The 121,896-nt window shown below is 37.7% G+C and overlaps 3 protein-coding genes and 1 pseudogene across 4 annotated transcripts in view; 1 reads left to right on the top strand and 3 right to left on the bottom strand.

Annotated features, from left to right (window-relative positions):
* Window positions 1-370: 370 nt before the first annotated feature.
* Window positions 371-61,561, bottom strand: LOC149794819 (verrucotoxin subunit beta-like). The gene is made up of 3 exons (XM_089964476.1): window positions 61,457-61,561; window positions 59,644-59,734; window positions 371-7,648 (listed from the first exon to the last, which is right to left on the bottom strand). The coding sequence occupies exon 3, from the start codon at window positions 7,643-7,645 to the stop codon at window positions 6,044-6,046; it is 1,602 nt and encodes a 533-aa protein (XP_089820602.1). The 5' UTR covers window positions 7,646-7,648; window positions 59,644-59,734; window positions 61,457-61,561; the 3' UTR covers window positions 371-6,043.
* Window positions 61,562-69,145: 7,584 nt separating this feature from the next.
* LOC149794818 (uncharacterized) lies at window positions 69,146-69,715 on the bottom strand. The gene has a single exon (XM_089963714.1). It carries the CDS (start codon window positions 69,713-69,715, stop codon window positions 69,146-69,148), a length of 570 nt encoding a protein of 189 aa, XP_089819840.1.
* Window positions 69,716-89,485: 19,770 nt separating this feature from the next.
* On the top strand, window positions 89,486-95,802 carry LOC149794817 (kunitz-type serine protease inhibitor 2-like). The gene is made up of 4 exons (XM_089964475.1): window positions 89,486-89,624; window positions 94,001-94,112; window positions 94,614-94,667; window positions 95,415-95,802. Exons 2-4 carry the CDS (start codon window positions 94,010-94,012, stop codon window positions 95,588-95,590), a joined length of 333 nt encoding a protein of 110 aa, XP_089820601.1. The 5' UTR covers window positions 89,486-89,624; window positions 94,001-94,009; the 3' UTR covers window positions 95,591-95,802.
* Window positions 95,803-116,630: 20,828 nt separating this feature from the next.
* Window positions 116,631-121,896, bottom strand: part of LOC149794816 (tetraspanin-33-like) — a 16,231-nt pseudogene continuing 10,965 nt past the window's right edge. Inside the window, exon 7 of the transcript XR_016422201.1 lies at window positions 116,631-120,466. The product of XR_016422201.1 is annotated as a tetraspanin-33-like (transcript). The remainder of the gene's footprint in view (window positions 120,467-121,896) is intronic.

Below are 121,896 nucleotides of genomic sequence, written 5' to 3'. Positions count from 1 at the left end.
CCCTCTTGAAAAAGAAACTTGACATTCTTGTTTTTAATTACTCTCAAAGCAAATTGTGTCCCATATTTATTTTAATCTTTCTATTTTGAAAAGTTTATAATACATATGCCGCAACCGCAACGGAATATAATAGCTTTAGCATTTCGCAGAACGAAACACGTTTCCAAGTGAACTTGAAGGTGGCAAAAGTTTGATACACCTAAAAGAAAATATATGAATTATGTACTTCAAACATTTATGTGATGAATTCCCCTATCATTTAAATGAAAATATTTTCCTGAAATAAATAAAAAATGTAAGAAAAGTATCTCAACAATATCAGTGCATATAATTAGTGCGTTGCTAAATAACACAAAAGTTTACGTACAGGTAAGATTAAATGAATTTATTTGACTGATATTTGCATCATTTTTGTTCCTATATAAACATAAGAGAGCTTTTGTCTAGTCTCTCATCCCATTACTCGGGGCTCCAAAAAGTAATTTATTTCCCTAGAATGAAAAGTGAAGAAAAAAATGAGAACTTTCTTTTACGGTATTGCGAATTAAATCCAAAAATAATACAAGAATAAAAGACATAAGTCCTAGTAATAAAAAGTCCTGAATAAAACTTTGTTCGAGTCCCAAAGAGATCCGAAATTGAAGACGATGACGTGTTTGTTGTGGTCAGCGAGGTACTGATGTGGCAACAGTCTCTTGTTGAACCACATAAATATTATTCCAGGTTTGAATTCAGTATAAATTCCAATGAACATCTTTGTCCAGAAATTTTATCAGAACACTTTTGTATTTCTAGGGAAAATAATCACTTGACTTCAATAATTTGAAGAAAATAAAATTTAGCCCAAACTGGACACAACATAATACAAATTAACACGTCAAGTGATTTAAGCCCAACTGCTAAACCTTTACAAAGCATCAGTTATACAACTAATTAAGACGCAAAACAGATTATCGGATGAAGGTCAAAGGTTCATTCTTCTGGGGAAAAAATAGAATCTTGTTATCAATTGGTACATGATAAATATCAGTCCAGCTATGACCTTGATCCATCTTATTGATTCTAACTCTGAGACAGATAAAAAAATTAAAAAGTTGTTTACTTGACAATAATTTGGTTAATAAGTTCATACACAATGTAAATAATGAAACTATTTTAGTTGTTTACATACATGAAATAAAAAGAATTAAAAAAGTCAATCAGGTCAGGCAGAAATAACCTCAGTTCTAGACAAGGTCAAGTCCAGTAAACAATGTTACGTTACAATAGAGTGTAATTAAACAAACAAAATTTAAAACAAACAAACAATTAAATTAAATATACATAACACTTCCCCATAAAACGAAAAGAAAGATTTATAAATTAACGCTTTCTTTTCACCATAGGCAAATTATACATGTGGGTCTTTTTTTAAAATATCATACGAAATCTAATGAATGATAAAAAGTATACATGAAATAATATATTTCTATACACGAGAAAGTGTATCTGCTATTAAATTATCATTTCCTTTGATGTGACTGATGTCAATATTATATTCCTGCAATAAAAAAAAACTCTACCTAAATAATTTCTGATTTTTGTTTTTCATCTTACCGATGAAAGTTATGGGGATGTGATCACTAAACACAATAATCTGAGAAGGAGCTAAACTAATGTAAACTTCAAAGTGTTGTGATGCCAATATCAAAACATAAACATTCCTTCTCGATGTGGAATAATGTCTCTGATTGTTATTTAATTTCTTAGAAAAATAGCACACTGGATGATCAACACCATTTTGGTCTTCTTGAATCAATACTGCTCCAAACCCAACATCACTTGCATCAACAGACAGACTAAATGACTGACTGCAATTTGGAGAAGTAAGAACTGGTGCACTTTAAATTATTGCTTTTAACTTATCAAAAGCCTCCTGACATTTTTTCAGACCAGTGAAACTTGGTTTTTTTGCTCAATCAATTTGTCAAGGGTTCAGCAATCATGGAAAAATTCGAACAAAATTTTCGATAGTATTTGATCCATACCCGAAAATTGCATCAGTTGCTTTTTAATGATAGGTACAGGTAATTCAGAAATAGCGTTGACCTTAGCATCTTTAGGTTTAAAAAGTCCTTATCCCACGATGTCCTAGAAATGTTACACAAGCACGGCAAAACTCGCTTTTGGATAAATTATTTGTCAAACTTTCATCATTGAGTCTGTCGCTAAATGTTTTTTCCAAGTGTCGTAGATGATGACATCATCTCTGTAAGCATAATAATTATCTAGACCAGATGAACTCATGTTCATTAAACGTTGAAAAGTACTTAATGAATATTTTATTCCAAACGGCAACACTTTATATTGATAAAGTCCATATGGAGTCACGAATACCGAAATTTCCTTTCCTCTTTCCGTTAGTGGAATTTGCCAAAATCCTTTCAGAAGGTCAAATTTGGTGACATACTTTGCATTTCCAATTTCTCAATGCAATGATTGATTCTTGCTAACTGAAATGAATCTGTTTTTGTCACACTGTTCACTTTTCTATAATCAGCGCACGTGCGGTAATATCTGGTTCGGAACAAGTATACATGGTGTATTCCAGTTACTTTTCCTCGGCTCTATGAAATCATTTTCCAGCAAATAATGATTTTCGTTTTTCAACTATTTCTGTTTGAGAGGGTTCATCCTGTATGGATGTTGCTTCACAGGCGTGGAATTTATAATTTCAGCGTCATGATAGATTTTGTTTGTTTTTGTAGGAACATCTAGAAATAAGTGCTCATATTCAAGCAATAGCTGCTTAAGTTCATTCCTTTCTTGTTGTTGCAAATGTGAAAGTTTCTGGTCCAGATTATTCACAATTTCTTAATTCCGAAGATTTGTTACTCCAAAAACTATAGAGTCCGATTGCATTCCTTCGTTTAAATACTCATTGAGTGGAACAGGTAAAGCTAAATTAATTGCATTATTAACCTGGCTATCTCTCTCAATATTTTCCCTTCAGATATTTATGTGGCAAAGTTGTTTTTATTCTCGCCGACCAAGAGTATTTATGATATAATTTATATCATTTATTTCCTTTCAACTATGTAAGAACCATAATACTTGGCCTGAACAGGATTTTGTGGTATGGGTAAGAGAGCCAGATCTCTATCACCACGCTGAAAACTCCTTTCCTTTGTATTTTTAATATAGGTTACTTTCATTTTTGAATTTGTTGAGTGCAAATTAGTTCTTGCAACCTCACAAACCTTTGACAACTTATACTTAAAATTGAAAACATGATCGAGAAGATTTCAGTATCTTCATTGGAAAGAAGTTTCTCTTTTGACAACTTCAGTGGTCCCCGCACAGTATGTTTAAAACCTATTTCAAAGGTACAAAATCGTAAAGATTCTTAAACTGATTCCCTAACAACAAACAAAAGTAAATGAATGCCTACATCCCAATCATTACCTGTATCGAAACAATATGATCGAATAATATTTTTCAAAGATTGTTGAAATCTTTCTAAAGCCCCTTGGCTCTCAGGGAGATAGGCAGAAGATTTGAATTGTTGGATGCCTATTTCGTACTTAACTTGCTGAAATATTCTAGACACAAAAATTCACCCTGAATCAGATTAGACAGATTTGGGAAGGCCAAATTGAGTAAACACTTTATCAAAGCTTTTATTGTTGTTTTAGATTTAATATTCCTCAAAGGATTGCCTCTGGGAATCTTGTTGACGCACACAGTATGGTCAACAAATATTGGTTACCTGACTTGGTTCTAGGTAAGGTACCGACACAATCTACCAATATTTTTCCAAATGGTTTGTCAAATGCAGGAATAGGTTACATATGTGCTTATGTATCTTTTGATTCGGTTTTCCAACCATTTGTTGATTCGGTTTTAAAACCATTTGACAAGTATGACAATATCTGCAGTATTTACAAACATCACTTTTAATTTTTGGCCAATAGAAATGATTTAAGATCATGTGATAAATCTTATTAATCCCTAAATGGCCAACCAAAGGAGTTGCATGGGCCACATTAAACATTTTCTGTCTGTATAAAATTGGATAATTTGATAGTTCACTGACCACTCGTCACCAGCAGGTACCTCGGGATGTCTTCAGTTTCTCATAAGAATTCCATTTTCAATGGAATAACAAACAGGTACTTCTGTGGCTTCAGTTTCACTAATGGCACTTGGGAACAAACATGAGACCTCAAAACTGTTTTCCTGTTCGACAAGTGATTGTCGTTTGACACCCTAATTAGAATAAAGAGACTGAGTAATTAAAAGAGGATCACTGCGATCAATTCCTTTCGATTGATCGAAACAAGGAGTGAAAGTAGCCTCATCAAAAGCCTAATCTATACATGTGTCAGCTAAAGGAATACTGTCCTGATCATCATCATTCTCAAGAGCTTTTGTGACATAGCTCTAGTAGCTGGGTTTTAATCAGGGAATTCTTTTTCAATCGGATCGACTTTCTGATCCAAACAAGGCTTGTCAGTTACACATGGATTAACCACAACCATATCTCCAGCTGGTTGTTCCCTAGTAATAAATCAACGCCCTAAAAGGGTAAAGAATACACTGATCCGACTGTCACGGGCCCTGAGACTAAGTCTGATGACAAATTTACACAATAGAGAAGAACATTAACAAAGCAGCACTCTACTCTCTGAATTAGAACACTCTCATTGGAAGAAGACTTCTCAGAAAAGGCAAAGTTCCTGAAATAAAAAAAAATCAGAGAAGCTCCTGTGTCCCTTAAATGTTTAATAGGGATACGACTGGCCTAATCACCCATGTGCGATGTAGAACCCTTTGACATGAATGGTTCATAATTCTCCATAATAAAATCAGTTCTGGGGTTTATTAGACACAACATGTATTGCTTTTAATAAGAGCATTTCGAATAGGTCTGTCTTTATTCTGCTGCTTATTTTTCAGTTTATAGCCATCAGAAAGTATGCGTCCTTTCTTCTGGCAATAGGTACACGTAGGAAGAGATAAGGGTGTTTGATCAGTCTTATCAGAAACTGTATTTCTAAAAGTTGTGCCAGATTAAAATTTGGAAGGGCTATTATTAGGCTGAAATGCGTTTTTACCAGACGACGACTGAGTTAAGACTTACTTAAAAAACGCTCTCCGTTACGGATCACTGCCATTTCACCTCTGTCTGCGTGGGTTCGAGTCTCGGATTCAGCCAATGTGGGTATGTGAGAAAGCTTCCAGTAGCTTCTCGTTGGTCGGTGGCTGTTTCCGGGGTTTTCCCGGGTTCTTCCTCCACCATTAATACTGGCCGCCATGTATAGCCTATCGTGTGCTGAAAAATGGCGTTAAACCCTACAACAACTGCAATAGGTCTCACCTGACCCAACTTAATGATTCTTACTCTGAGACAGATATAAAAAAAATGAAAAGATGTTTACTTGAATAATAATTTGGTTACTAAGCTCATACACATATAATATAATGAAGCTATTTTTAGTTGCTTATATAAATGAAATTTAAAAAACTTCAACAAGTCAAGCAAAAATGAACTCCGTTTTGGACAAGATCAAGTTCAGTAAACAATGTTAAATTAAATTAGCATGTAATGAAATTTAAAAAACTAAAACAAAGAAAGAAAGAATTAAATTAAATACACATATCAATTATAAGGGTAGAGAAAGAAAGATATTCCTTAGTTCTTTGTAGGTGTGCTATTATTTTGTGTGAATTCTGGCCATATTATTGGAAAAACACATAGCATGAAAACTTCTAAAGAAACATGTTCTAATATCATTTGTTTTAAAAATCAACCTCTATAAAAAATGTCTGCATAAAGTTAAACAATGTTATCATGAAATCAATTTATTAACCTCACATAAACATTAAGTGTACGACATTAAGACAACAATGTTGCATGCTCTTCCTTTGATCTTTTAGCCTTACTAACGTGGAAGAATTAACATAGGTATTAATTAATTACGGCGGCTGTGTAGTGTTATAGTCACCCATCGTATAAAATTCATTTATTGAGGCGCTCTACATACTAAGCTTTGGTTATCCTTCAAATTTGTGGCCCAGACGCATACACCTCAACGTCACTAATAATCTTCATATCACCTGTTGAGGCGCTGTACGAAATGAATGTTGGTTCTTGTTTCATTTTGTAACCCATAAGCACACACCTAAATTTTGCCGGACTTTTGTCATTGTGATGTAAGTGTGTACGTTTTACAAACTCCTTAGCATATTTTAGAATCTTCATTTGCATTTCCTTGTCTTCGAATGGCAACGTCAATGAATCTGCGTTGCGAGGTGCCAATCCTTTGTAATTGTCAGGATCGTATATTAGCATCTCTTTTAGTAGATCATCTTCTTCTACAATGATTGGTATCTCTAGCACATATACTGTACATATCTCAAAAGGGATATAGATATCAGTTTCGTCTGATAGGATATCAATAGTAATTTCATTTGTTCCACTTTCTCTGGTTTGGCGGTAACCGCTTCTTTCGTCTTCATTGCTGGATGTAAGCATTGCCACCAAATTCTCAATGAAACGTAATTCTTTCTCCATTTTTGCAATATACATATCGAGAACATAGGTAGAGAAAGGCGAATGTTCATGTTTCTTCAGGACTTTTTGTATTTGTTCGGATTCTGAAGAATCTTTCTCCATCTTTGGGTCACTCATTATATCATACAACTTCATCTGCAGCCAGATTTTGTGCCTCTTCAGCAGATTTGACAGTTTTTTAGCCTTTCGACGTATCCTCGGTTCCTTAATAGCGATCTTAGAGGTTTGTATGTCACTGAGTGCTACTTCTGAGTTGCTGATATCTTCAAAAATTGCTGTAACGGAATTTAGTACGGCTTCAGTAATCGGACTAGATGCCTTAGGCAGAGAGGAACATATAGACGCCAGCGGAAGAAGATGAACTCTTATTGGGCATTCATTGTCTTCAGCCAGTTCTGGAATTCTTTTATATATTTCAATGGCTTCCTGAAGGGAAACTGGGTTTGATGGGATATGTACAGTCCCGTGAATTCTAACCTTCAACTCATTTAGTTTGATTTCTTCCTTTGTTTTGTACAACCCTTGGACTTCTCCTTGTACAGGAGACAAAAGTTTCAGTTCAATTTTTCCTTGAACTTTCAGCTTCTCTTTTTCACTCTCACATGCTGTCTCCAGCATCAAGAAGAACTGATACCCGTACGTTATTCCAACAACAACATGTGTAGCTCCACTCTTTTTAATAAATTCGTGATGTCGTTCAATCTTTTCCTTTGAAAAGTTACTCGTTGATAAGAATTCATCCTTTGTTGTGCCTCTTGATTCAAGTGCTACCCTCGCTTGCATCTTTGAAGTTTTCTTATCTCTGAGAACTGCACCTGAGCCTTTGACTTCCAACTTGTTCGATAAGGCACTGATTATGACATTGCCTTTAATGTCTAGTGCATCCATCTTTGATTCCAAAGAATCTAATGTAGTCATATCTGTGTTGTGTGTGATGTTGCGACGCACGCGTACATTTTCATTTATGTGTCCATATTCGCATAGTGAAATTGCTGGAACTATTTGGTTCTTGTTCGCATTATACAACGTACCAAGCTCGAAAGGAAGTCCTAGAGCTGGCAACTGTAGAAGATTTTGCTCCTCTGCCATTATCTGAAATGAAATTTTAAAATCTTTTAAAAGGATTCGACAGCCGTTCTTCTTTGTATTTTTATATTTCATATCAAATCTAGATTGTTAATAATGGTATCTGTATCCACTGGAAGAGTAGTAGTGAAACATTATAGATGTAAATAATAAAACTAATAAAATTATTTGCTAAGAAAAAAGTAGGCAATACAACATTGCGATGGGTAATTTCACACTGATGGTTATGCCATTAACATGGAAAGAGATTTTAATACTTTGTTTACATCAAACAGCGGTCTTTAAAATAAGTTCGACTAAAAATGCAGTTGAGTATATATTGAATAAATTATAAAAACCAAACTCGAAATAGTTTTTTTTTAAAAACGAAATATGCCAAAATAAGTACTTACTCTACTTAATATACGCGCCGCTCTTTTATGGTATATCTACCTGCAGAGAATATATCAGCCATCATAAATCAAGCTTACATCCAATAGTTTACGACAACCTTGTATTCTTTCGGAACGAAACCGTTGCAAATACGACCTATGGGATGGCAAGTGCAGGTAATACCTGGTTAGTTCTACTGTATTATCACATTGATTGGGTGACGACTGGGCTTGTTCTATTATTGTCACACTACCAGAGGAATAGAACAGCTTGCTGATAGTATCGGTACTTCATATGTATTTATATTTCCAGGAAGAAGATTTTAGCGAAATCGACTTGTAGGTCGGGGTATTTTCTGAAAAATGTTTTGGCTCTGTAACGTAATGCAATGTTCTAATCCACATTCGTAAGTGTACGATGTCATGCTTTCACTTCCTTTCTCTCCAAAACATATCTACATTTTTATTTCGATATATGAGAAGTTGGATTCAGCATATATGCACACGCGTCATTATACAACATTCAAAATAGAAAATACACTGTATGTTATACTGTCTTCTAATTTTGACAAATCTGTGGGACAGAATCGGAAAACAAGAACTGCTTATAGGCACCGTCTCCAATTATCGAGTATAATGAACGAAAAGAAAGTAAGCGTTCCTTCTTAATAAATTTTGAGTTGACTATAACATTTATGTATTTTTATAGGATAAATAAATCTCTTTCAGACATTCTGGTAGCTATATAGTTTGAATACTTGAAACAATGCTAATTTGGAGCCATTACTTATTTCTGAATAAGTTTTTTGGTGGGGGTGAGGGTGGGTGGGCCTAAAACTGAGAAAACATATTAACAAATAAAGCTCTTCAAAAAAAAAAAAAAAAATATATATATATATATATATATATATATATATATATATATATATATATATATATATATATATATATATATATATAAAACCCTAGCAAAAATTTCTCTAACAATAAAAGCCAATTAAATACAGATAAATGTAACGTTTCACTGACACAAATAAATGTACTTACTACAATAAATTTTGCGCTTCAGTTGATCATGTTTGCTAAGCGTGCAAAAGCTATAAAATCAACATCAGTAAAAGTTTTAAATGTTTTCAAATAGGTCAAATGAAAGAAAATAGAATATCTTATTAAATAACCAATTAAATAGTAAATGATCCATTTCGTCTGCCTCAGTATTGGGGACAATGCTATAATATTTACGACCACGATACTCCAATCCTTTCGGCGTGTTGTTGCATACAATCTCGTTCAATCGATATCGATTAGGTTGAATACCTTTCTTTAGTGTGTTATTGCTAAGATTACCTTCTCAAAACATACCCGTCTATAGATTATTTTGTTTAGTATTTGGTAAATTGATCTTGCATAGTTGCATTCTACTTGAAGGACATTACTTGTATTCTTAAAATATTGTCCCTCTCAGATTAATATAATCAAACTGAAGTATGGAGTAAGTGGTAAGTGTATTTGTATATACACTGGCATAGATTGTGGTCTATGGTCATCCAGAGGCATATCAGGAACATGATTCAGTGGTCTGATAAAGAAACGGCCTTTGCAAACGCTAGGCAAGATTTGGATAATTTTGGCGGGGCCCGCTGGATTTACGCGCGTGGCCCCCTTTGAGCGCGTCATTAGGAAATACATTTTTAAAGAAGTTGTATGTGATCTTAAACTTAAAATGTTCTTCATTCACTTTAAAATTACTTTCTCTCTCTAAGGGTATATTTCTTTGCAAATTATTAACTCCCGGTGTCCCTGTGAACGCGGGGCCCGATTGGGCCAAATCGGTCTAATCGACCTAAGTTCAGCCCAGGTCAGTAGTGAAGGGGGGCACTTTACGTACAATGGGAATTAGCATTACAGACCCCCCCCCCCCGGGTTAGATTACGTACAATGGAAATTTAACATGGCGAAAAATCGTGGGTCAGATTACGTACAAGGGGAATTAACATGGCGATAAATCGTGGGTCACTCTACGTACAAGGGGAATTTAACATGTGGAATAGAGTTTGGGCTTGTTTAGGGACAAGGGGAATTGAACATGGGATTTTTTTCTTTTTTTTAAAAAAATTTTTTAAAAAAGGGGTAGGCAATTCAAAGGCTATCTCTTTTCGAGAAATATGGGGGCCCTGAAAAGGGTCTTTGGGTTTTCTTCTTCTTCTAATTTCTTCTTTTTCTCCACCAAGTTCTTATTTTATCTCCTACACTCTTCTTCCCTTTCTTTTTTTTCTTCTCCTCCTCTTCTTTCTTCTTCTCTTCCTCCTCTAATTTCTTCCTCTTTTCATTTTCTTCTTCTTTTTCAATTTTTTCGTTCCATTTGCTTATTATTATTCTTTCCTCTTCATCCTCCTTCTCCTCCTTTATCTCTTTCATAACGCAACTAATCTTGTCCTTTGCTTTTCTTAAGTTGTTAATTTCCATCTTTACACGATGGGGACTATAGGAATAATGGTCTTCAACCAGTCTTATTAGCATCTGTTCCATTATTCCTAAGTTGTCTAAAACGTCTTGCAAGGTTTGTATTTTGTCCATTTGGTTTGACGCCATCTTCTTTTTATTCTTTGCAGAATGGTTTGAACGACGAACACTGTGGGTTCTTATAGTGAAAGCGCGTACGTGAAGGAAAACATCCCCCTAAAAAACATAAAATGGATCTTACCTAGATCATGACCCAACAACGCGCGGACGTGAAGGAAAACATCCCCCTACTTTCTCATTTCATATAATATAACCCTAACTATACTCTCTACATACACTAAGAATCAATAAATAAACCCTTAATCTACTATTCACACAAACTTACTTCAGCATTTACAAACACAAACACACTAACACACACACACTTCCACTATTCATAAAGAGTTAGTGTTTATATTCACACTACTCTACCTACACACATTGGCAAATTAATAGTTATTTCTTTTCTAGAGTATTGGGTAGCCCTGAAAAGGGCTGTTGGTTTTTTTTCAACTCCAGATGCACCTATCTAATGGTTGCACCTTCCTGGCCTTGCGCCACACACGCATCTTCTTCCCCAGTCTTCTTTCACCTTTCTTCTGGGGAGCGCAGAGGGAGGATGATTCGCTTCAACACCCCAATCCTCTGTCTCGGGAATATTGAACGACATCCTCTCTTCTCTTTTCTTTTACTCTTCTTCCCTCTCTCTTCTCTCCTCCTCTTCTTTCTTCATTCTTGCTTCTTCTACGATAGCCTCCGCTGATAGTTCGTTTACTATGCGCCTGGCATATTCCAGGTACATCTGGAGTTCTAGCAGCTTCACAATCCTTGTATTCATTGTCTTGCTGTTAACAGGTCGACGATGGGTCCAACTGACGATTAGTTTTTAATTTATACTGAAAGCGCGGACGTGAAGGAAAACATCCCCCTAAAAACATAAAATTCATCTTACCTAGATCATGACCAAAAAACAACAACAACGCGCGGACCTAAAAGAAACACTCACTCACTTTTTTATGCTACCCATCACTATTTTAAAATTTTTTATAAATCACTTCATTAGACTATCCACATACGCAAAGCAATCCAGTCTAACCCCAAATATACACCTCAAACACCAAAAAGACATAATTTTAATCTACTATCCACATCAACCTACTTTATCACTTACAAACACACAAACACACAATCTTATACACAAACACATACCCTCACATTTTTTTGAAAAGAGTTAGTGTTTATTTTCACACTACTCTACCTACACACATTGGCAAATCGATTGTTATTTCTTTTCTAGAGTATTGGGTAGCCCTGAAAAGGGCTGTTTTTTGTTTGCTATGGGATTCATTTTTTAGTTTCTAAGAATGCGATGTCCTCTGAGGATAGACTTTCTGGCGATAGGTCTGCTTCTTCGGAAAGAGAAGAAGAACTCTTTGGTGTCGATACGGCAATCGACAAAGCCTCTGTCAGCTTCAGGTTGCTGCTGTTGTTGCTGCTGTTGCTGCTGTTGCTGCTGTCTCTGAAGTCTGTACTTCTCTGTCCATTCTTCTTTCTCCCTGTTCATTTCTTCTCTGAAGAGCTCTTCTATCAGGTCTTCAGTGATTTTTAACATTCGCACATTCTCTATTTCTTCTGGCTTCGGTATCAGACTGTGTCTGACCCTATGCAAATTCACGTAGGCTTCGTTGAGCTTAGCTAGTTTGGAGCACATCTTAGTAGGAGGATGAGTCGACAATGGATGGTTAGACTGGGAACAAACCGGTTCTTAAAGTCAAAGCGCGGACGTGAAGGAAAACATCCCCCACACGGTTTTTCGAGCCGCAACGTTCATGAGAGGGATAGTAAGAAATGAAAGAGCATCAATCCAACATTCTTATAGCTACACAAACCACAAAGGCATTTTTTTCAAAACACAATATTTTTTATTCAAAAAAATTACTTAACACTAAACAACAACTCTAACATTTTTAACAATAATAATAATAATAATATCAAACAATTTTCTTCAAATACAAACTAGTTTAAACAGGGCTGACAACGTTGTGAATGAAATTGTGATTTCCACTGTTGGAAATCATCAGGCCATTGATGGACACTACGTTTCCTAGCTTGAGACAAAAGATAAGCATAATGGTCACAAAACCATCGATCTACTTTCACATCGTTTCTAGAAGAAGAACGAGGATCGAAATGAGTCACTAAATGTTCTAAGGAATAGCCCAGGCTGCGATGATGCAGAAAATACACACAGTACTGTCCACACACCAAGGAATCTGTGCCTTGTAATTTCACGTTATTGAATCGGGTGGTTTGAGCATTTCTTCTCATAAAGTCGATGATATCGTCTTCCAAAGGGGGCAATCCGTACGAATCGAAATATTCCACACATCCTTCTTGAGGAAAGTAGACGGTTACCCAGTGGGTTCCTGGGAGATGACTGTCGTCCGTGTTGATCACGTAAGCTAGATGGTCTTTAGGTTTGCGATGAGGGAGTTCATCTTTAGCACAGACGACAGGATTCCAAGAAGACGTATACGAACTGTGGTTCAAAAGGTAATAAAGTTCCCAGGTATCCATTGATTTGTGTGTGTTTTTTTTCTTCTTCACAGGTAATAATAAGTCGTCAATTCGATCCTGACTTTTTGCTTGAAAATGTCTGACGAATAAACGGTTATTCGTTCTGTTTCCTCACTCTGATTCAGGAGAGCTTCGATACGATGGATCTCTTGAGTGGTTAATGGTGGACAAGAATGTTCACGCAAGTCTTTATACCACTGATGAAACACGTCTTTGTCCGAGATGAGACTCCAAGCCTCGTCCAGATACTCGTCCAATTTTTCTTCTTGACTCAGCATCAGGCATTTATCGTGTTGAATTTGACTGGGATGATCGTTTTGGCATCCATAGCACTTTTTCTTGATCAATTCCGTTATTTTTTCCACCAAGTGTTTGGCAAAACAGGAGACTAAATGGGCTTCTTGTTCTGGCCATCTCGATTTCATCATGATCACTTCTTCTTTTTCCACGGTCTCCTCACATTCCATGTCCAAAGTTTCTCCACTAGGTAAAGAGGGATAACAGTCTTCCATGATTTCTAATAGTCTAGAATGACTTCTCTCAAACTGTTGATTTCTATGGTATTGTCGAATTCTGCATGCAGGATGACGTTCACTGTGTTCTCTGCTTCCAGTGCACTCGCAAACTGAATTTCCACACGAATCTGGCCCGATTTTATAGGGTGGAAATGTCCCTCGTCGATGCCTTGGTCTGGAGTGAAATCGAAAGCCCACAAAGCATAGCCTCCTTCATAATCCTCGTACGTAATACCGTGACCGGTGTTGGTCCCTAACTGACCCGTGGCTTCGTACAGGGACAAGTACGATCTCAAGTAATTCTTCTGGGCAAAGTTAGGCTCGAAAGGTCGGGTACACAAGGTCTTGCCATCACGACTGACTTCGATCTTGGACACATTGTAATGCTTAAACTCAAAAGGATTTTCGTTGTGGACTCCGTTGAAGGCTGTATTCTTGACGATACCAACAATCAAACGCTTGGGTAACTGTCCTTGGAACAGATGATCTTCGATCATGGATCGCTGTCCAGCAGGAATGGTGAAGGTTTTCACTTCTACGCGTCGTATGGGATACTTGGCGGTTGTTCTGCTTAACGTTTGACTGATATCGTTTCCCACTTTAGGTAACACTTCTACGCGACGAACGTAGAGCCTGGCTTCTTGAATGATGGTTTTGTAAGTGGCATCAGCAGCCATCAAATGGAAAGCAGCACTACTGCGATTCAGTCTCAGGCGGATATCCACCCCGTTCAGCAAATACTTTTCTTGTAACCACATGTCCAAATGCAAACGATCCATCAGTTCTAAACTTCGCCCTAAAAGAATTTTAGTTCTACGTGTGTTAAACCCCACATTGTGAGGATTGTCATCTACTGTCAGGGCTGTGTCGCTAAACGTGTTTGCACCGGCCGTGTCAGGTTTCCATACCACGCAAGCATCCAGATGAGTATTCTTGGCTTCTTTTCCATACGTCAAGAGATTTTCCAAGTAGGCACGATACGGGTAAGTATCCATGCTGCTGCTGACTAGTTTGTTATTCAAGTACAAGTCCACTTCGCTGAACAAGGAATGCATGAAATTGTTAACAGGAGCTACCCTATCATTGGCTCCAGGATTGCTGTTGTCCGTTTTGCTCACTTTGACTTTCAAATACAGGTAACTGCTATTTAGATCGATGTAATCTTCGGGCTGTCCTTTGATTTCAAACTCGATGGGAGCTGATTCCGTCAAAGAGGAGAAGGGGTGAAATTCCACCCATTGGGATTCTTGCATCGTCATCATGGTGGGGGGCATGGCAAACATATCCAGTTCCGTCTTGGAACAGGCGCAAGATTCTCGGTGCATCATTTTTTTGTCTCTTTCTCAATAATCGAAAACGTCTAAGTCTCGAACGGTTCTTCTTTTCTTGGCCTTTCTAGCTTGAAGTCTGGTGAAAGGGTGTTTTCTGCGTCGTCTCTTTCTGCCTTGTCCTTGCTGAATGCCTGACTTGGTAGCGTGCAGGGCATTTATAGGTGTGTCTCGTCGGCCCAAAATGTCTTTACCCGCTTGCAGCAAGACATTTTTGCCTGCCCTCATGAAGGCTTCTTTAGGGTTTTGTTTGTCGATGATGACATTTTGGAGAAATTCTTTACCTTGCGTCAGTGCCGCATCTTTCAAGGCGTGCAATCCGCGTGTCACCATCGGTTTAAACACCGGGGCCACCGAACGAAAGGCCGATTTTAACATGTCTCCTAAACCGTGTCCTCGCTGTCGTGCAACTCCTCGGTACACTGGATACATGACTTACTTACTTACGAGTCGTGTGAGAACCGTTTTCGAAAATGGAGTTTCACCGTGACTTTTCCTTTGGTGAATGGAATATTTTGTCCCAGATCTCCTTTTATAGCAATGTTGACCGTGTCCAAATAAGACTTGCTGACAGGCAAATAGTGAGGATGGACAAATTCGCGGTGAATGTGGTAAGTGTTTCCACCTTCCTCGTCAGTGACCGTGGCAGAATTTACTTTGAAAGGAATGACACGTAGTAACGGTACGGAGGTGTGTCCCACCACGTTGTACTCCACCACATCGGAGTACACGAAGATCAAATTCAGTCCTTGGTTCAGTTCTACCGGGTAACGAAAATACCTTGCAAAATGCCCGTCGTTGTCAATCTCTGCCCTTTTAATCTTTTTGGTGTCCTTATCCGTGACCATTTTGAGGTCTCCACCCAAAATGTCATACAATTCAGGGCAAAATTTAATACGTATACTTTTTTCCTCACTTTCAAATTTGATGAGTAGACGGTGAGACAGTTTGTGGTACTCGATGGTGACACGTTTTTTTGCTGTGGTCAGAACTTTGTCAAAGGTTGCATAGAATTTGTCAGCGATGGCTTCCACCAGATGTTGACCACTAAAATAATGGCCTGGGTTAATTTTAAAGTGATAAACGAAAAGAGGAGGAGGAGGAGGAGGAGAAGAAGAGTCACTGCTGCGGGGTAATAGCTCCTTTGCAGAATGTGAGTTATGTTGAGGACTGCCCGTCATCTTTTGCTGCAGTGCTGGGTCCAAAATTTCGACGTCAAAAGTGTTTTGACCTTCAATGATGTTTTGGATTTGTGTTGGGTGAATCATTTCTACCAAAGCCACTTGCCAATGGGCTTCGTGATCTAAGGGGATGGCCTGAGGTAATTTGGCCGTGTAACAGTACAACGTGTTCTTGGGAAACACCTCCATGGAACTGTCACTGGGTAAAGTTAAGTAAAATTGGTTTTGGTGACTCATAATTCCAGAGTTCTGTGGCTGTCCGAGGGGATATTACTGGACGTCAGAGGCGTGTCTCCGCCCAAAATGGGGTTCTGGTTGTGGTTGGAGTGGTGACTGGAACTGGCACTAGACACAAGGTTCCCGTGGTTCCCGTTCGAGGAGAATTTCAGGGAGGGATTTGGAAGCAGGTAACCAATGCAACTGCTCAATAAAATGGTCCACAATTGTTTGTCTCCTTGTTGCAAACTCAAATTGGCAATGGCTGCCCCGATGACACAATACACCACGAAGATTTGGCAGAAAAAGACGATTTGCGTTTTAGGCACACGTTCTCCACATCACACCCACAAGGGTTGTTTTTGTAAATCTTGCACAGAAGAACTAGGGGAAGAAGGAGTGGTCGACGTAGCTGCGTCTGTTGTGTGAAAGGGCATGATGGTCACTTCTTTTTATAGTCGATGACTTGTGAAGCGTCGATCCAAGAATCGAAACTGGGTGGATATCCTTTCCAACGTACTTTGACTTCTTTGACACGTCGTTTACCCACTTTACGGGTTCTGCGTTCGAGAATGCTTTCGATGTCGTACACGTCGTCTTCTTTTTTGGTGACACGTTGTAACTCGGGCAAATAAAACGTTCCTTTGAGTACTTCTCCGTTCATGTCTTCCAATTTATAGACGGCAGGATGACGGCCATGCACTCGTCCAGTGACGCGAAACAATTCGGTCGTCCAGTTAGGTAAGTAACCTTTGTCGAAAGTGCGTTTGGTTTTGCCAATGCGCACCCAATCTCCTACGGTCAACTCTCCACTTTTCTTGGGGACAGCCCTCGTCGGGGACGTACCAAACAGGCGCTCAAACACCAACACTTCGTTCTCGGGAGTCACGTCTTGCGGGGCACGTCCGATGCTTCGATGGTAAGATTGGTTGTACGCTTGCACCAGGTGCGGTAAGATGTCGATGTACTTCAGAGTGTGGTGATGCGTAAAATATTTCCACATGCGTTCTTTCAAAGTGCGTTGAAAACGTTCCACGATGCTGGCTTTGGTTTCTGGATTCTCGGTGGTAAAAAAATGAATGTCACGTTTCTTTAATTCTTTTTGGAAAGCTTGGTTCAGAAATTCGGTGCCTTTGTCCGTTTGCCATCGAAGAGGGTGACGACCGCTTTGTTTCAACACCCGTTGCAGGGCTCGCACTAACTCGCTGCTCGATTTGGAAGTCAAGGGCATGACCCAGGCAAATTTGGAAAAGACGTCGATGACACAAAACAAATATTTGTAGCCACGATTATAGCTGGCCAAATGAGAGACATCGGCTAAATCGGCTTGCCATTGATGATCGATGCCTTCCACTCGGGTGCGACTTCTGGCAAACTTGCGTCGAATGGGTTTGTGTAAAGTGTAGGTAGCTTGTTCTTGTAACCATCGTTGCACTTGAGGTAAACGGAGACTTTTCAGTCGAGTTTTGGCAGCACGATACAATTTTTCAACTCCTGCGTAACCTGCAGGATGGGAGGGATCGTAGTAAATGCTGGCTAACACTTTTTCCATTTTTTGTGTTGGTTGGTGTGTTAATAAGACACCCACTCTTGGAGGATGCTACTCTTTTTCTCTTGGGGTACTTTCTTGGATTGCAATGCTTTGCGTGTGCGGCCAGCAATAGGTGTCGAAGAGGAGAAGGATGTCTGAGCGGGGGATATCGGTTCTTGTTTCACTTCTGTCTTCACTTCTGTCTTCACTTTCTTTTTCTCTTGTGATGAAGAAGGGGTGGCCATCATCTTTTTAATCCATCCAATTCTGGAGGTAGGTGGTGTTGTTAACTTGCGTACTTTTTCTGGTGGAGTTTGAAACCCTTCCTCTTCTTCTTCTCCTTTTTCTGTCTTGTTCACTGGTACTGGTGGTACTGGTACTGGTACTGGTACTGGTGATGGTGTTGGACTTTTCATCAAGGTCTTAAAATCTTTTAGAGTGGGTAAAGCTGTTTCGTCTAAAGCTTTCTGGTGAAAGAGTTGCAGTCGTTGCAAGAGTTGACCGTACTTTTGCGATTTTTCTGTTTCGGACAAATCTTGGCGATCCATCAAGGACTGCAATTCGTGTTGTAACTGGGACATCTCGCTCAAATTGGGATTGGGAGGTAAATGCGGGGTGCGTTGTTCTTGCCACCGATGGTATTCCATCCATCGTTTGTAAGGCACTAAAGCTAGTTTTCGTCCTTCCATGGGGTTGTCAGGGGTGGATTCTGAGATCCTGGGACTGCCGAAGGCCTTTTTATCTTGCTCCCACTAGTCCTCCCAACATGGTTCCCAAGACTCCTTTCAGTATGGGGCCTAACAAGAGAGGCAAAATGCCTCCACGTTGGACCAACATCTTCTTTTTTTGACGAATGGGAAATTTCTTTTGAACCATTTTCCGAAGAACGTGACGATGTTTGCCTAAGCATTGTTTCTGGTGTTTGGACAAAGGGATCGTGCCTTTCAAAACGTTCAAACAGCATTCGCACACGGTATCGATGACCTCTTTGGAGGCCGTTTGCATGAGTTTTTTTCGTAGGGGTGGAGAAGCTTTGGACAGGACAGATAACATGTCCCCATGTTTGGCTAAACGTGGTGGCAGTCCTTTCCTTTTCTTTCCTTGGGGTTTTCTGGAGGGTGACATCTTTGAGTCTTTAGGAGCACCTAAAAACACTGATACCCTACTCGGTCACAGGCCTTTTTTATACTGGAACGCGTCGCCACTGATTGTCTTTACGGCGTATTAGTTTGAGGACACGCATGACACGTCGTGCAGGGGTACGTAACGCACTAAATCGAGCCAGTTCTTGCTTGGACAAATGCAGTAAACTTTGTAACATGCCCGATCTTTCATGGACTTTGATTTTGGGAGAAGGTACTTTGTGAGCAGCAGCCACTGCCGTTAAATTGGAGGGTCCTGCCACTGGGGAAGTTCTTTTGGGGGTCATCAACGGAGAAGTTCTTGGTGTGATCAACGTCTCCAAGTACTCTTCAGTTCCTGGTGACATCAACGGAGAAGTGGACAAACGTGAGGCTGCCGGAGACGCAGTCACCGCTGTGGCAGGTCGTGGTTTGCGAGTGTAAGGTTGCGTCCTGGCCGAAGTGCCTCTCTTGCGACTAGTTTTCTTCTGTGGACTTTTCTTTTTCTGGGGACTTTTTCTCTGTTTCTTTTTCTGGGGGCTTCTTTTCTTTTTCCGGGGTGGTGGTGTCTGGTCAGAGGAGGGTCCTGCCACTGGAGAAGTTATTCTTCTTGGGGACCTGGTCTTTTTCTTTTTCTTCTTGGGGCTTCGTTGGACTTTTGTCTTGGGGAGAAGTTTGGGGGCATTAGGATCCCATCTTAAGAGTGAGCGAATGATGACCCCTCCTAGAGTACCGCTCCCTCCAGGTTTCAAAATGATTTGTTTTTTGGTTTGAGTGTCGATGCGGGGATCGGCCAGTTGGACTAAAGCGACTTTGTTTCGATCAAAAAAGCGTTTGGTTTGATGAGGAATCTGAATGATTCCTTGGAGTAATTGACGTGCCGTCACCGTGAACCATCGTAAGACTTCTTTGAGACTAGCTTCTAAGACACGAGCTCGTGTTTGTGGATCTTTTTCTCGACTGATGCCATACAAGGCACGAATCAATTTGACGGGAAGATGCGACTGAAGGGACGTCATGTTCGCACTGAGAGTGAGACAGACGAAAAAGGGTCTGAGGTTTTTATAGATTTTTTTATGGGGAGTGAAATGAAGTCGAGGACGGAGACGTGTACAGGACAGGCCCTCCGTCTTGGCACCAGTGGTGAAACAAGTGGGTACGAAATCGCAAATCCTCGGGAGTCGTAGGTTTCAAATCGACGAGTAAATAGGCGTGTGGCGTTTGAGTGGCATCGTCGTACGCCTGAGTCAGCCAAGGCGTTCCTAACTGTTTGGCTAAGACTTGCACTTGCGATTTATCTCGAGGGCTTTTAAACAAGACCACGTAATGCGCATTGAGACTGATGGTGCGATGGGCTTTACTTTGTTGAAACAAATTTTGGGTGATGTAAACGACACTGGCATTACGGTGATGCCCTTTGCGCGTGAACCACAATTTAATTTCTTCTTCGTCTTCTCCTAACATGTCGTCGAAAATGACCAAATGGGTTTGACGGGAGTCAGAGACGATGCCGTCGTCTTCTTTAGGAATGCCTTCCACAAACACGATGGAATCGCCTTGACTTTCTCGCAAGAGGCTGTACGCCGATTGCCACTCTTTGTAACACCACACGATCCGTTGAGGGGGTCGATCGATCAAATGATGTTTATGTTCGATCAAACGTTTGACGAATTCGGTTTTGCCTGAACCGCTAGGTCCAGCAATGAGCATGTTAAAGGGATGGCGAAGATACAAAGCCTCCCAACTGGCACGATCTAAGTGTTCGTCGATGACTTTGACAGTAGAGGAAGAGGGAGCAGAGACAGCAGAGGTAGCCATGGTGTGAGAAATGTCACTTGTGACACGAAAAACAAACAAGACAAGAGTTTATATACTTTTTTCAGAACACGTTTATTGAATGTTTTTTTTCAAACATGAATACGAAAGACAAAAATACATAAAAGCCAAAGGCTTAAGTACAAGGATAAAAGGCACATGATAACGATGAACGTGGAATAAACACAAGTGTCTGTACAACAACCACATGTTTTGGGTAATGTTCTAACCAGTTCTATAGTAGGGGGTAAGGTCACACAAGTGTCCTCCCGAAAGGGTCTTTCAGGTCTGTCCACGACAGTCCTGTCCTGGGTGACGGGTTCTTCTGGCACCGTCACTAACACGGGTTGAAAAGTAACTTTTTTCCTTGAACAACTCTCGTGCATACTGGGCCACTTCTTGGGTCCAAGCCTCAAAACCCCATTCTTTCCAGGCACGGACATCTGTCCAATGGGGATGTAAGTCACAAGCTACACACACATCGTCATACACGTCTTGGGTAGCTAAAAGTTGACGAATCTTTTTTTCCTGTTGAGGTCGAGAAGTATCCAGATGAAAACGCAAGGCTTTGAGCAAAAGGAGTTTTTCGTGACCATTTAAGGCCATGGAGGTGGTAAGTACTGATCGTAAAGAGTCCACAAAGAATCGGCTGGTAAACGAAATCCCAAAAACAAGTCACTAAGACACACACCACTTGTCGTCCCAAATTGAATGGATACAGTTCTTGTAATAATCGATGGTAATGATCCACGGTTTGAATATGGTCATTGAGTTCCTTCCACGGAATCTGTTGGATGACATGTGACATAAACCGTGGCATGGCAGCCTGTTTTTATATTCTCTTTTTTTTTGGATGCAATACACGTACTTTCTAGCCAGAGATCTTCGTTCTCCAGTAGGGAATCTAAATCTTGCATACTGTAACCGAAACGTCAGAGTTCGTTTAGAAGTTTCCTCTTCCGCTAAGTAGATTCCACGTAACAAATGTTGGTAATCCTTTACCTTGTCTTCCTCAATGTATTGCTGTAGGTGAATCTCGAAGTAACCATAATTATGAACATGTCGATCATTAGCGACCTCAAAGTGTTGAACAATGTCTGACCATTGAAAGAATTTCTGACGAATCAGTTCTCTTATATCATTCAGGTACCAGTGGTTAAAGATCTGGTGACGTAACGGATGCAATTGTTCTTTACGTTTCACTTGTATTTTCACCAGCTCTCGGTAAATCCTTTCTCTCAACTCCACAGGCAAAGCACGAATGTTCTCTAGCAAAGTATCCATGAATAGGTCATACTAAATCCTCTTTGGTCTGACACAAGAAATGTACTGTTTGCACAAACATGGTTTTACTTCAGTGTCGAATTTAAATAGTTGAGTCACTAATCTACACATTACAATTCGTTCAGAAGTTTCCTCTTTCACCAAATTGACATTGTGTTCAAGATGATGGTAATTCGTTAACTCTTCCTCTGGAATTCGATGCAGTACGTTTACAATGATGTAGGTAGAATCGTCCATACCAAACCAATCCTTTTTAAAACTAGACGATCGTTCATCAATGTCTGTCCGATGAAACACTTTCAATTGAATCAATCCTTGTATAGCCTTCAGGTACCAGTGGTTCAAACACCGGTGACGTAACGGATGCAATTGTTCTTTACGTTTCACTTGTATTTTGACCAGCTCTCGATAAATGCGTTCTCTCAACTCCACAGGCAAAGCACGAATGTTCTCTTGTAAAGTATCCATGAACAGATTATTATGGTAAAAAGTTACTTCAATGTCTCAGTCCCACTAAAGGTAAGTAATGACAATTCGGTGACCATCGAGCATGTTCAACGTAGGCCGAATCTTGCGGTTCCCAGTGGTGAAGTGACACACCGCAACTGAAGCACTTGACTTTATCTCCTTCGCCCAAGTAGAAAAATCCGGCTCTGGCTAATTCTTCAGGGGTCGGTCCTCCCAGATACTTTGGCCATTTTCCTTTGAACGATTGAAGACGATTTTCAAAGTTGCAGTATTCCGACAAACGCACAGGAAACGAATATTCGTCTTTCACAGGTTCGTTTCGATGAGGGTTGAGTGACATGGGTAGGAGTTTGCTCAGGGCTGGATGACATCCGTAGGGGGGTAGACGTGAAGGTGAACATTCCCCTTTAAAACGAAACCCAGTAAAATGTCCAAGAGGACGAGCAGCATCGCTTTCGCATCCCTCAGGTTTGACACGCACAGCATCACTTTCCATGATAGGGGTAGGGGCACTAAAGTTCCCATGATGCTTTACGGCATCGCTCAGGTCACAACGTACAGCATCGGTCCCATCGCAAGGCTCACAATCGCACTCGTCTGCAAACTCCGTTACGCAATTACAATGGTAACCACATGGACAATCGCAGTTTCCTTCCGGACATTTTCCGTCGCAATGCCTGGGTCTTATCCATCCAGTATTAGTCACACTAGAGAAAGATACAACTTTTTTACAATCCCCAAACTGGAACGATGTCTCTTTCAAAGTATTCATCTTGTTCGCTCGGCCTTGGTAGTCACAATGAACTATCGATCTTGACCATAGCCCTTTTTTATACTAGTCGCAATGCAGTCTCCAGCTTGTACATCTTTCCTTTTTTACGTTTTTTATGTCTTGTTTCGGAAGGTACCGTCTCTAAGGTACCGTCAACATTGTACCGTAGTGTCATGGGTGGAAAGGCCATAGAAAGGTAAGGGCAGTGCGGAGACCATCGAGTATGTTCCAGAATAGCTGAATCTTTATAGATACATAGATCCATTCGTAACTTCAGTCCGCAAGCGAAACACTGTACCTCGTATCCCAATCCTGACTCAGGTCCCAAGTAGACAAATCCTGTTCTAGCTAAAACATGCGAAGAAGGTAATCCTTCCCTATCCGTAGGCCATTTCTGAAACGTGTCCAATCGACGGGCACAATCACAATAGTCAGGTAAGAAGACTGGAAAATGGTAGGGTTTGAACTTGGAGTTCTCATCGGGTTTCTCACTCGAATCTTGCTGTGACGAAGTCATCTTTCTGGTGAGTGGCTATCCTCTTACAACCAATGTTTTATACCAACGTGTCCATACGGTAAGGTGAAATGATTGCGAAGTCGAACTCGCTTCTGGTACACGATTTGATAAACTTTTTCCAAAGGTCGACTGACGATGTGGTGAGTGGGTAAACGTACAATCTTGTTCGGTTGGTAAGTGGTCACTTTAAAGTTTCCATCCTCTCCCGATTGCAAGGCTTCTTTCAATACCCCAAAGTTGACCACTCGACTGGTACGATAATTCAGAGTCAGTCCTTTCACTTTGCACGTCGTGTGCACTTCTCCTTGTTTGTCCCGGTATTCGTAGCCGTAATTTTTGGGACCGCCACTGACGAAACTTAGAATCTTGTCGTCGGGATGCTCGTCTGTCCAGGCTCCTAAACGGTCTCCTTCGATGCTAGGGTGATGTTGAATCGGGTGATGGATGTAAATACAACTGTCCGTGTCAAAGTACAGGACGCGTTCTTCTAACAGTTCTAAAGCTTCGTACAATTTTAAGCGAGCATGGGCTGTCACGTAAGCCGCAATGATGACATTTCCAAAAGGGTCGTCTTGTACAAAGTCCAGATCTTCTTCGTAATTGACCAAGATCAAATTCTCTCGAACGACGTCCACGTGTTTCATGTATTTGGTTTTGTCGTGAATCATCTGGAAGTAGCGGGAAGGTTCTGTCAAATATTCCGTCTTGGGTAAACACGGTCGTTGTGCCATTTTACCCCACAAGCAATTTAACATCACTTTGGCAAACGATCGCCTGCCTTCGTTTTTCTCGATGTGGTCTAAAGTGATGCCTTCTTGTTCGTAATATTTCTCTTTGAATTTTATTTGGTCTTCGGGAGTGTGACACCAGGAAGGATAGCCGCTGGCTTCTTGCTTCAGTTTCAAAAAGGCATCCACGTAGTCGGCGAAAATGCCTTTCTGAGTAGGGTCACCCTTGCGGTATTGTTGTGTCTTGGGAAAGTGGCAAATTTCGTACACTTCTAACAGTTGGTATCCCATGTCCAGAGCTTTGAACAATTCTACGCTGACCCAGGTTCCCGTCAAGGCCCGTTCTTCCTGGCTGTGCTGACAAGCTTGGTCTTGGTTGCACGTTTCGGCACAAGTACGGCACAAGGGAAACATCAGTTTGCCTTGACAATGGTGAGGTAAGACGGGATGGTAGAGGTTCGTGGGAGGCAAAACTTTACACTTGATCAAGCCTTCGTATTGTCGAATGTTTTTCAGGTCGATGTGTTCCGTCAGCAATTGTGGGTGCCCTACAGGAAAGCGACAATATTTGCACACGTAGGGATACAGCGAACACACGTCCAAGTATTTGATTTCTTCTCCTTTCTCTTCGTCGGCTTGGTACAGCAAACAGGTGGCATTGGTCCTTCCTCCGTACAAACTATCCCTCGGGTTCAGCGGGTCCATGAACTGGTAACTTTCCACGAGGCGTTTAAACTCGGGATCGGTTTTCATACGGTAATCGTACTCGTGTTCCCACATTTCCACCACTTGGTATCCTTCCTGTTCTAACTTTAGGCGCCGCTGACAAGTGTCCTGGTACACGTCTTCCATGGTTCGTTGTAAAAACTGATTTTTAGTGCCACGGTCAGGGTAACAGACGGGACATCCGTGAAATAAGCAACCGTTAAACTCGTACACGATCTTGGGGTTTTCTAAGTCCCAACCATCGACCGAATACGTTCCGATGGTCTTTTCACCCCCTCCGTTGCGGGCATGCTGAATCCACTTGTCTTCCTTGTCGCACAAGTAATGTAACCAACGTAGGGCTTTGACCGAGTATTGACGCTTGACATAGTGGGTCGTTTGAGGGCTGATGACAGCTACGGTGTTTTCAGGCATGAATCGTTGTCGATACACTAAGGAACACGCTTTGGCAATGGTGCAAGCTTCTTTCAAAGGATCGACCCCTCCGTGTTCCACAGCAACGTCGTAAAATGTCCACGTCGGAACGACAATACTTTAGCATTTCTTCCTGAAAGTCGAAAGGGTCCGAGGCGTGAGCCTGGTACCAAGCGTAGAAAGCTTCTCGTTGTTCGGTACGCATGTTGTCGGGGTCGTAATAGTGAGCCTCGGGCAAATGGGGTAGAACGGCGTGTTGATTGGCTTCCGTATTGAAAAAGTGTGGAAAGTACCCTTTAGCCATTTCTGTCATTCCAAACGTTTTAGGCATTCGACTCAAAGGCATGGCCAAATAGCTCATCGAATCTTTAAACTGTACTTGTCCCACTTGCATGAAAATGATTTTGGCTCCGTTCAAAGTCACTTTAGGACGTTCGGTGCCTTGTTCCGTATAGTATCTGAGAAGAAACTGTCCATCGTATCCGGAAAAATTGTGAGCCATCACCGTGGCATGACGATGACAATCTCCGTAACGTTCGATGTCCTCTTGGCTCCACGTCTTGTCGATGGGGTCTAAGACCCATTGGGCAAAATCGGCTAACGTGTTCGGTCCTCGAAAGATTTTTTCACGCCCTCCAGGAATCTTGCTGCAGTGAGGGCAATGACTGAAGATAGGTTCTTGAATGCACTTCTCGCACGCTCGATGAGCCACGCAGAAATTAGGAATGTGAATACCGGTCTCTTGCATGCATTCGAAATCGAAAAAGATGAAATTGCCTTTCTTCTTGTGACTGTCCTCTTTCTCTGGTGGGGGTTGGTATTTTTGCACGTAACATTGGTGTTCCAAGTCCACGATGTGGTGACAAATGTGACATTTTTTCTTTCCTGAACATACGTGTGCCTTGGTATTATTGGTACGTATGACTTGTCCACACGTAGGGCACAATCTCAGGAGTTGACAAGCGCATTTCTTCTGTGAACCTTGCGTTTTCAGATGTTGTTGGTAACAAGTAGGGCTAACAAACGTGGGCAGACAAGTCGAATAAGGCACTGGTTCTTCGCTCAGACAGGGTAAAGAGGCCAAACATCCTGAGCATTTCAATCCACAATGCTTGTGTTGCTCTCGATTATTATAACCATGGTCACATTTCTCACAGTAATAACTGTATCCCAGGAATCCGGTGATACTGGTAATCGTATCGAAATGGTCATCGTGATAATAAACATGAATGCATTTTCCGTCCTTAAAATCTTGCCCTCGAAACAACAGAGGCCCGCGCATTTCTTGAGGGTGCACTTTTAAGGTGTAGCGTGGAGCTAGGGCATCTTGCAATTTTTGCATCTCAGGAATGCCACAGTGTGTGTCTTTTGACAGGCCAGCTTGTTGCAACAGGAGTTCTGCTTCGTTTCGTTGTTTGGCTCGATGGGAACGTTGAATAGTGTTCCAGGTTCTTTTCCATTCTACCGTGTCGTTCTTGTCGGCATAGGTTCGTCCCACCACGATGGCACGGGCTAAACACATCTGGTCATGAGAGTTGTTAATTCGGACGAGACTCTTTTTGGTGTTGCGAAGGTCGTCCACCAATAACATCTTTTTGCGTCCAGTTCCTTGAGGAGGAGAGACGTGGGTCATGTCCAATGTGGCTTTTCCATCGGTGATGTCAAACTGGTCATTAGATTGTTGCACGTGTTGAATCTTGTCCATGACTTTGGAAGCGGTCAATTCTGCAGGGGTGCTAAACTCGATCCAAACAGGGGATTTCAAACCGTCGTGTTGTATGGAAAGTCTCAAGCGATCGTCTTCTTTGGGTTGACATTGCTGCTTGAGTGCAGTGAGCAAAGAATCCCACACCTCAGTGATGAACACTTCTGCTTTCTCTAACGGCACTTCAGCCTTGAAATCTTTAAACTTCACTGTGTATTTGTAAGCCGTGGTTCTAAATTTTCTAGAGGAGCGCTTTTCCGTCTCTCGAATGGAATAGTACTTTTCAGGGTTGACTAAGGGTGGTGAACTTGGTTTAGAGGGTTCGGATTCTGGTTCACTCATGTCCTCTTCAAAATCACTGGCATGAATTTGTGCCAAAATTTCAGCCCTGGTACGAGGCGATAGATCACGTTTCTGCCTCTTACTTTCTTCTTCTTTCTTCTCGAATGAATTAGATCGTTTCATCTTGAAAGCAAAAAGTCAAATGACTCAAGTTCAAACACCATGAGCTACTTTATAGTCATAGCAGACCAGCGTATATAAAAGGGTGTGTGTCTTGTCCTTTCACTATTCATTTCACTCTCAAGCCGAGCACAACGATGGAAGAGACTAACCAGATGGAACGTTTCGTCAGAGCTTTGCGAGGGGTCATTAGAAAATTCTCTTCAGACCAGCCTACGGACTACTCTCCTTCCTTTAGAGATAAAAGTCAAGATACTTGCTATATCTGTCAGAAGAAAGGGCATTGGTCTTCAGAGTGTCCAGACCGTCAAAAAAGAACAAAAACAGGGGCTAAAAAAGACAAAAGTCAAGATACCTGTTATTATTGTAAAGAAAAAGGACATTGGTCTCCAGATTGCCCAAAAAAGAAACAAGAGGAGTCAGAAGAAAAGAGGGATTCTTCAGAAGAAGAGAGGGATTCTTCAGAGGAAGAGAGGGATTCTTATGAGGAAGAAAGAAGACAGGTGAAGAAAAAGAAACAGGAGAAAAAAAGAAGAAGGGAGGAAAGCGAGGAGGAGGAAGAAGAGGAAAAGAGTGTGACGGTGAAAAAAATCAAAAAACAGAGAGACTAAACAAGGAGACAGAAGAAGTGAATGAACTTTTAATTAAAGTGTTGTGTTGTGAATTGTGAATTGGATTGTAAAAAAATGGAGAAAAGAATAAATTAATGATATAAGGTAAGTGTCTTTGAGTTTTGATTTCAAAATAAGAAGCTACACTCACGCACTCATACACAGACACGTACTATAAGGGTAAAATGGGTGGGTTAATTTTTTTTGGAGTTATTGGCAAATTGAAATTGTATTTCTTTTCGAGAAATGTGGGTGGCCCTGAAAAGGGCCTTTTTTGGTGTAGGGGTGAGTTTAAACAATCAACTTTAACTGCCTTAAGCCTTTGCCACGGCCAAGGCCTACTTCTGGACTACGTAATGTTGATGATGATTGAGTTGAAATCACTAAGGGTGGTACGGTAGGCTTAGTCACAGGGTTGACGTGTTTAGCTCGGGAAGGTCGTATTCTCTTCGGTCGTGATAAAGAAGTCTGATACATTTGTTTCAGACTTCTTAACTCCGCTAAAATGTCCAACAGTACCGTGACCGTTTGATTTTCACCCTCTTGTTTCTTTGCTGCTACTTCTTCTTGCTGTTGCTGCTGTTGTTTTTTTCTTACCTCTTCTTCTTGCTGTTGCTGTAGGAGAAAAGCTTGTTCCGCTTCCTTTTGTCGTTGTATAAATTTCTCCAATTCTTCTTTCTGTCTCTGTCTAAAATTCTCTACTTGCGGTAATGAAGAAGGTAACGCAGGTTCCGGAACAAATTCTTACGAAGAGAGAAAATCCACAAAATCCCAATTCACCTCTTCTGAAAGTAAGTCCGGGTTCCCTTGGGCAGTCTCCCCTGCTGGTGCACCCCAATGGATCGTTTTCTGAGTTTCCGTCATGTTGAATCACTGTCGCATAGATTGACTGCACACAAGCGCTAGCAAATCTATATTGACTACGTGACGTCACAGACTGCTCTCTTCGGATTGGATGCGGCTGGCTGAATTTTGTAACGCGTGTTCGGATTGGTGAATGAACTCAATCCGTTTCAATCCTACCTCTGCCTATAAACAAGCGCAGTTCACTGCATTGATTCACCTGTTCTCGGAGCCTCAAGATGTGGACCGACGTTCAATCTTCAACCCTTGTGTCAACAATGATGTTCAGGACGGACATGCTCATGTATGTCCGGTCCAAGTGGACTGTTGTTGATAGGACAGATACAAGTCTATGGATGAGGAGAGTTTATATAGAAAGACAAGGATGTCTCAAGAGGGTACTTGTGTATGGACCGGCAGTTAGAAGGAGTTTAAGAAGAAGAAGAAGATGTGACAGATGCCATCTATGTTAATATTAATATTAACATAAACCCAAAGGCCCTTTTCAGGGCCACCCATATGTCTCGAAAAGAGATAGCCTTTGAATTGCCTACCCCTTTTTTAAAAAATTTTTTTTTAAAAAAAGAAAAAAATCCCATGTTCAATTCCCCTTGTCCCTAAACAAGCCCAAACTCTATTCCACATGTTAAATTCCCCTTGTACGTAGAGTGACCCACGATTTATCGCCATGTTAATTCCCCTTGTACGTTATCTGACCCACGATTTTTCGCCATGTTAAATTTCCATTGTACGTAATCTAACCCAGGGGGGGTCTGTAATGCTAATTCCCATTGTACGTAAAGTGCCCCCCTTCACTACTCAGGTCTGATAAACATCTGACCATAAAAATCCGTTTTCTGACATGGAATGATAATACTGTTACATCCAATGGGTCTCTCCACCGAGTGAATTACACAAATGCGTGATTTTTAGCTGGAAGCCCTTTCGTTTTCCCATTTGCTTGGATTTAAAGACAGCAATCGTTGACAAATTGAAGATTCTGTAACGTGCTGAGACTACAAACAGTTTTTCTCTACTTGAAGAACGACCACAAATACACGACTGTAATATCACATTTGTATGGCTTCTCATTGTTTCACATTTGCATAATTCACTAGTAAGACGTTCAGAGCCGAACATTAATACTTCCGATTCCATCCCCAAGTCTCTCAAAACACAGCTTCTAACCAAATTGTATACTCACCCTACACGTGCCATTCTACAACGCTGTTTTCAAAACAGAAATAATAGGCATCTAAACAAGCAATGACCCTTCCACATTATTCCGTGGTAAAAACTATCTGTCCCTGTAATGTATATTTCAGACTGAAAGGCACAGTCCAACAAACACCTCTAGACTATAATAGGGGTTACTTCCCAAACATAAATATTTTTTCGCCTGCTCTAACCCCATCTCAGGCTACTAAACATGTATACCATTTTACGAAACTATTCAATGCAATTGTTATGTATATTTAATGTACATTGTGTGTTACTTTAAAAATAATTATTTCCTTATATGTTACTATAATATAAAATTGTTTGCTGGACTTGACCTTGTCCAAAATTGAGTTCATTTCTGCTTGATCTGATTGTATGTTTTTAATTTTTTATTTATTTCATTACATAAACAACTAATAATACTTCATGATTCTCTATCTGTCTGAGCTTATTATCAGGATTATTATTCAGGTAAATAAAGGAGTAAATACGTTGATCAGGGTTAGGGTTTTGGAGACTCCTAAGTGATTTTTGAAGACTATTGTGTTGTAAATAAACAAAGCTCATTAGATCATTCTAAAAGGTTATTTTCCATTGGGTAATGTTTATTTTTAGAAAATGCAAATTGTGACTGAGGTCAAGCAAAGAATTATTATCTTGTGAGTCTGTGGATTTTATCAGTTGTGCTTCAACATAAAGCACTTTAAGTTATACTATGTTGTGACCAGTTTGGGCAGAATTTTATTTTTTTCAAATTATTGAAGTGAAGTGATTGTTTTTACTTGAAATGCAAAAGTGCTCTGATAAAATTCTTAGATAAAGGCATTAACCGAATTGTATACTGAATTCCTAACCTGGAATAATATTTCTGTGGTTCAACAAGAGACTGTTGACACATCAGTACTTTGAAGGCTATAACAGACACCTCATCGACTTCAATTTTGGATCTCTTCGGGACGTACTGAGTTTTATTCAGAGCATTTTATTAATAGATCTTTTGTCTTTAATTCTTATTTTTGGATTTAATTCGCAATACCGTGAGGTCTTTCTTCTTATTTTTCACTTTGTATTGTAGAGAAATGAATTATTTGTTAAATCTTGCAAAGCTTATTGTCTTCACTCTTTTCTGTCACTTATTTTAAGATCATAGACTCGTAACACAATCATAAAGTTTCGTAAATGCTGTATGACGTTTGTTCTTAGAAACTGGCTAATTAATCGGGATGAGGAATATTTCCCCAACAACACCGACTTCACATAATCAAACAACTCATCACTAAAATGTAACAAGGCTATTAACGGAGACGTAATTGCATGTACCCTAGGTTAATTACAATATTATCGTTAAAAAAATTATGCCAGGATTACACTGGTCAACAGTGAAATCATTACTGACTTGAAAAGGTCCTAATCTGTAGTATTTTGGTGTGCCGAACACGAATATAACCGTGAAAAATTTGTATTGGCTCTCGTTTTGAAGATATTCATATACCTCATTTTCTATGTTTCACTGTGTAAATTTCTCCAGTAGGACTGCAGCAACATCCGGAATAATGATGTAACATTGCATAATACCATCATGCTCACATCATCCACAGTTGATTGCATCATTTTCTGATGCAATGCAATACTAATGCCATGCGGCTGCTGAAGTAAGTTGACGTCAGCAGTGTACTATACATGTGTAGGCCTATTATACTAATGCCAGGCGGCTGCTGAAGCTGACGTAAGCAGTGTACTATATAAAGCCCAATCAGATAGGTTCAGCATTTAAAATATTTTAGACGTTGTGCGAGACAGTTCAAGCTACTGTTAAATAAAACTTATTATTTTATCCATTTACGTACAATAAAGAACAGTAATGCCTCGAAAGTGTGTTAATACCGCGGACAATTTTTGCTATATTTGTGGGGAAGTGACATTTGCCAACCAGAAGAAAAGTATCAATCCTCAAGTGAAGAAGGCATATCATCTTTACTTCGGATGCAAGGTTGGTGACCAAGACAAGCCTTGGGCTCCGCATATATGCTGTGCTACATGTACAACACAGCTTTCACAGTGGTTGAATTGCAAAAGGTCATCAATGCCGTTTGCAGTCCCAATGGTGTGGAGAGAGCCAAGCAACCACCTAAATGACTGTTACTTCTGCTTGGTTCCTCCTCTTTCCGGCGGAATAACGAAGCGAAAGAAGTCGAGAATAGTCTACCCAAACATTCCGTCTGCATTGAGACCAGTTCCACATGGTGAGGGACTTCCTATTCCAGAACCTCCAGCAGAATATTCTCTTGATTCATCTGACGAAGACAAAGGTGAGTCGACCTGTTCTTCTCCTGGTCCATCAGCATGCAGTGATCCAGATTTTCACTGTGGTGCATCATCAACCCCACACAGAATAACACAGGAAGAACTAAATGACCTGATTCGTGATTTGGACTTATCAAAGAACAAGGCAGAATTGCTAGGATCAAGACTCCAACAATGGAATCTTCTAGAAGAAGATGTCACAATTACTGCATATCGAAAGCGCCACCAGCAATTGGAGCCTTTCTTCAGAAAGGAAAGTAATCTGATATTCTGTTCCGATATTGAGGGCCTCATGAATGCTTTAAAAATCACTCATGACCCACAAGAATGGAGACCATTTGTGGACTCTTCGAAACTGAGTCTCAAGGCTGTGCTTTTGCACAATGGAAACATTCTTCCATCTATTCCAGTAGCGTATGCTGTCCACATGAAAGAGACATACGATAACTTAAGGCAGCTACTGAATTCCATTGAGTATAACAAGTACAGCTGGCACCTCTGTGGTGATTTGAAGGTAGTTGCCCTTTTAATGGGACTGCAGCAAGGATATACAAAATACATGTGTTTCTTATGCGAGTGGGAGAGCCGAGCAAGGGAAATGCACTACATGAGGAAGGAATGGACTCACAGGCAGAATGTAGCCATTGGAGAGAAGAATATCCAACACCCAGCTCTGGTTGAGGCTCAGAAAATCTTGCTACCACCCCTTCACATCAAACTAGGTTTGATGAAGAACTTCGTGAAAGCCATTGACCGGACTTTGCCAGCATTCCGATACCTGCATGAAAAATTCCCTCGACTCAGCGAAGCAAAGATTAAAGAGGGAGTTTTTGTGGGTCCTCAGATTCGAGAGCTTTTCAAAGATGACCGGTTCAACAACTTGCTGGAAGGTGACGCGAAACAAGCATGGAATGCTTTTCGCCTAGTTTCTACAAACTTCCTCGGAAATGTTAGGGCAGAAAACTATAAGGAACTAGTAGAAGACATGTTGATGAAGTATAAGAAACTTGGCTGCAATATGTCTCTAAAGATTCACTTCCTTCATTCCCATTTGGATTTCTTTCCTAGCAACTGTGGTATTGTTAGTGATGAACACGGCGAACGTTTTCATCAAGATATCGCAACAATGGAACAAAGATACCAGGGAAAATGGTCCACTACAATGCTGGCTGACTACTGCTGGACACTCCTCAGAGATGCTCCCGAACAGCTGTACAAGAGACAGGCGAAGAAATCTAAGATGTAGTCAATGACTTGATTTTTTATAGGTAGGCTATTACAGTTGACCTTTTACTATTGGAATGCATTTCGTTATGTAAACATTAATTTCTTGCAGATTACAAAAAAACTAGAGCCAATTTTGCAATTTGACTGTCATATTCGTGTTCAGCACATAAAAATTGATAAGAATTGACTAATTTTATTTCAGTAACATGACTTTTGTAAAAATTTGTTGTCCAGTGTTATACAGACTACGGTCAGCCGTTTTGATTATATTGTTGATCATAGGAGACGTAGGTACTCCGAAACTTCGACACCTCAAACTATCAGTATACCTGAAAGGATTAGGATTCCAAAGTAACAAAGGAAGGGACGGTTAGTTCAGATTATGACATTTCATCAAGAAAATAGGTTTTCAAATTCATCTTTACACGCAAGAGAATACGTATCCTATCGCAAGACGGACTTTCTAGTCTGTAACTTCCCTAACAACTCTCTCAAAACCAACAAAAGTAGTTCATAGGAAAATGTTTTGCAACAATTTGCGGGAACAGTTTTATTTTTGCGAAGGATGTAAACCTGCAAAGTATCTGTCATGTAACAAAGTTTAAAGAAGCAGAAAAATCTTTACCTAAAATTGAAGCTACATTGATATGCTTTATATATTGAGATTCTTTAAATGGAAGAAGGGTGTTGTCAGCTCCTACATTTCTCTAATTGTAAGAATAACCAACAAACAATTTAGTTCCAAAATGTTTATTAAACCACCCTGTAATTTAAATAGATAAGAAGGTGGAAATTCTTCATTATTTTGTCAAGATATAATTTATCGACGGTTCTTAGGAAAGTAATCGTCAAAAAAAAGGCGATGAATAAGACATCCCTTCAAGGAGATTATTAATTTCAAATTCAGCAAACACTTGCCTCTAACATGGCTCCTTTTATCGCCATGCAAACTGTATATATATATAGATATAGATATATAGATATATATACATCACCAAATCTTCTATGTATATAGTCTAAAGGGAGCTTATACAGAAAGCCCTCATCTGTTGACTTGAGGGAAAGCAAGGTATGCAGAGGAGAAGAGAACTAATGGAAGATGATTCCAGGAGAATTTGTAGAAACCTGGCACCACAGGAACCACCATCAACTCTAGTTTTGGTGAAGATCTCTCGATTTTAGTTATGTCTCATTCGGTAAGCAATCTCATTAAAAGTCTTGAAACTTCTTACGTTAAATAAACTCTTAAGCATGTTAAGAATAGTGCATTGAGAGAGTACGCATTCTAAACAAAACTTGATATATTCATTACTGGCAAAAGTGATACGCAGAGCTGTCTCTGGCAAAACCTATTCCAGGTTTGTGTGCATCTCCCTACATTTTCCACACACCATTCTGGTAATCCTGTGTTGGGGGTTGGGTGAAAACCACCACACTGCCTTGAACCTGGCTCCAAAACATTAAAGACAAGGCTGGGGTGGAAATGCAACATCTGTATGAAGAGTTCCCTCAGCCAGTCTGATTCCACACCTATAATCTCCTGGAATTTGTTTAAAAGATCCTGCATTCTGAATCCCTGTATATACGTGGTAAAAAAAAGCTTGAAAGCTAAAACCATGATACCATGGAAATTTCAGCATTTACAACAACCATGTATTTACATCAATTATTAATCTTTGCAAGTCCATCTTGGAAATAGAAGTCATTGCAAATGTTGTATTGTAAGAGTAATTACCAAAGTTTTAATTCTGTGCTTAAATGGATGCAGTATTTTGATTTTATCGGTACAAAGTACAAGTTACACATTCATAGGCAGCTGCTACACATATCCTATATACAGAAAGTGGTTTTCTCTAATGTAGCCAACATACTTGTCAAGTTATTCATACCTTTTGTGATATATATTTTGTACATTAAAATTTTAAGTTTTGGCAATAACATGCTCAAAAAATACATAAAAGTTATTGAAAGAATTAAAGAAGTAAAAATTGTCATTGAATCAAGTAAAATGTTTATTACAGAAATCATTTGCAGTAATCACCAGCTGAGAGGTGGAAAAATTGAATGCCATGCAGACTGGGCAATTAAAATTCTTACCCAAAAATGTCAGATCAAATATGAAGAAAAAAGATACGTTTCTTCAAAGTCTTCATGTCAGTCTAAATTAACATTGCATAGACTTTTTGTTATTATTTTGTATTTTTTAAAAATAACAATGGTTGATGGTTTGAACACCATTTTTCAGCACAAGATAGGCTATACATGGCAGTCAGTATTAATGGTGGAGGAAGAACCTGGAAAGAACCACCAACCCATGAGATGCTACTGGCAAGCTTTCTCACATACTCACATAGGCCGAACCCGAGACTTGAACCCACAAAGACAGAGGTGAGATGGCAGTGACCTGTAATGGTGGACGCTTTAGACCACTCGGGGCCCCAGAAATTAAAGATAATAAATTTATTACTTAAAATGGAAAAAGAACAAGTCGATATTAGATCAGATCACTAATACCTATATATGACATGATTTTAGCTAATCTACATTTAGGACCTCATACAAAGGAATTTGTATATTTTAACTGCATCTCTAAAGCCACTGTATATACTGGGTTTGGAAGAAGAAAATACAGTTGGCATTTCTAATGTCAACTGGAATACTATTCCAGAGCACAGTTTCAGCGTACTGGAAACATTTTTTGAATAACTCCTTATTTGGTTTGGGAATTTTATAATGTTTGGTAGACATGGATCACATGTGGGGAGTATTACCAGGTAACCTATACTAGAATAGTAATTGTAAATATTCAGGAGCACTATTATTGGATATCCTGTACATTAATTTGGCTTCTCACAGCCAGATTCAGTCTAGGTAATAATTTTAACTTACCAGCTAGATTTTCCTTGCTTTCTTTCTGGACTGATATTAGCCTGAATGTCATTGTTTGAAGATGTGATAGCTTTGCTATGTTTTTATCATTAGTCCACAATGTGTTACAGTAGTCTAAATAGGGTTGTATGTAACTGTTATAAAATAGTTTTCTGCACCTTTCAGGGAGAAAATGTCTTATCCTACTGAAAAGCCATACACTTGAATTAACTTTTACTTACATATTTGATATGTTCAGTCCATGATAGGTTATTATCTACCAAAACACCAAGTTGTCTATCATGACAAACAAGTTGCAAATTTGTATCCTTCTTTGTCAGACATAGTTCATCACCACCAAGATTTGTTTGTTTTTTTTTTTTTGCCATGTTGAGGTAAGTATTATTTTAGTTTTATCAGTATTTACCACCATGCCATTGCATGTGCACCAGTTGTCCAGTTTGTTTAGGGCATCCTGTAAAGAAATTTCTAGTTCGTGCTTTGTGTTTTGGATGTTTGACAATATTGTGTAATCTGCATAAAAATTTGTAGATGAAATTAAATACCTTAGTAAAACTGGTAGGTCATTAATAAATAAAATGAATAGTAATGGACCTAGAATTGAGCCTTGTAGTACTCCATCTCTAATTGTTCCAGGTTCAGACAGAATATTATTTATATAAACATATTGTGTTCTCTGATGTAAGTATTTCATGGCCCACCATGTTATAAACTTACCTGTAATCTACAAACAGAGATCCTATTATTCAACTTTGATCAAGTGCTTGAAGATATGTATCAGTTAGAGACATCAAGTCAGTCTCACATGAATGTTTCTCTCTAAAGACTGATTGATTAGGATCACCGTGTAACAGCAAGTGTTTCGTTAAATATGCCATGAACGAGCCATGGACATGTTTTTCAATCAATTTTGACAAGTTTGGTAGTACTGAAATTTGCTGGTAGTTATTAGCATCATTCTTAGAACCAGATTTGTGCATAGGCATTACTTTTGTAGTTTTCAATATTTTGGGAACAGATGAGGTTGCAATATTTAAATTGATTATGAATATTATGCTATCTGAAATAGCTGATGCAGAAGATTTAATGAGTGTTGGACCATTCTGATCAAGTCCTGTAGCTTTCTTGACATCAAAGTAGTAAGTAGGGGCACCCTACGTACAATGGGAATTAGCATTACAGACCCCCCTGGGCAAATCTACGTACAATGGAAATTTAACATGGCGAAAAATCGTGGGCAAATCTACGTACAAGGGGAATTAACATGGTGAAAAATCGTGGGTCACTCTACGTACAAGGGGAATTTAACATGGGGGAATAGAGTTTGGGTTTGTCTAGGGACAAGGGGAATTGAACATGGGATTTTTTTTTAAAAAAAAAAATTTTAAATTTAAATTTAAATTTAGGCAATTGAAAAGTCATTCTCTTTTCGAGAAATATGCGTGGCCCCGAAAAGGGCCTTTGGGTTTCTTCTTCTAACACTTCCACTTCTTCAACCATCTTCTCACTTTTGTCACTATTCCTGTCTTCTTTTCTCCTTTTCTGGCATCCAGTCTGGATGGCCCAAGGCTCTAAACTTTTCCTTGACTTTGATCCAATTTTGATTTAGCCTTTCAAAATCAGCCTGTTTCTTTTTGTTTTCCTGATCTTTTCTTTCTTTATACCATCTCTCTTTAATCTTCTTTACCTCTACCTCCATCACTTTTCTCATCAACTCCTCTCCTTTCCTCAGTCTTTCCTGACCTCTCTCCACATAAGAGCACTCTGTCCCATGTGACATTTTTTCAAGAAAGCACCTGACTTTGCTTGCATTGTCAAGTGCTTCCTTTAGGCTTCCCACTCTGACATAGGTGGGATTTATCATACCTCTCAATCTCTTTTCCTCCTCTTCAATCATTCCTGCTATCACTTCTTTTGCTATGTTTAGACATTTAGCGTAGTCCAGGTACTCTGCTATCTTCCATTCTTTTTCTAGTCTCTCCACTGCATAGATACCATCTATTATCCAGTTGTATATATGTACCAAATTGTTGAACAAGTCACTTGCAACCACCATCTTCGTTTTTATTATTCCGTAGAATGGTTCGAACGACCAACGTGGTGGGTTCTTATAGTGAAAGCGCGGACGTGATGGAAAACATCCCCTAAAAACATAAAATTGATCTTACCTAGATCATGACCAAACAACGCGCGGACGTGAAGGAAAACATCCCCCACTTTTCTCATTTCATATAATATAACCCAAACTATACTCTCCACATACGCTAAGAAACAATTAAGAAACCCATAATCTACTATTCACACGAACTTACTTGAGCAGTTACAAACACAATCACTAACACACAAACACATACACTCGCATTATTTAAAAAAGAGTCAGTGTTTATATTCACACTACTCTACCTAAACACATTGGCAAATTGATGGTTATTTCTTTTCTAGAGTATTGGGTAGCCCTGAAAAGGGCTGGGTTTTTTTTGGAACTTCATGGACACCTGGTTAATGGTGGCACCTTCCAGGCCTGGCGCCACATACACATTTTGTTCCCCAGTTACTTTTTACTTTTTTGGGGGAGAGAGCAGAGGCAGGATATGTGGCTTCAGAATCCCAATTTTCGGTTTCTGGGATTCTGAAATTTCTTCTTCTCTCCTTTTCCTCCTCCTCCTCTTCTTTATATCTTCTCTCCTCCTCTTTGTATCTTTTTTCCTCCTCTTCTTTATATCTTCTCTCCTCCTCTTCTTTGTTTCTTCTTTCCTCCTCCTCTCTTATCCTTCCTTCTTCCACAATGGCCTCCGTGGCCAGTTCGTTCAACAGGCGCCTGGCATATTCCAGATGCACATGAAGTTCCAACAGTTTCGCCAATCTCGTGTTCATTTTTGGTGTTGATCAATCAACAAGGGTAGCTAGACTGCCGAACGAGTTTCAATTTATAGTGAAAGCGCGAACGTGAAGGAAAACATCCCCCTAAAAACATAAAATTGATCTTACCTAGATCATGACCAAAAAACAATGCGCGGACCTAAAAGAAACACTCACTCACTTTTTAATGCTACCCATCACTATTTTAAAATTTTTTATAAATCACTTCAATAGACTATTTACATACGCAAAGCAATCCAATCTAACCCAAACACCAAAAAAACATTATTTTAATCTACTATCCTCACCAACTTACTTTAGCACTTACAAACACAAACACACAAACACATACCCTCACATTTTTTTAAAAAAGAGTCAATGTTTATATTCACACTACTCTACCTACACACATTGGCAAAGTGATGGTTATTTCTTTTCTAGAGTATTGGGCAGCCCTTAAAAGGGCTGGGTTTTTTTTTGTTTGCTATGGCAATCTTTTTTAGTTTCTAAGAATGCGATGTCCTCTGAGGATGGACTCTCTGGCGATAGGTCTGCTTCTTCGGAAAGAGAAGAAGAACTCTTTGGTGTCGATACGACAATCGACAAAGCCTCTGTCAGGTTCAGGTTGCTGCTGCTGTTGCTGTTGTTGTTGTTGTTGTTGTTGCTGCTGTTGCTGCTGCTGTCTCTGAAGTCTGTACTTCTCTGTCCATTCTTCTTTTTCCCTGTTCACTTCTTCTCTGAAGAGCTCTTCTATCAGGTCTTCAGTGACTTTTAGCATTCTCACATTCTCTATTTCTTCTGGCTTCGGTATCAGACTATGTCTGACACTATGCAAATTCACGTAGGCTTCGTTGAGCTTAGCTAGTTTGGAGCACATCTTCGTAGGAGGATGAGTCGACAATGGATGGTTAGACTGGAAACAACCCGGTTCTTAAAGTCAAAGCGCGGACGTGAAGGAAAACATCCCCTTCACGGTTTTCGAGTCGCAACGTTCAATGAGTGTCATGAGAGGGATAGTAAGAAATGAAAGAGCATCAATCAAACAGTCTTATAGCTAAACAAACCACAAAGGCATTTTTTTCAAAACACAACATTTTTTATTCAAAAATTACTTAACACTAAACATCAACTCTAACATATTTTAAACAATAATCCAACATTATAACATCAAACATTTTTCTTCAAATACAGTCTACTTTAAACAGGGCTGACAACGTTGTGAATGAAATTGTGATTTCCACTGTTGGAAATCATTAGGCCATTGATGGACACTACGTTTCCTAGCTTGAGACAAAGGATAAGCATAATGGTCACAAAACCATCGATCTACTTTCACATCATTTCTAGAAGAAGAACGAGGATCAAAATGAGTCACTAAATGTTCTAAGGAATAGCCCAGGCTGCGATGATGCAGAAAATACACACAGTACTGTCCACACACCAAGGAATCTGTGCCTTGTAATTTCACATTATTGAATCGGGTGGTCTGAGCATTTCTTCTCATAAAGTCAATGATATCGTCTTCCAAAGGGGGCAATCCGTACGAATCGAAATATTCCACACATCCTTCTTGAGGAAAGTAGACGGCTACCCAGTGGGTTCCTGGGAGATGACTGTCGTCCGTGTTGATCACGTAAGCTAGATGGTCTTTAGGTTTGCGATGAGGAAGTTCATCTTTAGCACAGACAACAGGATTCCAAGAAGCCGTATACGAACTGTGGTTCAAAAGGTAATAAAGTTCCCAGGTATCCATTGATTTGTGTGTTTTTTTCTTCTTCACAGATAATAATAAGTCGTCAATTCGATTCTGACTTTTTGCTTGAAAATGTCTGACAAATAACCGTTTCTTCGTTTCGTCTCCTCACTCTGATTCAGGAGAGCTTCGATACGATGGATCTCTTGAGTGGTTAATGGTGGACAAGAATGTTCACGCAAGTCTTTATACCACTGATGCAACACGTCTTCGTCCGAGATGAGACTCCAAGCATCGTCCAGATACTCGTCCAATTTTTCTTCTTGACTCAACATCAGGCATTTATCGTGTTGAATTTGACTGGGATGAGCGTTTTGACATCCATAGCAATTTTTCTTGATCAATTCCGTCATTTTTTCGACCAAGTGTTTGGCAAAACAGCAGACTAAATGGGCTTCTTGTTCTGGCCATCTCGACTTCATCATGATTACTTCTTCTTCTACAGTCTCCTCACATTTCATGTCCAAAGTTTCTCCACTAGGTAAAGAGGGATAACAGTCTTCCATGGTTTCTAGTAATCTAGAATGACTTCTCTCAAACTGTTGATTTCTATGGTATTATCGAATTCTGCATACAGGATGACGTTCACCGTTACATCAGGGTCTCGGTTTGCAAACTGAATTTCCACACGAATCTGGCCGGATTTTATAGGGTGGAAATGTCCCTCGTCGCTGCCTTGGTCAGGAGTGAAATCGAAAGCCCACAAAGCATAGCCTCCTACATAATCGTCGTACGTAATACCATGACTGGTGTTGGTTCCTAACTGTCCCGTGGCTTCGTACAGGGACAAGTACGATCTCAAGTAATTCTTCTTGGTAAAGTCAGGTTCGAAAGGTCGGGTACACAAGGTCTTGCCATCGCGACTGACTTCGATCTTGGACACGCCAAAGTGTTGAAAGTAGAAAGGATTTTTAGCGATAGCTCCGTTGAAGGCTTCATTTTCGACGATACCAACGATCAAACGTTTGGGTAGCTGTCCTTGGAACAGATGATCATCGATCATGGATCGCTGTCCCTTGGGAATGGTGAAGGTTTTCACTTCCACGCGTCGTATGGGATACTTGGCGGTCGTTCTGCTCAACGTCTGACTGATGTCGTTACCCACTTTAGGTAACACTTCCACGCGGCGTACGTAGAGTCTGGCTTCTTCGATTTTGGTTTTGTAATTATCGTCAGTATCAGCCAATAAATGGAAAGCGGTATTGCTCCGATTCAGTCTCAGGCGGACATTAACCCCGTTTAGCAAATATTTCTCTTGCAACCACATGTCCAAATGCAAACGATCCATCAGTTCTAAACTTTTGTTGGGTCCCATGATTCTCTTTCTTCGTTCTACAAATCCATCATTTTTGACTTTCTTTTCATCAGTTTCGAAATTTTCAAACTTTTCAGCTTCGTCAGCTTCCCATAGCACACAGGCATTGAGATGAGTGTTCTTGGCGTCTATTCCATACGTCAAGAGATTTTCCAGGTACGCTCGATAAGGGTAAGTATCCATGCTGCTACTGACTAGTTTGTTGTTCAAGTACAAGTCCACTCCACTGAACAAGGAATGCATGAAATTGTTGACGGGAGCTACTGGCTCAGTGTCTATATCAGTTCCAGTCTTATCTTGAACTTTGACTTTCAAGTACAAGTAACTGCTATTCAGATCGATGTAATCTTCGGGCTGTCCTTTGATTTCAAACTCGATGGGAGCGGAATCGGTCAATGAGGAGACGGGGTGAAATTCCACCCATTGGGATTCTTGCATCGTCATCAAGGTGGGGGGCATGGCAAACAGATCCAGTTCCGTCTTGGAACAGGCGCAAGACTCTCGGTGCATCATATTTTTTTGTCTCTTTTCCCAATAATCGAAAACGTCTAAGTCTCGAACGGTTCTTCTTTTCTTGACCTTTCTAGCTTGAAGTCTGGTGAAAGGGTATTTTCTTCGTCGTCTCTTTCTGCCTTGTCCTTGCTGAATGCTTGACTCGGTAGCGTGCAGGGCATTTATAGGTGTGTCTCGTCGGCCTAAAATGTCTTTGCCCGTTTGCAGCAAGACATTTTTGCCTGCCCTCATGAAGGCTTCTTTAGGGTTTTGTTTGTCGATGATGACATTTTGGAGAAATTCTTTGCCTTGCGTCAGTGCCGCATCTTTTAAGGCGTGCAATCCGCGTGTCACCATCGGTTTCAACACTGGGGCCACCGAACGAAAGGCCGATTTTAACATGTCTCCTAAACCGTGTCCTCGCTGTCGTGCAACCCCTCGGTACACTGGATACATGACTTACTTACGAGTCGTGAGAGAACCGTTTTCGAAAATGGAGTTTCACCGTGACTTTTCCTTTGGTGAATGGAATATTTTGTCCCAAATCTCCTTTTATAGTAATGTTGACCGTGTCCAAATACGACTTGCTGACAGGCAAATAGTGAGGATGGACAAATTCGCGGTGGACGTGGTAAGTGTTTCCACCTTCCTCGTCAGCGTTCGCGGCAGAATCCACTTTGAAAGGAATGACACGCAGTAACGGTACGGAGGTGTGTCCCACCACGTTATACTCCACCACATCGGAGTACACAAACATCAAATTCAGTCCCTGGTTCAGTTCTACCGGGGTACGAAAATACTTGGCAAAAGTCTCGTTCTCGGCAATGATTGGTAATTCGGGTTTTTGTTCTACTTTCTTCCTCAGCTCCATGTCTCCGCCCAACATGTCAAACAATTCAGGACAAAATAAGAAAGACATCATTTTACGCCCCTCAGGAAATTTTATCAGAAAGCGACGAGCTCTTTTGTGGTACTCCAGGGTGACGATACCTCTATTGACACTTTCCAAAGCTTTCAGAAACACGCCATTAAACCTGGTAGCTATGGTGCTGACCAAATGTTGACCACTAAAATAATAGCCTGGGGGAATGAACAAGTGATAGGTGGTGTACTTTTGAGTTTTTGTGGGAAGGGTTTTCTTGTCATATTTGCTATTGTCATCCATCCACTTTTGCACTAGCTCGTCATAAACTTCCACATCAAATTTATTTTGATTGGGAAGGACATTGAGGACTTGGGTCGGGTGAATCATTTCTACTAAAGCCACTTCCCAATGGGCTTCGTGATCTAAGGGGATGGCCTGAGGTAATTTGGCCGTGTAACAGCACAACGTGTTGTTGGGAAACACTTCCATGGAACTGTCACTGGGTAAGGTTAAGTAAAATTGGTTTTCGTGACTCATAATTCCAGAGTTCTGTGGCTGTCCAAGGGGTTAGTGGACGTCAGAGGCGTGTCTCCGCCCAAAATGGGGTTCTGATTGTTATTGGAGTGGTGACTGACACTGGCACTGGACACAAGGTTCCCGTGGTTCCCGTTGGAAGAGAATTTCAGGGAGGGATTTGGAAGCAGGTTACCGATGCAACTGCTCAATAAAATGGTCCACAATTGTTTGTCTCCTTGTTGCAAACTCAAATTGGCAATGGCTGCCCCGATGACACAATACACCACGAAGATTTGGCAGAAAAAGACGATTTGCGTTTTAGGCACACGTTCTCCACACCACACCCACAAGGGTTGTTTTTGTAAATCTTGCACAGAAGAACTAGGTGAAGGAGGAGTGGTCGACGTAGCTGCGTCTGACGTGTGAAAAGGCATGATGGTCACTTCTTTTTATAGTCGATGACTTGCGAAGCGTCGATCCAAGAATCAAAACTGGGTGGATATCCTTTCCAACGTACTTTCACTTCTTTGACACGTCGCTTGCCCACTTTACGGGTTCTGCGTTCGAGAATGCTTTCGATGTCGTACACGTCTTCTTTTTTGGTGACACGTTGTAACTCGGGCAAATAAAACGTTCCATTGAGCACTTCTCCGTTCATGTCTTCCAATTTATAGACGGCAGGATGACGGCCATGCACTCGTCCAGTGACGCGAAACAATTCGGTCGTCCAGTTAGGTAAGTAACCTTTGTCGAAAGTGCGTTTGGTTTTGCCAATGCGCACCCAATCTCCTACGGCCAACTCTCCACTTTTCTTGGGGACAGCCCTCGTCGGGGACGTACCAAACAGGTGCTCAAACACCAACACTTCGTTGTCGGGAGTCACGTCTTGCGGGGCACGTCCGATGCTTCGATGGTAAGATTGGTTGTACGCTTGCACCAGGTGTGGTAAGATGTCGATGTACTTCAGAGTGTGGTGATGCGTAAAATATTTCCACATGCGTTCTTTCAAAGTGCGTTGAAAACGTTCCACGATGCTGGCTTTGGTTTCTGGATTCTCGGTGGTAAAAAAATGAATGTCACGTTTCTTTAATTCTTTTTGGAAAGCTTGGTTCAGAAATTCGGTGCCTTTGTCCGTTTGCCATCGAAGAGGGTGACGACCGCTTTGTTTCAACACCCGTTGCAGGGCTCGCACTAACTCGCTGCTCGATTTGGAAGTCAAGGGCATGACCCAGGCAAATTTGGAAAAGACGTCGATGACACAAAACAAATATTTGTAGCCACGATTGTAGCTGGCCAAATGAGAGACATCGGCTAAATCGGCTTGCCATTGATGATCGATGCCTTCCACTCGGGTGCGACTTCTGGTAAACTTGCGTCGAATGGGTTTGTGTAAAGTGTAGGTAGCTTGTTCTTGTAACCATCGTTGCACTTGAGGTAAACGGAGACTTTTCAGTCGAGTTTTGGCAGCACGATACAATTTTTGAACTCCTGCGTAACCTGCAGGATGGGAGGGATCGTAGTAAATGCTAGCCAAGACTTTTTCCATTTTTGGTGTGTTTGTGTGTTAATAAGGCACCCACTCTTGGAGGATGCTACTCTTTTTCTCTTGGGGTATTTTCTTGGATTGCAGTGCTTTGCGTGTGCGACCGGCAATAGGTGTCGAAGAGGAGGATGTTTGAGCGGGGGATATCGGTTCTTGTTTCACTTCTGTCTTCACTTTCTTTTTCTCTTGTGATGAAGAAGGGGTGGCCATCATCTTTTTAATCCATCCAATTCTGGAGGTAGGTGGTGTTGTTAACTTGCGTACTTTTTCTGGTGGAGTTTGAAACCCTTCTTCTTCTTCTTTTCCTTTTTCTGTCTTGGTCACTGGTACTGGTGGTACTGGTACTGGTACTGGTGATGGTGCTGGACTTTTCATCAAGCTCTTAAAATCTTTCAGAGTGGGTAGAGCTGTTTCGTCTAAAGCTTTCTGGTGAAAGAGTTGCAGTCGTTGCAAGAGTTGACCGTACTTTTGCGATTTTTCTGTTTCGGACAAATCTTGACGATCCATCAAGACTGCAATTCGTGTTGTAACTGGGACATCTCGCTCAAATTGGGATTGGGAGGTAAATGCGGGGTGCGTTGTTCTTGCCACCGATGGTATTCCATCCATCGTTTGTAAGGCACTAAAGTTAGTTTTCGTCCTTCCATGGGGTTGTCAGGGGTCGATTCTGAGATCTTGGGACTTCCGAGGGCCTTTTTATCTTGCTCCCACCAGTCCTCCCAACATGGTTCCCAAGACTCCTTTCAGTATGGGACCTAACAAGAGGGGTAAAATGCCTCCACGTTGGACCAACATCTTCTTTTTTTGACGAATGGGAATTTTCTTTTGAACCATTTTCCGAAGAACGTGACGATGTTTGCCTAAGCATTGTTTCTGGTGTTTGGACAAAGGGATCGTGCCTTTCAAGACGTTCAAACAACATTCGCACACGGTATCGATGACCTCTTTGGAGGCCGATTGAATGAGTTTTTTTTCGTAGAGGTGGAGAAGCTTTGGACAGGACAGATAACATGTCCCCATGTTTGACTAAACGTGGTGGTAGTCCTTTCCTTTTCTTTCCTTGGGGTTTTCTGGAGGGTGACATCTTTGAGTCTTCAGGAGCACAAAAAAACACTGATACCCTACTTGGTCACACGCCTTTTTTTATACTGGAACGCGTCGCCACTGATTGTCTTTACGTCGTATCAGTTTGAGGACAGGCATGACACGTCGTGCAGGGGTACGCAACGGACTAAATCGAGCCAGTTCTTGCTTGGACAAATCCAGTAAACTTTGTAACATGCCCGATCTTTCTTGGACTTTGATTTTTGGGAGAAGGTACTTTGTGAGCAGCAGCCACTGCCACTAAATTGGAGGGTCCTGCCACTGGGGAAGTTCTTTTTGGGGTCATCACCGGAGAAGTTCTTGGTGTAATCAACGTCTCCAAGTACTCTTCAGTTCTGGGTGTCATTAACGGAGAAGTGGATGAACGTGAGGCTGCCGGAGACGCAGTCACCGCTGTGGCAGGTTGTGGTTTGCGAGTGTAAGGTTGCGTCCTGGCCGAAGAAGAAGTGCCTCTCTTGCGACTAGTTTTCTTCTGTGGACTTTTCTTTCTCTGGGGACTTTTTCTCTGTTTCTTTTTCTGGGGGCTTCTTTTCTTTTTCCGGGGTGGTGGTGGTGTCTGGTCAGAGGAGGGTCCTGCCACTGGAGAAGTTCTCCGTGAGGACCTGGTCTTTTTCTTTTTCTTCTTGGGGCTTCGTTGGACTTTTTTCTTGGGTATAACTTTGGGGGCATTAGGATCCCATCTTAAGAGAGAGCGAATGATGACCCCTCCCAGAGTACCGCTCCCTGCAGGTTTCAAAATGATTTGTTTTTTGGTTTGAGTGTCGATGCGGGGATCGGCCAGTTGGACCAAAGCGACTTTGTTTCGATCGAAAAAGCGTTTGGTTTGATGAGGAATCTGAATGATTCCTTGGAGTAATTGACGTGCCGTCACCGTGAACCATCGTAAGACTTCTTTGAGACTAGCTTCTAAGACACGAGCTCGTGTTTGTGGATTTTTTTCTCGACTGATGCCATACAAGGCACGAATCAATTTGACGGGAAGATGCGACTGAAGGGACGTCATGTTGACGTTGTGTGAGACAGACGAAAAAAGGTCTGAGGTTTTTATAGATTTTTTTATGGGGAGTGAAATGAAGTCGAGGACGGAGACGTGTACAGGACAGGCCCTCCGTCTTGGCACCAGTGGTGAAACAAGTGGGTACGAAATCGCAAATCATCGGGGGTCGTAGGTTTCAAATCGACGAGTAAATAGACGTGTGGCGTTTGAGTGGCATCGTCGTACGCCTGAGTCAGCCAAGGCGTTCCTAACTGTTTGGCTAAGACTTGCACTTGCGATTTATCTCGAGGGCTTTTAAACAAGACCACGTAATGCGCATTGAGACTGATGGTGCGATGGGCTTTACTTTGTTGAAACAAATTTTGGGTGATGTAAACGACACTGGCATTACGGTGATGCCCTTTGCGCGTGAACCACATTTAATTTCTTCTTCGTCTTCTCCTAACATGTCGTCGAAAATGACCAAATGGGTTTGACGGGAGTCAGAGACGATGCCGTCGTCTTCTTTAGGAATGCCTTCCACAAACACGATGGAATCGCCTTGACTTTCTCGCAAGAGGCTGTACGCCGATTGCCACTCTTTGTAACACCACACGATCCGTTGAGGGGGTCGATCGATCAAATGATGTTTATGTTCGATCAAACGTTTGACGAATTCGGTTTTGCCTGAACCGCTAGGTCCAGCAATGAGCATGTTAAAGGGATGACGAAGATACAAAGCCTCCCAACTGGCACGATCTAAGTGTTCGTCGATGACTTTGACAGTAGAGGAAGAGGGAGCAGAGACAGCAGAGGTAGCCATAGTGTGAGAAATGTCACTTTTTTTCAAACATGAATACGAAAGACAAAAATACATAAAAGCCAAAGGCTTAAGTACAAGGATAAAAGGCACATGATAACGATGAACGTGGAATAAACACAAGTGTCTGTACAACAACCACATGTTTTGGGTAATGTTCTAACCAGTTCTATAGTAGGGGGTAAGGTCACACAAGTGTCCTCCCGAAAGGGTCTTTCAGGTCTGTCCACGACAGTCCTGTCCTGGGTGACGGGTTCTTCTGGCACCGTCACTAACACGGGTTGAAAAGTAACTTTTTTCCTTGAACAACTCTCGTGCATACTGGGCCACTTCTTGGGTCCAAGCCTCAAAACCCCATTCTTTCCAGGCACGGACATCTGTCCAATGGGGATGTAAGTCACAAGCTACACACACATCGTCATACACGTCTTGGGTAGCTAAAAGTTGACGAATCTTTTTTTCCTGTTGAGGTCGAGAAGTATCCAGATGAAACCTCAAGGCTTTGAGCAAAAGGAGTTTTTCGTGACCATTTAAGGCCATTGAGGTGGTAAGTACTGATCGTAAAGAGTCCACAAAGAATCGGCTGGTAAACGAAATCCCAGAAAACAAGTCACTAAGACACACACCACTTGTCGACCCAAATTGAATGGATACAGTTCTTGTAATAATCGATGGTAATGATCCACGGTTTGAATATGGTCGTTGAGTTCCTTCCACGGAATCTGTTCAATAATATGTGACATAATCCGTGGCATGGCAGCCTCATTTTATAGTCGCTTTGTTTCGGAAGCAATACAGCTCTCGGTAAATCCTTTCTCTCAACTCCTCAGGCAAGCCCAAAATGTTCTCTTGTAAAGTATCCATAAGTATATACACTGTTTTTGGAAACCTTGGGTGGTGGCCAATAACCTCGTTTAACTTTGTGCCTAATGTAATATCCACTCATAATCAGTCTTCTTGTACTTTGGAACAGAGCATAATTTAAAAACGGATGAATCACTTTGAGTTTGCGTTTCACTTGTATTTTGATCAGTTCTCGGTAAATGCGTTCTCTCAACTCCACAGGCAAAGCACGAATGTTCTCTAGCAAAGTATCCATGAATAGGTCATACTAAATCCTCTTTGGTCTGACACAAGAAATGTACTCTTTGCACAAACATGGTTTCACTTCAGTGTCGAATTTAAATCGTTTAGTCACTAATCTACACATTACAATTCGTTCAGAAGTTTCCTCTTTCACTAAATTGACATTGTGTTCAATATGTTGGTAATTCGTTAACTCTTCCTCTGGAATTCGATGTAGTAAGTTTACAATGATGTAGTAGATAGAATCGTCCATAACAAACCAATCCTTTTTAAAACCAGGGGATCGTTGACCAATGTCTGTCCAATGGAACACTTTCAATTGAATCAATCCTTGTATAGCCTTCAGGTACCAGTGGTTCAAACACCGGTGACGTAACGGATGCAATTGTTCTTTACGTTTCACTTGTATTTTCACCAGCTCTCGGTAAATGCGTTCTCTCAACTCCACAGGCAAAGCACGAATGTTCTCTTGTAAAGTATCCATGAACAGATTATGGTAAGTTACTTCAATGTCTCGGTCCCACTAAGGGTAAGTAATGACAATTCGGTGACCATCGAGCAGGTTCTACGTAGGCTGAATCTTGCGGTTCCCAGTGGTGAAGTGACACACCGCAACTGAAGCACTTGACTTTATCTCCTTCGCCCAAGCAGAAAAATCCGGCTCTGGCTAATTCTTCGGGGGTCGGTCCTCCCAGATACTTAGGCCATTTTCCTTTGAACGATTGAAGACGATTTTCAAAGTCGCAGTATTCCGACAAACGCACAGGGAACGAATATTCGTCTTTCACAGGTTCGTTTCGATGAGGGTTGCGTGACATGGGCAGGAGTTTGCTCAGGGCTGGATGACATCCGTAGGGGGGTAGACGTGAAGGTGAACATTCCCCTTTAAACCCAGTAAAATGTCCAACAGGACGAGCGGCATCACTTTCGCATCCCTCAGGTTTGACACGCACAGCATCCCTTTCCATGATAGGGGTCGTGAGAACAAAGTTCCCATGATGCTTTACGGCATCGCTCAGGTCACAACGTACAGCATCGTACCCATCGCAAGGCTCACAATCGCATTCCACTTCAGAAGCCTCACACTTGAATTGTGCCTTTCTAAACAGCTTGTTTTGTGTTTCTCTGAAAGTATTCATCTTGTTCGCTCGGTCTTGGTAGTCACAATCAACTATCGATCTTGACCATATCCCCCTTTTTATACTAGTCGCAATGCAGTCTCCAGCTTGTACATCTTTCCTTTTTTACGTTTTTTATGTCTTGTTCTGGAAGGTACCGTCTCTAAGGTACCGTCAACATTGTACCGTAGTGTGATGGGTGGAAAGGCCATAGAAAGGTAAGGGCAGTGCGGAGACCATCGAGTATGTTCCAGAATAGCTGAATCTTTATAGATACATAGATCCATTCGTAACTTCAGTCCGCAAGCGAAACACTGTACCTCGTATCCCAATCCTGACTCAGGTCCCAAGTAGACAAATCCTGTTTTAGCTAAAACATGCGAAGAAGGTAATCCTTCCCTATCCGTAGGCCATTTCTGAAACGTGTCCAATCGACGGGCACAATCACAATAGTCAGGTAAGAAGACTGGAAAATGGTAGGGTTTGAACTTGGAGTTCTCATCGGGTTTCTCACTCGATTCTTGCTGTGGCGAAGTCATCTTTCTGGTGGGCGACTATCCTCTTACAACCAATGTTTTATACCAACGTGTCCATACGGTAAGGTGATATGATTGGGAAGTCGCACTCGCTTCTGGTACACGATTTGATAGACTTTTTCCAAGGGCCGACTGACGATGTGGTGAGTGGGTAAACGTACAATCTTGTTCGGTTGATAGGTGGTCACTTTAAAGTTTCCATCCTCTCCCGATTGCAAGGCTTCTTTCAATACCCCAAAGTTGACCACACGACTGGTACGATGATTCAGAATCAGTCCTTTCACTTTGCACGTCGTGTGCACTTCTCCTTGTTCGTCCCGGTATTCGTAGCCGTAATTTTTTGGGGCCGCCACTGACGAAACTTAGAATCTTGTCGTCGGGATGCTCGTCTGTCCAGGCTCCTAAACGGTCTCCTTCGATGTCAGGGTGCTGTTGACTCGGGTGATGGATGTAAATGCAACTGTCGGTGTCAAAGTACAGGACGCGTTCTCCTAAAAGTTCTAAAGCTTCGTACAATTTTAAGCGAGCATGAGCTGTCACGTAAGCCGCAATGATGACATTTACAAAAGGGTCGTCTTGTACAAAGTCCAGATCTTCTTCGTAATTGACCAAGATCAAATCGTCTCGAAATACGTCCACGTGTTTCATGTATTTGGTTTTGTCGTGAACCATCTGGAAGTAGCGGGAAGGTTCTGTCAAATATTCTGTCTTGGGTAAACACGGTCGTTGTGCCATTTTACCCCACAAGCAATTTAACATCACTTTGGCAAACGATCGCCTGCCTTCGTTTTTCTCGATGTGGTCTAAAGAGATGCCTTCTTGTTCATAGTATTTCTCTTTGAATTGTATTTGGTCTTCGGGAGTGTGACACCAGGAAGGATAGCCGCTGGCTTCTTGTTTCAGTTTCAGAAAGGCATCCACGTAGTCAGCGAAAATGCCTTTCTGACTGGGATCACCATTGTGGCACTGTTGTGTCTTGGGAAAGTGGCAAATTTCGTACACTTCTAACAGTTGGTATCCCATGTCCAGAGCTTTGAACAATTCTACGCTGGCCCAGGTTCCCGTCAAGGCACGTTCTTCCTGGGTGTGATGGCAAGGTTGGTCCTGGTTGCACGTTTCGGCACAAGTACGGCACAAGGGAAACATCAGTTTGCCTTGACAATGGTGAGGTAAGACGGAATGGTATAGGTTCGTGGGAGGCAAAACTTTACACTTGATCAAGCCTTCGTATTGTCGAATGTTTTTCAGGTCGATGTGTTCCGTCAACAATTGCGGGTACCCTACAGGAAAGCGACAATATTTGCACACGTAGGGATACAGCGAACACACGTCCAAGTATTTGATTTCTTCTCCTTTCTCTTCGTCGGCTTGGTACAGCAAACAGGTGGCATTGGTCCTTCCTCCGTACAAACTATCCCTCGGGTTCAGCGGGTCCATGAACTGGTAACTTTCCACGAGGCGTTTAAACTCGGGATCGGTTTTCATACGGTGATCGTACTCGTGTTCCCACATTTCCACCACTTGGTATCCTTCCTGTTCTAACTTTAGGCGCCGCTGACAAGTGTCCTGGTACAAGTCTTCCATGGTCCGTTGCAAAAACTGATTTTTAGTGCTACGTTCAGGGTAACAGACGGGACATCCGTGAAATAAGCAACCGTTAAACTCGTACACGATCTTGGGGTTTTCTAAGTCCCAACAATCTACCAAATACGTTCCGATGGTCTTTTCACCCCCTCCGTTGCGGGCATGCTGAATCCATTTGTCTTCCTTGTCGCACAAGTAATGTAACCAACGTAGGGCTTTGACCGAGTATTGACGTTTGACAAAGTTGGTCGTTTGAGGGCTGATGACAGCCACGGTGTTTTCAGGCATGAATCGTTGTCGATACACTAAGGAACACGCTTTGGCAATGGTGCAAGCTTCTTTCAAAGGATCGACCCCTCCGTGTTCCATGAACAGTTCTCGAAACTTTCCACAGCAACGCCTTAAAATGTCCACGTCGGAACGACAATACTTTAGCATTTCTTCCTGAAAGTCGAAAGGGTCGGAGGCGTGAGTCTGGTACCAAGCGTAGAAAGCTTCTCGTTGTTCGGTACGCATGTTGTCGGGGTCGTAATAGTGAGCCTCAGGCAAATGGGGTAGAACGGCATGTTGATTGGCTTCCGTATTGAAAAAGTGAGGAAAATAACCTTTAGCCATTTCTGTCATTCCAAACGTTTTAGGCATTCGACTCAAAGGCATGGCCAAGTAACTCATCGAATCTTTAAACTGCACTTGTCCCACTTGCATGAAAATGATTTTGGCTCCGTTCAAAGTCACTTTAGGACGTTCGGTGCTATGTTCTGTATAGTACCTCAAAAGAAACTGTCCATCGTATCCGGAGAAATTGTGAGCCATCACTGTGGCATGACGATGACAATCTCCGTAACGTTCGATGTCCTCTTGGCTCCACGTCTTGTCGATGGGGTCTAAGACCCATTGGGCAAAATCGACTAACGTGTTCGGTCCCTGAAAGATTTTTTCACGCCCTCCAGGAATCTTGCTGCAATGAGGGCAATGACTGAAGATAGGTTCTTGAATGCACTTCTCGCACGCTCGATGAGCCACGCAGAAATTAGGGATGTGAATGCCGGTCTCTTGCATGCATTCGAAATCGAAAAAGATGAAATTGCCTTTCTTCTTGTAACTGTCCTCCTTCTCTGGTGGGGGTTGGTATTTTTGCACGTAACATTGATGTTCCAAGTCCACGATGTGGTGACAAATGTGACATTTTTTCTTTCCTCGACATACGTGTGCCTTGGCAGTATTGGTACATATGCCTTGTCCACAGGTAGGGCACAATCTCAGCAGTTGACAAGCGCATTTCTTCTGTGAACCTTGCGTTTTCAAATGTTGTTGGTAACAGGTAGGGCTGACAAACGTGCGCAGACAAGTTGAACAAGGCACTGGTTCTTCGCTCAGACAGGGTGGAGAGGCCAAACATCCTGGGCATTTCATTCCACAATGCTTGTGTTGCTCTCGATTGTTATAACCATAATCACATTTCTCACAGTAATAACTGTATCCCAGGAATCCGGTGATACTGGTAATGGTATCGAAATGGTCATCGTGATAATAAACATGAATGTATTTTCCGTCCTTAAAATCTTGGCCTCGAAACAACAGAGGCCCGCGCATTTCTTGAGGGTGCACTTTCAAGGTGTAGCGTGGAGCTAGGACATCTTGCAATTTTTGCATCTCAGGAATGCCACAGGGTGTATCTTTGGACAGGCCAGCTTGTTGCAACAGGAGTTCTGCTTCGTTTCGTTGTTTGGCTCGATAGGAACGTTGAATAGTGTTCCAGGTTCTTTTCCATTCTACCGTGTCGTTCTTGTTGGCATAGGTTCGTCCCACCACGATGGCACGGGCTAAACACATCTGGTCATGAGTGTTGTTAATTCGGACGAGACTCGTTTTGGTGCTGCGAAGATCGTCCACCAATAACATCCTTTTGCGTCCAGTCCCTTGAGGAGGAGAGACGTGGGCCATTTTCAGTGTGGCTTTACCATCGGTGATGTCAAACTGGTCATTAGATTGTTGTACGTGTTGAATCTTGTCCATGACTTTGGAAGGGGTTAGTTCTGCGGGTCTGCTAAACTCGATCCAAACAGGGGATTTCAAGCTGTCGTGATCTATGGATAGTGTCAAGCGATCGTCTTCTTTGGCTTGACATTGTCGCTTGAGTGAGGTGAGCAAAGAATCCCACATCTCGGTGATAAACCCTTCTGCTTTCTCCAATGGTATGTCAGCCTTGAAATCTTTAAAATTCACTGTGTAGGTGTAAGCCGTGGTTCTAAATTTTCTAGAGGAGCGCTTTTCCGTCTCTCGAATGGAATAGTATTTTTCAGGGTTGACTAAGGGTGACGAACTTGGTTTAGAGGGTTCGGATTCTGGTTCACTCATGTCCTCTTCAAAATCACTGGCATGAATTTGTGCCAAGGTTTCAGCTTTGGTACGAGGCGATAGATCACGTTTCTGCCTCTTACTTTCTTCTTTCTTCTCGAATGAATAGGATCGTTTCATCTTGAGTGCAAAACGTCAAATGACTCAAGTTTAAACACCATGGACTAATTTATAGTCATGGCAAACCAGCGTATATAAAAGGGTGTGCGTCTTGTCCTTTCACTATTCATTTCACTCTCAAGCCGAGCACAACGATGGAAGAGACTAACCAAATCGAACGTTTCGTCAGAGCTTTGCGAGGGGTCATTAGAAAATTCTCTTCAGACCAGCCCACGGCCTACTCTCCTTCCTTTAGAGATAAAAGTCAAGATACTTGCTATATCTGTCAGAAGAAAGGGCATTGGTCTTCAGAGTGTCCAGACCGTCAAAAAAGAAAAAAAAACAGGGGCTAAAAAAGACAAAAGTCAAGATACCTGTTATTATTGTAAAGAAAAAGGACATTGGTCTCCAGATTGCCCAAAAAAGAAACAAGAGGAGTCAGAAGAAAGGAGGAATTCTTCAGAAGAAGAGAGGGATTCTTCGGAAGAAGAGAGGGATTTTTCAGAGGAAGAAAGCAGACAGGTGAAGAAAAAGAAACAGGAGAAGAAAAGAAGAAGGGAAGAAAGTGAGGAGGAAGAAGAGCAAAAGAGTGTGACGGTGAAGAAATTCAAAAAACAGAGAGACTAAACAAGGAGGCAGAAGAAGTCAATGAACATTTTATTAAAGTGTTGTGTTGTGAATTGTGAATTGGATTGTAAATATTTATAAAAGAATAAATTAATGATATAAGGTAAGTGTCTTTGAGTTTTGATTTTAAAATAAGAAGCTAAACTCACGCACTCATACAAAGACAAGTACTACAGGGGGTAAAATGGGTTGTTTTTTTTTTTTTGTTTTCTTTTGTTTTGAGTTATTGGCAAATTGAAAGGCTATCTCTTTTCGAGAAATGTGGGTGGCCCTGAAAAGGGCCTTTTTCTTTATGGTGTAGGGGTGAGTTCAAGCAATCAACTTTAACTGCCTTAAGCCTTTGCCACGGCCAAGGCCTACTTCTGGACTGCGTAATGTTGATGATGTTTGGGTTGAAATCACTAAGGGTGGTACGGTAGGTTTAGTCACAGGGTTGACGTGTTTAGCACGGGAAGGTCGTATTCTCTTCGGTCGTAATAAAGAAAGTCTGATACATTTGTTTCAGACTCCTTAACTCCGCTAAAATGTCCAACAGTACCGTGACCGTTTGATTTTCACCCTCTTGTTTCTTTGCTGTTGCTGCTACTTCTTCTTGCTGTTGTTGCTGTTGTTTTTTTCTTACCTCTTCTTCTTGCTGCTGTTGCTGTAGGAGAAAAGCTTGCTCCGCTTCCTTTTGTCGGTGTATAAATTTCTCCAATTCTTCTTTCTGTCTCTGTCTAAAATTCTCCACTTGCGGTAATGAAGAAGGTAACGAAGGTTCCGGAACAAATTCTTGCGAGGAGAGAAAATCCACAAAATCCCAATTCACCTCTTCTGAAAGTAAGTCCGGGTTCCCTTGGGTGGTCTCCCCTGTTGGTGCACCCCAATGGATCGTTTTCTGAATTTCCGTCATGTTGAATCACTGTCGCATAGATTGACTGCACACAAGCGCTAGCGAATCTATATAGACCAACTGACGTCACAGACTACTCTCTTCGGATTGGATGCGCGCTGACAGAATTTTGTAACGCGTGTTCGGATTGGTCAACAAACTCAATCCGTTTCAATCCTTCCTCTACCTATAAATAAGCGCAGTTCACTGCATTGATTCACCTGTTCTCGTCGCTTCAAGATGTGGACCGATGTGCAATCTTCTACGCTTGTGTCTTCAATGATGTTCCGGACGGACATACCCATGTATGTCCGATCCAAGTGGACAGTTGTCCATAGGACGGACACCAGCCTGTAGATACGTAGGATTTACGTGGAGAGGCAAGGATGCCTCAAAAGAGTCCTGATTTACGGGCCAACAGTGAGACGCAGCCTAAGGACAAGAAGAAGACCAATGCGGTGCCCTTTATGTTAATGGATACATTAACATAAACCCAAAGGCCCTTTTCAGGGCCACGCATATTTCTCGAAAAGAGAATGACTTTTCAATTGCCTAAATTTAAATTTAAATTTAAAAAAAATTTTTTTTAAAAAAAATCCCATGTTCAATTCCCCTTGTCCCTAGACAAACCCAAACTCTATTCCCCCATGTTAAATTCCCCTTGTACGTAGAGTGACCCACGATTTTTCACCATGTTAATTCCCTTTGTACGTAGATTTGCCCACGATTTTTCGCCATGTTAAATTTCCATTGTACGTAGATTTGCCCAGGGGGGTCTGTAATGCTAATTCCCATTGTACGTAGGGTGCCCCTACTTACTACTTATCAAGTTTACTGAGACATTTTTTTAACAAAGTTTTTATACCTGTGGGATAGAGGAACATACCTCCTTAGCGACTATTTTAATTAAAGTTGTCTTCTACCACTAGTTCTTTTAACTTAGTGGCAATGTTAGTGAAAAAATCATTGAAAACATTTGCAATGTCAGTATCATAAGTGATTTCGGTGTCATTTGCCAAAGTGAGTGAATTGTAGTTGTCTGATCTTTGTGTGTTACCCAAATGAGTTCACTGAAGACTTTAAAAATGGAGTTTGTGTTGCTCTTAGTATTTTCAGGCAGTGTTTGATTAAAAAGTTTTTTGTAGCCTTCTTTTTCATGCTTGTTATGTTATTTCCCCCTTCAATTGGTCTCGTGTTTTCACAGCATCTAGGATTTAAGTAGTAAATCAATTATTCTGGATTTCATACTTTACTCGATGTACTTTTAGTGGTGCATGCTTAGAGACTACATCCATAAATCAGTCAGTCCACGCCCTCAGAGCTTTATCTATGTCATCAAAATTTTAGATAATATTCCATGGAACTTTATATAGGTCATCTTGAAATTGTTCTTTACTTCAATTATGGAAAGATCTGCAAGTGATAGTTTTGTGTGTATTTTTCCTAGTTTTCTTGCATTTAACCTTTCTTGTCAAAAAAGTAGGATAATGGTTACTAAGACCAACATTTGGTACATTAACACAAGCCACATTGTCTGGTAGGTTGGTACAAATGTGATCAATAAGAGTGCTTACTATTTCTGTTACCACTGTAGGCTCATTTACCAGTGGACTAGGCCTAATGATTCGATAAATTCCATCCAGTTACTCGTGGCCGAGTGGTCTAAAGCGCTGTCCGTTACGGATCACTGCAATGTCACCTCTGTCTGCGTGGGTCTGAGTCTAGGATTCGGCTAACGTGGGTAGGTGAGAAAGTTTGCCAGTAGCTTCTCGTGGGTCGGTCGTTCTTTCCGGGGTTGTCCCAGGTTCTTCCTCCAACATTAATACTGGCCGCCATGAATAGCCTATCGTGTGCTGAAATATAGCGTTAAACTCAACAACAACCATCCAGTTACTCCTTATCTGATTACTGAGATGGTCCTTACTTACATTGTCGAGTATATGTTTCTTTCTCCTGTGCAAGAACATTTTCTATTTGTTTCAAAAAAATATCATTCCAGATTGCTTTGGAGGATGGTGGCGTATAAATAAAACCAACTAGGAATGATTTTGCATTATTTTGAGACATTTCCACCAAAATACTACCAATTTCACGCGACTCCTGTGTTTGTTTGCCTTTCTGCATTTACATCTTCCCTAATGTATACAAGACCTCCCATGCTTGTCTTCCTCCTCTTCCCCCTCTGATTCTTCCTCCATGCCTCGTCCTTCCTCTCCCTCTGCCTCTAAAGGTTGCTCTGGAACTGAATTTGAAAGCGAGCTGATTTAAGTCTCTCTAATGAATTGTAATATGTAAAAGTATTTCATAATTTGACAACTAGCATGATTACTTATAGGAATATAGTGCTAACTGAGAATCAGAAATTAATACATAAGAGGTTGTGATTTGATGGACGTTTTCTAGGCTGGATCAAGTCAAGTGTTGGGTGGGTACGGGTCCAAAATTTAAAAAGGGACCCTACTTTCCTCGAATGGGCAATAAAAACCCAAGTTTAAATGTCTATTGACTCAGTGTGCATAATACCCAATAAACATGTGCAAGAATAAAACTGTGGTCAAACTTCAAGTGACTGGTTTTTTTGTGGATATACTTTTTTATGATCTGGCCCTGAGTTTTGGACCTAGATTCCATATTCCAGTTGCAGATTTTTTTAAAAAATGTTATTTAAAACCTTGTGCATATAAAGTATTACATACTGATATTTGATTTAATTTATATTTAATTTAAGTTGTATTGGATTTGATTTGATAGTTTGTTGGTTTTGGAATCACTTTCATTTCTTTACATGTCAATATAATGTAATTTGGTATACTAGGAATTTTATATTTCAAGAAAATTCAGTTTGACTTGAATTTTAACTTGTATACCTAATAATAAAAACACTTGTTTCTATTTTTGGCTTAATTTCTGGCCTTGATTGAGGGTCAAGTAAACAATTTTTTCTTGGAGTAAAATGATTGGTTCTTATCAAGGACATGCAGGAGCTATGTGACTTTTACATGTAAACATGATCACGTCATCTTCTATTTTGCAATATATTTCGCAATTAGCCATTTCTGAAATTGCGAAATAATTAGCATAAAAAGTTATGTTTAGAGAGAGAGAGATCGGACAGTCCATGGCTTTTAAACACTAGATGTTAAGTTGTTTTCTTCTGTTGTGACCAGAAATGAACTTTTGAGCTTTTGAGTTACTAATTTTTCTCCAAATTATTTGGACTCTAAATGATTAATTAGTTTCTCTGGAAATATTATTGTATTCGTAAAGAATTATTAAACAAGGACATTTACTGAAAATTCTGTTTGGATCTCCAAGACTGGAGGATAAATTATTGTGTTTGTACAAGGAACTTTAGACGTCAAAACAATATTAAGACTTCAAAAATTGTATTTATGGATTATTCTTGTATTATTTTATATTTGATTCTGGAAACTCTAAGTTCTCGTGTTTTATTTTTACAGCATTTTCCAGGGAAATAAATTATGTTATATTTTTAAAAGCTTATTGTTTTCAGTCTTTCTTGTGTTACTGTTTATTCGAGCCTAAACACGTAACAAAAGTATTAACTTGGAGAAGCATAACACGAATTCTTTTCCGCTTTGTTTAAAACGCCAGAAAGATGAGTGATAGGGGTCCAATGGTGAAAATCGGGTTAGAATTTATAAACTGATTAATGAAATTACTCAGTTTTGAGCTTTTTTTTAAATATTCTTGATGCTTTTTGTTTATAAAATTGAGTGCTGGGTACGTAAGCGGGTACGAAATAAAGCAAGTATAGGCATGAAATAGAGTACCTGTGGTTTTTTTGCAATACTGTACAAAGCACGTCGATATAAATCATTCTCGTACTACAAAAACTTTTAAATATAACTATAAAATAGTTATACACATTTCAATGTTTCCTCGCAAAATTAAAATTAGAATTGATAAGGAGAAAAGAATGAGATCAGAAGATCTTACTCACCGTTGTTGACTTTTGCGCGGTCTCGTAGCTTGGCTGTGTTTTACGTCATCATCTTCAGTGTTTACAATATGGATTAGAATTATGCAAATTTCGGTCACCGGAATGATGTGTTTTATTCGTTCGGGATCTGCCGATCACCACCGAGCGGGAATTCAATAAGGAGACGACAGATTCGTTACTCTAAGTGTGAAGATTTCAGAGAAATCGTATTTCATAACGAGAAACCCTACCTACTTTATATTACCCCAGAATTGCCTTTTAAAATTTAATCAGTTGATATACATAAATGTCCCAACATTTCTTGCAAGAAAATTCACCCCAAGCTGCGCTATTGTGCCTTTAAGTACAACAGCCATTACTAAATCCTAAGATAAATGAAGCTCTTATAATGCAAAAACAGTACAGATTCAACCAAGCCTACTTACATCTACAGTAAAAGAACATCCCTGTTTGAGAAACATCAATTCTAACATTAAACCTAATACAACCAATGATCTAATTTAATAATGTTACCTTTGATTCAGACGAAAATTCTGCTACCTGAACAAAATCGGTGCTCTCGTGATCTAGTCACATTTGATTCCGCGTATAATAACTTCGGAACTCCGCTAACACGAATAATGTTTAAGTGCTTATAGTCAAATGGCATTATCTAGGCGTGTTTATTATAATGTGAGGTAGTTACATGCGCTACAGTCGTGATGTTTAGATCACTATTTGAGCGCCACAATATGTGGTCCCCATGTGAACCGATGGATTCTTAAAATGTCTCAATGTGAACCGATGGATTCCGCAAATATTGTTGCTGGTACGCAATTCGTACATTGAAATTAAGTTTCAAATACGAACCTTTATCACGGGCTGTATTTCTCTTAAAAAAGTTTTTAGCACATTTTATTATCTGTAGGTTATTATTTTCTTCCTGGTGTCTTTGCTTTAATTATACAGGACAACAAATAGTGCACGGTTTACGAGTAACATCCGTGGCTAATATCTCCGGGTCTTAAAAGTTTCAGCAGTTTTAAAGGTATGTTTTATCTGCCGTTTGATTATATGTTACTTTGTCTTAAATAAGTTTATACTGATGTATTTTTTGCACTTATCATTGCTAAAATTGCATAGAGCTGCTTAAAAGAAAGAGACAATGATGATGTAACAAATTGGCGGTATAAAAATGGCTCAAATTTTCGAATCATTTTGTTCTCATCAGCAGATGCAAAAATTATGATAGCTAATTTTGCATACTGGGGGTATTTCAATTATTACTGCATTTATAGATCTACATCTAGCTACTCTAGATAAACTTTATTATATTTTTTCACTCTAGAGTCAGTCAATAGCAGAGGTAACCATGATCTCGACCATGCACATTAGTAAACTGTACTCGGTGGCTATCGAGGATAAAACCGAGTTAGATACTATATTGTCATAAATGGAAAATGAAAGACCGATCACAGATACAAAACATGGGGGAAACGGCTAGCAGATTTACAGACAGTAAAGGCCGAATAAGAAAAATAGTTGTTTACATCTTGAACCATGTAGGCCCATCATGACCTTGGAAACAACCAATCAGTTTAAAATGAAATAGAACTTTGTGTACTAATTTTGAAACAAGGTCAGAATTTAGATCAACACCTGCTGTATATGAATATAATGATTAAGGTTAAACAATTTTCTGGAAAACTATCATCTCCAGTGAATAAATTTACATTATAATAGCATATAATAAAATAAAATATTTAAAACTGACAAACAATTAAATTGAAATAAATGTATATTAAAATCAGATATACGGAACAGTTAGAACGTGAGAAAGTTAGGTAGAAATATACCATAGTTAATAGAAAAGATCCACTGAGGATTAAAGAATCCACGCCTAAACGAAGAAGACCACATGGAACAGAGTATTGCTATGCAAGTCTACTTCAACCCACAAGCTACAAGATTCTAGAGAGAGGCCAGAAACCAGACCAGGGTTATGCCGACATGAAGAACAATTAAGTTGAAAACGCCCACTCGATGTTAAGATGAAATTTATCATATATATATATATATATATATATATATATATATATATATATATATATATATATATATATATATATATATATATATATATATATATATATATATATATATATATATATATATATAATGTATCTAAAATTATAAAGATTTGAATTTTATTTTTAGAACTGTGGTAACTTTGATTGCGTTGATGAACTAAATGCCAGTGATCAGATTAATGATATCTGAATTCAATATGCATCATAGGCAATACACATTTATACTTTAGCTTTAGTAGAAATCAGTTGTATGTAACTGAACGATTTTGTACAAGGGAGGTAAACAAACTTAATAAAGTACACTATTAACTTGAGCAATTGTGTCCCTGTCACATCAAATCTATCAGTTTATTCAGACCAAAAGCGTTACATAATTTTAATATGATGCAGTAAATGTTAGTGACGTCAATTTATGAATATATTTTAGAAGTGGATGTTGTGTCTCCCAAGTGAAGAACGTACATTCAAACAATTTCTTTATTCAAAGCTCTTATTCAGTCCATCCATTCTTACTTACCAACGTCTTTTACCGGAAAAAAATGAATTTTACGCCGTTTAAATGGAAATTACAAACCATTACAAAATACACCATAAAATGATTAAATAGCAACAATAAAGATGAAGAGGGATACTAATAGATTTAGACGGCATGACCGTAATATATTTGTTTTGTGTAGCTCACGCAAATTAATTAACTAATTTACGCTTTGTAAATAAAACTAAGCAAAACCTTTCTTGCAATAGCAACTACTGGGGAAATATCGTTAAAAGAAACCCTTGCCATTATGTTATGAGAGAAAATAGATAGCTAAGCCAGTGAAGGTTAAACAGCATTTAATAAACAACAAGCTAAACCTAAACAACAATCGTGTTACAAATGTACAGCAAAATGTACTAACGCCACTAATCGTATATTTATACAAAGACGTATTGGGGTCAAAATACCAAAGACTTTGCATAGCAGTGATTTGAAGTGCATAAAAACGCGGATAGTATAAGTTGATAATAAATTAATACCAGTAGCTGACAGAATAAAAGAAAAATCACTGACATAAAAAAATGACAAAAACATTGAAAATATTAAGAAAAGGAACTAACAGCATGCAAACAAGTTATGAGATACTCAATATTCAACAATATTTATCGTCTATTGAACAAAGGATAAGCAAAAATATAAACGCATTAAAAGTGATATGGAAATAATATGGAGTCTCTTAAGACTTTACTAATATAAATAAACTGTTAGAAAAGATAATTGAATTAATAAACCCAATTTGGAGCAAACTAGCGACATAATCCTCAGGTAATGATTTTAAAAAGCGCTCTTGCAAAAGTGAAAGATATGATCACTGCTAATGCCATTATCACGGTCACAAATAAAAATGATTTAGCAGAAATAACAATAAAACCATGCGACAGTGAAATAACAATTAGATGAAATAAATGATCAAATTTATAAATTATCAGCCTTGAAGATAAAAATTTACAAGTGAATAGAAAAAAGTCAGATACATAAAGAATACATTCATCGAGAACTTGATAGAAATACAAGAACGTATTGACAAATTAGATCAAAAGGATGAAGGATTGCACACAGATTTCAGTGATATGGAACAAACGTTAACAACAGAAACAGATGCAATTATTACTCTGTTAGATAGAAAAGATAGTCTAAACCAATTTATACAGTTAAATCAGAAATTGAAACAAACATTCATTTATTTATGTTTGAATTTAACAAAGAAACTTGAACAAGGAGAATCAAAATAAAAATTCTAAAACTGAAGAATTGTTTTCTCAAATTTTAATGCACAAAAACAGGTTTAATAAATTAGAGTCACTGTTATTGCTGTCGTATTGAGAACGAACGAAATAGGTTATTCAACAATTTCTTTTGCTTGATATTAGAAAGGGATTTTACCAGAACAAAAATGTTTTATTGGGTTATTCCCTAGTTACACAGCACCACTGTCATTGGTTACTTCTCATGGCTTTGGCAATGCTTCTTCGTCGTTTCCTGAATACACGTACCTCGGTGTTTAATGTAATTGAAATAAAGCGCCCAGTTTGTATATACCTTTATCTTGAAAATTGAAAATGAATCATACAATCATTCATTAAATATTATATTGGAGTTTATGTAATTAAAAGAAATACGTCATGATAACTACATATTAGAAGTAAACCAAAAGCGATAGTAACAAAATAAAATATCAAAGAATAAATAATCTGAAATATATTATATTAAAGAGTACAATATTTATTACTTTTCAGTAGTAACAGTTTATGAAAGTAAAGAAACATTTACATATTATTTTCATCTTGAAGAGAGTATATTAATCTCGCAACTTTGAACACGGACGGGACAAAGTTATAATAGTACAGATACAGCTGAAGTTTCCTATTGCTTTATCATTTACAGTAACTTTTTGCTTCGAACCAACTGCTGTAAATGACAAAAGAGAAAAGCATTGTAGATTACCTGAATGAATATTAGAAACAAGGTTTCGTTGCACATGACTTAAATAATTTTGATATTTTCTTTTTAGTCTTCATCCTGAAATCAGCCTGCTGGCACAAACGATGATTTATGGAGATTTATTTATTGTAGCTGTAATGAGTGTTGGTGTCTATATAGAATATAAGCACATTTAAACTTATGAGCAATGAATAGCGAGCATTGTGCACTGTGGTATGTTAAGGAGATATAGAACTGCCCCTATGCAAGACCAAACACCACAAGTTGTCTCACATCTTATTCAACGCATCACTGTATTGCGTACAATCATAGTAGCATATAACCGGAACAACATTTGCAGATGGTAATGTTTTGATTAGAACATGATAGCACGATTGCATCTAGCAGTTTGTTTCTTTCCTTTTGGTACGGAAATGCTAACAATTATGCTGTAGACAATTTAGGATGAATGATTCTTAGAGATATAAAGAAAATGGTAGTGATGATATTTTTTAGCTATATGATTACACTGTTGGCATGACCCTTAAAGAATTTGAAGTTTAATCTGTAAAAACATATACAATACGGGAGGTATTATGAATGAAAAAGTCAGAATGTTAAGATTAGGGGATGCTAATGCTCAGAACATCGGCACTTAAGCTGTTATCTTTAAAAGACATGGAAATAATTTAGAAGCAGTTTGATTTCAGATACTGACACGATATTGTCTATTGCATTCCTTTTATTTTTCCTTGGCATCTGAAGTTTCTAAGTATATTAGAGGAAGTTGCTGGAGTGATAGACGGTGTAAACGATGGATTTGAACTGGAGAATACTTGTCTTCAGAACTATACAATTTTACTCCTGAAATAATGGTGACATCTGTGAACAAAACCTACAGTAATGACAAAATCAGCATGGGGAATTTGTATGACAATGCTAATATAGCATTAACAAGTGTCATAGTTGATTCACCAAGAAGTTTTAAAGACGTTTTGAATCAATATAAAACTGACAGTGGCTGATGATAAAACATATTTCATCACAGGTAAAATAAGGATTAGAAGGATTACCAAACATATTTCAATTCATCAGTGGTAAAATCATGATTAGAAGGACTACCAAACATATTTCAAATCATCAATGGTAAATTAAGGATTAGAAGGATTACCAAACATATTTCAATTCATCAATGGTAAAAAATGACTCGAAGGATTACCAAACATATTTCAATTCATCAATGGTAAAATAAGGATTAGAAGGATTACCAAACATATTTCAATTCATCAGTGGTAAAAAATTATTAGAAAAATTACCGAACATATTTCAATTCATCAGTGGTAAAAAAAATGACTAGAAGGATTACCAAACATATTTCAATTCATCAGTGGTAAAGTAATGATTAGAAGGATTACAAACATATTTCAATTCATCAGTTAGAAAATAATGACTAGAAAGTTTACCAAACATATTTCAATTCATCAGTAGTAAAATAATAATTAGAAGGATTACCAAACATACTTTAATTCATCAATGGAAAAATAGGGATTAGAAGGATTACCAAACATATTTCAATTAATCAGTGGTAAAATAATGATTAGAAGGATTATCAAACACATTTCAATTCATCAGTGGTAAAATAATGATTAGAAGGATTACCAAACATATTTCAATTCATCGGTGGTAAAGTAATTATTAGAAGGATTACCAAACACATTTCAATTCATCTGTGGTAAAGTAATGATTAGAAGGATTGCCAAACATATTTTAGTCAAAGGCGTATAACATTATAACATGAAACAACAGTTTACAAAAGAAGAAAAAATAGCTATTTTATGAACAACAGGAAACATTGTGCTAAATAATACTAGTGTTAATGATTTGTATACTGTTCACCGCGGTTTTGGGATGGATTCAAGAATTAAACATGATAATTATGAACTACATAAAAGAAAATAAAATAAATAAAAAACGAAATTAATAATTATTAGAGAAGATTTTATTGCTAATATATATAGAGACAGTATAGCTAATTTTGATTAATCAAAGCTCTACAGATGTTTGTCAGTGAAAGATAGATATGTAAATGGTATTAAATAGTGTCAGGAAAGCGAAAGAATTTTGGGATGATTAATGTTGGTAATGGAGCCTCGCAATAAGATAATATGTGAGGCAACTAATTGTGTAGAGACAAAGTTTGCACTTCATTTATTAGCAATTTAATATACAAGATTTATTATTGTTATTATTATTATTATTATTATTATTTGTCCAACATTGTTTCCAACAAGTTTTTTTTAAGATAAAATGTTTAAATAAAGACAGTAATATAATAATAATTGAATCTTGTGAAAAAATAGATAAATTGTTAGAGCTGTTAACTTGAATGTATCAAGGAACAAATTTGTTTCTGATTGATACGTGCGCTATATCAGATGATGCATAAAAGAAGACAACAAATGCACTGTATTGAACTTGTTTTTAGCAGTAGTCACTGTGAAATACATTTCTGGATAATAGTTGAAACATACAATTCAGGAATAAAAAGACATTAGGGAAATGTTAGGTCTATAGTGCTATTTTATTCGAAATGAGAAGGGCTTTTATATAAGTTCCAAATTAAAATAGCTTAACACCTTTTACGGAAGTTTTCTTTAAACATGATTGTACTTACCTGTGATGAAATTTAGACAAATCTTTTATATCGCATTAAGGGACAGTTCGCCGAATAGTTGAAACATAGTAAAGTTAAAAGGTTGAATTTCTGTAGAAACAGCCATGTAAATTTTCGCAAAGATAAACGTTTTTCTGTTTTATTTTGTTGTCTTGTCTATGTTTTGCATCTACCTTTGAAAAAGACTCATTAAAGAGTCGAAAGCGTTTAGTCTAGCTAGATACTAGTTTCGCAGTTTGTTGGCGGTTTATTGCATATATATATATATATATATATATATATATATATATATATATATATATATATATATATATATATATATATACAATCAAGGGGTTTTACTTGACCGAGCGGTGTCAAAACCTTGGAGCGATCAGGGCCATGCAGAGGATTTGGGGACCCGAGAATCATTCAGATTTTGGGCCCCCCCGAAAAAAAAAAAAAATACAAAAAAAATAGCCGATTATATGAAGTCCATCTTTCTTTTTTTACAAGGTCATTTTTCTTGCACTTGTTTTTGCAAATTCCTCAATGATATCATGGAAATCAAGTTTTCGCGCTAATTCACACTCAATACTCAAAATGGCAAGATCACTAGTTCGTTCTCGTCCCATAGCTGAGCGCGAGAAATTCTTGATGAGTTTCAATTTACTGAAAGAAGGCTCACTTGAGGCAAATGTTACTGGTATGGAAAAGAAAATACGCAGCGCTATCACTACATTTCTGAAGAGTTCACCAAGCTTCAGTTCTGAAATCCTGTTCAACAAGTCAAATGGAGAAAGTGGTTTCTCACCAAACTTTGCTGCATGAATTTGTTTCTTATGAAGCAATTCTTCAGACATTTCAGTTTCAGTTAAGTCACATGAATATTTCTTCGAAAACTCAGAAAAGGCACCCTTAAATTCACCTTCAGACTGATTTTGATACTCCCACAAGAAAGAGAATGTAGCCATGATTTTTTGAATAGCTGTGAAACGAACTTTAAGTCCACCAGTAACTGAATCAATAATGTGATATAAAAAAGGTCTCCGAAAAGTTGCCTCTTCTTCTGATTCCATTTCCGTTGAATCTGTGATATGTTCATCGCCTTCAACTTGTTCTCCAGCAAATTTTTTACGCTTCACTTTCCGATGAATTGGAAATTCAGAACTAATTTTTGCAGACACTGCCACTGTTTTTGGCTTCTTTCAAAATTGTTGGCCAGTCATCCCGAACAGATTTGATGTGACTGATCAATGCCTCAATGTTTTTCACCTCAACATCAATAGTTGCCCTTCTTGCCTGAATGACCTGGCTGCAGCGATCAATCAATGTGAGGACTTTTGAACATATTTGAAGGAGTTCATATATTTTATGGCATCTTTCACATCAGTTCGTGTTTTTACAGTCAGATTCAAGCTCTGGACTTCTTCCAAAGAGGCAATGATTCCACACAAGTGATTAGAGAAGGGGCGAATGCTATCAAGTCTCTCAGTCCATCGCGTCCCAGATTATCCATGCAGAGACACACCATGCAGCTTCTTTTGTAATATTTCCCAGCGTTGTGGACTAGCAGATAAGATGGTATACAGTTTGAACAATTCCAAAGAAAGTCTCAGCATCTGTGCAGCTTGAGGCAGCATTCAGTCCACTCAAATTCAGTGAATGACAGCCACGTGGTGAGAATATAGAAAGTGGGTTCTTTTTTAGGAAAATTGCTTGAACAACTTTGTAATTTCCTGACATGTTCGCCCAATTGTCATAGCCTTAGCCACGGCAGTCCTCAAAGCGAATTTTCAAAGTTTCCAAAGTCTCCAGGACTAATCTTGCAATATCAGATCCAGTCTTTTTTGCACAATCTGCAAAGATCAAAAACCGCTCTTCGATGGAAAATTTTCCAGGTTCTTCATGTACGTATCGTATGACAAAAGTTCAGTATGACTCATATCAGGGATGGCATCAACCATAATTGAAAAATACTTTACAGATTCACACGCTTCTACGATTCGTCTCCGAGATTCAGCAGCACAAAGTTCAATTAACTCATTTTGAGAACGATTTGAGAGATAATGCGATTGAAGCCTTTGACCTTTTTCCTGTGACCGTTTAACTTTCATCACATGTTCCTTGAGAATTGAATCATAATGCGAAATCAGTTCTAGCAATCCTAAGAAATTTCCATTATGAGGAACTCAAATAATGTCGGACTTCCCGCGAAAAGCCAATCCACGTTCACCAAGAAACAGAACCACATCCAAGATTCGTTCTAGAATATTTCTCCATGTAGCTGCTTCGGTGAGGATTTGGCGATCCAGAAAATATTCATTTGACCGATCATTCTTCACTTGAACGTCTAATTCACGCCACTGAATGTAGCACTGTTTATTGGCTTTTGAATGCTCATGCTCAGGAGCTCAGGAATACGATTGATACGATTCTTCCATTTCTTTCCAGGTCTCCATCCTTCCATCATTGCAAGTGATGAAGTCAAACGTTGAACCTGACTTTCAGGTGAAAATAATCGACATGGCAAACAAAATAGTGACATCTTTGCTCGGCTAAATACAAGCCAATCTCGCGAAAATGGTTCCCTATTTGGCATTTTACCTTTCAAAACAGACATTGGAAATAGGTGATTTCCAATATCTTTTGGCAGCTCCAGTGGAAAGAAAATTTGACCAGCCTTGACAAAAAATTTTCCAGCTGAGTGGGTAAGAATGTTTCAGTTTCAAATTCCCCAACTTCAAATGGCTGCAACAAAACTGCACCAGTTGGCCTTGCAGAAGTATTATCACTCTCACCAATTTCAGTGATTTGACTGTCCTCAAAAATGGCTGGTGCACTTGTACTGTCACTGTCAGCACTGTTACCAGTAACATATGCACCTGCGCTTTGGCTTTTTGCTGAACTTCCTAAGTCATGACCAATGGTATCGACTTCTAAACTCTCTATAGCTGCTGGAACAAAAGATTGGATGTCAGGGTCATCTTCTTTCTGAGTTGATGAACTACTAGAAGGGGCATCTGAGGTCTTGGGAGTCGTCGTAATTCAAACATCAAATAAGGATTGCCTACCTTTTTGCAGAGCTGCTTTTTTTTTGCTTTGCTGATTTTTAGCTTTGACGCACCTGATGGATATGTGCGTTTCATTTCAATTCTTTCCACGTACTATGCAATGCTTTGACGACTTCAGGGGTATATCTTCCAACTAGAAAAGTAACGTACTGAAATGCAGTACTTGCTGAGTACTACTGTAGTACTGCTGAATCTTCAACCAAAGCACTCATTTCTCAGCAGTATTTCCATATTTCCGTTTTTAAATACGGTACACGTGAATTATATTCAATTTGTAAGACATCGGCAGATCATCGCTCATAGATCCTTTTCATGCAAAATATATGCCTGACGACTGACGTTTCAGACCAAGAGAAAGTCACGAACTGACGAAGTCATATAAAACTCACGTCAGTCAAGTGAGTCGCATTACCGGTAGAAACTATATAGCAGAATGATCCAATCCGTCATCCCACTTCGTTTTTTTTTCCTGTCTCACATTGTCATTAGTTACTTCGTGCTGTAGTGCATGTTATAACTGGTTTTCCTTTAAAAAAAAACAATAAAAAAAACACATGTTTTCGGCCGGCAGAACTTCCCGTGTTTGACTGCGTGTGGGGGCCCCCATGGTGGGGGTATCTCGGCCTCTGCACGGCCCTGGGAGCGATTCTCGCTAGAAATCATTAGTTTACCCCAACTTTCCAAAGACTTCCATACAACTTCAGTTGTAACTTAGAAAGCCCGACGTATCCATTCTATACCTAAATATTACTCTAATCAATGCAAGACCACAGATATCACAACCTGCCAAATATCTATCAACCGCATATCTGCATGGTTTCTCTTCATCAGGTTTCCGTACTGCCAGCAGTTCACGCCGTAGAAACTAGACAACTAACCATTAACACAAGGAATTATTTTAACTACGCCACCTAAGGCCAGTCAACCCATGGTTTCCATGTACATTTCGCCACTATAACTGCACTATATTTGCCACCATGGCGACATAAACGGTATCTGCCGAGTCCCTTCTTGTTGGTGCATAGTGTAATTTACCGGTTTTTTACCGTAAATACTGACATTGCAGTCACACCACCAATGTACGCCACTAGATTTTAGTAGGGACTTTATTATTCCATCGAGACTCATTCGGTTTGGAACTGAATCCACTACTAGTGAACCATGGCATCATGGAAATTCACTTACACGATACTCCGTGACGTTTGCTCCTAGTAATTGGCTAATTATTTCGGGCAAAGGAATATCTCTATTTGCACCGAATTTCAATAATCAGGCAAGTAATCACAAAAATCTAAGAATACCTTAAAACTGGGCGCTATAACCAAATGCGCATATTCCAAACTTATTACAATATCTATAAATGGTGTGTTCAACTTTTGTCCATAAATTTAGGTTGTATTGTAAGATAATTTTTGTAATTATCTTTGCGTGGTCTTTTGAAAAAGTTTTAGAAGCGAAATTATAACCCACATCCAAGTCATCTTATTGTGTCTTTTTTATATAAGGTTGAAGTTGTAAACACTCTTCATTCGTACTTTAAGTTCACGCTCTGAAATCACTGTTTGTTGTGTTCAGATGGTATTTGAGTGAAATCGTTTATTTAAAGGTTGTTCACTGGAATTAAGACTCATGGCAACTCAGCGCATCTAATAGCACACTCAGTACTGGAATTCATTCGGAACACTCTATACCTTTGGGTTATTTGGGATTTATTTCACAATATTGTAACTTCCTTTTAAATTTTCACTTTAAATCGAAGGAAATAAATTATTTGCTGAATTATACTAAATTTGTATGTTTTGATTTTCTTTTACTTACTTTAAGACTATAGGGTCCTAGCAGCACAATACAAAGCTAATATTTTTCTCTGATTGTGGATTACGTATTTAGACAATTATTAATGTAAACATGCTTATCTTAATCTGAGTCTAGAACATTGGTATTTTTTCAATGACATACCTAGTGCGCCTGATGTTTCCCATTTCTTTATTATAATTTTAGTAGCAGATTTTATCTTGTTGACAAATTAGAATGTTCTACAGTGGAAAATTCCATTAATTGATAGAGTGTTTTTTGAAAATGGTAATTGCGACCTAGATCAAGCAGAGGGCTTTATAATCATGTTTATTTTAAAATTACTCATTCTGGCATTTAATATCTGAAGCAAAATCAGTCGTATTGTTTTGTTCAGTATTTCATTTAGGTTAAATTATTTATTCAAAATATAATTCATTGAAATACAAAGTACTCATATATAATATTCTTGGACTGGAACAATAAATTGGAATTATGGTGAATTTGCATAAGGACATTTTGGATTATTGTATAGTGCTTCATCAAAAGACTGTTGGCAGGTCTCCGCATCATATCCCACTAGAGGCATATCAACAAATTTAGAGTTTGAGTTTTTTTGTTGGGGGGGAGCACCATTGGAATTTAATTAGAACTTTATGAATAAATACTTATGCTCGAACTTTTTTGGACCTTGGGGGATTTATTTCACGATACTGTAAGTACGTTTTAAATTTTCACTTTGTTTTCTAGGAAAATAAATTATTTGTTGAATTTTACAAAACTTTGTTGTCACTCTAAATTGTTACTGACTTTAAGACTATAGAATCGTCATGGTACCTTCTCATTACAACATTCAATCAATTTATCAAGCGAAAGGGTGAGACATTTTTCCAAGGTTTGGAAGCTCAGTTGGTAACAAAGTCTGATAGAAGATTATTGAGTATATGTACACTTGTTCAGGGTACGTAAGAATATTATGATATATTCAAAGTCGCTGACGTAAGGGTGTGTATAATTCTTGTTTCAAGGTGACACCCTACAAATTTTAATTTTGTCTTCTTTCATTGCTTCCAGAATATAATTTCTTTGGGATTTCAGTGACAGATCTTTTAAGCATATAATATATAAACTTTGGAATTTATAATAATAATTTAAGAGTTTCTTCAACGAGATTGTTATTTACACCGGCAGGTCAAACATTGAGTCCGATCAACTTTGGTGGAAAGAGGTCATCGTAATTATACCCCGACTCTCCTTGAGATCCGTTTCGTGCAGGATGAGGATAATAAAAAGTTATACCTCTCGCTAGAAACCCCGCCCACCATCCGAACGTTCCAACCGTGATAATTACGTGATCACATGATGCTAGAGTTGCCAAGTTTACTTCAGGCGCATTGTCATCGTCTACAAAATAGATGTTATCCTTAGTTCTTTTACTAAGTTTTTTTGCGACCATTTCATATCATCTAAAACCACAAGAAATATCGACTCGTGGAATTTATCTTTCATGTAATCCATGGCCTTATAGACATATTCTTCAGGAGCAGGAACTATACCGGACTTGTTATACATGTTCTCCTTGACTAGGTCTCCCGTTCAAATATGGATTCCTGTTAATGTTGGAGATCTCAGTACAAACTTGATCGTGCATTTTTTGCGATGATGCTCGCCTTTTCTCTTGTACTGTTTTTAAACTGAAACTGTTGCGAATTTCTTGTTGTGCATGACTAAAGTACTTCCAGGACTGAAGATAATAACCCACCGTGTAGCTTTGATTATTTGGCAGTGACATGAAATTTTTGTCAAACTTACAACAACAAGACGCCTCTTGTACCAATTTAAATTTGTCACAGACGTCTCGAGTTTTGAATACTTGTACATTGTTTAGATCGAAGATTTGATACAGAGGTCCACTTTTACTAGCATCGAGAGTAAATTTGTTCTGTGTAGCTATGCCTATAAGGGAAGCAAACCGAGACACCTGGTTCCCCAACCGACCTTCACTAGTAAAGCAAAGAAAATGACCAGGCCCCATGTTGATAGTTGCGTACTTTGTATCAAAACAATCACTGAAGCCAATAAGTATAATGACTGAGGTAGCAAACGACAGGAATAAGAGACCTGAAGATAACTGTTGACTTAAATGTTTAAATATTTAATTAATAATAGTTCATTCCGTCATCAATATGCTCGTTATCACCAGCAGGGTTTTGTACATTTTAATGGAATACAGCATGTCTTTGTTCAACATTAAAACTGCAAAAAGAAACAACTTACAGTTAGGTAGGAAGAATTTAACATGGTAAACTTTTGTAGTTCAATTTAATATCGACATAACCACCAGTTTGGTTAAATGTTTGCTTGAACGTACTCAAATTAAAAGTATTAGCGCACCCTCCTGTTTGTTTTTACATTTCTACCGATTTTAAAAACAAATAAGTATCAAGAATATTAAATAATGAACAAAACTAGGATATAGAAATGGGATATTTTTTAGTCATTTTGTTGATCATTTTATAATTTCTAACCTGGTTGGGGGAGGGGGCAAGTCTGTTTTCAGACAACAGATGTGATATGGTTCGCCGTCATCGATAATTTCAATAATACTGTAAATATTGAAATTATTCATTTTCAGCACGTGTGTACAAAACTTCCTCCTTTTTATTTGTTTACTTTTTTATATATGAAAACTGGACAAGCAATTATTGGACGTAGACGGCACAGTTTTTACTGGAGTGGACTGTTCTAAAAACTAGAAAAAGAACAGAGACCAGTCTATCTGCTTGTTTACATCCCGAGCTTTTTTTTCTCGTTTGGTTTGAAATGTCAATGCGTTTACACTGTTGGTGAATGTAATGACAAAGCTTTCTGCATTTTTTTACATGCTTGATGCTTTTCGTTTTCAAAAAAGGTGGGGATAATAGATACTTTATGGCATTTGAAAAAGAAAACATAAAGCGTTTCCTAAATTTGGCAATGAACATGTGGAAATGTTGTGTTTTAACTTGCAGCAATTTTCGTAATGAAATACCATAGATCTATAATTTTCATTGAAAGGTGGTTTTCCATTGGTGATTTAATAAAAGTTTTGAAAGGCGGTTGTCCATTGGTGATTTAAAAAGATTTCTGAAACTCGGTTTCCCTTCGGTCATTTAATAAGATTATTCTGATATTTGTACTTCCGAGTTTTGCACATAACTGAATTTATTTGATATTTTCTTGTTACTCTATATCAGTTCAAACTTAAACTGACTGGAATCACATTTTCAAAATTTTCATAGCTTTGAAGCTGTCCCTGTTTCAGATTGGTGATACAACAATGGCGGGATTTTTATTTTTCAAAATATGACGACATTTTGGTACTTGTTTTGCAAAGTTTCCAAAAACAATATCATAATTTAACTCAATACGACTATTGCTAAACATTTTGGACGAATTTTTAATTGTAGTATTTACATAATTGTTTAATGATTCATTTCCGAAGGGAATGACCAACAGTTTGGATATGAAGACTGTATGTAATCTGGATTTTAATGAGTCCTTGCATTAGTTTGTGATCAAAGTCATAGATCTTGAACACAAAATGTTAACAAAAAACCATTAGGATAGCTCTCTTGATAATAGTGGATAAATCAGGCTAATAGATTCTCACTGTAAAATTCTGCATTGCCAACACGTGAAGAACATGATGTATATCCGACAATACCGTTAAACGCAAACATAGACACAAAAATTAAACAATGTGTTCAACAAAAAAAGCAGCAACTACTCTGACTATGCTGTGGCTACAAATATTTTCAGTTATTACTTTGTCATACCGAGTCATACTTACATTTCACGCTCACGTGGATAGAGTCAAGACCACTGCAATGGACTTTCGACCTGCGGCAAAGTTTCTAGACAATAAAAAGTTAAAAGGCTTTCTTTCAAATTATGTCCAGACTTTAAACGATATTTAAACGGAAAACAAGAGACAAAACCGTACGCTTTCTTCATCAAAGTTAGCAACAGTCAAGCAACCGGTTTACCATTTTAAAAAATCAAACGTCTTTTTCATGAGCGGTTACAAATTGATCTTTAAACTTATTTAGTTTTCTCCAGGACAGCTTTCGGTGACCTTCCTAAACATTATAAATCTAATATCGTTCATCATTTATAATGTATCAATAGTCTGTCATGGTTAAAGAATTTTTAATTCGTCCTCTATGAGATTCGAATCCAGGTCCGCATGTAAACGGGACCCATCGCTTTGCCTGCACGCACCAGTCCATATTCCATCAGGACAAAGCACACATCACCAAAAATGATATTCAATGTCGGTGATATATGTTCTCGTACGTAGCAGACACAATCGCATGGCGTCTTAATAATTCATTCTCATCTATCTACACAGTCATTACGGATTCCTACGAAGGAAAACATATATATGATAAATTATGGAGAATTGCAAATATACAGCAACAATAACGGAAAATACTATCCCTATATACTACAGGATAATGCTTGATAATATTTGACAGAATTAAAATTTGATACGAATAATACTATCATACAGCTTAGAAAATTTGTAATTCCTACTCTACAGAGATTCGAACCCAGGCCCGCATCCATCGCCTTCCCTGCAAGCACCAGTCCATGTTCATTTTTATTTCATTTGTTTTTATCCCTGTGGATGTAATCGTCTATGTCAATACACTGATAAGTAGTATTTGAAATATGCTCGGCTAGAAGGACATTTCCTCCTCGTGTTGAAATGCTACTGTGTTGATCCGTTTGATAGGAAAGTACTTTAACATTTTATGACCTTTGTTTTGTTTTTACTTTAATGTTCATAAAGAGTGTATAATTTAGGGATGCATAAAATATCTTTATATTCAACATGAGCGGGTTCTGCATACACATTATTGGCTTTCTTTCATTAAAAAACAGTAGACGTACAGAAAGGCTAATGAAACAGTACAAACAGCAGAAATTTTATTTCGAAATATTCAGGTTTGTAAGTCCTCTTGTTTTGCATCTCCTTGATTTCAATGTATTTATATCAATATCGCTTTTGAAAAATCTTCTAAATAATATACACTAAAAGCAGCTACATATTTTTATTGCTAGTGTTAAACTTGTAGAACAGGTGTGGTCTGATATATTTGAATATACGTTGAGTATTTCATACGTAAACCATAATACCTATTCCCAGTTAACAAGATATTCGGACTAGAAAAGCAAATATTTTACATGATATGCCAATGTGTATTAAACATATTCTACATATGCCCGGTGTAACATTTATCATTTCATATGGTATGTAGTACTCGTGTACAACGTTGGTATCTTCTTTTGTAACCATTTCTGTGTCCCTTTCTGATTATTTCAACCTCCTTTTGTACCGTTCCCGTTTCGCACTGTTTTGTAACACTGGTCTGTAGCCAAAATGCTTCCGAAATAAATGTAGTCAAACTTTACTAATTCTGAGTCACTGAGAATGAAAACGATGCTTACAATTGTTGACTGAGTCTTATTTTATAGGAGCCTTAACTTAGGAATGGCGGAGGATAAGTGAGTTATAAAGGGAAGAAACCAGAAATTTCTCAAATACATCTTTGACTGGATCTATAAATAAATCTATGACTGAGTTTGGAAAGTAATTGCGCTTTACGAAAAATAATGAATGATGCAATGTGAAGCTGTTATTGTGTCATACATGAAATGAATTGCATTATGTTATTCCTAGAAGTCATGGATGATGCAATCATAACTAATCTCACATCACTCTGCTGAACAAATTGCCCTATATCAGCTCTAGAAATCATACAATGTCGAGCTCTCTTGTTTGTCAGTGTTTGATTTTGCAAGGGACACATTTCTGTTTAGCCAAAGAGAGCAGAGATGCCTCGTACTTGTGTGAACAAAATCAGATAATTTCTGCTATTTTTGTGGTGAAGTGGCTTTTGCATCACAGAAGCGCAGAATAACCACTATGATTAAGAAAGCATATCACCTTTATTTTGGCTGCAAAATTGGAGAACAGGACCAGAGGTGGGCCCCACACATATGCTGCAACAGGTGTGAAATAAATCTTCGCCAGTGATTGAACAGAAAAGGAAATTTATACCTTTAGCAGCGCCAATGATTCGGAGAGGGCCAATAGATCATATCAGCAAATTGTTGCTACTGCATGGTGCCTCCAGTTGTGAAAGGTGTGTCAAGGAAGAAAAAGTGGACTGTGAATTATCTAAACATTCCATCAGCTATACGCCCAGTAACCCTCTGAAAAAGACTGTCCCGGTTCCTGATGCACCAGAATTATTCTCACTCTAGTCAGACGAGGAAAAGGAAGAGGATGGAATATCTAGTCCTGAACCATGAATGTCCATGAATGTCACATGACCCATATTTTCTCCCACCATCCTCCTCTGAGATACACCTCATAGCACAATGTAAGCTGAATGACCCTGTCAGGGATTAGGAACTATCCAATAGTAAGGCAGAGCTGTTGGGATCCAGACTACAGTAAATCAGGTGATGTTAGTGATTTCCATGTTCCGTGACCGTCAAAAGGATCTTGTCCTATTCTTCTTCATGGAAGGTGATCTTGTAGCCTGCAACAACATCGATGGTGTGATGGCAGCCCTCAACATCGTTCACGATCCAGATGAGTGGAGACTTTTCATTGATTCGTCGAAGAAGCGTCTTAAATATGTTTTGCTGCATAATGGCAATGTTTTGCCATCAAGTCCAGTTGGTAATGCAGTCCATATGAAGGAAATCTATGACAACATGATAAAACGTTTGAGGTGCATAAACTATGACTAACATCAGTGGCATCTTTGTGGCGATTTAAAGGTTCTTGCTCTCTTGCTTGGTCTGAAGAATGGATACACAGAGTACTGCTGTTTTCTCTGCGAATGGGATGGTAGTGCGAGATATTCCCACTTCATCAAGATAGATTGGCCACTCCGACAGTCATTGGAGCTTAGGAGGAAAAGTGTTCGGCATCCACCACTTGATGAATCAAGGAAGATTTTGTTACCACCCTTGCACATCAATCTGGGTCTGATGAAGAACTTTGTCAAGACCATGGACAAAACACAATCAGCTTTCCAGTACCACCATGGGCAATTTCCAAGTTTAACTGAATCTACTATAAAGGAAGGTGTCTTGATTGGTCCTCAGATTCGTGACCGTTTCTTCGAGATGATGCATTTGACCGTGCACTGTTGGGCCAGGAAAAGACGGCATGGAAAGCCTTCCAGATAGTGTCAACACATTTTCTCGGAGACAACAAGGCAAACAACTACTGGGAGTTGTGGAAAACATCTCCAAGGCATATATAAGCCTTGGTTGCGGTGTGTCATTAAAGATACATTTTTGCACTCTCATCTAGATTGTTGTCCACCGAACTGCGGAACAATGAGCGATGAGCACGGCGAGCGATTTCACTAGGACATTGTAAATAATTGAGAAACGCTATCAAGGCCAATGGAGTCCATCAATGCTTGCAAACTATTGCTGGACAGTGACACGAAATGATCCATTTAATGAATACAAGAGACAATCGAAGAAGCGCCGAGTAGACACTGAATAACGACTAAACTTTGTTCTTATATATACATGATAGTTCCATGCCTTTTGTTTCATAATAAATTTTATTTATATAACTCTTTTGCTGTTTTGTAAAGTGTTACCAGGACAGGTGAAATATTATCATGTAATGCAACCATAATGATATGACAAGACATAGGTTTACAATTTATGATAAAAACTCATCTATCTACAAAATACACAAAGACGTAAAATCTAAAACTTTCATATCTTGGTCAAACTCCGTAATAAATAGCACATTTTCTCTCTGAAGCAAACGACTTCTAAAAATGTGTTCACAGTGTAATTGACCGTCATTCGTCTCTTGGATAAGATTTCCTGCGTGTGCAAATTCGCGGCAATCACATGAGCACTCCAAGTACACGTTGTACCGGACACCCTTTTGCACAACCACGTGTGGGACTCATTTTGATTTCTTGAAGATTTTGCTGGTTACACCAGTTCCTAACACGATCGATTACATTTTGGGACGCTGCCCCAGTGATTGCTCGATAGGTTTTCCCGCGTACTCGTCCTTGAATATTTTTTGAATGATCTTTCGGATGCTCGCTGGAGTCATACTGGCGTCAAACACCTCGCCTATAGCCGCGTAGACGTCATTGATGTTATTGTGCATCAGCAACGAGTCCGTATCCCTGTGCATTATCTTAATGCTGTCAACGCATCCCGATTTGATGAAGTCATAACAGAACTTGTATATTAGCAGTTTGCAAATGTCCCCATGAACACTTCAATATAGATCAGCCTTCGTCAGCGTCAGCTTTAATTGTTTTTACTGCGGATGGCAATGAGTCCATAACTGAAGATCTTTTGGGACTCGAATGCTAATTCTGCGTTAATACAGTTAAGTTGTTTAACGTGATCGACGCGGAGTAAGTTTCTCCATGATTTTAAAAAAACTGCATTATTCAGGAGTTTGAAGAAATCTTTCTCAAACTCGTTAGACACAATCCTGGGCAGATCCGTATTCATTTTGGATGTTTTCAGCCATCCACGCTCTCTAACGATACCCATATACCAGATGGATTGGTAGCACACGCAGTCCAAACTGCAGATACAACTGTAAATTGTGGACTACATAGTTAAGTTTCTTATGTAAACTTACATTCGGCATAATCCATGATTGCACACTGATACGGGGACACCCACTAGCGAGACAGTAACAGCGATCTGATACCATAGGATGATCATTATAGGTGTTATGCAGTTCGCTTGTATACTCTAAGTAAACTTAAAAAAGTATACATGGCCGATGTACTATTCGTACTCTTGTATGTGTCTATGTATGTATACATCCGCGAAATTGATCAGTGTGAACTTACCTATATGCACAGGTTGCATCATCGCCCCTGTATATAAGATAGGTAGTGTCCCTGATTGGCTTTTGACAACAGTGCCATTCCCAGTTATGAGACAAATTGTGCATGGTCAAATGTTGTTCGCGAGCTCGTGGTCTTGACTGAAACACCCTCGCGGGACAACGACTGATGGTCGACCTCAAATGAGTTTGAGCTTACTTCCCCTTGTCGCTCATGTACTCGTAAAGGTTTACTCCATTACGGCTGAGCAAGCCACACGTTTCTGGTTCGCATCTACCATATTGACAAGTAATCGATCATGTCGTAATGTTGCTCACGAATTTGTCCAGACTAGATTCCACGAACTGCAGTGAATCAAGAAACTGCGGCTAGATAGGCCGGAACGTGGTGTATTTTTTCATACTTTTGTGGATATCATTTATTACCGCTGTTTCGGCACACACTTGCGAAGCAAGTTATGGATCACTAGATAAAGTTTCTTTTTTGTACACACCAATGATGAGATAGTAACCACGGACTATGAAGCCAATAGAGATATCAGAAATCTCTTTGTCGAAGGGATTCAGCAATGGGTGACACAGAAAACTCCCGAATTTCACCACGGGCGAGGCTGTCTGTTATCGGGTTCATGTCGTGGTAACCTCAAGCGATTCAATAAACACCCAAACAAAAGCCTTAACACGATACAGTGTTGGTATCTCAGTCGCTCTATTACATCTGACAACAGTGGATCAAATCCTGCGTGCGACTTGTTCGGCAACTCTTATCGTATTTGATTTAATCTCTGGGTTGGTTCGGAATTCGAAACTTTCACGGGAATGTTCAGGCACCTCACTAAATTTCAAAATCTCCTTGCAAGCCCATGCATGATCTTAGATTGGGGTTTTTCACTGATTGCAACAAAGTACAATTCACGTCAATCAATCAGCTGTTGAGAAATAAATTACCAAATGCCGTGCGATATTAAAACTTTTTCTCATTGTTCTTGCTGTTCAGGTACACCATTCGTGCAAAATTCTTTTTTCACAAGTAATGAAAGCGGGCCATTGAACCGTCCATTTTGCTCAACAATAACAGGTTACAATTTTCACGATAGATAGTCGAATTGGTTGAAAGCCTCTTTTCCAAACAAACACATTAACAGCGATAACAGGGTTGTGTCAATCAAACATACATATGTCAGTAAACACTGTAAAGGAAATTGTCGTCGTTGTTTAAGTTTATCACTTCCCGAGGTGGTATGTAACTCTATCAATGAAACGGCTTGTACATGTCTGAACATGATCTGATAAATGTACTTTTTATCCTCATATATGTTTGGGAAGAATAGTCACTTTAATACATGCCTTTTTCTTCACATTTCTGAGTGTCACTATTTCAAGTTTAATGTTTTTCCTGTGCTTGCCCCTTAAATGTAATTTTAAAATCTCCACATCTTCCACATTTTTATCTAATCTACCTATATCTTACTGATCTAGAAGATTACGTTTAAAAAAAAAAAAAAAAAAAAATGTTATATCTTTTCATGCCTATCCTGGTGTTTGGATCAAGTTGAACGAGTTTGATTAGCTTGGACATTCTTCAGTAGTCAGGTGGTGATACCAATGTCTCATTAAGACTTGTCCAGTGTACCCTGTATAAGTTACCAGGATTAGTTTATACCAGTACTGTCCACCCTTTTTGACACTATGGGCCACTGAAAAATGTTTTTTCTTGAAGCCGAGGGCCACAGAAGAAAACTGAAAAGCAACGACTATATAGGTGCTCGAGCTCTGGCGGGCCATTTAAAATCAGCCCGCGGGCCGCGGGTTGGACAGCACTGGTTTATACTATCACATCGATATACAGCATCTCAAAGACATGGTTTTGGTCTTATGAGAGAGATCAGCACCATTCTTCAATAACGTAAAAAGTCCCTTGAGCTGTATTTTCCGATTACATTGTCACCGTTTGTGGTTTTGAACATTGAAACGCAGTTCATTTTAGCTACAAAACATGGTATTGGTCCCATCAAAATGGGGCATTAGAGTGTGCTATTATTTTAATAACAACTAGCTGAGTGCCTGAGCAACAAAGAACTTGTCGTTTGTTTATAGCATTTACACCTATATACATCTGAACAGGCATATTGCAATTTGCTGCAAAAATCACTATTCTTGCACAAAATGTTATAAGTTGTACAAATCCAAACTACCAATTGTTTTAAATAACATTCATTAGACACCTTTGCTATCTAAAATGTGTCAGTTTCTTTGTCTTACAATTTGTATGAAAATGTAATTTTTCATTTAAGTTTTATTTGTAAATGTAAATGTTTATTTAAGTTTCTATCACAGTTTGATTCATCATTGTTGTTGTTGATTTAAACATGTTTTCAGATCGAAATTTTCTTGGGCTACCATTAGTCTTTTACTGTCTTGAAAATTCCATAATTTAGGAACGTATCGCAAATTTAGTTCTTGTGTCTCAAAAACACTTAGCCGAAAAACTTGTAACATGTGGATTACCAAAGCTGCACACTTTCTGAGAGTTTTTACACACCTTGTTTGCTTTAAGATTCGAAAAGAGTTATTTAATAAAGTTGAAATAGGTGTGCCATGCAAATATGAAAGTCTGATTAAAATTGATCATAATTAATTTGACCGATGGGACTCAGGTCACGCATATTACATTCGGTCCACTACCCAAAAATGTAGTCACGGTATATTTCTCGAGTATTTTTCCTCTCTCGTTTTGGTAGTAATGCTTGCATTAGATTTTGGCATACTTTGTGAACACTTAGTAGAAATTGTTTATTCCTCAGAATCTGGACATTATCTTGTGTTTGTCCGTTTGTGTTTTGGCCACAGTGCACAGTGAGAAATGAAGCGATGCGTGCTTAAACCCTTCCTTGACGTTGCGAAGACGATGGTACCAATTGATGTCTAGGTTCTTGGGAATAGGCGGTTAAACAGCAGAGTAATTTCAGATTTGGCGTTTGGCTCAACCTACCACCACCCTTTGAGTCCTGACACAAAGCGTTATCCTCTGTCTCCCATGACTAGGCAAGCAAACGAAATGCAGACATGAGCAACCCGTAGATGATTAATCATCCACGAAAGTGAAGATTGTTTTACTCGACTTTTATTGTCTGTAAATCCGCAATCGCAAGAATTATTATGTGAGCTCTGAGTTGTCAGTTGTTTTCCATTTCCGCCATCTCAATTTCGTACTCGGCCACATTAATTGTTTTATCCTCTATAGCCACGGAACAAAATTTACTGATCGTTTTGAGACAGTATTTGGGCAAGCAGCTCTGGGTAAACAAGTATTCGTGAATGTAATCGTATGGAGATTAATTTGCTAGTACCGCGAGAAACACCGGTAATATAGATATAGCATCGACAATAATTCCGATTGGTGCACATACGATGGTTGTCGTTGCTCTGATTCCAACTATACCAAGACCAACAATTTATGTCAGCAAGACCACAAGTAACATCTGCGACCAAACACGCGCGTTTGTACTTTACAATCAACCTGGTTCTTATTGTCTCGTACCTGTTGCTCCGCTTCGATTATTTTTCCGTCGGAAACATTGAGGGTCTATCATAGTTCTTCTATTAATAATATTGTCACGTATTTCAATCGCTCGACTAGCAGACCCTGTCCGGACTCATCGTCTCCAAGTTCAATACATACACGCACTACTAGACAATTAACCCTTTTCACTAGTACAACTGTTATACAATCATTGAAAACCTCTGCCTCTGTAACATATAAATTTCGAGCGATCATTTGAAAACACCGATTACGTCTGAGCGTTTGCATCTGACGATCGTCTTAGCGCAATAAATGTTACCCGAACAAGTGCATCCTGAATGAATAAGAGTCGATATATTGTTTCTCAATTGAGTAAAAAATTATTACGATTCTATGGACTTCAGCAAAGTAATACAGAGAAGAGTGAGAAGCAACAGCTTTGTAAAATTCAACCACAAACAGTAAACAATTACAAAAAGAACGGTATTGAAAATTAAATCATAAATAATCCTAGTATTTCTAACACAAGTCCTAATGAATAACGTTATGAATAATCTTTAGTGGTATTCCAAATAATTTCCAAAGTTCATACATCTAAATCAAAATATAAATATAAAATGTAAGTATTTTAAACAGAATAGATCATTGATGTCTTATATTTACAAATCTACAGACACATCCACAACAATGGACTTTGTCCAGCTTTGTTAAGAATGAAATTTGTTTAAGACTTTAAAGACTAATTTGTTCCACCTCCCTAAAATACGAGAATTCAAACAAATGTCAAATTTTCACAGACATTTCAATATTCAATTCTTACTAATAGATGTTCTTGTCACCACTGAAAACACATACTATCTCATTACTGCCTCAAAACTAAATACGTTACAAACATGGTCGAGACACTCTTCCTCCTAGGAAGGCCTAATGGAAACGAAGAATATTATTAGTACCAAAAGCTAGTTTTCTTTTTATACAATCGCTAATGTTTGTCCACAGAGGATTGCACTACATTGTGCAACAATATGATTTGAATAACCTAATTTTGATAGTCAATGAACAATTCTTAAATTTACGTATAAACATGTTTGCTCGGGAACACAAACATCTGTAATGTCTTGTCATACCTTTATCATCTGACCGATTGTAGTTTAAAATATGACCCATATACGTATAACTGTTGACATATGTTAGAGAATGGCAGTTAAAGTGTGTAGGGGGAGGTGGTGATAATTTAAAAGAAGTTGATAGTAAAACGACGCATTCCGATTTTGTATTTTATAGTTGGTATCATTCTTAAAAGCGTGTTGTTCACATATCTTTAATAATTTCCATTTAACATGTGATAGAATGACTTATAAATGACAATTCATCAGCAAAACTAAAATTGTTAATAAATGACACATTGGGCGTCAAACGTAGCCCCATGTAACACTGACCCAGTTTATGATTTAACTCGTCTATGCATGTATTAAATAACAATTGGGAACGAACACCTCCCTGCCTAACCCCCATTGGTCACATGAAAGTAGCTGGATATTACACTTCCCAAACGCATATAGTACAACCATTTGTCATGCCAATCAACTAAAGTATCAACTATGTAGACGGGTATTTGAATATCCAGCAACTTTTTAAAGAGTGTTCTTTGACCGAACCTATCAAATGCCTTATAGCATCTTAAAAGTATACAAACACTGGTCTGTCATGTTCTACATAATAGTTGAAAATTCCCTAACTGGCATGGAGACAAATGTTAAAAATATCAAGGTACAATTCATGTAAATGACTAAACTTCTTTAGATTAAATGCCAAACTTAAAATAACGAAACGATCCTTCCTAATTTTTTATATTCTAATCCGGGAGAATATTTTTATGATCTTAAATGTGTACATTTCGAAATTGGTAAACAGTTGATCAGTCTAGGAAAGTGTCTATAGTTTGCATTTCAAATCCGAACATAAATGGTCACCATCCCAACCACCTAAATTGCTTTTCTGTAAATAGTCATACATTTACTTGTTTATATACTCAGATACGTTTCTGCATAAACATTGAATGTATATATTTAGTTTCTGTCGCTTGCAGGAGATTTCCTAATTTTCTTTTTCCTTTCTTTGTTTGTCTATTAGCTGCAAACCTTACAACAATAATATGCTGATGTATTATGTCATGGCTAGCTGTATTATGTCATCGCTCGCTGTATTATGTCATGGCTAGCTGTATGATGTCATGGATAGCTGTATTATGTCATCGCTCGCTGTATTATGGCATGGCTAGCTGTATTATGTTATGGCTAGCTGTATTATGTCATGCCTAGCTGTATTATGTCATCGCTCGATGTATTATGTCATGGCTCGCTGTATTATGTCATGGCTAGCTGTATTATGTCATGCCTAGCTGTATTATATCATCGCTCGCTGTATTATGGCATGGCTAGCTGTATTATGTCATCGCTCGATGTATTATGTCATGGCTCGCTGTATTATGTCATGGCTAGCTGTATTATGTCATGCCTAGCTGTATTATATCATCGCTCGCTGTATTATGGCATGGCTAGCTGTATTATTTCATCGCTTGCTGTATTATGGCATGGCTAGATGTATTATGTCATGGCCAGCTGTATTATATCACGGCTAGCTGTATTATGTTATCGCTCGCTGTATTATGGCATGGCTAGCTGTATGATGTCATGGCTAGCTGTATTATGTCATCGCTCGCTGTATTATGGCATGGCTAGCTGTATGATGTCATGGCTAGCTGTATTATATCACGGCTAGCTGTATTATGTTATCGCTCGCTGTATTATGGCATGGCTAGCTGTATGATGTCATGGCTAGCTGTATTATGTCATCGCTCGCTGTATTATGTCATGGCTAGCTGCATTGTCATCGTTCGCTGTATTATGTCATGGCTAGCTGTATTATGTCATGGATAGCTGTATTATGTCATGGCTAGCTGTATTATGTCATCGCTCGCTGTATTATGTCATGGCTAGTTGTATTATGTCATCGCTCGCTGTATTATGGCATGGCTAGCTGTATTATGTCATGGCTCGCTGTATAATGGCATAGCTAGCTGTATTATGTCATCGCTCGCTGTATTATGTCATCGCTCGCTGTATTATGGCATGGCTCGCTGTATTATGGCATGGCTAGCTGTATTATGGCATGATTAAAGCAAATGACCTTGATGGGCCAAAAATTCTAGGCTCTATGCACAATTCATAAAATAGAGATATATACCAAATACACTATATAAAATATTGTACCCTCCCCCGCACAGATAGAAAGAAAACAAACAAAACAAATAATAAACATGCGGTCTGGACCAAACGGTATGAGGAACCTAACATTTCTGACATGAGTACGTGTTTATTAGCTTTAGTTTCAACTTTCCCAAAATTTTAAGTATTTCCTCAGAGACATTAGTGACGTGAAAAAATCGTGACTCTTTTGAAGTTTTTACATTAAAATTTAAACCAGAGCACCATGTCATAATGATCCATGAAGTTGCAGCTGACAACCAGAAAACGTGACTAGAAGATTATGACCAATTAAAGGACGCGAAGTCAGCTTAGAGCCAGTATACACTAAAGGTTACGGCATTGTACGATAGTTTAATGCAGTGAGAGAAACCGTCATCAGAAGGACAAAGTAACAACTTTTCTAAGTTGACGGTAAGTAAACATTTGGAAAATGTATCTCTTTCTTTCTTTAGTTTTGTGCTATTTCATTTAATGCGATGCGCTCTTGGATATATCGACTAGTTATTGTAAGGAATAATGTGCGAACCGAAATTCTTAAACATGAATTTTTTTAACATTATAGTCATTTAGAACATAACGTTGTTGGCAGGCATGTAAGGAACTACAGGGAGAAACTTAAAACGGCATTGAGCAAGTGTTCAACTGAATTTAATCAACTTAGATTTTCAAATTTATGTGTGTGTGTGTGTGTGTGTGTGTGTGTGTGCATGCCTGTACGCACGTACGGACGGATGAATGTATGTATGTATGGATGTATGGATGGATGGATGGACGCATATATATGTACGTAAGCCGACGCGAGAAAACCTGGACCTAATGAAACCGATCTTCCTGCATATGCCGAACGCATTAGATGACTGTAAATCCTTAGAAAGGGCCTAATCCGTGGAGTTTAATGTACCCACCCTGTTCACAACCAAGCAACATATCATTTGAAAAATGTAATGTCTACTGTATAGTGAAGTAGTATGTTATTGTGCTGGCAAATTAGTGTCATCCATTAAATATTCTTTTCATTATTTTCTATTGGCATAAAATGTACTCAATTACTAAAGCATGGTACTTGCTGCAAAAATAGAAGATGACATTGGATCTCTTTCTCTCTCAACGGATATATTTCAGCGTTTTATGAATGAAGTGTCGATGTTGGATGAAAAATCATCAACATTTAGTCAATGAACAGAACCTGACATGCTGCAGATATAAAGGATTGGGAAAAGTTAATTGTTGTTTCTCGCCTGCGGAACATATACAAGACACATGTATTTCGGACGAAAATTATATTACTTTAGTGTGTCAATCTTAATTGTCAATTCAACCCCAATTTTTCTAAAACGTGCATTTGCATCATCCAGAAATTTAACTGATACATATTTATCTAATATAAATCTCATAGATATTAAAAGTGGAACAGGTTTATATACATTCTATTTATGATCTTATTGCATTTACATTTCTAAAATTTGCATGGGTCATTCAGCTTTCCTGTCTGCAGCTACCACAAACATTTCAAAGACTTACGCTATAATGACAATATATCTTGCTTTGTTGAGCTCTAAATACGGGTCAAATGTGTGCGCATTGCAAGAAATATATTGCATTTCCCTAAATGAGTACTGGTCACTACTATGTTACATTGACCTGATAACGCTTTCGGCGCGTTGGTAGTACAAGCAAAATGTAGAGACGACGATTATCTGGCAATTACTCTCTGAGTGATCTAATCGAACATGTTCCAGTGCCAATCGTTAATTCCAACAGTACAATACAGAGAATACGCAAAAGCAATATGACATCATTTATTAGGAAGACAAAGTAAAGAAATTGTTTAACCCTTCTGGAAAATAACAAGCAATCTGTATATCAGGAACACAATGACTGTCGAAGACGCATTTATAAACAATTAATTTTCATGTTTTATGACGAAAAAACGACCAGAGGATCTGAAAGCATAAATGACTCGATTAAAACTGAGGGAGAGCAGCGTCGAGCAAAACCAGTTGTTAAATATTAACGAACTAATTATCAGATGTCATGTCTCTCCCATGAACGCAATTATATAATTATCCAAGTCTAACATTGTGGGAAGCATGAAAATCAGATCACTGTGTAGACCTAAAAGATGACCTCTTCTACTGCTGATTACTTCCAGTCCCGCACAGCTAAATCAGAATAAGAAAGTCCACAAATTCTGTAATTTATTTTCACAGAAACAAAACAAATACATGAACTATACTTTTTATCAGTTATAACAAATGTGTGAAAATGTATATATTTGAAACATTCTTTTTCAAGTTTAAAAAGCAAAATATTAGACTTGTATTGAGACATGTTTGAAAAGACGCTGATAATAATCTTGAAACAATCTTGAAAATGCCCTAAGGGTCAAAGGCTTTCAAAACTCTACATGATTGAAAGTATAGTTCTATAAAGGGCTATGCAAAACGAATTTATATAAAGTGTCCTCTGTCCAGTCTTCCACAATTTCAATCATACCAAGGCAAATGTTGGATCCAGATGTTGCGATTATACTAATATTTTCCATCATTTTTAAATTCGTTTAACCTACTAATTTTAAATCTTGCCTTTATTATATAGATATTGAAAAACGCTGATTCCACAAAGTGGAAACACTTATCGCCCGTCAGATTACTTGTAAATTATGCGGCACCTCTTGGCATGCTGCCATCAAAACTTGATGGGTAATATATCAACTGTCAGAGGGTTGTACAGAGAATTGGAGTGACTGAAACAAATGATAATTAAGTAAGATTTTTCTCTAAATATACTCATGATATACGTGAATTTAGACCGTGGTGGTTTTCACTACTTATATATTAGGAGTACTAGTTGCAAACTGAAATAAACTATATACGAATTGCCTGATTTAAATAAAAGCAGATAAAATGTTTCTCATAATGGCTATGAAATAAATAGATTAATTTGTTGGAACGCGTTCTGCAACCATGTAAAGGTTTACTATACTGCAGATAGTATTCGATTGATAATTAGCGACATTTGCATTGATTTCATGCATTGTATTGGTTAAAGAAAACCCTTTATAACCGATTGACCTATGTGTACGAGTAAGTCTAGATTTCAATGGACAGAAAAGGTTAAAACTCGATACTTAGTTTTGTATTTCAGACAAACATTTAACACAGAAAGTTTAGAACTTTTTTCATCAAAAGTCTTTGGAATACACATTTGTTGTCATCCAGGACTTGATGTTTAATATTCATGCTTAAAGCGTACAATACCTGATGACACAATTAGAAGGAAATAATTTTATAACGACTTAATGCCGTAATTGGTCTCTCCAACGAGAACTTTCCGGTACAGTTTTCAGTGGAATGATTCTGACACATGTACGCGTGTTAGCTCTGTGGCAATTAGAAATATAATTTTCGTAAAGGCTGTATAAAATAACTGCTTAAGATGGAAAACGGGGAGCGTGTTTAAAAATGCTGACCTTCTGAATAGTTTACTTTGATGTCAAATGCACTTAGGTTTCCGAGAGTTTCCTTTACATATTGTCTTGTGAGTTGAAAATCTAATTTTATCATATGATCATTTTTGTCCGTGTTTTTGACACACGACGAGTCATATAATTAGTGCTGGAAGACGCAAATGGTGCAATTAATTCATCCCGTGCTATGCCTGTGGATATAAATAGTTTCTGTGAATGATATATAATGTTGCTTTATATAGCATGAATAAATTTAGTGTTGCCCGACCAATGACCAATTATAATATCTTTAGCTGTTTATATAAAAACCATGAAAACGAAGAAAGAAGCAATTAATTTTACAATTATTTATATACTAGTGTGTTTCAAACCAAATATGATCTAATAATTTATACAAAGGTATATCTGCTAATAGTCCTCTGCAAAGAAAATTTGTCTATCAGGCTAAAATAAAAAACCTATAAAATTTAAGCTTAACGACAAGATGTCATCCTTTTAAATTTATTGTACTTGTTACGATTCGGTGATGCTTAACAGTGAGACATTTTTACAGAAATATGTTGAAACGTTTGTCATGCTGCTGCTTCACTCTAAAGTCGCACTCTTATCTAGCCTGTCGTAGCGCAAAAAATAAAAAGTGCGTGACTAGCATACAATGTACCGTTGAAGGCGCAAAAGTTTCTTTATATGATGAATATAATTGACGAAACTAACTAATAAATGTAGCGTTTAGAAACAAGCATACTTTCTACTTTCAAATTATTAGCTGCACGAACAGACACACCATCTCTAAGAAATCAGATATCTCCAATATATTAATAGCAAGAACATTTGGTATGTGGTAAGTTTATTCGAAGCAAAAATTTAATCTTCCAGATACTATTTATTGTCTGATATCGAATTGGATTGCAACGACTTACTCTTCTTGAAAACTATCGTTTCCGATGATGACAATATATTATTTATTTCTGTCGGCTTTGTCGATGATAAGTAGGTCATCATGTTCTACCAGACGAATGGAAGACCAATAAGTTTGTAAACCTGACTCGTGAGAAACATAGAAAATAAACTTTGAAACATTCTTCCACCTGATACTTTAAGTCTGATGACAACTCTGGATAGTGGGAAAGGTTACCCCCGAAGGAAATTGTCTGTTTAAAACGGGTTTTCATTACTTAATATTTTTTGGTTATTGAAGACAGGGGATTTCCCAATACAGCTGAACTTTAACACGGATTTGGCTGTACATTTAAAACCACCAAAAAAAATCATCGCTGTTTTCATTGTGCAATTGCTTTTTTAATCTGCGTATTTTTAGGCGCTGGAAATGCAGTGGAAAAGACATTTTCTCGTCTTCGTACTGATAATTGCACTGTTCGTCAGCAACTTTGTGGAAGCACAACGGTCAGGGAAGAAGAAAAAAGGAAAAAGTATGCATCCTATTTTACAATCCGTGTTTGCCCTCTTGCATAATGAGTTTCGTCCTTTAAAACGATTATGTGTCTAAACCTAAGTGTGAAATTCCTTACAGTAGTTGTATAAATGACCTATACAGAATGAACGCATGCTCATAAAATACATCATTTGAGGACCTAGAAATGTCTTTAATTTACATGATTCTTCGCATATTTTGATAGGGTACAACGAAGGCATGTCCACAGTGATTTCATGTTTCTAATAACAATGGCGTTCACAGGTCACTTGCTTCACACAAGGAAGTACTAACGAGAGTGAAATAAAGAATATCTGTCACTTAAATGTTTAATAGTTTCATATGATGCCCCGTGTAAACTATATATATATATATATATATATATATATATATATATATATATATATATATATATATATATATATATATATATATATATATATATATGTAAAGTTAGATAGATAGATAAGTATATTTCAAGATCTAAAATATATTTCAGGTAAATCTAAAGATGTGATTAGTTCTTTAACACTCCCAGAAAATGATCAGCAAGGTAAGAAATATTTTAATGAGTGGTCACTGTAGTATTCACAAGTCCGCTTTTCAATAGGAGTAACATTTTATTGCGCAGAACCTCTCAAATTGTCTTGTCAAAATTAACGATTATTCATCATCTAACACATTATATCGTTGACAATATGTAGATTTTCATCTAACATTATATCGTTGACAATATGTAGATTTTCATCATCCAACACATTATATCGTTGACAATATGTAGATTTTCATCAAACGAAATGTCCAGAAGAATCAAAACTTATTTATATACAAGAAATTTTACAGATGTTTATCAATAAATGGTCTAAATATAATTGGGAGTGATAAACATCAATAATGGGCATATTGCCAAATTTATTGAAACATTCAAAGACTCTTTAAGAGAGCTTCTTTTCTTTGCTCTATCTTGAATCTCTGTATGTCAGGCAAATTCTATTTTTTATGCAAGTCATGTTATAAAAACACCTGAGAAATAAACACTTCGAAAATAGATATTTGTGCATAATTGTTGAGACTTAGATGGAGACCTCTTGTGCGTGCAAGCTTTTTACCAAACACGATGAGTGAATTTGCATGTATATGTAATCCGGTGCTAACTGCCGAGAGGTGTATTTTTTATGAATATCTCTGATACGAATTTGGTCTTTTCCGGAACATGTACATATGAGCTGGAATTATTATTATTATTATTATTATTATTACAGGGTTTTCCATATGCTAACAGATTATTTCAATATTTTAGATGTATGCAAACAACCGAAAGAAGTAGGACCATGCAAAGGGAAGATAAAGAGATATTACTTCAAGAAGGAATCAGGAAAATGCAAATCATTTAATTTTGGCGGCTGTGGGGGCAACGAAAATAACTTTACTTCGCGTAGCGCCTGTCGAAAACGATGTGGAGGAAAGACTGCCTAAAATGATTTCACCTCTCAAAACCAGTGTCCAGGATTCTTTAGACACCTAAAAAAATGAAAAAAAAATGAAAAAAGTACAATGAAACCGATCTGTACCGGACCACAGTTTACGTTCTTGCTCTGCGCATAACAGAACGCTGTTTAGAGCTGCAAGTATCAAGCATTAAGAAGAATGGTCTGTTGAATTGTGATTAAAGCGTACAGACATACAAACTATTTCTTCATTATTACACAATGAGATCACATTCTGAGTAAGTGATTAACAATTACTTAGAGAGTGGTTTCTGATATTTCTAATTATAAACCATTAGTAGACAGTGATATGCATGCACATCCGGGGACTTATTTTTAAATAAGTCTCATTGAAATGAGGGATTAAAGGGTGTCATTCCATGTATCTATTTAAAACCCTTTGTCTAGTATTGTATGAGGATGTGTAAAATGCGTCTACAGATGAACCCTTTATACCCTTGCTGAGGTTTGGGGTTTTCTGTTGATGTAGATAAATATTTAGCAGGTGAAGTGGAAACATTTTGTATTATTACTCATAGTTTTAACAATCGAGACAATACAAAATGCTTCCACTTCACAATTAAAATATGTCCAGATATCTATTAAAGAAAACGTTGATTTTGTTTTTTGATAATACCTTTCGTCAGGTACAATCTGTCTTTGCGTGGCTTTTCCTTTCTCCATTCTGTGTCTTTTCGATTAACGGCTGCTTTACTGCTTTGACATAAAATTTGAACATTTTACAATTATTTAGGAAGGTGACGTTTTACTGCTACATATAATACCTCAACTTGTGTATTTTGTGACGTTTCGATGAGACATTTATTGCGCGGATTGATACAATTGTCTTTGATGTGGTGTGCATACTGTAGAATCATTACAGGGTGGTCGTATAGTGTAACACCTTTAAGCAAACATTTTTAATAATTATGAGTTTATCTGCAAAGTTTTGGTTCTATATTTGATTTATTTCTGCATTCTAACGTGAATGTTGTGACGTGACAATCTTGCAATCTTGCTCGGTAACATATATAATTTCGATAGTCGCCTAATTTCGGTTTACAATCAACGTTCGTCAATGCCCGATTTATCCATATTTTTCAGACATAGTTAAGGGTGTAATGTGAGTCAGAATGCCTTCAAAAATAATTTTGGTACTATTTTTAATCAATAGTTTTGTCCCTAGAATTTTGTACTTGACAATGAATATAAATTAGAAATATGACATGTGCGTTCAGTGAATTATAATTGGCACGACGCAAGGGGAAAACAGTTGTTCAATAAGTTAATTCGGGAAACCTACTTTCAGTTGTTTGGATTTCATTTCTTTACAGTTTTATGGAATCTTCCAGGAAAAGTACAGTTATTGCATGTTTTGATATCTGCTCAACCTGATAGAGAGTAGTGAGGGAGGATTAAAAAAACACAAAATAAAATAAGTCTAAATTTGGAAATACAAGTTTGAATAACATCTGCCACATAACGGCATATATATTTCCTAGATGGGAAAAGAAAGTTGTCAGAAAGTGGTTTCGCTGTGTGGCGATATTACTTTTCTTCCACTGTGACAGTTCGATTTCTTATTAAAGAAAACAAGGTACACTATGTCTGGGAATAGACATAAAGGTACGCTATATATGGTAACGTGTGGTAACGTGTGCATACCACGCGCCTTTGCAACTATACCTGCAGCTCATGATTACAGATGCTTCCAGCTGTAAGCTAATTACTTGCAACATTCAAAGCAAACGTCGTCGCTCACGAACTGTTTCATTATCCTTTTATTATCTCCTTAAAAAATGTAATAATAAAACGTATGATATGGTTTTCATCATTTTTGCCTGATATTATAAACAATGTCTACATATGCGTATTTGGTATTCGTTTCTTGCCCATTTATTGATCAAAGGTATCCACCGAACACGAATAATACGATGAAATAAATGATATTGTTGAGATGTTTATTGCACAGAATGTCTACAAGAATTCTGGGAAAATTATGTGAGATAGCGGTAAAGGCTTGTATCAGCAGATGCCATTTAGTTAGTAGCTATAATTAGGGGAAAAACGATGCGCACAGAACCATAGTGTGATATTCAAAACCCATACTGAGCTAGATATTGTAATACACTAACACGTAATGACGATAAAAAATTTTTATAAAATTGACTACTTGAAAAATACAACATCTATAAGTGATGTTACCTTGAAAGATTTAAAATGGTAGTGAATGAACGTAGTGAAACTAACATGAAAATGAAATAAGTCTGCAAACACCTGACAGCTGTAAAATTATCAGCAAGTAAAATTCTCACCGACATTTCTAGTCTGTGTTTCAATTTAAAATTCACAAGGACCAGTGTTTTAAAAGTCTCTGAACAGTTAAACTATCTTTTTTACTTTTGTTTTTGCAAGACGATAAATAAGTCACTGCATATTTTCTTGAGGAACCTTCCTGACTACTTGTGCAAAGACTTGCATGCTGAACTTTCAAACTATCATTATCCAGCATTATTAGGGATTCATTCCTGAACAAGTCAACATTATGCTTCACTCTATCAAGTCTGGATTGGTTCGGCTTGTCCTACCTGATAAATATAACGTAACCCTAATCGACGCAAGACCAGCCAGAGCAGAGCTCAGAGAGAACATGTTCATCTGATTCAATCTCTTCTGCTGAAAAATAAGACAAAATGAATTTCAGTAGGTCAATCCTTTTCAAGTCTTTCAGTCATATTTTCTTGCGTAAAAGAGGAAATCTAATAAACGGGTAAATTAATGACATGTCGCATTAAATATGGTTTTATTCGTCTTTGAAAAGTTTTAATCAGGAAGCGAATTGCACAAGAATAGTATGCCAATGTAATATAACTAAAACATTTTTTTAAAGAATCCGTTTAGAATCGTGACGTTGTTAAGATGGCGCTGTCATATCTTTGAATAATTCACAACATTTCCAGAATAATAGTATAGCCCAAATAATGAGCCCTTTCTACCTCTCTTGAACAGTCCAAAGTTTCTTATCTCGAATAATATATAAGTACAACATAAAATACCTCTGCAGACTTACAACAGGAACACAAGAAATGAGGATAACTCGAAAATCGGAATAAATTTGACTGCTCAGTTCCCTCCTTATATACACCTGATGCGATTATTTTCCAATAAACCCCATATGACGGATTATATTACTCCTTTTGCTTTGAAAAGGTTGCATCCAGACTCCGAAGCAGCCACAGCCATATTAGGGGCATTGCCCGTCACTAAGAGAGGATTCTTGCGGAGACTCGATTCCTCAACAGCATCCACTAATACTTTAGCCTTATTCAATCCAGTGTGACTCAATGGAAGCTTCTTTGTCTGTAGATCGAAAAGACCGCAGCTCCCAGTCATCATTTAAGATCAGTAGTCGCGTTAGATCGAGCTGAATTATATATGTGGTAAGTGCTACAGGCACGTTCAAGAGACCTCTTGTAATCGTTTGTCTGCAAGGTTTATTTGTATCTGGCACCATCGTTTCGGAGAAATACGTGACCTTGTATCTGGCACCATCGTTATGGAGAAATACGTGACCTTATATCTGGCACCATCGTTTCGGAGAAATACGTGCACGTCAGTAAGTCATATCGATCATTCAAAACCTTATTCATTTTTTAAACCATCATTTGAAACATCGATGATCCAACACCAAAACCGTTTCTATTGAACCATCATTTACAGCAACACCGAAAACTTGCAGATCTTTTTACAATAAATCTAACGATGACATTTATGATCATATGTCGAACACTTATGACCTTATACATAAGTGCAACTGCAAACAATGCCGGAATTATTTTTGTGTCACTTTTCACTATGGTCGAAGTAATGCCACTGGTTGACCCAGATGTTGATGATGTCAATCCTGTCATCTTGTGGTGTCGAGTTAGATACGTACTTAAATTAGTCGTTCCACTACAATAACGTACTTCATTATTGCACTTCCTTTATGCGACAATACATTCTCAAGTTTGGCCGATAATGTTTTTCTTTTCTTTATACCGAAAAATTCTCACACGGCACCCTTAGTCATTTTTTGTTGGGAATAATTGTAACATCCATTTTATGAAAAATAAAATTCTTGAAAAATGAGTCTACATTAATCGGTATTTAAATACAAGAAAAAAGATGCTAAATTGCCGTAAGCTCTTTGTTCTGACCAACCATGCACCGCAGTTTGTTTAAATGTTGTGTTCTCTCAATATTTAAAGCTGAAAAAAAATCGTGAACATAAAATCGTTACTGTGGTATGAATTGCTTATCGATTAAGTTATTATTTATAAGTGATTGTAAATGACCTGTGGGATTACAAAATGATGCTGAAAATAGCTGGAGTCGGTACTTCTGAAACCATGAACAGACGGAGATGGAAGCACACTCATAGGAAAGTAGAAAATAGTTTGAGCTAATGATATTGCATGAGAAGTGATATAATTTAAATGAGTCGCTAGATTTAAGCAGCTATATATATGTAGGGATGATAATTCAGAGAGAGAGAGAGAGAGAGAGAGCACGTGTGTATAATAGCAGTGCAAGTGCGAGCAGGTGAACTAGCTGTATTTTTCAGTCGCAATCATAAATAACAATCATGTTATAAAGAATGAGAAACTAATATCCTCATGTTCAATAATTAATGATTCCCACAATAAGTCAGTTGCTGTGAATAACCTATGGCGAGACAACGTCACCAAATCTACCATCTACAGAATGTCCCATCAGGATAATACATGATAACACATAATTACATGAGCTCACATGTTTGTTTTTTTAAAAACTGTTGATTTCAACTACATCTCTAAACAAAAGAAACAAAAGACATACAATATATAACATGCAACCTGGTCTTCGAAATTTTGTAAAAATAAATAACGGTTAAAGAAAACAACATATATGTTCGTTAATGTAAAAACTTAATGTTCATTCTAATAAGTTATAGCTGTCGTGACAACAATAATATCAGCTTTGCATTTCTGCTGGATAAATGTTTTACGGTGAACTATTTCAACACGTCCATAGTATATCTGTCAAAATTAACCAAACCTAATAATATCGGAAGAACATTTATATCACAGAAATGAATTAAAATTCAAAACACTTTTCACAATTTATAGATATGCACATTTTTACGATCTATTTTATTCAAAACTTTATATTGACGCTAATAATTAAAATTAGACCAAACAAATGAGCGGTACGATCATTGTGAAATGTTACAAATGTAAACGAACGAAACTAATCGTGGAAACCGAAAAAGAATTTAACGACACAGGATAACAAAAGAGATTGTAAATTCATAGGAAATTAAATAGTACAGTGGAGAAAATCAAAGCAACAGCAATTATCAAAGACTTGATTATGGCAAAACTGTAATTGCATTTGCACAAGAAAATCCGATTTCACTTTATCAGAATGTTAGCAATGAACATTGTATCAATACATTACAGACCTAGCTGCCCTACAGACATGCCGAAGACTCGAACCCAAAAGTAATAGGATATAGCCCTACTGAAATAGACTCTACCACTAACGTAACTATGTCCCTTCGGGTCACCTCGCTTTACGTCACCTTTATGTTAAAAAAGCAATATAGTCAGCACCTTGTCCTATTAAAAGGAAACCAGTTAAAATCTGTATGCAACAATTTTAACGTTCAGCCAAAACATAACTGAAGATACATAATACTTCATTGATTAAAGACCTGAAGAATGTCAAACTGATCATCATGGTTTCGGGGAGTCTACGTGTGTTGTTTAGATATCTGCTTCTTACAGGTGTGAAAAGATAACCGGGTTGGATTTCGGATTTATAGCAGAACACTTTTAATGGCGATACAAATACAATGTTTAATGACGAATGACTCAAATGAAGAAAAAAGAGAATTATGATTAATACGTGCGTGTATAAGATCCAAATATTGGACAAATTAACACAATCCGTACGAACATAATAATTTAACATAAATGTGAATACAAGTAAATGACATTAAACAGTACTAGTACAAAGAATAATGATTCATAGTAATTTCAAACGACGAAATCAATGATGAGTTTTACTCAAATAGTAAAAATGACGTACTTTACTCATATGGCGAAATGTATTCACTCAAATAGTGAAAAATGACGTACTTTACTCAAATAGTAAAATGATGAAACGATCGGACGGATAGCATGCAAAATATCTTTACAGTCCGAAAACACTGGGTATAACAAACCCCAAAATTAGAAATAGAGAGTCACATGATCATGTTTGCATATACAAATCGCGTAGCCCCAGTATGACCTTGATAAAAACCAATCGATTTACTCTAAGAATAAAATTTTAAAGAGTTGTTTACTTCGCTAAAAACTATTTGCAAGCATATGGTCACGTATCCAATACAGCCTCGATCTGACCCTTATTATTTCCACAATACAAATAAATTAAAAAAGAACTTGTTCCAGTGGCTGTTACTAACTTTGAATTTAAGCCAGGAACTAGGCCAGCTTTAAATGTTTAAAATGAACAGTCAATTTTAAACTACTTTCTGGACAAAATGTCTAAATCACGTAAACAAGATTATATTATAATAGCTTGTAATAGAATAAAAATGTTTAAAGCTGACGAACAAACAATAAAATTAAAATAAATATAAATTAAATCAGATTACGTAACACACGGTAATATACGATAACACGTATGGACGTTTTATTCGGTAAGCCATACAAATTACGTTATCGGCAGAACATTGCAAAAAAATAAACAGGTTCAGATGTGAACCTACATGTGTCCAATAAGAATCATATGGTACTAAACGTTTTTTAATAAAATTCAAATATATTGCTAAAATAGATCTCCTGTTAAGTCAGATACAATAAGATAAAATATTTGGATTATACTACGCAAGCCTGAGCTTCATAGAAAATATACAAAACTAAACGGGATAACACGACAGTTCTAACCTATAATATACATAAGAAATTAGTAAATAACTCACATACCTCTACAACTGAAGATGTGCAAGTCCTTAAGTAGACTGCTCGCTGACAATACGTTCCTTAATTCAATGATTTCGTCCTACGGTGAGGCAATAATACACAGACAATGTAGCTCTACATCGTCTGTGTGCTTGAGAAATATCGGTTTTCCCATCTAAAGCATAGCACGTGCGGCATAGGATGATCCGACCTCATTATTTCGAAATATTCTACAATATACATAAATCACTCTCGGGTATCGTTGTACATGTAATTAATAAATAAAGCGATTTATACAAATCCGAGACAACAGGCATTTTACAGATGGAATTGTACTGCTCCCGATTTGATAAATAAAATATATGGCAGACGAAAATGTGTTAATAAAATGGACGTAGTTGGTATATTTCTTTTGGAGGGGTGTCCATGTTGTTTCTTATTGCTTTGTTGTTTTTAAGCAAGACAGTAACTATTTTACAAAAGATGGTAATTGAAGATTGAATCAAGAGATCCGGATATTTTATCTGCAAATTAGGTAACAAAGTTGAAGCAAAAAATATACATCATAGTCTTGTTCCACTGTTAAAATCAACCGATAAAAAGTTTAATAGCGTTATTAATTTTAGGACAGAATTAGTATAGTAATTAATTATTATAGTAATTAATTATTATAGCAATTTATTATTATAGTAATTAAATGTGTAGTACCGTTAGATATAGAAAGTATATACAGAAACCAGAGACTCGTTTAAACTGGTTTTAAAACCTATTTTAAATTTCAACCTATAGTAAATTAGAATTTAAAAGGTCGATAAACAACCCGTGGTACTTAGACAAGAATTTGTCAATTAAAAATCGAAGACAAAATGAGTAAATGTTAGGTCAAGAAGAAGGATGATGGTATAATCAATAATGAATATACAAAACGTTTTTCATCCTATAATATTGTTTTGCAAAACATGATTTGGCAAAGGTATTTGACACTTATGCGTTCGGGAAAAAAGATGATTTAACAATAGTTTTGATGGTTTCAAAATGTTCAACTAATTGTCTTTCGCGTATTCGTTGTCTTCTATATACAGTGAAAGCCATTCAAACTGAATTAAATATTGAACATGACAACAATATCAATTTAATACATTTGATAAATGATGAAAAAATGTGCACAATAAATATAATGACGGTTGTGAGAGTATATATAATAAATTGATTTCTTTTCATAAAATATGCTATTAGAAGATTTACAGCAATTCTGTTTAGCTCAGTATAAACTAATCAAATGACTAAAATTTCAGATCGATCCAGATACAATATAAGACCCAATCGGATGAAGTGATGCACTTAGTATTAGATCTTTATGTACTGATTTGAGGGAAAACAAAAAATGTGTACAAACCTGGTATGAATGAAGAAAAACGGTAAACTTACTTTTCAAGCGTTAACAGTTTTGCCTTTGTGCATCATAATGACCTAAGTAAGAAATGAAATCGACAAAATCTGAAAGGAATTTGATGCAAAGTAGAAAACTGTATTGCTCATAAAACTGTTTTTGATGGTAAACAGTTTATAGACACTGGATTTTGTTGGAGAATTTTATTGAAAGTTAACAACCTTGTAATACTGTAAGCATATAAAACCTTCCTTTGATTGTTTATTAGTTTGTGATTATATGCATACGTTGGTCATTTTTCTACAATAAGCTTGTGTGTGTCTTATTTACATTTAATAGTAATAGGAATAGTGAGCACTATCATGACGATCGCAATATTAATGCGCGTGAGGAAGCAATATAGTTTTTTGGGATTGAAAGAAGATATTAGTGCCTTAGTGTCACTGTTATCATTGTCTCTTTTCCCTAGTTTACATTTTTCTTTCTCATTTCATCCTTCTTTCTTTAACTTTCCATATATATACTTATTAAACCTTTTTAAGCGGTAACTTTTGATCTTTTTACGATCTGACTAAAAAAAAGTAACCATGAATTGTCAGGATGTCTAAAGTCTTTTAAACAAAACAAAATAGGTTATCATTTTTTTTTCTAGACGATAGACATTTCCTACATACAAAAGATAATATTTTATACGTAGGCAGCGGTAAAGCGAGTATTTTAGTAGTTACTGAAATCAATCAAGAGAAGTAATTATCCGCCTTAGCAATAATTTTCAATTTAAATTAAACCCAATAATTGAAAATACAGAGGGAAATATATTTACTTAAGTTATGCATCTTGAAAGAATTTGTATGTAGTATTGATGATCCAAACAATGACTCGAATACCCCTACAGACCAGTCAAAAGCTAATTTAAACAACTGTCGTGATAAATTTAACATAGTTTGGTGTGATTTTAATTTAATTTAAATCAGCACCATAATGCATCTAATTACGACTGGTTTTATTAGCCAAAACAATGTCATATTTAATTAATGATTATCAAAATGGTTTTTATGACATAGATATATTCACAAAACATGAGATCAGTATTACAGTAGATTATTGTTTTACATTGAAAAGCATGCAATCCTAGGATTCCTGCTATAGATTAGCTCTGAAATGGTTTGGTTCCGTGAAATGGAATTTGTCTTTTAAAGTATTAATTAAAAATCATCATTACGACTGCAAAACTGTATCACAATACATTTTTTAAAAAATACCTTAACGGACATGTTTCTTCATGGGTTTGTATTTACAGAGGATGCAAACAAGGCGATCCGCTTTTCCAGTGTTTATTGTTACTCTGTGCAGATATAATTTCATAATTAAGATATTAATACTAAACACACAGATGGAAATGAAATTTTTGCAACACAGTACGCTGACAATTACTACATAGTGTCTTGATGGATCCGAGATCTTGCGAATACATTGGTCAGATTCAAATTCTTTGAGAAGATCTCCAGCTTAATGTAAATGTAGAGAACCAAACGTGATATATCTAGGAAGCATGAAACACAGTAATTGCCCTTTGTACAAAGAGTATTGGCAATAATGATTTTTAACCCCTTCATATTGTTAATCATTATCGTCCCTAAATTTAAATCACATAATAACACGTTTACCAAATTCTTTCGAGTGGTTCTATAAATAAAGTACTTTAATCTGCAAGCATTTGTTTCAAGGATCACTTAAAATAATAAAAGGAAAGAATATTATGAAGACGATGAGCGTGCATTTATTGACTTTCAAAATAAAATCATATTTCCTCTTAAAATATCTTTGGCCATAACAATATTTACAAAATTTCCAAAATAGAGTCAAGAAATGTTTCATTATTTTAAAAATGTTAAAGAATTTAATAACGTCGGTAAAATTTAAATGAAAGATTATAGGATTCTATACTTTTAGAAAAGATACTTTTAAAAATATATACCATTGTTAAATTATATTGTTCAAAATAATGGAAATTTCCTTTCATGGTCGAAAAGAAATAGAAGAATTAATGTTGGGACCAGCTTTGACAATAAACAAGGCCCTTAACTCTGTGAAAGTATATATCAATACATTATATATTGAAATCAAGCACAAGAAAATACGAAAAGCTTAACCTTACAAAGATCATATTAATTCTGCTAACAGCTATCAAAGATTACTTAAATATTCATGATATCTTGTTGAAAGAGGCACAAATATTAAAACTGAAGTTCTAACTAACTGAAATAAATTACTAAGTCTACCAAATTAATTTAAATGGACAAATCATTTTGTTCTAGCAAATAAATTAACGAAAAATTCTTATCTAATATTATTTCAGTATAAATTACTTCATTTTTCTTATAAAATAAACATTATTAAATAATAATACTAAAAATAATAATAATAATAATAATAATAATAATAATAATAATAATAATAATAATGATAATAATAATAATAAATGTTCTTTGTGCGCCAGTATGCCTGAAACATCAAACAGCTTTTATGAGACTGTGCTATAGTAAGACTATTATGGAATTATATTATGGAATTATTTAAACCAGTCCATAAGAAATAACACCAGTTTATCTCAACTTTGTTTTTACATGTAGGAATAGTTGTAGGTTTGCTAAAAACCGACAATGTAATTATTCCTTTAAAAAATGGATATCTAGAACATGCAGTAGGGTCCCTGGAAGAAAACCTCCATCTCTACTTGTATGTAGAAACCTTCTAAGAAGATACTATATCTGTGAGAAGGAAGAAGTAAAAAAGAGAAAATTATTAAATTGTAATATTTTAAAACTCATTGACATAATATGTATCAATGCTGTAGCAGAGCTCAATTATATTTCTACCTGTTGTTTGAAATAGCTTAGATATATCAATGAATATTTCTTGATACCTCCATAATCTGGAATTTGTATTTCTTGTTTTACATTTGATAAATATTAGCTTGAGTTTTTATATACGATATACATGCATATATATTTTATACGTATGTTTTTAGACCGCTCTGGTGGCCTAGTGGTTAGGGAGTCCGCCTTGGATGCGGGAGGTCGTAGGTTCGAACCCCGGCTGAGTCATACCAAAGACTTACAAAAATGGTACTAACAGCTGCCTCGATTGGCACTCAGCATGATTCCAAGTCCTAGACATCACTAAAAACTGTCATGCTGCAGACATGGTAGCGATATGACTGAAAAATTGTTAAAGCTACGTTAACATTCCAAATATCACACACACACACATACATGTATATTTTCGTTTCTCCCTTTAACATATCATAGCTGTATCCAAATGTTTAAACTGATTGTTAGAAATATGGTATTAAACATATATTATTATGTATACTGCTCTAAGAATAACAGTAACTTACTATAGTTTATACAGAGATATTATCATATATGCTAATCTACATTCTGCACGTTTCACAAAATATGAATGGCAGAATACCATGGTTTACAACTCCTGTCATGTAAGAAATATACCACAATGAGTTATATACCTTAGTCCAACACATGTTTAAAATATTGTATTACATGCATTTAGAGCAATGTAAGGTCTGGACAAACTGCACAGAGAGTAATATCCAAGCTAAGCCCAACTATTTTCATCTCTTTTTATGTAAACGTAAAACGAGATCCTCACAAGTCAAGGTAAACAAGTTTTATAGAATACTGGTAAAAGACGTTACCTTTTTGTATGGATCCGATCGTTTCAAATTTAATGACTTTAACACATTCATGGCGGACAACATTATCTGATTACCGTAACTGGTAATTATGAAAGTTTTGCACAAGCCTCATCACATGATAATTTGCGAACTGACTAATTGTTCTAAGAATATAATTGGAATAAATCCAATTTATTGTACACCATTCTCATCTCTCCAACGTTTCAGTTCAACAAGACTTAAAACACAATTGGCTATTAAGATATGAAATGTGGTTATAATGGAGACTGATGATAAATTAGAAGCGTGACCTCCAAGAAACCAACACTTTGCTTTTGATTCATGACTGTGGCAATTTTACTATGTAAGAAAGTAGACGACTGAAATAAGCAAACTAGTTTTCAGTAGTTGACAGTTTGTGTATGGTGGTTGACAGTTATTGTATGGTAGTTGACAGTTTGTGTATGGTGGTCGCACAAAAGAATAACTCTGCTTTAAAGGGACTACGTAAAAATCGTGAGTTATAGTAGCTTTCTATTCCGAAACAATAAACCGTCGATTGAAAGCAAGTTCGAACAGACTATACTGGCTGTTCTTTCTTGGATCTCACGATTGCATAATCCGAGTGAAATAAATGTCTTGTAATTTTCTATTTAACTGAAAAGACAAATTTTGGTACATTTGTCTTGTTGAAACAACGTCGTTAAAATATTTCGTTCTTAAACCTATACTGTTCAAAAGCTTCAGATCTATATTGTGATTAACGTATTTTTCCTTGCATTTGAACCCACACAATAGTGATACTATGTCTGGTTTGGTATAGGTAACTCTAAGGCTATCTACAAACACCTTCTTAAGTTTTTCAACTTTTATCCCATTTCCATATTTGATAACCTACAAAATATGAAATAATTACGAAATTATATGTATTTTTCATCGTTGTTAGGTATTAATTTTAATTCTTGACCTGCATAGCTTTAGCCAATGCTTTACTACATTAAATGTAATTTGGATAGTGTAAATGTAAATCAGACTTGTTACGATCCGTACCTGATTGTTCCGTGATCGGAGTCTTGAAATCCGTCCACATGATATGTACTTCTGAGGGTGGCTTCCCTTAACACGATTTCTTTCTCAGATAGTTTCATCTATGAACACAATAGGTTTTGCATTATAGGCTTTTGATTCTCTATCTACCCACGGTCTTACCAAACGCATAGTAAAATACTTGCATACAAATCTGTTCCTCTGTAACCCATTGGTTTTTTATCTTATTTACTCTAGAAAACCCTAGAGGAGTGCAATTTTTTTTTTTTTTTTTTTTTTTTTTTTTTTTTTTTGACTGCTCGGGATATTTCAAGTTGTTCATTCTAAGGTAGGTTCATAATGGCTGCTTCATGAGTTCACGCCTGGTGTTACATAGTCGTATGTATTTTCATATTTTTCTACTTTACTGAGAAAAAATTTCAAGCATTATTTTACAAAATATGATTTTTGTCCTTGTCCTTTTATATGTGATCACACCTATCCACAGAAATTTCTTATTTCAGCAAAGTAATTAGTTCCAGTGCAAACGTTGTAAAAAAAAGTTTATTAACTGTTTATGAGAACTTTAGTAGTCATTATTAAAATAACTTCCTTTCGACTTATTGCAACTTCTCCGATCTTGTAACCCATGTCCTTAACACGTGTAGCAGCCCGTTTCTTTTGAATTAGTGTCACTTGCATAGCTTTTTTCTATCATCTTTAACATTCTCCCCACTATCACTAAAAAAGCGATGCCAGATTTAGCAACTGCTTTAGTTCCATAAACAGCATACTCGTCGACTTTTATCTGTGTAATAGATTTTGATAACTTGACATAAAACGTTATATACACTCTGTTCGAAAACGGGCTCATTTGCCATTTGCCACCGCCTCTATATATATGACATAAAGAAAGATGACGTCACTAAGCATTTTCTGTCACCAACAATAAAATAACTTCACGTCCTAAAATGGTTCATTTTAGATTATAGACATTGATTGATTGATTGATTGAAAGATTGATTGATTAATTGAAAGATTGCAGCGAAATCAGCCCACTACACTACTAAGTTCATGGAAAGTTCCAGCTGCAAAGAGTTCTTCGAGATTACTAACAAGCTAATGTCAAGGAACAAATCTACAACACTTCCAACTACCTTCTCTCCAGCCGACCTTCCGGACATATTTGCAAATTTCTTCCATGACAAAGTACAAACGATTAGAGACAAGCTTGACACCACAATTTCAACTGACTCGTCGTCACCATACAGTTGGGATACAGAATTTTAGCGGCAACCATTAGCAGCATTTGAACCTGTCCCTATGGATTTCGTACGTACAATCCTGATGAAGAGTGCACCAAAGTGAACTTGATCCAATTACAACATCACTGCTGCTTGAGTGCTTAGATCCAGTATTGCCTTCACTAACTGATGTTATTAATACCTCTCTTTCATCAGAGGAATTTCCATCATTTTTCAAAACTGCCATTGTAAAGCCTCTGCTAAAGAAACCAACACTAAACCATAACGATTTAAAGAACTACCGCCCAGTTTCTAATCTCCCATTCATATAAAAAATCTTAGAAAAGGTTGTTCTATCCCAGCTTGTATCTCATCTGAATTCAAACAGTCATTTTAGCAATGTACAGTCTGCATATCGCTCTTGCCACAGTACTGAAACTACTCTTTTGAAAGTAATTAATGACATTCTCTCTGTTTTGGATAGCGGAAAGATTACAGTCCTCACCCTCCTTGATTTGTCTGCAGAATTTGACACTATAGACCATGATATATTACTTCACCGTCTCCAACATGTATTTGGCATTCATGATACAGCCTTACTGTGGTTCAAGTCCTACTTGGTCAACAGAACACAAATTGTGTCTGCAAATGGAATACACTCCAGCCCAGTTGATCTCTGTTGTGGTGTTCCACAGGGGTCTGTTCTTGGACCTGTTCTCTTCATTCTATACACTCAGCCGCTCTCAAGTGTCATAGATCATCATCCAGTGTCTCGCCAGTTGTACGCTGATGACACCCAAATATACAAATCTAGCCACCCAACTGAAGTTGATGCTACCATCCATGGTGTAGAGAGGTGCATTTCTGATGTGAAATCATGGATGATATGTAACAAGCTGCAGATGAATGATGATAAAACTGAAGCCATTACGATTACAACACAAAGACTTTCTCATTCTCATCCTTTACCTCAAACAATAAATATTAGCAACACCAACATTAAATTCACACAATCAGTACGAAACCTAGGTGTTATTCTGGACAGTTCTCTCACATTGCACCAACATGTCATGAACATATGTAAGGCTGCATATCTTGAGCTGAGACGCATCAGGTCCATTCGCAAATATCTTTCAATTAATGCCACTAAAACACTTGTGTGTTCATTAGTACTTTCAAGACTGAACTATTGTAACTCAATTATGTCTGGTTCATCTCAATATCTACTCCAGAAACTTCAGAAAGTTCAAATCACAGCTGCTCGGATCATACTTAGAGTACCACGATCAGAGCACACCTCCCCGCTGCTCTGTACCCTGCACTGGCTATCCATTCGATCCAGAATCAAACACAAAATTTGTTCTCTGTCCTACGTTTCACTGACGGACTCTAGTCCAACATACCTATCCGACCTCACCCATGTGTACACACCAGCAAGATACTTATGCTCCTCTTCTGATAATCGTATACTCATTATTCCCACTATGAAAACAAAGTCATATGGACAGCGTTCTTTTGCATACCAGGGCCCAACAACGTGGAATGAATTGCCCACTGAACTTAGACACAAAGACACAGTGATCACATTCAAGAGTGCTCTCAAAACTCACTTATTTCGACTTCAAGAACAAACTTAAAGACCTAATAATGTTTCCTACCTTAATTATTCTCAGCATGTTATTTTATGTTTTCTAATTTCATTGTGTTTGTGTTTGTAATTATATCATTATATATTTTCTTTATCGTATAGGTGTTGTCTAATGTTATAAAGCGCTTAGAGCTTCTAAAGATTAGGCGTTATACAAAGTCCTCATTATTAGTAGTGTTATTATTATTATTATTATTATTATTATTATTATTATTATTGATTGATTGATTGATTGGTTGGTTGATTGATTGATTGATTGATTGATTGATTACTTGGATTTACGTCGCGTGCGCCCAAAAGGGCATGTACGACGGGTTTCTTCCCGCACAGCGGAATGCTAAATGTTCCAAGGGGAAGGAAGTAGTGCCACATCCCCCAGGCGTTTATGTGCTCAAGAAGCACTGCTAATGTAGCCGTCAGGTTGTATGACTATATGTCCCTAATTCATGAGTGGGAATGGACCCAACACACACGCATGTTAACAAAGAGTTGATTTCAGTCCGTTATTGACTGTACTAGGTGTCGACCCAAGCAGTATGTAACGCCTGTTGCGATTGGTCGCAACGATGACGTCACATCGAGACACCTAGATTTAGGCGGGAGGAAATTGTTCCACATCTCCGCCGTTATACGATGTCCGAGAGAGGCAAGAGGGCAAGGAACTCCGCAAGCCAACCATGGATGTCGTGCACTCCCAAGAACACCAGCCCGTACTTAGTCAAATTTAGTCTAGTTGTACTTATGGACAATAAAAAAAATGCCAATAATGTGTTAGCCACCTGTGCAATTGGGTCAAATCAAAACAAGTTGTAAAATTTTCCTACGTCCTAACAATCGTAAAAATTCTAGTACATAGTGTACGTTGTAGATGCCCTACATATTTTTCATAACTAATATGTATGAGCTACATATAAAAAGTTTGGTCACTGTTAGGTCATAAAATATTTGAATTTTGAAGCGGTGGATTGAAGGAACAAGTTAGAGTACATAATAGTTTTATCGAAACGGGATACCAAGCCAAAATGGTTCCCTGAATAAGAGGCAGTATTGGTAGCCCTTAGAAGGGCTTTTTAAGCAAAAGTTCCCCGTCTTTCTTCTGCTTCTTTACATTTCTCCGCAGTCCTTTTTCATCTCAGGTAATTTCGAGGAAATGGTAGCTGTGTAGCGTAGAAATGTAGTTAGCTGCTTCTACTAGCTGGTGGACTGGGTAGTTCTTGTAGATCTCTTGATAGAATTGTGTAAGGATTCTGACACCATAGTGCCACTCGCTATTCCTTTATTTTTGCTTTTATTTATGTTAGGTGTTTCATGCGAGCGTTGCACGCTTATTTGTGTCCGACTGATGCAAGGGAGGAAGTGACCAGGAAGGCAGGCGACCATTTGCAGGCAGGAGTCCGTTCATTCCAGAGTACTGGTCTTAATGGATGGACTTGCACGAATTTTGAGTTTTTGGTTCTTGTGTCGGCAATTGTTCTAAAGATGAGCATGGTTGCATTGGATGGAAAACTCTGTGCTGCTTTAGTGTTATTATGGTCTGTATCACAGAAATAGGCCGCAATATTACCTTGGCTCTCTTTCATGTTAGGGCTAGATAGAGAGCAGAGAAGAAGATTTATTTTTCTTTCTTTTTTTAAAAATATTATTTGTATTGATTTTTAAGGATATATTTGGGATTTAAGAAGACTGGAAACTTTGCTGTGTATTCAGGTCCCTAGGAACGTATGAAAAGCGCCCGTCTGTCTATGTATATTATCCTGGTTTTAGAGTGTATTTGGGTGGGTTATGTATATTTTACAGGTTGTTATTTTTAAGCTAGAGGGACACCCTTGCTGAGTACTCAGGTCCCCCAGGACATTTCAAGGGTGCCCATCTGCTAGTGAAAATTTATGTTTAAGTGAGGTCGGGTTGTTTATTTTATGTTGTTATGGTGTTTTATATTCTTTTCTTTTAGCGTGGATGTGTCCAGGAATTGAAGTATGTTTTGGTAGGTCAGATTTATATTGGGGTTGTTATTTTTAAGGAAATCTGGTTAAGTGGTAGAGGATCCAAATTTTTTTTGGGGGGGGGGATTTTTGAAATTCCATTCTAGCTACCTGATATTTTGAGCAGCTATTGAATATATGTGGCAGGTCTTCAATGGTTTTGCAGTGATACAATTGATATTAGCAGGCTTGGGTCCTAGATGTTTGCCAAAACTTCCTGCTAGTTTTGTTTTTCCGATTACGATGCGATTGATAATTTTTGGGTCCAGGCTGTTCACTTTGGATGGTTTAAATGACCTATTGGTTTCTTTTATAATGGAGAAGAGTATCCTGCCTTTGGTAATGGAGTTCCAGTGTTCCTGCCATTTCTGGTTAATACAGTTTCTTGTTATACTTTGGTCTTCTGTTATGCTATATCTGAGTGGGGCAGGGTTATGGTTCCCTAACATGTTTTTGCGACTTTGTCTACTAGCTCATTACCATGGGTTCCTATATGCGAGGGGATCCACATGAATTTAGCTATCTGATCCGCTGTGGATAATTCCTTAAGCTTATAGAAAGCTCTAGCCAAGAATTGCTCTCTTGATTTGGTGCTGTGACATTTGATGGATTCTATTACACTAAGTGAGTCACTGATGATAACTGCTTTTGGAAATTTTTGGTTTTTAATCCATTTTAATGATTCTATTATTGCCCGGAACTCTGTGGTGAAAGTAGAGCAGTGGCCTGGTAATCTGGATCCCATTTGTATGTTGAATAGGGGTATAATCACTGCAGCTGCTGTTCTGGGGGGTTCGGTTGTTTTGGATCCGTCAGTGACAGTTTTTACGAAGCCAGAGTAGGTGTCTTGTATTTCCATTGCTACCTGGGTTTTGAGTTTAGATTCTTGTTCCAATTTGTTCTATAATTGGTGACTCTAGTGTTGATCCTAGTGATAGGGTTTGTCCAAGGGGAGTGAGTGTACTCTTCTTGTAGAGCAAGTGTTGGCAGCTTTTTCCCCCGAGTTCTAGGATTTATTTGCCACCTAGTGGGGTAGGAACTAGTTTGCGGCTAAACGGTTTGTTGCATTTGCTAATGGTTATTTTTGTTGGATGCGAGTTGGGGTGATTTGTTAGTCGATTGGAGTATCGGAGGAGCATTTCCTGACTTCTTATTTTTAATGGCAGTTCACCGGTGAGGACTTGAAGTACGTCCAATGATGTCGATGGTCGAGTGCCAGTGCAAACAGATAATGCTTTCCTTTGGATGGTATCCAGTTTGTTCAGTAATGTTAGTTTCCCTGAGTTGTAAATTTGGCATCTATAATCTAGCTTCGACCTCATAAGTGATATATAGATGGTTAATACGGTTTCTTGATTGGATCTCCAGGTGTTCCCTTTAAGATTTCTTAAGAGATTAATATTTTTATTGCAATTTTGAATTAGTTGATCAATCTGATGTTTCCAAGTTAGATGATTATCTAAGAACATACCTAGGAATTTTACTACCTTAGCATATTTGATTAACTGGTTTTGAATATAGAAGTTGGGGTAAATTATCTGGTTATTGCGTTATGGGGAGAAGAGTATTGCTACCGTTTTTTCATGTGAGATCTTAAAAGCCCATTTATCTGCCCATCTCCCTATGTTTACTAGACTTTTCTTTGACTACGTGATTGCTATTAGGGTTTCCTGTCATCTAAATGCCGCTGTCATCAGCGAATTGGAAAATGTTAACCCGTTTTGTCGCTAGGGTGAGGTCAAGGTCGTTAATCATGATGTTTAATAGCGTAGGACTGAGTACACTCCCTTGTGGAGTACCGTTTTCAAGGTTGATTTTTGACTGATTAATTGGATTTACATCGCGTGCGCCCAGAAGGGCGTTTTCAAGGGGTATTCTTGTGATGTGGTGTTTCCTACTATAGTGATTATTTTGCGACCTGTTATGAAGTTTTCGATCCAGTTAAACATGCGACCAGTAATTCCGAAGTGGGTGAGTTTTGCACTCAATCCTTTGGTCCAGACAAGATCAAAGGTCAAGGAAGACTGCTTTAAGTTGTCTGTCTGATTTTCTTTTGGAGTTGAAAGCTAGTTTGATATCCGCTTCTAGTCTTAAAAATTGATCTGTGGTGGAGCGCCTGTTACGGAAGCCACATTGGTTTTCTGATAGGAGTTTGTTACTTTCTAGGTGGTGTTTTATTCTGTTGGCTAGGATTGTTTCCATCATTTTACATATGTTATTAGTGAGGGAGATGAGACGATACGAGTTAATATTATTAGGGTCTTCACCTGGTTTAGGGGTTGGGATGATAATTGCTTGTTTCCAGGTAAATGCTAGTTTTCCACTTTGCCCATATTTGGTTGAGTTGTTTTATAATGGTTGTCGTAATGTTGTTTGGAAGGTTTTTGTATATGATATATCCAATTTGATCTTTCCCAGGTGAGGTTCCTTTTTTAGACCCTAGAGCTATTTTCCATTCGTATAGGGTTATGGGCGATTGTTTATGATGTTAGTTTGCTTCGTTTAGAAGATATTGTACTTGTTTGAATGTTTGATCAACCTTTGACCTTCTATATTTATAGTCATCTTTAGTGAATTTAACAAAGATTCCATAGCATAAACACGCATGTACTATCCTTATTTCACAGTGATACTAACATTTTTGTTCTGAGTCCAGTCAGGTAAATATAGGAATGACATCACTGTGTGGGATGTTGTATAATGTGACGTAACACGCAAGTTGAATTAACGTTAATAGTTTAACTTGTATATTAGATCTCTGGCTATACTGTGACGTAAGACAAAAATGAGTCAATGTTAAGATTTTAAACGGTATAATATACGACTGTTTTAATATGTGACAAAATGTTCACCCCGACCACATCCCCAAGTCCCTAAATAGCACTTATGTTTTCTAATTTCTAATTTCCACCCATTTCTAAGTGTGTGTGTGTGTGTGTGTGTGTGTGTGTGTGTGTGTGTTATGTTCACGATATACTTAAATTTGCGTATGTTATACCGGGGAGATGAAACAAAATCTTCACCAAAGGAAGTAACCCAACACCGCATAATTATCACACCAAGATATTTTATCGTCTTTAGACATTTCTCTCGCTTTATCATGTATTACAAATATATGGTCTTAAAGGAGAGAAAACCAACAAGTATTGTAAAATCCAACAAATAATTTGTTTCTCAAAAATACGATGTGAAAACAAAAAATAACTTATTATTGTGAATTAAATGCCAGATGGCCATAAAAGTTTTATTACAAGTCCAAATGTATAAAGTTCTAACTGAATTGCAGAGGTTTTCAAAAAAGTTCCAATATTGAATGTGTTGATGTGCCTGTAGTCTCGAACGTGGTAATGTACCAATGGTCTGAAGTGTGATGATGTGCAAATAGTCTTTTAATATATCACAATAATATAATCCAAAAGATGTTTTTGTCTGAATTCACTATAATTCCAAATTAATGTTCCAGTCAAATAATATTACTGATGAGCACATTTTATTTCCATTCAATAATTATTTGAATAATTCCACTCAAATCAAAAACTGAACACAATAATAAGACTGACTTTACTTCAAGATGTTAAGGCAAGAATGAGTAAGTTTTCTAGTAAATAACATTGTATAAAAAAAACTAAGACACAGAAATATAACCAGAATGAGGGTCAAAAATACATTTCTAGAACATTCTAAGTTGCCAACAAGAAAAGATTTATTGCTAAAATTAAAAATAAAGAACATAAAGAAAACATCATGTACATCATGTTTATCCATAGGGCTATATCAAAGTCCTAGACTCACATTAAGATAAACGTGTTTAATTATATTGATAATGATCCTAGCATTTAATATACGCTCACATAGAAATATTATCTATGTATTTCTTTTGTTTACAAAATCAATGTCTCTAGTCAGGTACACTGTAAAGTTGATTTTGGAACACGGTCAAATACAAAATACAATTATACATAGCATATAACCATCGAGAAAAACGCCAACAAGCAATACAAATTACATATACATAACACATGTCATTATATATGATGCGCACACCAATTCAAATTAGTGTTTGCTTTCATAGTTGCACTTCATATTAGGCTGGTTTAGTATTATTTTCTTTTCATTTTTCAAATATTGCCCTCCAAACTGGCTGATCTAATGTTTTGAAGAGTACCATCTGAAATGTAAGCATCAATTAATTAACCGTTTTGAAATCTAAATGAGGGAAGCCCTTTTTATTGTTGAAATCTTCGATATTAATTAACAATTTACTAATTTGTCTGGAAACGGCGACAAGATACTGCTATCATAAATTCATAAATTACAATTGTGCAATCGTGCACACTAGACTTGCCCGTTTAGAACAAACTCGTTGTGTAAGAATCGTACGTTAACTTAATGTCGGCTAAACAAAGCATTATCAAGTAACTCCGTATATCACACAATTATTTGATTCTTTATTGATGTATCATATTGCATGGGTTATAGTCTTAAAATGGCCTCGGACTAGTTTATTGAATCAAACAAACAGCCCAACTGTTTATTTGTCGACATACCGGGAGAGTGTTTGCCTTCGGTTTTAAAGACTTGTATACATCAAATATGGGTGCTCTTTTGAATAATATATCTTCAAATATAAGAATTTTAAGTAAAGACCCAATATAAAACAGCTCTCGGTTACACAATCTGTCTGATAATTGGCTCGACATATAGACAGACAGTGTGTATGTGTAGGGAGGGATGTAATGAAAACATCGGTGTTTACTTATCTTACAAAGTAATAATCAGGTTAGTTAACCAAGTTCGACCTAGATATAGGCGAATAATCCTAAGTCATATTCACTACGTGCTACATATCCCTACTAGCGACTCACCAGTTTAGAACTTAGACCTTTGAAGAGGAAATCGTGTTATTCTGAAAGTTTTCTTTCAGTCTGTCCTTTTGTATGTGAAAAGCACAAGATCTTGCATTTTCTCTTTTACAGAAAAATGTTGTGTTCCATTAATCTTTATTATATACATAAAAGGATAAATTTGCTATAATAAGATTAGAATAAAATATCCATCCATTCATGACAGCCAAAGGCGACATTCACTACAAAAATAATAGACCAAACACTTATAAATCCACAAGAGAATATTTGCTTTGGCTTGCACTATTGGCGTAGGTAAAATTCAATATGAAAATACCCTACTGTCAAGTAAAGGAAACAATTCAGTATGGAAATATCGCTATTTTCAAATTATGGAAACGATTCAATATTAAAATACCGCTATTGTCAAGTAAAGATAACGATTAAATATGAAAATACCGCTTTTGTCAAGTAAAGGAAACAATTCAATATGGAAATACTTGTATTGTCAAGTAATGGAAACAATTCAATATCAAAATACTGGTATTGTTAAGCAAACGAAACAACTTGCGCGTGTACAATAGAGTAAAACTCTTACGAGTTTACAGCAAATTTAACGTCACTTTTTTTTTAACAGTGCCGAAGTTTAAAACCTGTCATCAGTCGGGAACGCATTCATTATCTTCTCTCTCTCTCTCTCTCTCTCTCTCTCTCTCTCACACACACACACACACACACACACACATTAATTTGAAGTTTAGCTGATTTTAAAAAAATTGCTAGTTGATGAAACTCTATGTCAAGACGGCAAGGACATACTCATGCCGCTACTCCACCTAGAATATACATCCTTCCCATAATGCATTCAAAAACCAACCCATGACAACTTCCTACTAGAAAACGGTAGAACAATGGTGATTCACATTGAGGATTTACCTCATACGAATTCAATTACAGAAACTGCCGTGCGTGTGCATAATGTAGGAGAAATATTTTTGCATGAACATTTAAAGTTAAATAACTCCAACCGTTCATCACATCGAGATATTGCATAAATATCATACTGAACAATTTACAGGTAGGTTATATGGGTGCGGGGCCTCAGGTCTGCCTTTAATAAGAAAACATTTATTAATCAACTTCTTTGTATAGTAAAATAGTAGGTTAATAAGCGACGTAATTAGCCAGTAAACATTGCCGGGTTGTTAACTGGGTACATCGCTTCACCCCTGATTCATTGTGTATGGTAGTTTAAAATATCTAACGGCCAGTAAATTATGATGAGAAGCAACAAGGTTTCTCAAAGATACAAAAAATCAGAATGCAGGAAATATGTAACCCGCTCCGTGTTATTTTAGGTATTTTAAAAAAATATATATTTCCTTGTATTTGTGTGTGCATGATTGATGGGTGTAATTTGAGCTATATAGTATACAGCTTGGCTTTACTTTAGATTTGCATTTATCAAAAAAATACTAATTCCACTTGGTCATTTTCGCTTTACTTCTTGGTAAATCTTTTTTAAAAAAAATACAAAACACGATCTGATACCACATTTTTTACGTCTGATTTTTGTACCATGATAATGAGCGTCTTTTCTTCACACCTTGGTTAGATGAAGATTACAGCGATGATGATGGTGCTGATTATTATTATTATTATTATTATTATTATTATTAATTACATCGTAAACAGCGTGTCAATTATAAACAAAACACATTTGCATTCGATACCTTGCTTGATAACCTTGCAGGAGAATAATTTTCTCAATGTTAATATTTTTAACAGTGAAATTATCAACATAAAAAGTATGCACATAATTTACATAAACATTATATACATAAAAATATAAAATTATACAGATAAAAACACATACAATTATACACATAAAAATCAACTTTGTTCGTTTATTCATCACAGACGGTTGCTGCTGAGCTTAAAATAAATTAGGCACTTGGGCGTATTTGTACGTTTCTTTTCCATTTAGACTTTTGCATTAGTATTTGTTTCCTTAGTGTGCTAGTTATGCACATCAGGAACATCTGTAAAATAAATAAGTAAGTAAATAAATAAACATTAAAGCTGGATATACAAATACATTTCTCAGGTATTCTTGTTCATCAAATATGTATACCTATTACAACATTAATAATTGGGTTGTTCTTGTCCTTTCAGATAAAGATACCATATGCATTTCGATTTCAAGCGGTGGACATAACGAACTTACTTTTTTAAAGTTGTTACGGTGGTGGGTAGTCTTTTCAAAATTCATTTCACCCATACATAATCAGACCTCTACAAATTCTTCCGTATTTGAAGTATGTCCTAAAGTATAAATGTAGTTTTCAGAGGAATTCAAGTCTCAGTGAATCGAATGTGTCCCTACCTACCAAACAAACCACACGCACACACAAAATAAATGTAAATGCATGCATAAAAATGGATGTAATGTACGCCGTAACGTGATTCCTTTCGTTGTTTTTAATGCATCTAGTGATAATATGAACATCATCGTTTGTCTGCAAATGCTCTAAAAAATCACCATTTTTTCTGTCCAAATTTATGATAAAATCTTTATTCTGAAAAAGTTGAGGGGGTTTTTTCTAATGAAAAACCAAAATCATTTTGGAGCTCGGTACTCTGCAGAATAAAGTGGACAGAACTGCATCCTACTGTAATTATAATCATCACGTGATATTGGTTAAATCATATAATGATCACGTGATAACGGTTACTTGGGATCAGCTGCTAAAAATTAGCGCTGATTTTGTACACCTGTACCTCATTAATTACACATACTTAACGTTTATTAAGTCATTTAGCAACGTATCGGAATAAAATGGGAAGGTCAAACACAAAGCACATAAAAAAGGATTCCGGAAGAGTTTTTTATCCTCTTAAAACATCAGTTGGAGCGTACATTTATGTGGGGTTTGATGAGGTGCATATTTCAGTTGCTATATGGTACAACAAGGATTACTGACGTACATGTTTCTGTTGCTACATGGTACAGCAAGGATTAATGAGGTACATATTTCAGTTGCTACATGGTACAGCAAGGATTACTGAGGTACATATTTCAGTCGCTACATGATAAAGCAAGGATTACTGAAGTACATATTTCAGTCGCTACATGGTACAACAATGATTACTGAGGTACATGTTGCTGTTGCTACACGGTACAGCAAGGATTACTGAGGTACATGTTATAGTTGCACATGGTACAGCAAGGATTACTGAGGTACATATTTCAGTCCCAACATTGTACAACAAGGATTACTGAAGTACATCTTTCAGTCGCTACATGGCAAAGCAAGGATTACTGAGGTACGTGTTTCGGTTGCTACATGGTACAGCAAGGATTAATGAGGTACATATTTCAGTTGGTACATGGTACTGCAAGGATTACTGAAGTACATATTTCAGTCGCTACATGGTAAAGCAAGGATTACTGAGGTACATGTTTTCAGTT

This window comes from Sinohyriopsis cumingii, chromosome 7, assembly GCF_028554795.1.
Source record: "Sinohyriopsis cumingii isolate HCF-2022 chromosome 7, ASM2855479v2, whole genome shotgun sequence".
In the NCBI taxonomy this organism is placed as follows: Eukaryota; Metazoa; Mollusca; class Bivalvia; order Unionida; family Unionidae; genus Sinohyriopsis; species Sinohyriopsis cumingii.
This window is presented reverse-complemented; position numbering and strand designations above follow the sequence as displayed.

Bases quoted from the DNA above. Each gene is read 5' to 3' on its own strand.
- LOC149794819 (XM_089964476.1), bottom strand. From the start codon at position 7,645: ATGGCAGAGGAGCAAAATCTTCTACAGTTGCCAGCTCTAGGACTTCCT.
- LOC149794818 (XM_089963714.1), bottom strand. From the start codon at position 69,715: ATGGAATCAGAAGAAGAGGCAACTTTTCGGAGACCTTTTTTATATCAC.
- LOC149794817 (XM_089964475.1), top strand. From the start codon at position 94,010: ATGCAGTGGAAAAGACATTTTCTCGTCTTCGTACTGATAATTGCACTG. The intron at 94,113-94,613 runs GTATGCATCCTA...AATATATTTCAG, and splicing joins GAAGAAGAAAAAAGGAAAAA to GTAAATCTAAAGATGTGATT. The intron at 94,668-95,414 runs GTAAGAAATATT...TCAATATTTTAG, and splicing joins CCCAGAAAATGATCAGCAAG to ATGTATGCAAACAACCGAAA.